The sequence below is a fragment of the Lissotriton vulgaris genome, chromosome 8 (genome assembly GCF_964263255.1).
Source record: "Lissotriton vulgaris chromosome 8, aLisVul1.2, whole genome shotgun sequence".
Lineage (NCBI taxonomy): Eukaryota > Metazoa > Chordata > Amphibia > Caudata > Salamandridae > Lissotriton > Lissotriton vulgaris.
The window spans coordinates 1,220,331,907-1,220,476,085 of record NC_141696.1 but is presented as its reverse complement, the minus strand read 5'-3'; positions in this window follow the sequence as shown (position 1 = coordinate 1,220,476,085).

Below are 144,179 nucleotides of genomic sequence, written 5' to 3'. Positions count from 1 at the left end.
GGGATATGGACCATTAGAGGTAAGTACAGAAAAAAAAAAGAATTTCGTTGCCCACGCTGCATCGCCAAATGTGATGCAGCGTGGGCAACGAAATTAGTTTTATTTATTTATTTCGGTACTTACCTCTAATGGTCCATATCCCACATTTTACAACCCCCCCCCGACCCTCCCCTGCCTGATGTCACCGCCCCAGTATAACGCCCGGCTCGGGCCGTGCCTGCCCGAGGGGCGTGACGGAGCGGTTCCGTACCCAGCGTCGGAGCGCTGCGCGCCCCCCCCCCACCCCTTAGTACTGCGGCGGAATAGCCGCTGCAGCGAAATGGTTAAAGTACATAAAAAATACTTACCTTGGCTTCGGCATCCCCGGGCTACCCTCCTCCTCTTCATCACCGTCTCTGGGAAAACTGCGCATGCGTGGGCACCCGTGCATTCGTATTTCTCTTTAAGCAGGTCATATGTACCGCACCAGTACTCAAGGCCCATGACTTCTTTATGGAGTTTATAGTGCATACAGATGTTCCATAGCACGGCATAAGGGTTGTACTATCACAGTTAAATGAGGAGGGACTAGTCCAATCTGTAACCTTCATAACTAGGTGATTCATCCGTAAGGAACAGGGGTGGCATGCCATTGAGAAGGAAGTCTTTGCTGTGGTCTGGGAATTGAATAAGCTGAGACCATACCTTTTGGGACTCAATTCTGAGTTCAAACAGACCACAGAACCCTCAGATGACTGTTGAGGTGGCTCATCTCCCTACAGCCACTGGACTTTATGATGAAACACTATCCTGGTTCTGACCAGTCCAAAGCTGATGGTCTATTGAGGTTCTTCCGCTTTAGTGATGAGAACTCCCATGAGGGTGGGTAGTTCTTCCCACTTTTAGCTGGGCGAGCACATGTTAACCCTAATTTAAGTCTAAGCTAAGTCTGACTGCTTTTGTGCCAAGCTACCAGAGGGTTAAGCAGAGGTTAACTTAGTGACTTTTGTGGTTCACCCTTACAGGGTTGTGGTTGTTGCTTCAGAAGGGTTTTTACCCCGCTCGATCAAAATCCCAATTTCCAAAACATATCTTATATATAGAGTGTTGAATTCATGTTAGATATTGCATACAAATGCACTTTTTGGCTCTTGGATGTCATGGTCAAGTATGTTTACAAATGAGGAGGAGCAATGATCAGCACACTAAGGTATGACTGAGAGAGAAAATACTTTTAGAGGTTTAGACTGAGACAAAGGGGGAATTTGAAACTGGCAATGAGGAGCGACTGAATACAGAAGTGATCTTGAAGAAGAGAAGTCTATCAATGTGATTGAGTCTGCACTATTCACCCTTTCTCGAGCAATCTCTCGACCTCCGGCAAAGTCCCACACTACTCCAGTTCAGGAAGAACCTCAAGACCTGGCTCGTCAAATGACCCAGCACCCTAAGGAGTACCCCCAGCGCCTTGAAACCCTCACGGGTGAGTAGCTGCACTTTACAAACCCCTGATTGATTGATAGAGCACTGTTTTGAGTAATACATTTGCTGAAGGTCAGAGGTATTCCTTGTCCTTTGAGCCATGGGATTGCAAATGAGTTTCTTTTATGGTGTAATAACTTTCTTCACCCCCTCTTCTTTTAGTAACATGCTGCAGTCCACATTTCCTTGGTACCTGACTACTGGTCCTCTAATGCAGCATAGTAAAGGGACAGTATTGAAAAATACTAAATTACATAAATGGAAACAGTAATAACCAGAAATGAGTGAGCCATTTAAACCATTGAGAAAGAAAGGTAGTCTCAAATGTTGCCAATGCTGCAGAAAACATTTCTCTACACATAGCAAAATATATGTTGTTGGACTTTTCCCTTGTAGCAGGGCCATCCCCAGACTCTTTGCATTCACCCTCCTGTTTGTTGGCCTTGGGGCTCTGCGCACTTTACCAATTCTAATTTGTGTTAACGTACTTGTGCTCCCTCATTTAACCATAGAGAAAATAGCTTACACCCCATTGATACATTTCATTTCCTTGTAAGTTCCTTGTAAAGTGGTACTACTTGTGCCCAAGCCATGTAAATTAAATGCTGCTAGTGGGCCCGCAGCATTTATTGCGTCACCTCCTCAAGTAGCCTTTTAAACATGCCCCAAGCCTGTAATTGCAGCCTATGTGAGCAGCTGAACTGCCATTTTGAAATAGCAAAGTAAATCTTTGGCCAGACCTAAACCTTCCTTATTAATACATATAAATCACTCTTGCAGTAGGCCCTATATAGTCCATTGGGCACAGTGCAGGGTATTTAAAACGTTGGACATGTACTTTGAACTTTTACATGTCCTCGCAGCGAAAACCTCCTACATTTGTTTTTAGTGCTTTTTTTCTTAACACTCGTTGTTATTGAATTTTTTCAAGGCAGTACACATTTACAGTAGTATTACTTCCTCAGTTAATCGATGTACATATGTATTAATCATCTCAATTAACATATCTTGATGTTGTTTCATATACAGAATACAATAAGCATTGCTGATGTAATAGTCCGAATAAAAAACAATTGTAACTGTAGTACTAAGACTACAACACATGATAACATCTTGGATCAAAGTGCTCAACCCTTCCCCCCTCTTGCCTGACACTCGCTTGGGTGGTCGTTCGGAGTGACATACACATTAGACTTGAAGGGGCCAAAAGTCTGTGGGCGTGAGTTAGGGAGAAAAGGCGATGGGGAGGGAGAGGAGAGAGAGAGGGTTGAATGCCTCAAAACAGGCCCATTTGAGCTAATATTGCAACGTGCAGTAGTCTAGCATATATGGGTGGCTCATTTCATGTTTGCGCTAATCGGTAATAGTGTTAGCTTTGAATTGGTCCTGCCGGTAGGCCCACACCATTGAGATAGGCTTTTTCCAAAGACCTCTATATTCCTCCTGCTGTAGGGCCTCTCTTTCTGCTGTGGCTCACTGTATTACTTCTTTCCCCCAAGCTCCCATTCTTGGTGCAGAGTGGGATTTCCAACACTGCATGAGCATTCTTTTGACCAGTATTAGTGAGAGTTCAGTGAAGCGCCGCAACAACTTTCCTTAGTAGTGGGCATAATCCCAGTAGGCACACTTCAATAGTGGACCAAGAACTTCTTTCGGATTGATGCTTCAAACCTTCAGTAACTTCCTTCCAATACCCTTGCCGGGAGGGGCAGGACCACAACATTTGGATCAAGCCGGCTTCAGGCAGGTGGCAGCAGGGGCATTCCGAGGGAGCCAACAGGTACATTGTATGGACCAGAGGTGCAACTAGAGTCAGTGTGATGGAGTCCCGGCGTCTCCCCCCCAGGATTCTTTCCCCCTGTGTCTTTACCTCATCCCGGGGACGTCCACACGAACTCTGGCCGGCCAATCCCTCGGGTCCGCCCCCGAGCCGGAAAAATAACATTGACCCACAGTTCCCCGCCTCTCTCTTCAATACAGGAGCCAATCGCGGACCTGCAAGCCCCGGAAGCACTACGCCGTGAACCCGGAAGTCCCGCCCTGGAAATAGCGTCAGAACCGGTGAAAAGCACCCTGGACAGTGGAAGCAGGGTCGGAGAATCGTGGCAGGATACTCAGGCTGGAGCTGGAGACAGAGGAGAGGATCCAACCGAAGCAGACGAGTGGTCGGAGGAGTGGTGGAACCCTTAAGGAGGAAGCTGAAGAGCGGCCGTAGCTCACCTGGAGAGCTACGGCAGACCGCGTGAGTACCTTTAACCGCCCCTGGAGTGCGCTAGGTGCTCTCTGTATATATTGTAAATAATCTCTATCCTTGTAGACACGAAGCACTTAGAGTAATCACTGTAACGTATTGTATAGCACTTATCACCGTGCACGGCCCGATCCCCCATCACGTCCTGAACACCCTTGCTGATTCGCTATCTTGGTCCTGGCCTATCGCCCCTCTTCCCCGTTCCCTCCTTCCCTCACCAGCTTCCGCTCCGCCCCTTTCACGTCCCGGTGTTGGTAGTGGCATAATTGCCGAATCGCGGTTCGGACTAACGGTCCCTTTCTCTCTTCTTGCCCTCCGAGGTTTCTCCACGTCCCACGATGACCTACTATCCGGCAAAGGACCATCTGAAGAGAGCTACACCCAGAGACGCCGGATCCGAACATCAGGAGCCCCCTGTCTGCACATCTTGTATGACTGTTGTACTGCGAATAAACTACCTTAACTATAGCACACTATCTCCGGCCTCCTTGCCTGATTTACCGGTCCGCGGGCACCCCGCGACCACAGTCAGATTTCGGGGGGAGCGGCTAATACACATTTCGGGGGGCTAATTCGTCCAGCAATAGGCAGAGTGAAGATGCAGGGGCTCTAAGAAAATGTGAAAGAACAACAAAGCCTTGTTAACAAGTAAATGGTCTTTTAAAGACCTGTGAAGTACTCTGGTGCAGCTGCAAGACCTCAACATGTGTGTGTGTGCCTGGGAAGCTGTCTCAGCCTGGGCTGACACACACAACGGGGGGGCTGAAGCCCTTTGAGCCCAATGGGCGATGCGCGCCGTGTATGGACCCTGTGTGGTGCTAAGTATGCCCTATGTCGCAATGAAAGCTGTATAAATTTGAATCAGACATTGCGAAATACTCGTTTGGGGTATTCAAGGATAACTGCCCATTCTTTGTCCGTAAGGGCCCGTGCAATATCCGTCTCCCTTTTTTGCGTAAGAGGCAGCAATAGGATTTCTAAATGCTCCCTTAAGCCCCCATATAACCATCTAACTAATTGGCTCCCATGGTCCATTATGTGTAATGCTTGTAACAATTGGAATGTAGGGGGCTCCCGTTGCTCAACAAGCCAGTGTTGGCAGATAAAGTGTATTATGCTAGCATGGGTCAAAAACAATGTATTCGATACATCATGGGTGTGCACAAAATCAGCGTGAGGCATTAAAGTTTTATCATTGAACAGAGATCCTACCATCATGATTCCAACATCCTCCAAAGGCACCAATCTTCGGCTGACAAATTCCATTACAGGGTGGGAGACCGCAGAAAGGAATGTTCAGGCATATGGGGTGGGTGTATTAGTGTATTTCAGTGCTACCTTCCAGTACTGGAGCGCTACCTGAAGAAGTAGGGGGATTTCACTTGGCCTCCCGGTTCTGGGCAAAGTAGAGATTGTAGTGTTCCGAGCTGTAATTGTGCAGGTGTGTACCTAATTTCAAATAAAGTATGGCCAGCAAGCCAATATAACAGCCATTGTAACTGACCAACTATAAACAAAGTGTTAAAGTCTGGGGCTCCCATACCACCCTTGGTCGTAGGTAATTGTAGTTTTGTGAGGCTAATCCTGTGGCGTCCTGAACCCCATATCAGGCCTACCAATAAGGAATTTAAGATCCTGAATACCCATGCTGGAATTACCACCAGGAGGTTGCCAAAGTAATATAGGAGTCTGTGTAGCATCACCATCTTAGGTATATCAAGGCATCCTGCCGTGGACAATGGTAATTTAATCCAGAAGGACACCTGTGATTTTAGGGAGTTAATTGTTTCCTTCCAATGTGTTGTGGGTATTTCTGTAGATCTGGATGCCCAAGTATTTAAAGGTGACCAATTCAACCCTAAATTGCACCACCCCAAATTGCAGGGTGGGTAGGGTGTATGTATTGTAAAATGAATATGCTATTGATTTCGAGGTGTTTAGATGTAAAAATTGTGTAATGAATTTTTGAATTTTTCAAAAAATAAAGCTGCGACTAAGTAGCAATACCCTTTCTTGAATTAAGTTTTTTGATTTGGATGATGAGTTGTATTTATGAATAAATGTTATCAGTATTGGCACTTCTTTTTGTTTTTAGATGTAATCCTGACATAGAGCCGAAGTGGGTCATAAGAGTCGCTAGTGGATGTAAGTCCATCTGTATGTCTTTGTACTACAACAACATATTGTCGGCATATAGAGATACAGAGTGTGTAGTCGGGTCGATCAGTATACCATAAGTTCTCATTGCTTGCCGTAAATGATGGGCAAGGAGCTCTAATACCAATACAAATAGGAGCGGTGATAGGGGGCATCCCTGACGTGTCCCCTGGAATATTTGGTATGTGGGGGAGATGTTGTGACCTGTTTTTGCACATACTGTTAGCATGGAATAGAGTAATTGAACCAAATGGCAGTAGGTAGAGGGATCCCAAATTTTCTCAAGGCTGCAAGCATATAGTTCCAGCTCAGAAAATCAAAGGCTTGCTTATCTAACAACAGACATCCTGCATGTGGATGATGGTCTTGGGCTTTGTGGAGTAAGCTGAAGAGACAACATGTATTCAGGAATGTACTTCAGCAGGGTATAAAGCCATTTTGGTCGGTCTGTATCAGACCAGGAAGAAGAGGTAGGAGAAGCAATGCCAATATCTTGCTAAGTATCTTATATTCCGTATTGAGGTTCATAGGTTTTTTATCAGGCTTTAATAAGGATGATTCTATTGCCTACTTAGTTGTGAGGGGCAAAGTTCCCTCTTTCAGAGATGTTTCATATAGTTGTAGCAGCCCGGGGACCAACTGTGATGCAATAGTGGAGTAAAATTGAATTGGAAGTCCATTGGAACCCGGTGTTTTATTGTGGGCAAATTCCTTGATAGCCCCACAAATCTCTATTTGGGTAATTGAAGCTGCTAAGTCTTTGGCATTTGCATGTGTAATGACAGGGAGAGGTATAGTCGCCAGGAAATTGTCTGTATCTTCTAGAGGGGCTGGGGGGGACGCGTAGTGGTGTGTATAATAGTGATGGAATGCCTTATTAACCCGGATCTGTATATTCACTAGTTCATGATCAATGGTGTGTACAGTCAGTATGGGCGCAGGGGAAGGTTGGGGCTGTATTATGCAAGCCAGCAATGTGCCAGATCTATCCGCTTCTGCATGCGAGTTCATAGTGTATGTGTTCAAATCAATTAAATGCAGATGTTCTGGTAGTTCTGCATATTTCACACAGGCATCTTGGAGCCTCTCCTCTCCAAGTGCACCTTTGTGAGCCTTGCAATGTCAAATCCAGTTCTGTGATGTCCCGGGAGACCTCACGCCTGGCTCCCACTATCGCCCTCATTGAAACCCAATGAATCATTACCTTAAAGGTCTCCCACTCCACTGAACTCGTTGAGGCCGTGCCTTCGTCGTCGACCAAGTAAGAGGTGATTGATGTGGCTAATGGCTATAGTGTTCCTAAATACAGGATCTTCTAAGAGTAAAGGCTGTAGGTGCCACGTTGGAATTGGGGATGAGAGCCGGCCCCAGTTAATGGTCAATTCAAGTGGGTTGTGGTCTGAAATAGTCTTGCCTAAATAGGTAGTATGTGGTATAGTTGAGAGTAGGGGCGGTACACATAAATCTGTCTAGGTGGAAGTGCAAGCAATGGGGATGCAAGAAAAAGGAATATTCACACATGTTTATGTTACGAGAATGCCAGACGTCCCTCCAAACTCAACCCCATCATCCATTGATGTAGGGTCCAAGCCTGTTGGATCGTCATTTTTCTTGGTAGTGGGGGGTGCGATCGGTCTAGACCCACATCAAGTACCGCATTAAAATCTCCAGCGAACAGCCAGGGATACTGTGACCATTCTGCTAAGGCAACGTATAAACGGGACAGAAAAGCCTCTTAGTCAGTATTAGGTGCACATATTGACCTTAGTACTACCTGCTTCCAATCTAAGGTGTCATATATTAGTACATATCTGCCTTGGTCATCTATTTTGCTAGCTGTTTGGGAGAATGGGACCCCTACACATATCCACACTGCTGCCCCATGCAAGAATGCTGAATAAGCAGTTGTATACAATTGCTAATCCACCTTTTATTATAATTCGAGGATTTCACTAGGCACTAAGTAAGTTTACTGAAGGTATACTATTTGAGAGCAGAGTCTGTGCAATTGGGCTAGTATTCTGTGATGCTTTTGGATCAAGCCCATACCCCATATATTCAAAATTATGAAATTCTATGATTTAACCACTGACAACATTGGGAGCCAACATGGAGTACAGAAACTCCCAATGGCCAGTCCCCAAGTGGCCCCTCCCATATGCAGAGCTACAGACCAGTGTCAAGCTTAACAAATGAACAACTTCCCAATACTCGATCAATCGAGTCAACAACGTTCAAGCAAACTTTAACCTTAAACCAAACAACCTGGTTAACTATGATGTAACAAGTGCCTTCGCTAGTGGGGTGGGTGACAGAGATAGTATGTGTGTGGATTACTAGTGATAAGTGGTTCAGCTCAGCACAAGCCAAGCCGCGGGTTAGTACTTTAGTACATGCTATAATATCCCTATTGGTATTTGCCAGTAAGCTCATGCATTAAAGTAAACTGGTCGTGATTTGTACTTATAAATCGTGATAACAGTGACCTGCACTGGTAGAACCCAGTACTTACTGTGGAGGCCCTGGGAGGCGCATAAAGAGAGAAAAAACAAGGGAAAAAAGAATAAATTCACTCCCCTCTTCCCAATGGGGCAACATTTCAGCAATTCTTAGCCCAGTGTGTCGTTACTTAGCTGCGTGGACAAGGATGGAAACAATGCAACACTGCGCCCCCCCACAGAGTCAGAGTCTGTTGGGATTAGAACTGATAGGAAGGTGGATGGTTCGTAAAGCATTTGCAGTGCGGAGAGTGTATTTTCTGCCCTCCAAGACCAGCTGCAGGGATGGGGCCTCTGATAGGCTTTCTTGTGTAGTTAGTCCTCTTCTGCGCCTCTGTGGGGGTCTTTGCGATTCCAGGTCTGACCTCTCTTGGCGACTACTTCCATCTATTTCAAGGAAGATCCTGTCTAACCAGTCCCAGTCACTTTCCGGCGTTTAAAAAAAATAGGAGCGCTGATTGTGGAGGATCTTTAGTTTGGCTGGAAATAAGAGAGCAAACGTTAGGCCGGTAGCCCAAACTTGCAATTTGACCTCCAGGAATGAAAAGCGTTTATGCTGGGCTGCGATTGCATAATCTGGGAAAATTGAGATTTTAGCATTGTCAAGTAGTAGAGGGCCATAGCTCCGGACTGCTTGCAGGAGTACATCACGGTCTCTAAAGTTCAGGATTTTGGCTATGATTGGCCATGGGTTTATGCCGGGGATAGGTGTGTTTGCTCTGGACTTAGATTTCTTGCGTCCCATTGTCAGCGATGGGCCAGCCTGTGAACAAAAATGGGTGAGGAAAACCACTGTCCAATTGGTGGGCCCGTACACAGACAAATCAATAGGTTAAAGCTTTATCTTGACTGAACCGCCCTTTTATGGGTATTCCTGGCCTTACTGAGGGCAGCAAGTTGCCGAGCAATTGTAGGCGCATACAAAGTTAGCTGGCTATAGCCCCCCATCGGAAGAGAGTATTCAGCAGCTTGTTGCCATCCCAGTTGTCGTCAGTAGTCCCTTGCAGATCCAGCTGCAGCACACAGCCTCCGGAGGCCCCTCCCCCTCACTGCTACAATCTTGTCAGGTTCCTCTACTCCGCCCACAAGTTACGATGCTGCAATTCGTAGGAGAAGACCAAGTAATGGCGCGCTCAGTGTAGGGGAGGCCTTTGTCTGGCAACTGACGTGCAGGGCTATCGGGTAGCTAGGGGGAAGGAGAGGGGACGAAGCAAGGTCTTGTCTCTTTCGGCGGTGATTGCTTTTTAAGCAGGTGCTGCTGAAGAACCGGGTTTTTAAACCCAGCGGCGCCAGGGGCACGCCCAAAGTCTTCGAATTCACCTGTCTTGGTATACAGAGACACGGAATACTTCTGGGTGGCCTCAGAGACCAAATTTATTAGCTGCAGCTAGTAACAGAAGTCCTAGAAATACAACAAGGTGTACAACTCAGGAGACTGTTCAATTTTGTAAGGCAAGACATCCCTTTTTATGCCAAAATTCACATTACGAATGCACACCCACTGCGCTAGATTCTAGCCAATAAGGTTCATTCTCAAACAAAGTATCACATAGCAAAAACCTCATTTACAGATAGCGAGCAAGATAAAGCATGTGTAAAGAACCTAAAAGTTAACGATGTCCTGAACATTGATTGGCAATCTCGGACAACAATCAACCAAGGAAATTGGCTTCGCGAGGTCAGTTTCTTACAGTTCACTCAAGAGTCAAGAAGATGCCTAGTTAATAAGTGCATGAACAGCGAAACCCATGCAACTTCGTTCGTTAGGTTACCTCCACGGGCCCACGGGCCTACACGATGGCAACACAAAATGGAGGCACGGACAAAATGGAACCCATATTCGAGACAAAGTCTCTGAGTACGTAATGAACTCACTAGTTAACGTGACAAATTCACTCCATATTAGCCGCACTTACTAAATACGGTACAACATCACCAAAATCGTGACGGAACCATGACCTCACGAGACAAGTCAAAATTTCACAGAACCTCAGAGTCTCCTTTTGCCATTACGTAGGCAATAACCCAAACTCATGTTAATCTGAATCTAGGTCTATATCAATATTCATCAGATCATCAAGGTGTTGCTGGAGCATCATCCTACTATTCTCTACTTCTCTCGAGACAGGTCTCCGCACACACAAGGTAGCACAAAGACTACAAACGGTGGGACCACACTGGATGCAAAGACAACAAGAGAAGAGAATAGCTAAAACCATACCAAAAACATCAGAATCTTCCATCCCCATTTGGACAGTAGTCCCCAAAACCATCCAGTCAATGATCAGTCTCCTTCATCCACATAAATAGACTCGGAAACCTTATGCAGTCTAGAAATGGCCTGGTATACTGTAGGGGCATTGTCTGGTATGAAAACACAGCAACTAGATTGGATTAATTTGCATACCCCTCCTCTATCTGCAAGTATAATGTCTAAAACCATACGGCTTTGTAACGTCATAAGACGATCCGCTTGAAGCTCAGCGTTGACATTACTAAGGACACCTGCAGTCTCATTGATAGTGGCCTCAACCACTCTCGTAAGTTGTCGTATATTCCTGCTGTTGGCCATAGGACCCCAAAACGGTAGGAAACCCTTGAAAAAGTCTCCTACTTCCTGTGCTGCGGTATCTTCCTGATCGAAGACACCTCTACCATATCTTGTCCTATGATAGTCCGGAGTAGCAGTGTACATAGGGGGAAGCAAAAACGCCACATAACAAGTTCCCGAAAAATCAGGTGGCAACCATGTATAGGCTCTATCGTGACAAACAAAATACGTGCCTTTAGCTGGCATGAACGGAGGAGAAGTCTGGGATGAATAAACATAGGTGTGAGCACACACACTCTACCCTAACTGAGCTCTCGGATTTCAACCACTACCTTGCAAACAAAAGTGGCCTCGATGTGGTACAATCCAAATCAGGGGAGACCTTTTTCGCCTCTCCTTCTCTGTCAAACTAGTACTGTATCCAGTCACGTTCCAACCAACGTAAGCCTGCACCTCATCCTTAGGGATAGCATTATATGCATCAATATCTCGGATCATATCTACTATTCCCTTTATCAAGGCACTATTTCCGGGATTGTCTTTCACGGAACGTAGGGATATACCTCATTCGCATAGATGAACATAATCTGAAAAGCTCATACAGACCCATTGAAAGAAAAAGGCAAAACCAAATAAGGCATACCTCTGTCTGTCGTATGAGGCATAAGACCACAAACCCAGCAATTAGTAGTATTTACTACCAACTGATGCTGATGCAACAGCTGTATAAACGAATTGTTAACAAATTCCGACCTCCTTGTCTATTCATGTTCAGGCAACGTATAAAATTGGTGCAAAAAGGAAAGCATAGGGTGGGAAGTGGGTGCAGATTTTAGTGGTGTAGCATAAACAATCCAACCCACACAATCTAATGTGATACTTAAAAACATAAAATAACACAATATTATAAAACATTTGCTACGTAACAGTGTACAAAATCTCATTTTAAAATCTATTTCATCAACAACTCTCTCAGTTACAAAAAACTCCATCCTCTAACGTGCTGCTCACGGCAATTTTCCCTCTTCACTTAAGTGTGCGTCCAGGCGTCTTAGACGACCTTAGAACCGCAGACCTTGTGTCAATACGCAGGTCACCCCTTAAGAACTTATACCGTGACCCTGCAGCTGAGCCCGGATGGTAACTCAAAAAAGAAAAATAGAACAAAAAAGTTTCTTGTCTGAAAGAGTATAATTCTCAAAAAAACTCAAATGTTATTTGTCCATGTTAGATCTCAGATTATAACGTTCTTTACCTGACACCGTCTGATCCTTAAAAAGAAACTCTGGTTGAGTAGTATCAAGTCTCAAATGCAGAGGCACAGCTTCTTGCAGAACTTTGTCATCCCCACGTTCCGACTGAGTCCATTTCAACCATGCATCACTAAAAGGCACAAATCTTGGGACCCTTTCAATCTCGGAATCAGCAAGACCATCTCTGACCCATTTGTCATATGGTAAGGGCAAAGGAATCCTTTTACAATGGGTGGCATGCACCCAATTCTTCTTGCCGCACACTTTAACAGCCGTCCTAGTTGTCAGTAGCACCTGGAATGGACCCGTCCATCTCGGTTCCAGATTCTTCGTCCTCTGGAAATTCCGTACTAAAGTCCAGTCACCAGGTTGAATCGAGTGACCTGCATCCACAGAAGCTGAAGGTAGAGTATCGTGCACCTGTTGGTGAAGAACACACAATTTAGCAGTCAAATCATGTAAGTAATCAACCAACAAAGGATACTCGATGTTGCAACATTCATTTGGACTCGGCACACTCCAAACATTCGCCGGGCGACCAAAAACAATTTCGTATGGGCTAAGTGCCACACGAGAATGTACTGTCGTCCTTGTTGACAAAAGTGCCAATGGCAAAGCATCGGGCCATGTAAGGCCAGTGCTCGCTTGTATCTTGGACAATTTAAGCTTAAGAGTGCCATTGTAGCATTCGACCAAACCAGCTGACTGGGGATGATTCGCAGCATGAAATGTCTGTTTAATTCCCAAACCCGCACACACTTTCTTCATAATCTGACCCACAAATTCACTTCCGTTGTCACTCCATACCATTCTCGGCAAACCAAATCTAGGGAAATATTCCTTTAGCAAAACCTTGGCTGTAGATAAAACAGTATTATCCTTTAGGGGGTAGGCCTCTATCCATTGGGAAAAGGCACAAACAACCACAAGGACATACCTTAGTTTGTTGCATCTTTCCATGTGAATAAAATCCAGCTGTAGCACCTCAAACGGATACGTTGGAGGAGCAAAATGACCTGCTGGAGTTTGGGTTCCCTTGCCAGGATGATGCATCAAACAAATCATGCAGTTTTTAACCAGATTCTCAGCACATTTAGGAATTCCAGTATTCTGCCATACCGGAGCCAACAACTTACATATCCCTTTTGAACTGATGTGAGCCAATCCATGAGCCATTGTAACCACTGGGAACACATTCGCATCAGGCAACAACCATCGCTGGTGCTCCGACAACTCAACCCAACAGCCAGTCGAATCCAACATTCCCATAGTCTCTCTCCACACATTCAATTCTTTCTCAGTAGCTTCCGCCTGAATCGATTTCACACTTTCTATTGTGTCTTCACACATTCCTCGTGCCATAACCCATCTAGCAGGGCATGCAACATACATACGACTCGTCACATCTTTCGTCGTTTCTCTCACTACTTCATCCGCAAATGCATTACCACGACCAACATCATCCGTAACCTTCCTATGTGCACTGCATTTCACAATCGCAACTTGTGTCGGCAAAGTAAGTGACTCAAGAAGTTCATTCACCAATTGTCCATGCTGAATTTTCGTACCATGAGAAGTAAGAAATCCTCTCTCTCTCTCCACAAACGTCCAAAGCTATGGGCAACACCAAATGCATATTGGCTATCAGTATACACATTCACTCTCTTTCCTTTTGACAACACACACGCTCTTGTTAAAGCAATCAACTCTGCTGCTTGAGCTGAATTCTGTGGAATACGTGCAGTTTCAACAATCGTGTGCAAAGTCGTAACGGCCTACGCTGCAGTCTTATCGCCATTTGATAGCTTAAAGCATGAACCATCAACCCATAGGGTACCATCTGGATTCTCAAGAGGAGTATCTTTCAAATCAAATCTACCCTTTGTTTCCTCCTCTGTCCGGAGAAAACAATCATGCTGGTCCTGAGCATCTGTCTCTACAGAAATCGGTAACAATGTAGCTGGATTCAACGTGTTGCACCGCTTAATGTACACATGACTAGCCAAAAGCGTCAACTCGTAACCTGACAAACACGCACTAGTAAGGTGCTGAGTCCTCGTTTTATTCAATAAGATATCCACTGCATGTGGGACTATCACAATCAATGTATTATCCAATACCAAACCATCAGACTGTCGGATAGAAACAGCCGCTGCTGGTGTAGCTCACAAACAACTCGGCAACGCCCTAGCTACCGGATCTGAAGTAGATGAAAAACACGCACATGGGCGCTGCTTGTCTCCAAATTGTTGTGTCAACACTGACAACACACAACCCTATCTCTCGTGTACGTAGAGTGTAAAAGGCTTACTGTAGTCAGGAGTACCCACCACCGGAGCAGAACACAATGCATCAGCAACTCAGAAAAACTCTTCTGACATTCGTCAGACCAAGGAAGAGGATTCGGTGTATCCTTAAGGGTAAGTACCAACAAAGGTTTCGCCAATAGAGAAAAATTCGGAATCCACTGCCTACAATACGAGGTGATACCAAAAAACGCACGCTCCTCTCTCTGTGTGGATGGCACAGTCATTTGAGCTATCGCTTGAATACACTCTGGGGTCAATCGTCTTCCCTCCTTCGACAAGAGATGACCTAAGTAGGTCACTTCTTGGCGGCAATACTGCAACTTCGAAGGTGACACTTTCTGGTGAAGGCCAGACAAATGTCGCAACAAAGAAAGCGTAACTGCTTTACAAATCTCTTCATCATCAGCAGCGACCAACAGATCATCCACGTACTGGATAAGAGTCGCACCAGGAGGCAAGACAAAAGCATCAAGCTGAGTTTTCAAAGCCTGACTATAGATGGAGGGACATTCACAATAACCTTGAGAGGCGCTTAAACCGGAAGCTTCGGCCTCCTAAAGAGAAGCCAAAAATATCCCTACTTTCTTCAGCAATTGGAATACTAAAGAAAGCATTCTTCAGATCAATAACAGAGAACCAAGCAGCTAAAGCTGGGATCATAGTCAGCAAGGCAGTAATGTCCGGAACAACAGGAAACTGTGGCACAACAATTTTATTGACCTCTCGAAGGTCGATCACAAACCGATACACAGGTGGCTGAGAAGAGTCAGTACGCTTAAGGACAGGCAGAACAGGACTATTACACACATTACCTCTTGTTTCTTCAATCACATCTTTCTCAACCAAATCATAGATAATCGCTAAAAGAGCTCTCTCACCATCACTAGAGATCTTGTATTGGGGAATGCGAGGTAGCTTAGCATTCGACTTGTGGGTAACAAAATAGGGTGGAATCTGCAAAAGGCCAACATCATTCGGACCTGTAGCCCACAGAGTATCAGGGAACTAACGCAATTCCAGTGGAAGCCGATCTTTAGACAAATACATCGGAGAGACCACTCTCTTACCCAACGTAAGGTGTACTCCCGAAGGAGAACAATGTAATGTTGCATACAATCTTTTCAACAAATCCAAACCCAACAGATTCTCACCACAACCTGTCGTTAGAATAAGGGGTGCTTCCAATTCACAAGGACCAATAGAAAGAGACAAAGGACTAGAAACCAGATTATGAACTGGGGCACCAGAAAATCCTACCGAGACATTCATCAAGCCAGACAAAGGTGCGCCAGGGAGTTTAGAGTGCATGATAGAACTCTTAGCCTCACCAGTATCCAAAAGAAAAGGTTCTGACACACCTGATGTAATTACTTCAACATAAGGTCCACTCTGGTCTACTGGAACTGACACTACTCCCTCTCTTTGTCCATGGTTGTCCTAGCTATCATTAAAACCAGCACTGTCGCCTTCAACATAATAGTCATCCGTGTAGTACTGAGCAGACTGAACAGACGGAACATTCTGTTGATCAAAATAGTTCATAGAATTCTGATCGAGAAAGGAACGTTCAAAAACAAACTTGTCCACAAACAATCTTTGACCACCTTTTGTACTCAAGTCCTGACCACTGTGATCATTGAATGTTTCTTCAAACCTAGTGAAGAAATCAGACACACTCTCGTCTTTCTTTTGTTTGCATGCTGCTAACTTGTCCCAATTCACTTGCACCGGAAAAAGTGAACTCCCTCGAGAAATGGCCCCTTGTAACCTTGGACTCCCTAAAAACGTCCCTGAAGTCCATTTCATCAGGCTCCCCCTGCGATCCTCTCCCCGTCCGTATTCTAAAACAACTTGACACTACCCCACTGATAAAGATAGCAGACACACTAAATGCGTCTCTCCAATCTTCCACAGTCCCGTCGAGTTGGAAGCACGCTATGGTAACCCCACTATTGAAAAAACCATCCGCCGACCCCACGGTCCTCTCTAACTATCGACCTATATCTTTACTCCCGGCTTTCTCCAAACTCCTGGAAAGGCACATCCATTCCGCCCTCTCTACCTTCTAAGAGGAAAACAACCTCCTCCACCCATCGCAATCAGGCTTCCGTGCAGGATACTCCACGGAGACCGCTCTGCTGGGTGTGACGGAAAAAATTCTAAAACTCCTGGATGAGGGTCAAACAGTCGCACTCATTCTTTTAGATTTGAGTGCGGCGTTTGATACCATATCACACAAAACTCTTCTGGCTACTCTAGAGAGAAACGGCATTCGCAGTGATGCCCTACAGTGGATCAAATCCTTTCTCACCGGAAGAACCTTCCAGATTAAATCCAGTATTGCATGCTCAGACACGTTTCCCGCCCCACATGGAGTCCCACAGGGCTCCATCCTGAGCCCGTTGTTTTTTAATCTGTACCTTAGACCACTGGCCGACCTGGCGGACTGCGCAGGCCTGACTTTAATGTCTTACGCTGACGACTCTCAAATCATTTTTTCCCTATCAGAGTCAAACCCCTCAGCCCCTGCTCTACTCAAAACTGGTCTCCAGAAAATTTTCAACTGGATGACCACCAACCAGTTGAAATTAAATGGGGATAAAACCGAGGTCCTCCTATTGGGAAGGAATAAAGAGCTCTGGAACCCCTCCCATTGGCCACCTGAGCTGGGTAATCTTCCCCCCCCAGCTGCACAGGTAAAAAACCTAGGAGTCATTATTGACATTACTCTGTCTATGAAACAGCAGGCAAATAAAGTCGCTGGCCTCTGCTTCACCATAATAAAATGGTTGAAGAAAATCATTTGGATGCTGCCCCCTGACACACAGAAAACCGTAGTCAACGCACTAATAACTTCGCGTATTGACTACGGAAACATCCTCTACCTAAGCTCGAACCTAGCAGTGATCAAACGACTCCAAATGATCCAAAACTCTGCTGCACGACTCCTGTGTAGGATACCAAAGTCTGAAAGAATATCAAAACATCTGAACGATTTACATTGGCTCAGGATAGAACATCGGATCAGCTTCAAAACCTTGAGTTACATGTTTAAAATCAAAACCAAAACGGCACACAACTATCTACAAGCCTTGGCCTCCCCCTACCTGCCAACAAGAAACCTTCGCTCCCAAACTGCAGAGAACTTCGCTGTTCCCAGATTCAAATTGCAAAGAACTGGAGGGAGATCCTTTTCTTTCAGAGGGCCTATTTTATGGAACTGACTCCCCCCACATATCCGGAAAGAGGAAAGCTATGTTAACTTCCGAAAACATGTAAAAACCTGGTTTTCCAGAAACAACTGTGCTAAATCATAACTCAGCATATTCCTTCAATCCAACTGAATGTCAAAGGCGCCCGGAAAACCTTTTTGGGTAGCTGAGCGCCATACAAATGGAATAAATAAATAAATAAATAAATAAATAAATAAATAAATAGGAGGCATCAAGGTTTTCATTAAATTAATAATCCTACCGGGTAATTCTGCAACTAAAGGCTCAGGTTTGGCACCTCCTACCTGTCGACCATCTGCAGCAGCAATATTAACCCACGTATCTCCTAACTCTACCGCATGATCCTCGTGACGGATCTTCGCCCACAAAGGTTGAGGGACTACATTACCCAACAACATATCCACATCAGCTAAATTCATAACACACGCATCAACTGTCTGAGACAACTCCTTGTAGTAACCAGTAGGATTCTTACGGGGGTCAGGCAAAGTCTGCTTAAGAGCCAAGACCTCTTCTCTCTTCCAAGGAACATGTACCCATACACGCTGAAAATGAGCCGGCACACCCTGAATACCATTAACGGCAACTACCTCTCTCCATACAGGAGTAACCTCTCTCATCGGGTACTGCTTCACTTTCCTCCTAACAGAAGGATCAGGTTCAAACAACGACTGAGAAGGAAGTCTACACCTAAACGCAAGAAGCGTCTCTACTGCTTTCTCAACATCGGGACCCACTATCGTCCCTTTAGCAAATTCGGGCTGAACATCAAGCACTTCCTGCGGAATCAGACCCAACTGATTATTTTCCCATTCTTCACGAAGGAACGTACACATTACATCAAAAACATACCTTTGCTTAGGCGGATCCCACTGCAAGAAAACACCCATAACCGCTTGTAAATTATACCTAGAAGCATTTAAAACCCATCGTCGAGCCAAAATATCCAATACTGCCCGCTCTTCGGGACCAGGAAGCTGACTACGACTCTGCTTACGTTCCGAAACCGGGGTCATACTCAGTGACTCAAAGAGTAGAGACAAAAGACTAGCAACAGTCTCAGTCATCCGTTTTCAAGTAGAAGGAGAAGAAGTTGACATAAGGACAGGAGACAAAGTGTTTTGAGGTGATAAAGACATAGGGTCAGTGGAAAAGGAAGTCAAAGGCAAAGGAGAAGAAGTCAAAGGAGTCTGAGGCAGAACTGGTAACAAAGCTGGCGGTCCTAGGGAAGGCTGCGCCAATGGAGGAAGAACCAACTGTGGAAGAACAGCTGGCGGCTGAACAATACCAGGGGGTTGAACAACTGGGGTTCCCGGAGGTGCCGTAGCACTCTGCACATAAGGGGGTGGTAATCTCAACAAATGCGACATCAAAGGATCCTTTTCAGGGGCATTTGTCGCATTCGAAAGAAAAGGTGGCAAAGCCGGATAACATTTGTCAATGGCCATGCAATGTTGTCTATCTGACACCTCAATCGCACGATCTTCTTCATCTTCTTTAAACTGCCTAGCAGCTTGCATTATCGATATATTCTTTTCTTTCCTATCTTTCTTAGCTTGCTTAATTTCTTGCTGTTTGGCTTCCTTACGCCAGAGGCAAAAAGAGTCAAACATCGCTGGCCGGGCTTTCTTCCTAAATAGCACAACTTCTAGGTTATCTAAAACCTCTGATTCGAAACTACCATGTTGGGGCCATCGTAAGACAACATCTTTCCTAGTATAGCGGATCCATACTTCATTAAACGTAATTGGACCCACGCCATGCTTTGAATAGAGCTCATAAGTTGGAGTTCCAACCGGAGGTATCGGACACGAGTACTCCAATCGGGAATCCCTGTTCCAACTACAACAAAACCCTTTCCTAAATTTGCTAAGATCAGGCATCTTATAGCTCACTAATTTAGCTTCAAATTTCAAGGGGTTATCAACATGATATACTTGCAAATATACGAGCCCCTCTATCGTCTTGCCTTACAAATCATCACAAACGGGTCCAAGACTGGGCGACAGTCAGGGCAGCATTCCTTCGTAGCCGTCGGAAAGGGGAAGCCTCACAGTAAAGACCTTCGGTCCACAGTCAACATGTAGGGGTCGATGAAGTGGGGGCCCTCCTCCAGAATTTCCTCACGAAGCTCCTCACGATCTTCGGGCTTAGACCGGTACCGCTGAAATGCCCCACATTGGGCGCCAACTGAAGAACCAGGTTTTTAAACCCAGCAGCGCCAGGGGCATGCCCAAAGTCTTCGGATTCACCTGTCTTGGTATACAGAGACACGGAATACTTCTGGGTGGCGTCAGAGACCAAATTTATTAGCTGCAGCTAGTAACAGAAGTCCTAGAAATACAACACGGTGTACAACTCAGGAGACTGTTCAATTTTGTAAGGCAAGACATCCCTTTTTATGCCAAAATTCACATTACGAATGCACACCCACTGCACAAGATTCTAGCCAATAAGGTACACTCTCAAACAAAGTATCACATAGCAAAAACCTCAGTTTACATTGCCCCAACCCACAAGTTAATTATTAGGAATGTCCCAAATCCAATCTCCACAAGCCGGACAAACCCATAATTGAAAGCATAATGCATGTAATGAAAGAGCATAGGAAATAAAACAATGACAGATAGCAAGCAAGATAAAGCATGTGTAAAGAACCTAAAAGTTAACGATGTCCTGAACATTGATTAGCAATCTCGGACAACAATCAACCAAGGAAATTGACTTCGTGAGGTCAGTTTCTTACAGTTCACTCAAGAGTCAAGAAGAGGCCTAGTTAATAAACGCATGAACAGCGAAACCCATGCAACTTCGTTCCTTCGGTTACCTCCACGGGCCCACGGGCCTACGTGATGGCAACACAAAATGGAGGCACGGACAAAATGGAGCCCATATTCGAGACAAAGTCTCTGAATACGTAATGAACTCGCTAGTTAATGTGACAAATTCACTCCATAGTAGCCGCACTTACTAAATACAGTACAACATCACCAAAATCGTGACGGAACCATGACCTCACGAGACAAGTCAACATTTCACAGAACCTCACTGCCTTACCCATGCTGGTACCCCCTGGGGACACAGAGGGGAGGCGATGATCTGCAGAGCACTTCTCCCCGAGACTGCGAGTGACTGCACAGCCATCCCACCTCCTCGTTCATCGACAGGATTCACAGGTACCAGTGTGCAGGGAGAGAGAAGCGAGGAGGGAGGGATTTCTCACTGTTAGCACTTTCTGTGGCCTCGGAGGGTCCTGGATGGGGTGCCGCCATAGGACTCTGCTCCCCCAGCCAGACAAGGCCCAGACTGGCTGCAGGAACTTACCACAGGGCCTCGCACCCCTTTTACTGGCTTCGCTGCTCGGAATGGCAGAGCCGTCCTCTTCCAAGTGGTTTCTGCCCACGATGGATGGGGCTGGCCGCGGCAGAGGCCAACAATTAAGTTCAAGGCGCCACCAGCCTCAACTTCGCAGGCTGGCCCGCAGTTCATCAGTAGAGCACGGTGCTTTCAGCCGCTCTCATACCCGGTTGTGCTCTGTTCCGCAGCGCCCTTATAGCTTGGCAGTAGCTCAGGGTCATTGGTAGGGGTGCGCTGCAAATTTTGTTCCTCTCGCGGAACTTGCGAAATTTCTGCATTTTTGTGTTCCGCGCTGAACGCGAGAATGTCTAACCTTTTGCGATCCGCGGCGGAACGGAATTGTATTGCAAAACGGTGGCGTCTTCTTGGATAAAAATGCAGGGCAGGATTCTTTCTGGTACAGTGCTCCTGTCACAAAAATTAAACCTCAACAGGAAGCACTTACAGATATAAATAAAGCAGGTGCCCGAGTTGAAGCTCAAATTCAGTAACTCATAAATCAGCCAAAAAAAATTATGGGCTTTGTCGAGGCTGGACAGGTGTGCTTTGCCTTTCTCCCCATATCTACCGTCAAAAATTAGCTGTGATGCTTGATGGAGGCATTTGCATCCTTGATTTTCACAAGCGCAATCCCCGTGCAGTTCCTGTGACCAGGAGCTTCATTCTCCTCATCTACTGCTCTGATCAGTCTCTGACCTTTTATAAACACAAGAGGCATGTGAACTCGCATAGAAGTCCGCCCGTTTGGCCCGCCCCACACACTAGCAGTGTGCACCGTCTTCCCGCCCTTTATCCACTAGGATGGACAGCTCACTCAAGGGACCCTGGCGCCCTTCGGCGCGCGATGGCAAAGTTACACACACATGGTCACTGGAGACAACTCTTCTGGCCCTTTACACAGCTGTAGTGTCGGAAAAGCTCTAAACATTTACCCAACAAGGTAGCACTTACTGATTTGCCAGTGGGAAGTACTGCAGTTGAGTAGAGGTATTGCACAAAACGGTGGCGTCTTCTTGGATAAATATGCAGGGCATGATTCATTCTGGCACGATACTCCTTTCACAAAAATTAAATCTCAACAGGAAGCACTTACAGATTATTAACGCAGGTGCCCGAGCATGAGCTCAAATTCACTAACTCATTAATCAGCCCCAAAAAATGGTGAGCTTTGTTGAGGCTGGGCAGGTATGCTTTCTCCCCATATCTAACGCCGAAAATTAGCTGTGATGCTTGATGGAGGCCTTTGCATTCTTGACTTTCACAAGCACAATCCCCGTGCAGTTCCTGTGACCAGGATCTTCTTTCTCCTCATCTGCTGCTCTGACCGGTCTCTGACCTTTTATAAACACAAGAGGCATGTGAACTTGCATAGAAGCCCGCACGTTTGGCCCCGCCCCACACACTAGCAGTGTGCTCCGTCTTCCCGCCCTTTATCCACTGGGATGGACAGCTCACTCAAGGGACCCTGGAGCCCTTCGGTGCGCAATGGCAAAGTTACACACACATTGTCATTGGAGACAACTCTTCTGGCCCTTTACGCAGCTGTAGTGTAGGAAAAGCACTATACATTTACCCAACGAGGTAGCACTCACTGATTAGCCAGTAGGAAGTACACCAATTGAGTAGAGGTATCACACAAAACGGTGGCGTCCTCTTGGATAAATATGCAGGGCAGGATTCATTCTGGCACGATACTCCTGTCACAGAAATTAAACCTCAATAGGAAGCACTTACAGATTATTAACGCAGGTGCCAGAGCTGAAGCTCAAATTCAGTAACACATTAATCAGCCCAAAGAAATCATGAGCTTTGTCGAGGCTGGGCAGGTGTGCTTTCTCCCCATATCTACCGCCTAAAATTAGCTGTGATGCTTGATGGAGGCCTTTGCATCCTTGACTTTCACAAGCGCAATCCCCGTGCAGTTCCGGTGACCCGGATCTTCTTTCTCCTCATCAGCTGCTCTGATGGGTCTCTGACCTTCTATAAACACAAGAGGCATGTGAACTCGCATAGAAGCCCACCTGTTTGGCCCTGCCCCACACACTAGCAGTGCGCACCGTCTTCCGGCACTTTACCCACTAGGATGGAAAGTTCACTCAAGGGATCCCGGAAACCTTTCGGCGTGATGGCAAAGTTACACACACGTGGTCACTGGAGACAACTCTTCTGGCCTTTATGCAGCTGTAGTGTAGGAAAAGCACTATGAACTCGCAACAAGGCCCCGACCCCCAAAAATGTCCGCGAGCACGCGAAATTCCTTGTGTTCGCTGAGTTTTTTTGCCGTTTTGCGGAACTTTGCGAAAGGTAATTTCACAAATTCCGCCCACCCCAAGTTATTGGATGCCACCAGGATTGTTTACTTACAAGGATATGTGGCGGATTTCCTTCCCATGCCGAGAGCTTGCCGCTTATGCGACCGCCATCTTAGGCTGCTAGCCACGCCCCCAACATTGGGTTTACTTATTACATTTAACAAATGCTAACTTTCAATTGGGAGCAGGTAGGAATTTCGAGTTTGGTGTCAAATTAACCTAATTTAAAATCCTCTTTAATGGTAAAGTCAGGTTTTAAGTCACAATTTTGAAAATGCCACTTTTAGAAAGTTAAATCCACAACAACAAACCTCCCACTACTGATATTTATTTTGATAAACAATCATATGGGCACAAGTAGTCCACTCAATGTGACCCAACTGTATCTATTTCAAAAATACTTTTTATTCAATTTGTTGAAACAATGTTTTCATCTCTTATTAGTTTAAATACAATACTGCTGCTTCTACACATTACAAACACTGCAACCATAAATTAGATACCAACAACATTAAATGGATTGGAACCAACACAGAAAATTATTTTTGACAACATAGACAAAGACAAATCATACATATAACTGAGACGAATCATATAACACATAACCATCCCAAAATTGCTCAAATAGGTTGAACTTCATTTGAACCTTCCTTAAACCTTACAATAGAGCAAGATCAAACAGTGTGATTAAAGAAAAAATAGATCAGGACAGATCTACATGGTCATTTCTTTCTGGAACACTTAAAAGCAGGGACCATTCCAGGCGGCCTGCAAATAAGGAATAGCCCAGTAATTTTCAGAGTAGATTACCTTTATAAGAAAGGGTATAGCTGCATAGAAACCAAATGCAGCAGAGATCTGATGGCTCTAACGGTGGAGACCGCCTAAAGGATTTCTCAACAACAACTGGAGGAAACTGCAACCATTGAGCATGAAATTAACAGATGCAAAAGCTTTGCTCTCGAAAGTGGAAAAAGATATATTAAAATGTAAGGATTTCGCTATAAACCAAAAAGGAATTAAATTTGAAAAAGACAAAAGGAATTTTTCCTTGGAAAACACTTACCTTATTTGCAAACAGACTTTTGCTCTCGTACGGAATAAGCATGGGCGGAAAATCCGTTACGCTCGCGGATTTTGCGGATTTTCGGGAAATCCGCAATCCGCGAGATTTGCGAATTTCCCGCAAAATCCGCAAATCCGCGAGCAGCGGATTTTGCTCGCGCTGCTCGCACTGTTCGCGTGAGTTCGCGCCCCGCGAATAAGTGCAAAATTGCAGAAATACGATCTTAGCAAAACTGAAAGTAACTACTTACCAGGTTCAAAAGTTCAGGCACATCATTAGTAGCCATTTCCTGTAGTGCTTCCTGAGGGGCCCCTCCAGAGTTCAGTTGCCAGTTGAAACTATTTGTGACCCTGCTCTGAACCTCAGAATAGTTACACATATGCCACAAAGGTCCTGAATTGCAGCTAAGGGAGACAAGCAGGAGCCCGGCTGGAAGTTAAAATCCATTAATCAGCCCCTAATTCATTATTGTCAGTTGGGGCAGGGCAGGTGTTGTAACTAATTTTGCAACAATGAAAGCACTTAGCAAGTGCAAAAGATCACTAATCAGGGCGCACTAAGGAAGCAGGTGCCAGCTAAAAAAATATTCTGTGACACATTAATCAGCCCCAAATTAATTCAGGTCACTTGAGGCAGGGAAGGTGTGCTTTGCTTTGCCGAAAATAATGTACACTGGACAACCAGAGGGTGTGGTGATGAAACAGAGGGTGGCATGGGTGGGCCAGAGGGTGGCATGAGTAGTCAGAGAGTGGCAGTGGTGACAGAGAGTGGCAGTGATGAAGAAGAGTGTCCCAAACAGGCTGGACACGTAGAAACAACAAGTTCGCAAAACTTGCGACCCGACAGGTAAGTTCGCAAATTGCGAAATTGTACAAACCCTCGCGAACTGGCAGAAACACGGGCGAACACAAAAAAAAAAAATCCGCAAATTCGCGGGAATTCGCGGATTTTGCGGATTGCGAATCCGCAAATCCGCAAAATTCGCGGATTGCCAATCCGCAAAATCCGCTCATGCTTAGTACGGAATCACAGAGATTTCACCCAGATTATCAAGGTAGATCAAGGAACAAATTAATTTCCTTTTCTGACACATCTTCCTCATCGGGCGGCGAAACGGATAATAGTGAAGGGCGATTTAACACTATACGTTGGGGCAACAAACAACAACAACATTTGTTGCCTTTTTTTAGGTAGAGGCCAACAGAGGCCATGGGGGAGAAACAGGTATACCAACCAGTCTTGGGAAATGACAACCAGGCAACAGTACTACAAAAACTAGCGCCTTCCTGCATTTACAATCTATCAAATTGCCTCCTGACTGAGGCAGAGGAAAGTGTGTTGCAAAAACGTTTACCAATAGTTCCCACCAAGAATACGGATTTTGTTAAAATGAAGTCCGAAGTTATTGAGTATTGATTATTAGGCTCAGCCTTACTGATAAGAGACAAAACCCTTAGTTGTTAGCTTCTTTTAGAAAGGTGGCATTTTCTTGTCCAAACCATTTGGTGCCTGCAGCCTGTATCCTGGGTCACATGACTAGGTATAGCTGGCAGTTGGTCTTTGTGTATTGCTCTCAAACAGTGAAACAAAGGAGGAACTGCCAAGCCAGGTCCTCACTGGAGCCGAAATACCTTCATCAGCCAGGCTAGCTTGAATTCACAGTGAGCAAGGGACCCACGTCTGGGCATACCCATCCCACTTAGGGTGAAAAGTGCTACTCAAACAAATGATGGATGGAATGCTGAATAAATCATACATTCACCCCCAGTCAAGAGATCTGGGTTAAATCCATTGTTCTTTTGCTCACCATGCCACCCCAGTTTAGACCCAGGCATTTCAGACTGGACTGTTCCCATTGGGCACAGGGTCAAGACTGGTTTGCATATGGCTGGGTCCAAACTGGAATGGCATGGTGAGCAAAAAAACAATGGATGTAAGCCCAGATATCTGTCCTGGGGTGAATGTATGACATTGTTCTGCATAAAGTTCATCAATTGTTCTTTTTGCATTTGTCACCCCGAGTGGGACGGGTATGTCCAGACGTGGGTCCCGTGCTCTCCATGCCACTGGTGTCAAGCTATCCTTGCTTTTGAGGGCTGAAAGCCCAAAACCGGTCCTAGGATGCTTGCTTCTAGTCCAGGGAGGACCTGGGCTGGCATTTTGGACTGGACTGTTCCCATTGGGTGCAGGGTCAAGACTGATTTTCATATGGCTGGGTCCAAACTGGGATGGCATGGGGAGCAGGAAAACTGTGGATTTAGGCCCAGATCTCTGCACTGGGGTGAATGTATGACATTTTCTGCATTCTGTCCATCAATTGTTCTTTTTGCATTTGTCACCACAAAGGGCATTGACACAAGTCATTGTGACACTAGACAAGCTGGTTCCAGGCAGGGAGGTGGAAAACTTTAAATTCCTCTGTAGGTGAAATCTTCCAAAACCTTCACCTACTTCAAAGTGGACACCAGGTATAAATAATGGAGTCCAGGATTCAGTCCTACAGTACACCTTTGGACCCATGGATACTACAGAAGAAGGACAGCTGTGCTGCTTGACTGCTATCCTGCTGCACTGTTGCTCTGTTATCCTGCTGCCCTGCTTGCTGAAAAGAAATACTGGACCTGCATCCTTCATCCTAGGCTGCAGTTATTCCAGGGGTTAGCTGACTGATCTCTTAGGGACATAATAAGCTCCGGACCCACCCTGCATCTGCCTAGCTGACCTGCTGCCTGCGCCAGCAGCAGGACCTGCAACTGGACATGCCTAAGCCCTGCTGACACCTGTTGGAGTGAGCTCCTGATCCATAACAGGTGCCCGTCAGGTCCTGGACCCTTGATGTGGCATCAGTGGGCTCCCTCTCAAAGGAAAGGAAAAATAGTGACATTTTGGGCTCTTCACAACTGCTTACAAGCCCATTAGTGCCAAGATCTTTCCAGCCGCGCCATCTGTCAATGCACAGTTCCTGTGAACCGGACTTTTTGCACCACAGTGACAGCCAACAATGCACGGCATTGTGAAATATGAGCTACAGCATCGACAGCTGGCAGTGATCACCAACGTGAAGCTCCAGCAATGACCATCCTTGACGCCCAACAGGATCTTCGTGCAACAGCAATGACCATCATCAACCCCTGGCCTGCTCTTTGTGCTACAATGACAACCCTCTCTGACACTGCCTTCTCTTCACAGCCCCCTCCTCCAGCAACAGATCTCTTCCTGTGGACCTTTTGAAGATAACTTTTTCGTCAGGATTAATCTGGTCCCTGCATCCGGCCCACGATCCATCACAGTCACCCCAAAATTGGGACTTTCACCCGATCTTGCAAGACCAGATAACCACAAGTGGCACTTTCCACTTTCCACTCTATATTTACCTGAAATCTTTGAATTTGCATATCTCTAATTCTCAGTGCTTACTTTGTAAAAAACTGAAGTGCCAGGGCTGAAAATGCTGCCAAGGAGGCTAAAGCCCACTTCTACCTCCAGTGTGCCCAACTTTCAACACCCGCACTGCCTCAGTCTCTATCCTGTAACCATGCTCTGCTGTCTGTCCCCCAAGACATGCATTTTACTTCATTACCTACACCGACAGATGAGTGCAAATTCAAAATGTACACCAAATGTAAATGCTTTTTTTGAACATATTAGTCAGTGCAGTCTGACTGGGTAAGCTGCATGTCAGGAGACTGCTTGAGCACAGCAGGTAATGACTCTGCTAGTGCTGCCTGTAATTAGTTTCTTCCAGTTGTGACGATGGCATAGGCATCCACTGCTCAGCTCGCTGTGGCCCTGCCTGCTACAGTACCAGCACTGTCCCCAGCCGCAATGCTGCAATGCCTTTGAGACGTGAGTATGGCTGCTGCACCTACTGGGCTCAAGCACACTCAGCAATTAGCATGCTTTGAGGCAGCGCACAGAAAATGCAGGTGACTCCATAGCGCACAAAAGTTGCGGTGGGCCACAGCAAAATAGAGCACATGGAGTATAGTAGCCTTGCAGGGCTGCAGGACCTCACTACAATTATCCAATGGTAGGCTTCGGCTCAGGCAGGGTGCAACAGACTCGGGGAATAGAATGCAAGCCATTTGTTAAAGATGACTTCTTGGATTCATGACAGGCGTGACGACATCATCACTAAATTGATAGTACACAATCATGCCTGCCTGAACAGATGTTTGCCTGCCTATGAAAACATACCAGCCTGTCACCATGCAAAGTATGTGGTTCTTTTTATTTTATATATAATTAATATTGAGACCACAACCTGCAGGACCAGAAATCGTAGCCCCGGCCCAGTGAAGGAAGTGCTGGTGCTGAGCACCTGAAAGCACCTGCTGCAATTAAGGACTGCTGGTTCTACTGATTGGATTTTTGTCAGTTACGTCCTAAATATTGTATTAAATTTCACTCTATTTTTCTAAATTGGTGTGGGGCTTTTCTTATGCTGTGTTTTTTCTGTATTACTGTTTGGAGTGCTGAATAGATTAAATACTTTACACATTGCCTGTAAATTAAGGCTGACTACTTTGTTCCATGCTACCAGAGAGGTAAACATGGGTCAATTTGGAATTGACTTGTGACTTCAGCCCAACAGAAATATTGGTTGCTGCTTAAGTAGGCATTCACCTCCATCAACCAGTAACCCACTTTCAAACATATGTTACCCTTCTAGTGTGATATGAATGATACATTCTCACCTAGGTGGCAATGAATATATTTTATGTTTGAAAGCATAATTGATATTTAAATAAAGTATAGCAGGGACGTGAGTTAAGACTGAGTAGTGATGGCGGATTAAGGCTAAGGTTTTCCTCTAACTCGTAATCTGCCTACCCACATGGGAGGTGCAAGTGAAATGTGAATAAGAAACTGAATAAATGTGTCAATGAGTTTTTAGTCATTGAAGATGTAATTTATGATATTGTACATTAAATAATTTAATATTATATGTGGAGAAATGTGTTAGAGGATAGAAACAATGTATTGATGTGTGTGTTAATGTTGAGTGTGACTAGTCATGAAAGAACAAGGTTGCTAGGAACCAGCCCTACCTTAGTAAGATGGGGTACTGGACCAATTTCTTACACATCTTTCTATGAGAATATGGATTATTAGTTAGGGTTGATTGTAGCCCACCACACTATTCTTGTTAGGTCCAGTCAAGATTTAAGTAATTCTAACTTGAGCTCAATTCCTGGTAGTTATGGTACAGAGTAGACAGGCTTAACCTAAGAAATGTGTAAAGTTTTAAGAAGTACCAAAGCAGTTAAAAATTTGAAAACACAGCATAATAAAAATGCTCACAATGTATTAAAACATTAACATTTTAGTGAAAAAATTGACATAAAAATAACAAAAATCCAAATAGGGAAACTGCAGATATGAATTTTTGAAATGTTAAATAAAAATAGCTTCAAAACTAGCAATGCAGCAACCGCAGGCGAAAGGTGGCACATCACTGAGACAAGGGTAAGTTTTAAGACTAACTGAATTAGTGCAGGTCTGATACAGGGACCAGGAGTTACCGTCTGACCTAGAAAGTTTCTAAGAAGGTAGAGTATTAAGTAGTTAGTTCCAAAGACAGGATAGTTGATGATGGAGTGCAGAGATATGAGGACTTGTGGGGCCATCAATGTTGGTGGGAAAAACTTAGAGCAAGAGAAGTCCAGAGTTCACCCCACAGAAGCAGCCAATATTGATCGGACGATGCTCGGTGTTGACTCCGGAGAAGATTTCTAGCTTCGGACTTAGACTCTTTTCTTGAAGTCATATTCATTCAGTGGGGTAAGATATCGGGCTGCAGCAAGAGCGAGTTCAATGTCATTGGGTGCTAAGTGACATGTGGCCCGGTGAATTTGATTTTATGCTATATAAAAGAACATGGCAGTAGCGATGGCAAAGTAATGCCCTCCACTGATGCACCATTTGTGGATCAACTTGGTGGGTTTGTCCCGGTGCTCTGTCAGTTTTTCAGGCAAAAAATCTTGAAATAGTTTTTAAGTCCAACTTTTAAATTTGGGCAGGAGAAGTACAACCAGACAAGGGTTCCAGCAATGCTGGAAGAGCATGAGGGAGTGGGGACTCTCTCCAACAGAGGCTACAAGCAAGGTCCTGGGCAGGCCCAGTTTGAACCGGCCAGCTGGACATTCAGCTTTTGTATCACTTTAGCTTGACATGAGGTCAGCCAACTGACTCTCAGAGTCTATTTCCTTGCCCTGTGTACAAGTGTGAGTAGATCCAGCACTTAGGTTCTCCTCACATGTCATAAAAGCAGGTGAAGTCCTTCTTCTGTCTTCCACAGGTCAAGTAGTTTTCTGAAGAGAGTGCCCCGGGGTGCCACATTTATGCCTGGCAGTAGCACATGGGCGGGATAACTCCTGGCCCCTCAATGACCAACAGGGAAAGGTTCTAAGGATTAACCCTGGCCAGTTTTGCAGCAGTCCCTCAGTATCCTACTGCAAACAAACCCACATTCCCCTCTCAACCTAAACCAAGATGAAGAAGCACTTCTTCCCCTGCGCAGAGCTCATGGGCCCACCCGAAAAGTGTGGCAAGGGAAATAAGCAACCCTCCCCTGTGGTCACTCAAAACATGTTCTGTGGGCAGATCCTGTCTCAGTGGGCAGGCCCAGGTGTGAGCTACATTGGTCTAGGACAGGGCAGGCCCCTTTGAAGATAATTAAGTTCCTGGGTAATGCCCAGATGGCCATCCTGTCAGAGGAACAGGACACCTTCCCACACTGAAGCCCTTTGTCTCAGCTCTGGGAGCCAATTCATACCTAAGCAAGGAGCTAATTAACTCCTGGGTGACAGCTGGAAGTTTAGACAAACGACCTTTTTGAGGCTTTAGGCAGACTAATAGTAACTTTTTATAAGTTTATTTTGTGAAATATTTGTTACAAATCCTTCTTTATGAAAAAAATTAATTACATTTGTAATAAATATTTTGAAAAGCTCAAGAATAACCTTTTTATCTGGTTCCTAGTCAAGGATTACTTTATTAACTTTAGCAAAGTACCCCAATGCTTTCCTATTTAGGAGCTAACCTTGCTACAGTGAAAATTGCTTTTAAGGCATTACCACTGTAAAGACATGTTTAACATTAAGCATTTACATATCCTACTATTAAATATCATGAATACTGCTTTAGTGGCATTAAGGCCTAATGAGGGGTGATTTACTAATTTAATAACCCTGGGCGGAGCAGGCGGAGTACCTCTACACGGAGTTGGAAAGAAACTCTGTGGAACTTAGCTATGCTCCGCGCCCTCCACCCTCCCAAAATTACAAAAAAAAATTAAAAGGCACTAACTGCCTCCTGGACATCGCCATTCTCCTGCCTCCTACTTGCTGTCCAGCTTCACTAATAACCCCTACGTTGTACATCTTGCACCAGGCAAAAATACGTAAACTCTGTTGGCGGAGTGTAGTTACCTGCCCAGAGTTAATATTTAAAAGCCAAACCCCTGTCAAAAGTGGTTATTGAGATAGGTCGAGTTTGCAGTTTAAAGCTAAGTTATTCATGTAAAGCCTGCAGTCATGTTCTGCCTTGTCACTTAAGTGGTGACACAATATGTAGTGCAGTCAGCTAGTGACATTTTATTTGCAGGCCCTGGGCACACTTTATATCATATTCTATGGACTTATAGGTAAGTTAAATATGGCAATTAGAAGTATATCCATTTTTGGCATGATTTAGGGGACAGAACACATAAACTGAGGCCTAATTAGCAGAGCCCTTGTGTACAGAGTCAAGAAAACAGCAGCATGAGTCCAAAAAACTGTGGATGATCATGCAAAAAGAGGCATTTTCCTACACCTCACATAGATTACCCCAGCCCTTGGGGCGTTAGGAATGGGCATGATATTTTGCTTTCGGTGTAAAACAAACTTTGTAGGCGGAAAACTTTGCCCCTACCCTTGGGTAAGGAAAAGGTGCTATTCTTTATTCTATTTCCCCAACATGTTCACGGTGAGTGAGTTCATTTAACAAGGACATGCCACATGTTCCCCCTCAGCCATCGCACAGACCAGAGAAAGTTTTCTTTTTTTACACCGAGGCCTGTTAAGGACAGCAGATGTGAGGGTGAGAGACTTCAGGTCTTGCCTAGACAGCGCATGCGCTGTCTCCCAAGACATGTTGTAGCTCCTGTATGGGCTTTCAGTATGCCCATCCATTTTCACATGTTCCTTCATGTGTCTTTTAAAATTCCTCTGTTTTTGTTGGTGAATAGTTTACATTTGTCCCCCCTTTTGCTGTTTTGATCATGCTCTGGACACTGGCACTACTACATGGATCACTTCACTATCGGCCGTAAGCCAGTTTCTGCGCACTACTTTTTCTTTTACCTCAGCTTGTTTGGCTTTCCAAAAACAGTCAGCCAAGGGCTGCAAATGATGTCCTTATCTTGCTTTCCATTGTCTTTGGTTTCCCAAGCGTTTTTTCAGCCAGAGGCTATGTTGTTTTTCATCCCATAACATTTTTGGTTTCATTAGCTCAAATGTCCAAACCTTAATTAATATACATACTTAATGGAAGTGTAGTTTAAGAAGACAGCCAACAGCAGTATCAAGCTATTTAAATTGTGCTTTTGACAATGTGATTATTTGGATACGATTAAAGAGGTAAACATGCTGTTATTGATCCGTTTTATGAAAATGGAAGCTGCGTTAAGTTGCACACTTTCATCTTTTGATGCTTTCTTTTAGGTTTTTTAAATCAGTGTAATAAAAGCAATATCAAGGGATGCCTCCTCGTGTTCTCCAAACGTGAAATGTAATGTGAGGTTACTTCACTATATATACTGCAAGTAGACAGTGCAACATCACCTCAGCAGAACCGCAGCACCAACTCAGCATCAGCACAGCACCACTTCAGCACCAGTCACAATCACTCAGCAATACTTCAGCAGGACCACCACAGCAACACCTGAGCATCAGTCAGCAGCACCTGAGCACCACCACAACACCAGCACATAACCACATCAGTACGAGTGTAACACAACCTCAGCACCAGCACACAACCTCAGCAATGGCACACAACCACCTCTGCACCATTGCAGCACCACCTCACTACCAACGCGGCTCTGTGAGTGCAGCACCAGCACAACTTCACTTAGTGTCACCACAGCATCATTCAGCACCAGTGCAGCATCTCCTCAGCATCACTCAACACCACCGCAGTACCACCTCAGCATCAGCATAGCACCACCTCTACATCAGTGCACCAGCGCAGCACAACTTCATCACCAGTGCAGCACCACCTCAGCAGAAACTCAGCATTAAGGCAGCACCACTACAGCAGTAGTGCAGCACCACCTCTGCACCAGTGAAGCATTAACTCTGCGCCAGTGCAGCACCAACTCAGGATCACTCAGCAACATGTGAGCACCAGCACAGCATCACCTGAGCACCACCAAACCATCCTTCAGCACCACCTCAGAATCACTCAGCACCACCTCAGTATCACGGAGCACCACCTGACCACCAACTCCAAACAAGCACAGCAATACCTCTGCACCACCATAGTATCACTCAGCATCACGTCAATAACAGTGCAGCAACACCTCAGCACTCATAAAGAATCAGCACAGCACTACCTCAGCATCAGCACAGCACCACCCGAGCATTACACAGCAAACACATAAGCACCACAACACCAGCACAGTACCACCTCAGCTCCACTTCAGCCCCTGTGAAGCACTACCTCAGCAGCAGCGCAACACCACCTCATTACCAGTCTACCACCTCAGCACCAGCACAATACCATCTCTGCACCAGTGCAGCACCACCTCACTTTCAGCGCAGAACTACCTCAGCATCAGTGCAGCACTCAGCGCCACCATAGCATCACTCAGCACCACCTCAGCACCAGCACAGCGTCTCCTCAGCATCCCTCAACACCACCAGAGCACCACCTCAGCATCAGCACAGTACCACCACAGCACAGCACCACCTCAGCATCAGCACAGCACCATGTAAGCATCAGCACAGCACCATCGCCTCATCAGTGCACCACTACCAGTGCAGCACCAGCTCAGCATCAGCGCAGCACCAACTCAGCACCAGCACAGCACAACTGCAGCACCAGCTGAGCACCAACTCAACATCAGAACAGTATATCTCAGAATCAGCACAGGACCAGGTCTGCATCAGTGCACCACCACCAGCGCATCCCTATCTGAGCAGCAACTAAGCACCAACGCAGTGCCACATCATCATCATCGTACCACCACTTCAACATCAGCACAGAAGCAGCTGAGCACAGCACTAACTCAGCATCCCTCAGCACCACCTGAGAACCAGCATGGCACCACCACCTCAGCATGACTAAGCAACACCGCAGCATCACTCAGCATCAGCACAGCATCAATCAGCTCCACCACAATATCCCTCGGCACCAGTGCAGCATCTCCTCAGCATTATTCAACATCATCACAGCACCACTTCAGCATCAGCACACCACCACCACCACTAGCACAGCACCAACCCAGCACCTGCACAGCCCCACAACAGCATGGGTGCAGCACTACCTAAGCACCAATGTAGTACCACCAAAGCATAACTCAGCACCACTTCAGCATCATTCGGCACCACTTCTGTGTCACTCAGCACCACCTGAAGACCAACTAAAAAGTATTTGGATTGGGTGCCCTCATGTTTGCCTTAGTACATTAACGATAAGAAAACTACACAAATGGGACCAGCCTGCTGAGCAGGTTTATCAGGCCAGGGGGTCTTGTGATCCTGGGCGGTTTTCGGTCGGTTCTGTGGAGCCCATCTGGTGTGAGCCACCGGAGATGCAACTGTGCTTTCTGGAAGATGATACTGACAAGATCTGCATAACCTAAAGACTACTTTGCTGTGGGAGAGTTGAGACTATTAGCAACTTGGATATATCAGGAGGCATACCTGTGCTGTCAAGGGACAAATCCTGTTTGTGTGTGTAGTTTGCTGTCTATGGTCTCACGCTATTAGAGCTGAGTTCCCATAGTTATAGCAACCACACGTATTTGCATGCGTGTCTGTATATATTGTCTGTGTGTTGTTGTGCCTGTAACTGTCTATGTGCCTCTATGTGTCTATGTTTCCAATTATGGTTTAATGTATCTTCTACAGTGATTTTAAGGGTATTTAAGGGGAGATATTTCCTCTAGGGCTAGGTCTTTCTTCATGCAGTTCAATTTTTGCTATGACTTGGTGAGCTGATTTTTTTGGCTTCAAGTTTCTTGATTATTGTAGTCATTTTTCCCCTTTTTCAGACTTTGAAGAGAGTATATTGCTTTTGTCTAACAGAGTCCGAAGTGTGCCCAGTTGCCATATAACTCCCGTAGGCCAAGTTAGGAGGACGAAGATGTAAGTGTGCCACGCATTATTGATAAATGTATGGAAAATAGTAACGTTTCCATTACTGTTCTGACAGGGAATCTGTTGGCAGTAACGTGAGTAGTTGTCTTCTCGCCAGATGTGGGTAGCAATCAATATTCGACCGAGAGCGCAGCGTGCATTAATTCTCATTGCAGTGTGTCGAATTACAGACACTCCCATTTGAACATACCAGGGACACGCGCAGTCACTTAAGACTGTGATATCATTGCACAAAAAGAGTAAACATTATTCCACTTTTGCTAGGTGTCATTTTATAGGTACAGCTGCGCCTTCAATCTGAGACTTGTTTTTCGTTCTTCAATTCCTTTCACGGTTTCCTGGTATTATTTACTCTGCCCAGTTGAATGTTTTGCACGGTAGCTGGAGAGAGAGGTTAGTACCAGGGCAACTTCTCTGTTTCCAAATTTTTGATTTTCATAATATTTCATGTCAGTGCTCCCTGGTGATTAATATTGGCTTCATATTGGCTTCAAGGGAGTATACAGCTTTGAGATATTCTGATTAACACAGCATATCGATTAAAGGAACCTGACATTGTTCCCAATGTCATTTGCATGTGTGTACCTCAACAACGTATGCTGATCAATTTCCCATTTCATGCTTCAAAGAAATACGTGTTGATTTGTCCAATTAAAATCATAATAATTAAAGCTTGCGTGCTTTCTTACAATGTGTGTAATCGATTTTTAATGCGTTTTCAGTTACAGAGTCTTTTCTCGTGGAACATATGTTTGACTACATTTTGTCGACCAGGCAAGCACTTTTCTCAGACTAAAGCAATCAATCAAGGCATTTCTTTTTTAACAAATGAAACGCGGAATGAATATAGAAAAAATCCTTATCATCTGTCACGGAACACCTGTACAACACTTGCTGGAACTCGAATAATGTTGCATTCCCTCTGTTGCGTTTTGTAATAAGAAACTGCTCCTGAAGAAGTTTTTGAAAAGCACCCCAGGCTCAGTGAATGATGGCTCCTGAAACAGCAGAATGATCTCTCCATGTGTGCAGTGACGGGTCTCCCATTTCTTACTCATTCCGCATTGCTTTTTGACACCTACGAATATTTATACAGCGTTTTATTGCTTCCTTTGGGGACATGTCCCATATTTTTTAACTCAGGTTTATGCTGAAAGTATTCACGCGCTGCCTGATATATGTGTGATGTTGACATCCCTGGATTCCATCATCGCATGAACGTGCTTCGGTGCTGTCAGTCAATGATTGATTTTTTTTAAACTAATTTCATCAGAACCTTTTGAATTTCATGACCAATGTAGGGAAGTCTTTCTCTTGAAACAGCGAGTTTGAAACTATTCCATGAAGTGATTGCGAGCAGCAGATCATTCACTTAAGATCAGTGAAAATAATATCAAATCACATAAATATTGGGGAATAATGTAACTTACAAAAATATGCATTCCTACTACTTAATTAACAACAACACAAATATTGACAACTAAAATAACGCTGCACAAAAAATATCTACTTCGACTGATAGCAAAACCACAAATATCATAAACAAAAATATTACCAATAAATGAATATACACAATGTCAAAAATATCGAAACACACAATATCAAGTACACTAATATCACAAAAAATACAAAAGAATATTTAAAAATAAGCCCTCTATTTAAATTAAACACAAATAAATATAAACTGTACTTAAATCAATAAATCATCTAACTACATTATTGCAATAATCAAATACCTGGAAAAAGACAAATTGAAATTAAGTAAAATCAACTTCAGTAAAAACACTAAAAAGTAAAAATAAAACTAAACATCCATAACCCATACAAAGTAACCACACAAAAAATGGTTGAAATATGATAAGTCATACAACTCAAGAGGCGGTGAGGGCTTAGAAACTTGCACACTGGTGTGTTATACTGGTGATTATTCAATGTACTTCAATCACACTCTACTTTCAGTGGTCCCACCACTACTGTGCCACTTGTCATCCAAATTTCAACCTAAGCAAAAAGGAACGTCTTTATCAACAACTTTCACAAGCTAAATGCTTGGTAATAGTCCCATTCAAAGAAAGTTCATAGGCAGTCTTTATCAATATCCAATTTGTTGTTTCCTTCAAAACCTTCAATTATTTAATCTAGAAAACATCACAACAGACAATCCAGCCAATGAATTCCTTCCAAACTGGACATCATCAGGGCTGTATATTAAAAAAGCAAGTACATCACTGAAAATGCATCCAATGTTCCCCTTTCAAGTACAAAATAAATATAATTCCATCATTCTCTTGAACTATCCATAGGAATCCCTGCCTATATGGAATCTTTTTCAACCCAACCATAGTGATATTACAACAACATTGTCGTCAATGTTATCTATGGCCTCATAATGCACCCATGCCCGTGGTCTAAGTTTGATCACGCACCGTCCATCTTAACCAAACCATGATGTCCCGGTGTGTCTCCTTCCCAAATCTCCCCACAGTGACCATCCATTCTTTAAAGGGTCACATTTGTCAGAACATCCAGTGACTATGGACTTTTTTTGAATGGGACTATTACCAAGGATTTTTTATCTTGTGAAAGTTGTTGATAAAGTCGCTCCTTTTTGCTTAGGTTGAAATTTGAAATACAATTAGCACAACTTACACCCAATCCACATTAGAAGACCTTAAAGGAAAAACGGGAAAAAAGAACTGTAATTACAATTAACAACAGTGTGTAGGTATAAAATGCAAGTCAACTGTTGTAATATTTTAGGCGCACTTGCAATGCAAAAGTAAAATAATTGCAATTTATTTAAGTATATTATTAAAATATTTCCAGTGGCAATGACCGAAAGAGCAGGATCTATCACCTAACAGAAAGAAAAACAATTACTCTTGCACAAGGGCCAAGAAAGCAAAAGCACAGAAAATGTTAATTGGAAATGTACAAAATACTACTCTAACACATGTTATGGGATGGCCTAAAACAAATGAAGTTTCTAATAACATGATAGAATACAACTACCCCGAAAATGTCAAAAATATGTTTCTATGAACGTGAGAGAACAAAACCACCCCACAAATGTCAATGCCACCAAAATTGAAGTGAGGAATGTATTTCAAGATTTAAATGAGACAAGCAATAGTTCCCAAGAGACCACTACTAAAATTCTATAAGATATACTTCCAAAAATACCTGAACACATCACAAGAGAACTACCAGCTATACCCATTGTAAAGTGCTTAAGAGCATGAACTCAAAAAGCCATAAGTGACAATCCTTCTGTCCCTAGATGATACAAAGACATCCAAATACCTGAGAGCTTAACTCCCACACATATACATAAATCCTCCCTCCTTCATGACAATTTACATAATGAAAAAAGCATTATTATATTTGCTACATCAGATAAAATCTTAAGAATAAGGGCCAGATTATGAGTTTGGTGGTTCTGGAGTGGGCCACCATGCCAACGCCCCGCTCCTGGACAGCTAAACAGGGCTGTTGTCCTCCTTCCAGATGTGTGGTGGTCCACGGACTGCAAGACTCGTAATCAGGCTCTAAGCCAATGTCAAACATGGTTGATGGATGGAATATTAAAAATGTGGCCTAAACCATTCACTCAGATGTATGTACACCATACATGGTGATAGTAAACCACACATATAACCTAATGTATGCCTTGCTACCTTATAAACAAGGTAGCACTAACTACAAACTACCAAACCACATTGAAAATAAAATAAGCAAAATCTCCATACATAAAATAATAATCGACTTTGAACAAGCAACAAACTCTACCCACACACAGACATTCAAAATTGTTACTACCACTTAAATCAAAGCATTTGGAGATGTCTCCAACAATATGTACTTAGGGGCTCATTAGGATGGCGGACGGACTGGAGTCTGTCCGCCATCCTGGTGTTAACCGGGACCATCTGCCATAGATGTGGCGGTCCCGCACAATGAATTAGGATGCAACCGCCACCATGGTGGACACATTTTGCATTTTAACATTGCAGCGGTTGCTGCTGGCATGTTGTGCATTTCACTGCACTAGATGGCAGGCACAACAAGGTACCTGCCACTTGGTGCAGTGAAATGTTGGGGGGTACCATGTATACCCACCCATGCACCTTCACCTCCCCCCAACACCAGGGGGGCCCGCAACTGTCCCCCAAAACCAATCCCCGCCAGCTTTTCCTTGGCGGTTTCACTGCCATGGAAAGGCTGGCTGTAATCAGTATAATAATTTGGAGGACGGTACCTGCTAGGCACCGCCACCATTTTATGCTATCTTTACCGTCCGCCAGGCAATCGATATGATTGCCTGGGGCGGTTCTGTCGCAGACAGTCATTGCATCTGCTGCGGTCAGACAGCTATTTCCACCGCCATCCTAATTTGGCGTTGGGAAAATCGCTGTTGGATGGCGGAAGGACCGCCACCACATGGCTGGTGGTGGTGGTCCTTTCGCCAACATAATGAGCCCCTAAGTGTACAATAAGCCACAAACAGCCAGTTTCCCTTTGAAAAAAACACTAATGGCACCAGCCCATGCCCTCTACAACCTGCAACAAACCCAATAGGCATGCAACTCCCCAGCATCCTCAACTCCTCCATCTCCACAGCAACCTTCCAGGACAGATAGAAACATACAGACAACACACCCCTCCTACAGAAAGCCTCCACTGACCCCAACATTCTAAAAAATGATAGTCCGATCTCCCTGCTCCCCTACCCGGACAAAATTCTCGAGAAAGCCATCAACCAGCAGCTCACCGAATTCCTGGAGCAAAACCACCTACTGGACACCTCTCAAACAGGATTTTGTGCCAGTACTGAGACTGTGCTGATTGCCACCGCAGACGACATCAGAAAATTCCTCAACCGTGGAGAAATAGTCACCCTGATCCTCCTTGACTTCTCTGCGATGTTCAACACAGGCTCCCACAGCACCCTCATGATACTCTACAACATAGGCATATGCCAAGACACCCTCAAGCAGATCACCTCCTGCCTCACAGGGTGCACACAGAGCATCCAACTGCCTCTCTTGATCTCCACAACCAAAGACATAATGTGTGGCGCATTACAAGGATCATCCCTCAGCCCCACCTTGTTCAATATCTAAATGACCTCCCTCGTAGACGTCATCAGATCCCATCACAGACTCAACATAATTTCCTAGGCAGACGACACTCAACTGATCCTCTCCCTCATGTGGCCCCCTGAGCAGCAGCAGCACTGGGCTTCTGTTGACTCGACTCTGCACTAACATAAAAACATGTTAAATATACTGCAAACACTTATTTAAAGGTTAATTTCAGTTAAATAAAAGGAAGTATCTAGGCCTTTAACATTAGGAACAAATTAATGTTTAAAGTTAGCAAACATGTAACAATAGTTTAGTCTTTTCAAAATTCAAAAAAGTGTATTTTATTGACCTGTAGAACCATTTCACCGTAGTAAGTCAAATTATAGCAGTGCATTCAGATGTTTTTTTTTAAAGTGATGTTTTTCAAGCATGAATTTAGAAACGTTCATGCCCCCCCCCAACAACAATGCCATCAGTGAATGCATTCAAGCAAAGGAGACGGTTTTGTACAGTATGCATCCTGAAGTCATGTACTCTGAAGTCCTCTTATATATGATAATGAGGAAAAAGGAGGAAAATTAAAATAAAACAATTGCCCAGGGTCACATAAATTGATCAAGTGGAGAAGCTGGGATTCATCCCAGGTTTTCTGGTTTCACGTTGCGCAATTGAGTTCAGCCAGTAGATATACATGCTTTGTTTCCCCTACACACACTTTACACCCCCTCCCCCACTTGCATAAGGGCAGCCTTCGGTCCTGACAAAGACTAAACTTTGCGTCCCCCAGGAATATGTTTGTAAGTACCCATACTCCAGACCTTACAGACTACTGTGGCCAGACTCATCGTGGTCTTCCTCAAACAAACCCACATTGCCCCCCATGAGAAAGTCACCACTGGCCCTTATACAGAAAAGTTGCCAGTTCAAAATCCTCACACACACCTACAAAGCTCTTCATGACTTAGGACCTGCCTACCCCAAAAACCGACTGAATGTCCACCAACCCGCTTATCACATACGCTGCTCTTCACTTGCCCTCGCATCCACAGCTACATCAGCTGCACCGGCAACAGCAGCTGCTCCTTCTCCTACATCATAGCCATAACCAGAGACAACCTCCCCCTGTACGGCCCCCTAGCTGGCAGACTTCAGAAAGAGACTCAAGACCTGGTTCTTCAATGGAGGCACAGAGCCCAGATACCCCTAGGGGTGCTAGAGCTGTGCTTCATAAATTCTGACTGATTGATTGATGTCCTGTAACAGAGGTAGCTAATCACTACAACTTACTTATAGAAAGTCCATTTTACCAACAAAACAAACACAAACTAAGTCCTCTAAAGGACTACTTTGAAGACACTTGGGTTGACAGACTGCACAGCTCTGGATAAAGACAACAACAGAAATTAAAAACACCATGTTGGAAGGTCTATAATTGGACCATAGTTCAAGAAGCCAAAACCAACAACTCAGTAGAAGAATGACACAATGCCTTTCAAGCCACATTATTCAGAACCGACCCTTCACTGTACGAATTCATAGAAGTACTGAAAAAAGAACAAAGCTACCAACAACTAAGAATAGAGCTATCAGTTACCCAAGTTAAACCAAAAGTAATTAAACAAAGCAGTAGAATGTATGACATGCTACAATGTAAAGTTAGAATCGTTTTAAACAAAAAAGGACTACATTACTTAGGGCCTCATTGTGGTGTTGGGCTGAAAGCCATCCAATAGCTCATCTGAGGCTTTCTGCCTGACATCAGAAGTTTCTGTCCGACAGCCCTATTAGGATACTGGTGGTTGGAAGGAAATCCACGGGGAATTCCGCTCCACTTCTGACAAGCTCTGGGAGCCCGTTTAGATGACATCAGAAAAGTAATCCCTGAATCGCAGCAGAGCCAGCCTGGGTTCCCTGTCTGGATTGCGCTTTCACTTTCTGCTTGTCCTTTCATAGAGGTCCAACCACCATAAAAAGGCAGGCAGAAAGTAACTTTGGTGGTCCCTAGCAGGGCCCCTTACCCCCTGGCCCTGTGTTATGGGGTCTGTGGGGCATCTGTGGTGTCCCCCAAAACAACCCTGCATAGTGTGGCAGGCACTGCATGGTGCCTGCCACAGGGAGCAGGGATGTTTAAAAAGTGCATATTTTCTATTGTGGCTTGTGCTGCAGCCCGCACGAAAGGCAGCAATAAGAAATATATATTTTCCGACCTTTGTGAAGGCGGTCACATCCTAATTAGGGTACTTGGAACGCCGATTATTTGTCGGTTGGTTCAATTTCCGACATAGCATCCGACCAGCATCATAATGGGGCCCTTAAAAACAATAGCAAAATCACTGTTGTAAAACACCTAGTTACCTACAAACTAACCAACAAACCTTAACAAAGTTACACACCACCACACCTTAAGGATTTTAAAATAACAATGAAACAATTTAAAATGGAAATAATGTAAAAAATAAACTAATATATAAAAATAATAAGTTTAGTTCTTCATTAAAATTCAACACTTCTGCAGTCACAAGGTTTAACATTAGAAATGAACACAAAATAAAACCAAGTAAATTCAACACATAAAAATGTCACATAAAACATTACAATTGCAGCAAATACACAGAGATATTAAAATCTAACACTTCACACCCACAAATGCATAAATAAAATCAACATACAATTCTGTAGCTGTAGATGTCTGTCCACACCCATGTTATCAAAATATAATCAACCAAAAAAAATACATTTAATTTAAAAAAATACAAAAAAACTGAAAAAGTTCAAGGTAAATCCATCAAAGTAATCTTAAGTCATAAAGAACCATAACAACCCGAAATATCCGAACAAAATAAATAAATAAATGCTCCAGGAAACCTAGTGAGGCTTAGGAAATGATAAATAAAAATGTTGCCAAATTACTTTACTTTAAAAAAACACAGTGAAAACCTCTGATCCATATACATATAAAAAAAACTTAGAATACCCACACATAGAACACACTATGTTCAAATGTAACCTAAACATAACAATACAAATATAATAAACAAAAAGTATTGCACTACAATATCTAAAATAACACAACTCTGTTACAAAACTCCAAGTAGGCCTAACGCACAACACTATTAATCAAAGGTAGACGAACTGCAACTAAGTAACCCTGAAAATTAAAAGTAATGGTATAATTTACGTTAACTAACTCTACCCACAGCCCTTCACCCCCAAATCCCTTAAAAAAATGGCAGTACCTTATCCAATGATCAGCAGCAGGCAACAAAGACTCACTCCTACCAAATCTGATGAAAAATGACACAAATAGACTACAAAAGTAGACTTAGCATAAAGAAATGGTGGCTAAATGAAAACAAAAAAAGACTATCTCCCTATGGATAAAATTGCGAATTTTAACAAAAACATTGTTTTAACATTTGAACAAGATGTAATATTGTTATAAAATATATTTAAAACATTCAAGAAATGTATTATGAAAATATAAACAAATATCTAAAGCATAATATAAATAGTACTAACAATAATAACTAATATAATATAGTACTATTTATAATATACTTTGAAAAGATTGTTTTTACATAAAATTATAAAGAATATATTACAAATATATACAGTTTTAAAAATATGTACCATATTGGGATAATGTTAAAAAATGAAAATGTGTGAAACAATTTAAAAATTATATATACATTATGATTTCTGTTTAAAAAAATATGTTAACGAATGATAAAAAGTATATAAGATATTTTGTGCTCTACAAAAATGTGGGAAATATCAATACGTGAAACAATATTGAAACAATATATGAAATGTTAGGTGTGTGAAAAAAATATAAAAATAATGTTAAACAATTATTATTTACTCATGTTAAAAAATATATATGTACACATGTGTAAAAATATACATTAAGTGAAGTATAAACATCTAGATAAAGTATAAAATAAAAACTGTCATTTACTATGCTATTAAAAACAGTCAGTGCTAAGATGTATGTAAAAAATACAATAATGAAAATTGTACATCGAATTTTTTACAGTATAATACATCATATTATATTCAATATGTTAAACATTAAAATAGTGAAGACCCAAGAGGTGATGGGAGGCTGCTTAGAATAAGTCTATGTGAGAACAAAATGGGGGTTGGCAATTTTTTATTTTATAAAAAGAGAAATATTTCTCTTTTTATAAAATAAAAAATTGTGTAAAAATAATTGTTGATTTTCAAATAAAAATTGCGAGTAATAAGCAAATACCCCATTTTGAATTAGCTTTCTTAGTGTGGATGCTAAGAGTGATAATTGAATAAATGTCATCAGCACTGGCACTTCTTTTGTTATTTGTTGTATAGGCTCAGCCTTGCTGATCAGAGCCAACCCCCATTTTGTTCTCACATAGACTTATTCTAAGCAGCCTCCCATCACCTCTTGGGTCTTCACTATTTTAATGTTTAACATATTGAATATAATATGATGTATTATACTGTAAAAAATTCGATGTACAATTTTCATTATTGTATTTTTTACATACATCTTAGCACTGACTGTTTTTAATAGCATAGTAAATGACAGTTTTTATTTTATACTTTATCTAGATGTTTATACTTCACTTAATGTATATTTTTACACATGTGTACATATATATTTTTTAACATGAGTAAATAATAATTGTTTAACATTATTTTTATATTTTTTTCACACACCTAACATTTCATATATTGTTTCAATATTGTTTCACGTATTGATATTTCCCACATTTTTGTAGAGCACAAAATATCTTATATACTTTTTATCATTCGTTAAGGTATTCGTGCTAATATCATTATCAGTGCCTACCAGTGTGGTACCCGGCAAAGAGTCTTGTTAGCGCCCTATTGATGCTAGATGACACCCCCAAGAACTAGCATTCTATGAATATATCTCTTATGCATAGCTAATCCCTGAACTTCTTGTAAGTTTCCACAGTTCTTTGCTTCTTGTTCAAATGTATGTATGCTGGGTTCTTACTTAGCCGTTGTTTGATTTTTCAGATCCTTTCTTTCCAGAGAAGCCTCCAGTCTATGCCTTCATTAGACCAATTCAGCCATTGGGTTAGTAAGTCTTTCCCCACCTGGTTTGAACCTCCACCTGTAAACTATAGTTGGCCCCCTTATTCCACGTTCCCTTCATCCACGCGTTTGAATAGCTCATTGACATTGTTTGTTCCTTAGAGGTGTATGCCTACATTGTTAGACTGCTGATGTGCAATTCTATATAAGTTTTTCTTCGCCATTTTTCTAAAAATACTCTCTGTTATGTTTCTTTCTCCTTTCTGATTCTAGTGTCTGAGGCCCTGATGAGAATCCCTGACGACCAATAAGGGATTTGAAATGCGTAGGCCCCTGTTCTACTGGTCTGCTAGAGTATCTAGGGGGCATTTCTCTCCCTGATCTCTCACCATCCTATGCACATTACCTTGGACTGTAATAAGTTCTAATGTATGATTCTAAATTCACTAACAGATAGGAATGTGACCTCTTAAAATAGCACTAAATGTTTGAAAAATTTGTGCTGATCCAGTAGATCTTCTGTTTTACTATAGTGGTAGTATGTGGTATGATTGATTGAGGTATGATTGTGACGAATGTTGCGGCGATTGTGATATGATTGAAGTCTTAGAAGGCATGACGTTTCTATCGAATGCGGTTTGTTGATGTGTCCTCATTTCTTATATGCTTCTCTTTTTATAAAATAAAAAATTGTATAAAAAAAATTGTTAATTTTCAAATAAAAATTGCGAGTAATAAGCAAATACCCCATTTTGAATTAGCTTTCTTAGTGTGGATGCTAAGAGTGATAATTGAATAAATGTCATCAGCACTGGCACTTCTTTTGTTATTTGTAGAATAAGTCTAACCACTGGCAATAGCTCGGGGGTAGCACTCCACCCTATCATTCTTTTGCTCAACGTGTCACCTTAGTTTGGACCCAGTAATATGCAAATCAGTCTTGACGCTGCTCCTCATGCAAACAAACCAGCCCAAAATGCCAAGTAAGATTCTCCCTAAAACCATAACACAAGCAACCCAGGGCCGGTTTTGCCCTAATAATGGGCTCATCAGCCAGGTACAGCTTGGTTCTAGTGACAGTGAGCACGGGGCTCATATTTTTAGTGACCGGCATAGGGAGCAAATAAAACGATGGATTTTGACCCAGATCTCTGTACTGGGGTGAATGTATGACAGTGTTCTGCATTCTGTCCATCAATTGTTCTTTTTGCATTTGTCAAACGAGTGGGACAAGTATGCACAGATGTGGGTCCCATGCTCTCCATGCCAATGGAAGCAAGCTATCCTGGCTGATGAGGGGTGAAACCCTGAAACTGGTCCTAGGATGCTTGTTTCCAGTTCAGGGTGGACGTGGCCTGGCAGTTCAGGCTGGACTTTTCCCATTGGGTGCAGGGACAAGACTGAGTTGCATATGGCTGGGTTCAAACAGGAATGGATGTGGAAGCAAAAAAACTATGGATTTAGACCCTGTTCTCTGTACTGTGGTGACTGTATGACATTGTTCTGCATTTGGTCCATCAATTGTTCTTTTTGCATTTGTCATCCCAAGTGGGACAGTTATGCCCAGACGTGAGTTCCATGCTCTCCATGTCACTTAAGTAAAGCTATCCTGGATGATGAGGGGTGAAACCCCAAAAGCGGTCCTAGGATACTTGTTTCCAGTCCAGGGAGGACCAGGCCCGGCAGTTCAGGCTGGACTGTTTCCATTGGGTGGAGGGTCAAGACTGATTTGCATATGGATGGGTTCAAACTAGAATGGCCTGGGGAGCAAAATAGCAATGGATTTAGACCCAGATCTCTGTACTGAGATGCATGTATGACATTGTTCTGAATTCTGTCCATCAATTTTTCTTTTTGCATTTGTCACCCGAGTGGGATGGGTATGCCCAGGCGTGGGTCCCCTGCTCTCCATGCCACTGGAGTCAAGCTATCCTGGCTGATGAGGGGTGAAACACCAAAAACTGTCCTAGGATGCTTGTTTCCAGTCCAGGGAGGACCTGGCCTGGCAGTTCAGGATGGACTGTTCCCATTGGGCGCAGGGTGAAGACTGATTTTCATATGGCTGGGTTGAAACTGAAATGGGATGGGGAGCATAAAAAACAATGGGTTTAGGCCCAGATCTTTGTACTAGGGTGACTGTATGGCATTGTACTGCATTTTGTCCATCAATAGTTCTTTTTGCATTTGTCACCCCAAATGGGATGGGTATGCCAAGATGTGGGTGCCATGCTCTTTATGCCACTGGAGTCAAGCTGTCCTGGCTGTTAAGGGGTGAAACCCCGGAACTGGTCCTAGGATGCTTGTTTCCGGTCCAGGGAGGACCTGGCCTGACAGTTCAGACTGTGCTATTCCCATTGGGTTCTGGTTCAAGACTGATTTGGGTTCAAACTGGAATGGCATGGGGGAAATAAAACTATGGATTTAGGCCAAGATCTCTGTACTGTGGTGAATGTATGACATTTTTCTGCATTCTGTCCATCTATTGTTCTTTTTGCATTTGTCACCTCGAGTGGGACGGGTATGCCCAGACGTGGGTCCTGTACTCTCCATGCCACTGAAGTCAAGCTATCCTGGCTGATGAGGGGTAAAACCACAAACCGGTCCTAGGATACTTGTTTCCAGTCCAGGGGGGACCTGGGCTGGCAGTGCAGGCTGGCCTTTTCCCTTTGGGTTCAGGGTCAAAACTGATTTGCATATGGCTGGGTTCAAACTGGAATGGCATGGGGAAAAGAAACTATGGATTTAGTCCCAGATCTCTGTACTGTGGTGACTATGACATTGTTCTGCATTCTGTCCATCAATTGATCTTTTTGCATTTGTCAAACGAATGGGACACGTATGCACAGATGTGGGTCCCATGCTCTCCATGCCACTTGAATCAAGCTATCCTGGCTGATGAGGGGTGAAACCCTGACACTGGTCCTAGGATACTTGTTTCCAGTCCAGGGTGGACGTGGCCTGGCAGTTCAGACTGGACTGTTCCCATTGAGCGCAGGGTCAACACTAATTTGCATATGTCTGGGTTCAAACTGGAATGGATGGGGAGCAAAATAACGATGGATTTAAGCCCTGTTCTCTGTACTGTGGTGAATGTATGACATTGTTCTGTATTCTGTCCATCAATAGTTATTTTTGCATTTGTCACCCCGAGTGGGACTGGTATGCCCAGTCGTGGGCCCTGTGCTCTCCATGCCACTGAAGTCAAGGTACCCCGGCTGATATGGGGTGAATCCCCGAAACTGGTTCTAGGATGCTTGTTTCCAGTCCAGGGAGGACCTGGGCTGGCAGTAAAGGCTGCCCTGTTCTCTTTTGGTGCAGGGTCAAGACTGATTTGCATATGGCTGGGTTCAAACTGGAATGGCATGGGACAAAAAAACTATGGATTTAGGCCCAGATCTCTTTACTGGGGTAAATGTATGACATTGTTCTGCATTCTGTCCTTCAATTGTTCTTTCAGTATTTTTAATCATCAGTCTTTAACGCTGAACAAAAGAGAGAGAAAGGCAGAAAAAGGGAAAAGAAGAAGAGAATGACAGGAAAACATTATCCTGCAATACTGAAATAAAGGGACAGGAAGTGTAGAGTAGTGGACAAAAGAGGCATGAGGTGGAATTAAGACTAGACCAGACCTGGTGTTCAGCACTACTGACATTCTGCAGCATTGGACATGGTTTTCTGAGAAAAACATTGGAGGACCAGCACTTCCTATTTTAGAAATTATGAACTGAGCGTGGCTTGAACGCCGCTCAAGATGGCGGCTTAACTGCGGAGCTCCGCCAGTCGTCCACGGGAACCGGCGACTTTCTTCGTCTCTACCAGACCTGCGGATGCGCAAATGATTGATATCGCCGTCGGAACGTGAGGTGAGCGGAATATTCTGACCTGTTCTCCTCTGTTCTGGCGGTATGCGCAGTTCTCGCCAGTGACGCGTTTCACCACTCGGCGGCCGCCATTTTCCTCCGTACCTCAGCGGACTTCCCAGTCACCGAGCGCCGCTTCTATGACTCAACGTGCGTAGCACGGTAATTTCACGCATTGGCTCCATGCTTTAGCGAACCCAGCTTCTGCAACAACCCTCTTAACATGTGACTTTTGTTTTAGCGGTTTTTATACAGAATTACCGCTTTTGTATCTCCACCTTCCTCAGCATTATTCCTCATGCCTCAAGCATTTCTCCCCACACGTGGGCAGCACGCTATTCTGTATGCAGCCTCTTAATCCTTTCAAGCTGCTTTCAATGTTTCCTTCTGCAATTTGAGGTCATGTGGTGATAATTATATTTACACAGCACTATGGCTAGTTCTATCTGAGGAAATGATATTTGTTTTGTAATTGCCATTGGGTCGCTTCTCATCACTCCTCGTTGCAGTTACATACGCTTTTTATAATTTTTCTTCATAAAGCGTACCTCCTACTGCACATTTATCACAGCTTCCTCTTCCTCATTTTGTGGAGTCTTTGCTCTCCCGTCTCTTGCCATTTATGGGGAAGCTCCGCACCCTTAAACTTACAGCTTCCAAAACCAAACCACAAGTTTCTTCAGACTCGGACTCTACGGCACCTACCATGGAGGAACCTGCTCTCCTCAAACCAAACGCCGCTCACGGCGCAATTCCCAAAGCTACTCCACCCAGTAAACTTCTACAACCTGGTTCAACGAAGCGTTTGAAAAAAGACCCTCCTTCTCCAGGCTCCTCATCACACTCTGCCTCAATGGATCTTATTCTAGAGGAACTCCGTGCACTCAAACCCTTCATGGCCGAAACCACTAAAACCTCACAATTTCTCCATGACAAGTGGTCTACGCTGGAATCAAGGGTTCTTTTGGTAGAACAATCTACAGAGACTCTTCATGCCTCATGTGCAAAAATCTCGCTCTTAGAAAAAGATGTCTCTCTCCTGAAACGACAGGCGGAGGAGTTGGAAAATCGCAACCGGAGGAACAACCTTCGTCTTTATAATCTTCCGGAACTTACAGAAGGATCCAACCCAACAGCATTCTTCCAAACCTTTTTACCAAAAATCTTGGACCTTCCTTCTTCCACCTCTCTAAATATCCAGCGTGCACACAGACTTGGCCCGAAAGTTTCCAATAAGCCTCGCGGAGTCATCATGCTATTCCTTCAATACACGGATCTCCTCCAAGTACTTTCGGCAGTGAAGGCTAAAAAACAAGTTATGTGGGAGGGCCGCAGGCTATACCTCTCTCAAGATGTTGCTAAGGTCACAGCCGACCGTCGGAAGCGGTTCCTGGATTTGAGACCACGTTTGAAAGCCCTTGACGCCAGATATGGACTACTACATCCTTGCCTCTTCAAGGTGACCTATAAAGACAGAACAACTACATTTGAAGATCCACTCGTCCTTGAAGAGTTCCTGCGTCGCCATGAAACCGAAAACATGGACACTGCAAGACCCGTCTAACCGTTTTGTTTTGTCTTGTCTATTATTGACGAGTTTCCTCATTTGTCTGCTTATACGTTTCCCTACCATTCTTTGTTTCTGATCCCTGTATATGACTAAATGTCCTCCACCCCTGTATATCTTACCTCATTTATATAATGTTCTAGTGCTATTTTTTGTTTCATCTACCATGTGTATTTCTAATGTTCTTTTCTACTCTTTTTTTTACCTTTTCACAGATCCTTTTCCCCGTGTTTCTTCATCCCGGTGTATCCGTACTCCCATCCATTTCGTTTCTTCGCTGGTTCCTCAGGTGTTGGACGATGTGAGTCTCCGTTGTTGATGTCATCTTCTTCTGGCGTCGTCATCCCTCAGTTCTTTTTGATCTCTTTTATCTGTTATGATATTACTACTCTCTACATGCTTTGTTCTCTATTTTCTACTGTTCTCTTTCTCTATCCCTTTCTTCAACTCTTTCTCTTCTATCTCTTTACTATACTCTCTTTATTCACTTTTGATCTCTTCCTTTTGCACTTCTGGTTTCTTGCATTCTTATTACTATTATCTTCCTTTTCCTATTCACTTTTCAATATATCTTCTTTCATACCATTCTACTGAACTTCCAAATTCCGAGTAGTTACTTGGAATGTTAAGGGGTTAAATAACCCCATTAAACGTCAACGTGTCTTAACCCACTTGACGCGGCTCAAAGCTGATGTAGCTCTCCTCCAAGAGTCCCACCTTTCAGACAAGGAGGCTAGCAAACTTAAACGTTGCTGGGTGGGGCATGTTTTTCATTCTCCTGCTTTGGGTAAGAAAAATGGCACTGTTATTTTATGTCATAAAAAGTTAAATGTTTCAGTTGTATCCCATGAAAATGATGACAATGGTCGTTGGGTTATTACTAATCTTCTTATTGATAAAATTCCTATCGTTATTTTTAATGTTTATGCTCCTACAGGTATTGATAAATTATTTTGGCCAGCTATTTCTGATAAATTAGTTACAATTAATGAGAAATATGTTATTTTTGGTGGGGATTGCAATCAAGTTCTAGACCCCTTTCTTGACAGGAATTCCAAGGTTAAGTTTATTCCCTCCAAAATGCATTCCCAGTTTATTACTTCTATTCGAAATTATGCTTTAGTAGACATTTGGAGACTATGTAACCCTGACCTTAAAGAATACACGTTCTATTCCCCCACCCATCACTCCCAATCTCGAATTGATTACCTTTTCCTTAGCAAACCCTTAGCACAATTAGCCACTCATTCAGACATCGGTTCCATTTTAATCTCAGATCATGCTCCCGTTTTTGTTGACATTGACCTTATTCCCTTCTCTCCTCATTCAGGGCGTTGGAGATTTAATAACTCTTTACTCCTAGACCCCATATTCTCCACTAAATTTACAGCTTTCACCTCTGAATTCTTTACACTAAATCATCTTCCTGGATCTTCCTTTGTCACGGTGTGGGATTCCTTCAAAGCAGCTGCTAGAGGTTTTATCATTGACTTTGTTTCTCAAAAGAAAAAACAATCAATCACCAAATCAACTCAACTATTAGATAAAATAAAGAAACTTGAATACACATACTATAACTCTTCCTCTGAATCCTCTCTTCGCGACCTTATTTCAGCCAAAATTGAGTTCAATAAATTTACCACTAACGCAGCATCAAACTCTCTCCTTAAGTGTAATTCCCGTTATTACGGAGGACAAAACAAAATGGGCAAGCTTCTAGCTAATTATCTTAAAATACGCAAAGAGAAAACAAAGATCGAATCGTTACAAGGTCCAACTGGTATTTCCCTCTTCAAAGATAAAGATATATTAGCTCAATTTGTCTCTTTCTACCAAACTCTATACACTCCTGAATCTATCCCTGATCCTGATGATCTTCTTGCTTATTTTCGAGATATTCCTTCCCCGCAATCTTCACATGTAGATTTTCAAACGCTGAACTTAGATATTTCCCCCTCTGAAATCTCTCATGCCGTCTCAATCCTACGTAAAAGAAAAGCCCCAGGACCAGACGGTTTCACCATTGAATTCTATAATCATTTTTCTTCCCTTCTCCTCCCTAAACTTTTCCTGTTATTTCAGTCATTTGTTGATTCTGGTTCCTCTCGGGGGACCTTCCAAGAAGCATTAATCTGTTTAATACCCAAACCAGACAAAGATCATACTTTATGTAAAAACTATCGCCCGATCTCCCTGGTCAATACAGATTATAAAATTTTTGCCAAAATTATAGCTCTTAGATTAGACCCTCTACTACCAGACCTTATCGGTCCGGAACAATCTGGATTCGTTAAAGGTCGTTTGTCATCAGATAATTCTCGTGTTTTCTTTAACATTTTGAGTAGAGCCTCTTCTCTTACTTCCCCATTAGCCGCCATTTCTCTCGATGCCGAGAAGGCTTTTGATAGAATTGGCTGGGATTTTATGTTCCAAGCTCTTCGTTGGTTCGGTTTCCCACCTAAATTCATTTCCCTTATCTCTCTACTTTACTCTAGTCCCCATGCCTCCATTTTTGCTAACGGCATCACTTCTGATTATTTCCCCCTCCAAAGAGGAGTTCGTCAAGGTTGCCCTCTATCTCCCCTTTTGTTTATTTTGGCTTTAGAACCCTTTTTAACCAAAATTAGACGCGACGAAAATATTTCCGGTTTTCAATATGGTTCCCAACAACAACAAGTAAAATTATCGGTATACGCTGACAATATTTTATTTTACTGCTCAGACCCTCAAATAACCCTTCCTTCCTTCCTAAACCAAGTCTCCGCTTTTTCTAATGTCTCTGGGTACAGACTTAACACGGACAAATGTGAAATACTACCCCTGAATCCCCTATGTCTAAAACATCTATTTGACTCCTCTGGATTCTCCTGGCAACCCTCTAAGATTAAATATCTAGGGGTTTGGTTTGCCCCTCATCTCTATGACACCCTCAAATTTAACTTTGAATCCCTTTCTACTAAGCTCACTTCTTCCATCAACCGCTGGAACCCTCTCTTTCTTTCCTGGTGGGGTCGCCTGGATTCCATAAAAATGATGCTAGCTCCTTTGGTTCTATACACTATTTCTATGATTCCCATATGCATCCCCAATCATCATTTCAAATCAATAGATTCTATTTTATTGAAGTTTTTATGGAAAAACAAAAAATCCAGAATAGCCCTCTCTGCTTTAAAGAAGGAAAAATCTTTGGGTGGAGTTAAATTTCCTAATTTTCAATCTTATCATAATGCCTTCTCCTTAAAACAAGCCTTACGTTGGATTTCTTCGGATCTTCCGTATTATCCTCCACTTTGGCTAACACTCGAATCATCTTTCCTTCACCCTTATGAATTCAATGAAGTTCTCTCCTTCTCCTCTAACGTCACCTCTCTCCGTTCTCCCATCATCTCCCACACACGTTCTCTTCTTCAACCATACTTAATATCCACTTACCCTTCTGCATCTTCTACTTATACCCAACCCATTTGGCATAATAAACTCATTAAAATTCGAAATCGTTCAATCTATTGGAAATCCTGGCATTCCCGTGGTTTAAAATGGGTTTCTCAACTTGTTACTGACTCTTGCCCTCTCCCATTCCACTTACTCCAATCCCAATTCTCGTTACCCTCCTCTTCTCGCAAACAATACTTATCTCTACTTCCCTCCCTTACTCAATATCTTTCCTCTCTCCCTGCCACCAACACTATTCCTACACTTCACCTTTCCATCTCAAATGCTCTTGACCAATCCCCATCTGCATCTTTTCTTTATAAATCCCTTCAAACATCTATTGAGCGTACTAAATCTAAAATTGAGTTGGCGTGGGAGGATGATTTGTCTCAAAATTGGCCTCCTATGTTTTGGGATAGAATTTGGTCTAAAATTCAAAGTACATCTAGAGCTGCCAATACTACCCAAACCTTATTTTTTCTATATAACCGTACGCTATACACTCCCGCAACCTTATCCTCTTTCTCTCCAGACACTTCTCCCACTTGTTGGTCCTGTCCCTGCCCCTTGGCTGATTTGAAACACATGCTCTTTGAATGCCCTCCCATTCTCCATTTCTGGCAATTAGTTTGGTCTCAAATACAAAAACTCTTTAATCTCACTCTCCCCTTGTCAATCCTTCATATTTTCCTAAGCTCCCTTTCCCCTGATCTTTCTGGACCCCACCATAAACACAAACTACTTGATCTCCTGATAGCCATTGCTTTCCATCACATTACATCACATTGGAAACAGGCCAAGGATGTCTCTTTCTCTGCATGGTGGAATGCGGTTTGTTTCAATCACCGTCTAGACACCAATTTTGTCTCCCCTATTTCCCTAGCAATTAAACGCGACCTTCTATGGCTTCCCCTCACCGAATATTTATCTAGAATTGCCAGACCATCGCCCAACTCTCCACCACGTACTGTTGAAGTTCAAAAACCACCGTGAAATGTTTTATCTTAGTATATGTAACTTTATTAATGCATCCTAATTTCCTTTTCTGTTTTTTAATACTTCTATGATGTATGATTCTCATGTTTTTTCCCCAACCCTCAATATTTCTACAATTTTAACTTCCAATGTTTTTACCTCACATTATTTCTTGGATCAATATTATTCTGATGTAAGAGAGATTTTTTTTTGTTTCTATAACTTCTGATTGATTCTTCATGAAATGTCTTTTCTTCTTTATGCCTTAATAAACTTCAAACTTGAAAAAAAAAAAAATGAAATTATGAACTGCCATTGTTGCATATTAAACAGTAATCACTATAAATTGTGTAATGATTGAAATCTGAATTTCTCTTCAAATAAAGCTTTGCTGGAAAAATGTAAAGAACAATTGATGTCCAGATACAACATTATTCTTCCCAGAGACTCATTTATAGACTCTCAGTAAATTTGTAGAAATTCTACAAATCGATTATTGTGCTACTACACCTGGGGCCGATTACGAGTTTGGCAGACAAACTGCCAGCCTGCTGCGGCGGCAGTCGAGAAAATGCTGACAAGCCTGTGGCATCCTGAGCTCTGCATTACGATGTTCAGTGGGGCTTATAGTGTGTGAGCAGCACAGTCTGAGAAAGAATCAGAAGCCTATACCAGCCATATTGGTGCATCCAGCCAGTCGGGGCTTACTGTGTCTGTGCACCATGTTGTGCATGGAAAGAAGGGCGCCCATGGACATTGTTGGCATTGAAGGGCAGAACACTGGCACCAGCTAACTTACACACTGGATTTTTCACCCTAGAACCATTTGTTTGAACTTATTACCTGCCTTTTACACTGAGATTTTCATGGCAGGCATAAATGCATGCGTAATAATTCGACATAAAGAATTTGTTTACTAGCTTCAGAATGGCAGGACACTGGAAACGTAACCTCATCGCTGCAGGGCTAATTCCCCCATGGCGCGCCGTGTGCGGCGCCGCGGTGCTGATGATGAGCTTGCTTCGTCATGCAGCATGGTGGCGCTGTGCTGATGATGATCTGAGTTCGTCATGGCCCCGCCCGCTCAATGGAACTCCCGGCACAGCGGGGTAATTATCCCAGCGTGGGCGTTCCACGGAGGCCATGACGAGCTCAGCTCGTCATCAGCACAGAGCCACCGTGCTGCATGACGAGCTGAGCTCGTCATCAGCATGCGAAGGGTTAAGACAAAACACGTGGGAAAGCTGGTACTATAGTTGATACAAATCTAGGTTGCTAGGACTCCTGGAAGCAAGGTGTTAAATGGGACAAACACAAAGCAAAGCAACAAAACCAAAACAGAGTCTGTAAGCAATGTGCAGGCAAGAAGTCAGACAATTGAGAGAACAGTTAAACGGAAGAAGCCAGAAAAGGTGAGGGATAAAATAATGTTGAATTAAATACTGCTGCATGCCACACCCTGGAAGCCTCACTCCTTCATCTGCATTCAGTCTAATGGTCCTGACGCCCTAGTCACAAAGACTGGTCTACCTCAATTTTGTGGAAAACACCTCACAATTCTCCTCTGCTGCATCACAGGAGCAAATTAACATCTTGAAAGCCCTTGTTTATTCCTGACAGGAATGTCGCCTGGTCAACATTGGGAGCAGATATGTTCAACATGGCAATGTTCCTCCCATGTAACCTTCTACTGAGTATTACATATCTCCCAGACTTCTTGATTGTGAATTTGGCACCTTGAAATGGCACTCCTGGTCTAATCCTAATTCGGACCTCCTCCCCCAGCATGGGCCTAATAGTTTGGAGGAATTTGTATATAAAATCTGAACATTGCCATTAGAGTGTTGGAGGAATTTGTCTTTGAATAAAGTATTGTCCTGACACTAAAAAATATCCAGTTTATAAAATAGGGTTGGTCTATAAAATCAGTTGTAGTTTCATACATATGATACAAATAGTGAATGTTTGTGTATTGAATTCATGAATAATGAAATGTAATGATTTTTTCGTCTAATATAATTTGTTTAAAGAAAATTGTGATGGTGTATATGTCTATTGTTGTTTTTGAGCACAGTCCTTTGTGAAATGTATATATATATATATGGGGTCTTGTAGGTCAATTTGATAAATAAGTGTTGTTTTCATTCTCTGTCATTCAAAACTTTTTGTAATGATTATAAGATTGCTAAAAAAAAGGAAAGGTTTAATACAAATTCAATTCAAACAGACAAGAGAGTAGTCTGTTTGTAACTCCATCAGTAATAGGAGCAAAAGTTAGAACAGAGCCAGGTAACTTCTTCGTGTTTTGAATTTTGAATAGCCCTACCTGGCCCCGGTCATCTGGGATTATCACCAACAGTTTTTTGCAACTTTCTAAAAGTGCCATTTCCAAAACAGTAATTTAAATTTGTTTTGAGATTGGAATTTAAATTACTATTCATTTTTGTTCTTGAACCATGGTTCTAGGTATTACAAGATGAAGGTATGCATTATAACATGTTATAATGTTACCATGTGCTTTTTGGGAGAGTTAGCCTTGCTACAATGAAAGTGACTTTGGTGATTTTTTGCTGGCGGACATATAGAACTTAAGAAACACGTCTTACATTTTAAATACCATGCACCCTGTTCTATGGGAATTTAGGGCCTACCTTAGAATTTCCATGTAGGCATTAAAAAGGAAGGTTTAGGCCTAGCAAAGAGTTCTTTTTGCCAGGGAAATTTTTCAGGTTTAAAACTGCACACACCTGCTGCTGGAGCAGACCGGGTGACATGCTTTACATTGCCACTGTGCACAGTCCACTAATGACATTTAACTTACAACCCCGGAGTACACTGTGTACCACATACTAAGGTCTTAAAGGTAGGTTGAATGTGCCTATCAGGATTTTCGATTAATTTATCAAGTTTTCCGGGGAAGGAGAACATGCATTTGGGCCTGTTGAGCAGGGTCCCAATGTACAGAGTCCGCAAACTAACAGCATCATTTAAAACAAATGGGGGTGATCATGCAAAAAGCAACATTTTCTTACAGCGACCTTGTACATATATGCCATAATTGATTCTTTTTAATTAAATGTATACATGCATGCGCTGAATTCCATTCCCCACCTCACAAAATCCAAGTACCATATTATGTCATAAAGTGGGCTTCACACGAACCCCTACATGCCTCATTCATCGTTTCTTTCATACCCATTACTGGTTAAGATCATCCACTAACTGTCTCTGATTTTATTACTGAGGAGGGGGTCATGTATCCAACCATCAGTTTATCAATGCAGTCTTTCCCCAGACCACACTTCAACTAGACTCCACTCTTAAAGGAACTGCTCAAACTGTTGAATGTATTCTTTGCATTCAGTGAAACCATCACTGCCTTCCGCTTCCTAATACCATTGAATTCTAGTGACCTTTCACAATCCTGCCTAAGCTTCATGTATAATAAAAGGCAGCAGTAAATCCAGGATGTTGGTCATTCAGAATAGATTTTAATATCCATGTTGATCTGGTTCTTGTAAATGAATCAAAACCTCTTTAATATGCCCTTGTACTATTGGGGACCAACTTAAAACGTAGTTGGCCCCATGGGGCTAAGCGTTATCATTGAGCCACTGTCCATTTGAACTTGTATAGATGGCCCACATGGGGCTTTACAAGTAGTTTAGTTAGGCAGATGGCTACTGAATATGATTCCTTTAGTCCACATCACCGACTTCACATAGAATCTAGGCAGTGGGTAATGTAGAGATAGGGTCTCGTCTAAAGAAAGCCAAAGATCTGGTAAGAGCTGTTCCAGGTGACTGAAACATGTTGCCCTTAAATGAACAGAGGGGACAATCCACACCCCTAATGTCTAATGCAGCTTTTCATTTTAGAATAGGGAGATCCAAATATATAGTGAATTGGTCCACCAGTAGATGTACAGCCGCATGAGGAGTTTAGAAGAACCTGATTGTGCTGTTTGAGGGCGGGTACAAATCTATGGATATTTATGCCCTTTGAAGGTTATAACAGATGAATAAATATCTACTCCTAACAAGGATATAAAACTTTTCATTCAGCGTTAAGAGTGGATCCAGTGAAGAGGCACCCCATATTGGTGGGTGAGGACCATTGTTCTTAAGAAATAAATCCCACCAGAAAGTATGACTAGGTGCTACGTCCACACTAGCACAGTAAACATTTATTAGGGATCTACTGTCTATCATATTCTAGTTGCATTGATTACTTGGCAGAACATATGCTAGCTCCAGCATTGTTCATCTCTCCCACTCCTCATTTGGTATTCTATGTAAGTCAGGCAGGGTCGGGTTGGTGTAGAGGACAATAAGGCAATGGCCAATGGGCTAGTCTGACAGATCAGTATGTGGTCAGCATTTTGGCTGTTTGTTGGCCTTTTCATGGTCTCCTGGGCTGTTTTTTACAGTTATTTTCCTTGATAATAAAACAAAACACAGGCAAGCTCAAATCAACGCAGTCTTTTATATATCGCTCCAAAAACTTAAAGAGCGAGTCTTTATAGGTTCAAAACTGACCTAATTTTCAAACATGGGCTACTTATTTAGCTTTCTAATTAGCTCATGGGGCTGTTTTTATTTTTGTGCCTGGGCCTATTTTCCATCCCATTTCAACCGTGAACACAGTAGTAAGCCAAGAGTACTCCTAGCTTACTCCAGAAATTCTTTGGTAAGCTATAAGTAATACAAGAGTAAGTCACTGTTAGAAATGAGGTTTCTGGTTGGCTAGGGTATGCACTTAAGCTAGGCAGAACCCAGCACTCCAGTCAGGTCAAGTAAGTTACACACTAAAGATCACCTGTGCTCACCCTCTAGTAGCTTGGCACAGAGCAGTCAGGCTTATTATCAGAGGCAATGTTTAAAGTGTTTGCGCAACACACGTACACAGAAACACAATGAACAAACCGCAAAAGAGACTCCACACAGGATTATATGAAAATATATAGTACATATATACATAAGACCAAAATGACCATAACATCTCAATGAGGTCAATAAGAGAAAGGCTTATATGTTGCACACGTCATGAAAACACCATTACTGTGCATACTATACAGTCACATTATATAGTACTCGTTATCCTGAACAGTGCAAAGTCTAAAACAACATACAACAACATTTAGGGCATGTAATGAATAAAACAAATAAATCAGATATTATCATAAACTCAGAGGATGCAGGGCACCTGCACTCCCCTAATGGTTAAAGTGTAATTTAGGCACCAAACGTAGGGCATAGCAGCACCTGCATGCCTATTACCTTTAACACAATAATTGATAGAATCCAGAAGCTTGAGTCTTCCATCAAGTGCTTTTCCTCAGCTTGCTACCACCACAGCAAAAAGGTGGCCCCCAAGGTATGTGCCAACATGGGGGTGCACACATTGCCTACTTCTGGGTTGCGACCTCGCTGGGTGTGTGTATCAGCACAAGGCCTCTGCCCGTGAACACACAGAACAGCTGCTTAAAAAGACAGCCTTTCAGAAATGATTATGCCAATGTTGCAGCATGTTCAGAGCCCTCTTGGCCTCACAGAATTTGGTAAAGTACTGCCCCAAAAAGAATGGAGCTGCCCAACCCACGGAACACAGCTGCACCTGACGGTGGCACTCAAATGCTACAAATGCGCACTAAGACTCACGCGGGTGGTCACACCCTACGCCCCCGCGCTCCCACTGCAGGGCATGCCCAGAGTTGGAGGAGTGATCACTGCGACCTTGTTAGAGAGCTGGGAGCGAGCGGGGATAGAAACGATGGCGGATTTGTACAAAGATGGCGCCCTGATCCCGTTTGGGAGCCTGGTGAAGGACGCCGATTTGCCGGCGGGGCAGTTCCTACTGCATGCCTCCATGATTCGAGAATACACGAGACGCTGGGGAGACATGACGGAGGAGCCGCAGACACACCTGCTGATGCAGTACCTTCACATCATGGGGAATGGGTCCCATGTGATACATTGGCTGGCACAGGCATTACAGTCACACACGGCATGCATGCTCCAGCCGCTGAGAGACAGATGGACAGCTGACAGAGGGAGGGACTGGACAGACAAGGAATGGGAGAGAATCCTGGAGGGACCGCGCCATATACCACGTAATTCGATATTTAAAATCATACAATTCTACATCATACACAGAGCATATCTGTCCCCTGACAAAATTAACCAATATTTTGCGCTGGACACCTCCGGCTGCCCGCGCTGTTCGTTACTAAACGCTGACCTTCTGCACATGCTGTGGCCATGTCCCAGGCTGCAGACGTATTGGCAGGATGTAACTGCACTGTTAACGAAAGGTGCAGGGACAGAACTACGACATACATGGGAACTTGCGTGCTGGGGCTGTTCAAAAGGACAAAGCAAAGCAAGGCCCATGCCAGGTTCTGGGATCTGGGACTGGTAACCGCCAAACGACTCATAACACGACACTGGAAAGACGCAAATCCACCGCAAACGAAACATTGGTGTGCCTCTTTCACTTACTGGGCAACAGCAGAAGGCACGATTCTCCGTAGAGAAGAGACTGCGGGCCGGAGAGCCATACCGATTGCGCAGACCTGGGACGACCTCCTACAGGCCTTCGGCAAAACATGCCAGGAGCAGGGTATAACATAGACAGGGTGACCCCCTTGTAACATGAAGGCATGCAGACGGGGAAGGACGCACGGTAACACCATAGCGAATAGCGCATACACACACACAGGACACAGAGTCATAACCTAGCCCTTCCTTCCCCCCCCCTCCCCCCCCCCCCACGGGGATGACCGACCTCGCACCCAGCCAATGCAGGGCTACAACTCCCCAACATCGGACGCACCCCGCCACTCACCCACACACACCGATCCGCAATTGCAGAGCATCCACAACTCGCATGGACACGGTACCTGGCCACGGGACTTTGATGATCAGTGCCGTAACGCAGCACCCCCTTTCCTTTGAATTAATGTTTGCCCCCTCCCTGATATTTCTTTTACTTTCTCCCTCTGTTCGGAGGTTGGTTTTACAGACTGTTGCCCCCCAGTTGACAGCGCTGTACTCTTAGGATTTACGGACACATTCACAAGCACATAACATACGGCAGCCCATACCACATCACTCCGCTGACGTACGACAGTGGCCATGAAGCGCTTACAGACAGCAGCATCACCACACAGGACTAAGAAACCGATCCGCCCGGAGAGGTCCCTTATTTGGGAAACATCACACCGTAACACAGAGTATGAAATTGAGGGTTACATAGAGGGCAGCGAGCCAAGGGCGCCCCCTGGACGACATGATAAACCGGGTACTCTGGTGAGATAGATGACGCTACATGTAATGATATGTAACGAGGAAATGTTATCTGGTCACATTGCCGGTTTTTCCCATTGATGCTAACGGCCCAGTTATGTGGCGATTGTATGTCTCAGAATAATAACTGCTGGTATTGTTTTCATATGTCATGCACATGCTAACCTGATTTATGCTTCCTCATTGAGATGTGCTCACAGTGATGTAAATGTATGTTAAGTGATCAATAAAACATATTTAAAAAAAAAAAAGAATGGAGCTGCCTGTGAAAGTGCAGGATGGCATCAGGATGCAGGCTTTGAGGCAACATGTTAACAACGTGCCACGCCACATCGCTTTCTCTTTGATGGCCACAAGGACACAGCACCCTGCACTGTGGAGCTTTCCTCTTTGCTCCAACTAGGCTGCAATGCTAGTAGGGTGGGCATGCCAGTGCAAGAAATTATTTTGGCACTCCTAAGAGTGGCACAATAACTCCATAAAGCGCTCAGAACGTGTTGACTTTTCCTGGGCACAGAGCTTCACGCTCACTTCTGTGCAACACACACAGATGAATCCAATTGCTGTTATCCAGAATCACGAGTCCCATTCCTGATTGTAAGTGGTAGGAGGGAATCCTTCTGAATCCTCCAAAACCCCCACAAGAATAGGGATTAGGGCAGGCACCAGTCCCTGGAGAACAATGGTGTACAAAGCACGGTTCAGGTAGGCAGGCAAGCATAAGAGTCCAAATGCAGGTAGGCAGTCTCTCCAACAGCTCAACAGGCAGTTGACCACCACAAGTAAGCAAATAGTCCAAATGGTGGCTCCTACTGGCAGCAGAGCAGTCTCCTGCAAATGTGCAGTGTGTGGCACCAGCTGCAGCTGGTTATAACTCCACCCGGTGTCTAAAATTATGATAATCATAGCCCCTGTACGTATATTCAAAATTGTCTTAGTTCAAGGGGAACTTCAAAAGAACCTTAGAAGTGTGCAATAATTAACCCTGGGCGTAGTTCGCGTAGTAGCGCTACGCATAGCTACGTGAAGTGCACTTCGTACTACGTGAGCTACGCGTAGCTACGTGAACTGCGTAGTGCACTGTGCAAAATGCTGATGGCACTGATTGCACAGTGCTGGATGCTTGTTCGCACTGTGCAATCAGTGCAAACCACATCTTGCACAGTGCAAGCGGTCGTTTTCTGGCGCTCAAGTAGATTTCTACTCGAGCTGCAGCTTTCTCAACGCAGACTGGTAGTTTTTCATCGCGAGCAGTCGCGAGCTTATGCCACCACTCACAATGAGAAACCTGACCTTCTCACGTTAAGAATCTCGCCAGAAGGTTTATTTTTCACGCTCGCGATCGGCAACTTCATGTTGCTGATCGCGAACGAGGAAAAATTCTCACCGGGATGTCATTTTGCTCGCTCGAGGTCGCCAATTTGACGTTGAGTACCACGAGCAAGCAAAAAATGACCGCTACGCTACGCGTGTTTGTTCTGTGCCACGTGCAATTCGCATAGTGCGAAGTAACACAAACCTCACAAACTATGCGAGCGTAGCATAGTACTTCGCCCAGGGTTACCAATAATCCCTTTCAACCCAGCCCTGGCTCAAGAAATCAGTGGGGGTATAGTAGCCCCTGTACGTATATTCAAAATTGCTTTAATTCAAACGGGAACTTCAAAAGAACCTTCAGAAGTGTGCAACAATCCCTTTCAACCCAACCCTGCCTCAAGAAATCAGTGGGGTGGTAAATCTGCCATTTGTGCGAGGGCAAGACACAGCCTGAACAATTATAAAATGTGAAAGCCCTCTCCTTTTCCCAGCCCAGGAAGAACATCAGTATGCAGATGAATGCAGATGTAAACCTGTCACATTTAACCCTCCCTGTGTAATGGCTGTCTGGAAAGTATGCACAAAGTATAGCTGACACCCAGGCCCAGATGTTGATTGGAGTCAGGCTGCAAAGCACACAGAGTCATAAGCACTGAGAAATGCCCACTTTCTAAAAGTGCTGTGCAAACAGATGGTGGGTGGGATGCTAAAGAATTCAAACATTTACCCCCAGTCAAGAGATCTACGTTAAATCCAATACCCTTTTGCTTGCCATGCCACCCCAGTTTGGATCTAGCCATATGCAAATCAGTCTTGATCCTGCTCCTCGTGTGAACAGCTCAGCCTGAACTGCCAAACCATGTTCTCCCTGGACTAGAAATAAGCCTCCTGGGACCGGTTTAGGGGTATCACCCCTCATCAGCCAGGCTAGCTTGAACCCAGTGGCACATTGAGCAAGGGATAATAGTTTAATAACAAACTTGGGCAAGAGACAATAAACATAAATATATGCAGGCATACAATATCTAAATTTGCAGACAGTAGACAATTAGATTACAGTTCATTAAATGACTTGAAATACTAATAATGTTAATATCTCAAAATATTTTTTATCATTTTGAATATAAAAATTTATAGAAATCTTCACTTCATTTAAAACTTAGTTCATAGTTGTAATGTCCTGTACAGCAGTCAATTCATTGGCTATTTAGTTCCCAGTGTGATAGGCTTGAATATCTGAAAAAGTTGACTATATGTAGGCACAAAAACTAACAGTATGTAGCCAATACGAGCACTTCGGTGGAAGGGACCCACGTCTGGCATATCCATCCTATTTAGGGCAAAAAATGCTGTGCAAACAAATGATGGACGGAATGCTGAACAAATCAAACATTCATTCCAAGTCAAGTCTGGGTTAAAAAATCCATTGTTTTTTGCTTGGCATGCCACCCCAGTTTGAACCCAGCCATTTGTAAATCAGGCTTGACCAAGACTGAATTGGATATGGCTGGGCCCATACTGGGGTGGGGTGGTGAGAAAAAACATTATGGCTTAAACCCAGATCTTTGTGCCTGGGGTGAATGTTTGCACTGTTCAGCATTCCCTCCATCATTTGTTTTTTTCAACAGAGTGCAATATTTAAAATACTTATGTTAAATCCAACTACACCAGTCAGCGAGATTTATCACTACCATTCTGAACATATCAAACCTGGCAACACCACTAGTTTCTGTTCAGAAATTACCTTCTAATAATATATAAGGGAATTCCCAATGCTAGCCTATACGAGGAGTAGGCCCCCAAACTAGTGAGAAACAAAATAGGCTGTTTGTCACTACCAGGAAATGCCGCACTGAGAGGCACATGTCCTACATTTTACTTACACAGCACCCAGTCCATAGAGCTATGTAGCGTCTACTTCAGTAATGAATGGTAAGTTTACTTTGAGGTAGACTCTAAGGCTGAAGTATAGAGGCTAAAACTAGCAGGTACCAGGTATATATATGAGGTAATGGAATCTCGCACAGTATATGAGGGAATGTTTTCTAGGGTGCTGGCTGCTGCATTCTAGTAACGATGTTTCTTTAAATAAACTACATTTGCACAGTTTGCATTGTGTGGAGGTTATACTACAGAATTTTATCTAACAAGCAGGGCTACAACTGTATTCAAGATTTCAAACAACTAAGACAGAAGCCATTACAACAGGAGCCATCGCTAACGAGAGTTACAGCCATAAGAAAAAAAGATATATAAAGAAACTACGAGCTTTGAACAAGAGCAAGGGGTTGTTATCACAGTGGATTCAACATTGGGAGTAATATTTTGTGGATGCATGCAATTTATCAACACCTTTACTTACCAGGCACAAGACCCTGCAATGGCAACTCGCTCCCCTCAAGAAATTGACAGGATGACACAACAAGAAAGCAAGCTGGTTCTCCCCTGCACTCCAAGAATCCAAGCAAACCTGCCGACGAAAAGACATAGAGGAACAGCAAAACCCTAGAAACATGCACCGCCTAAAGGACAGCCACCACAGCACACCCCCAACTCATCAAATCCACAAAGAACTTCAGAACATCCTCTGACCCCTGCTCACCCCACATTGTCCACAGAGTCACTACGGCCATAGTCCCCCGAACTACGGTGGACGATCAACTGCTCACAGAACGTGCACGAAGCCTCAGAATCCTACTGGACTCATCGCTCACTGTAAACCGCAAGATCAATGCAGTATCCTCACCCTGCTTCAACGCCCTCTGCATACTCTGCGAAACGTTCAGATGGATTCCCTATGAATGCAGAAAAACTGTCACACACACCCTCATCACAAGCAATCTGGACTTCGGCAATGCCCTCTACACAGAAATCAGCAAAAAACTCATTTGCAAATACCAGACCGTACAGAACGCTGTAGCCAGATTGATCCTAGACATCCCCTGCCACAACAACATCACCCAACACCTCTGCAAACTCCACTGGCTCCCCATCAAAAGAAGAATAACCTTCAAGCTCCTTACGCACGCATAAAACGCCCTCCATAACATTGGACCACCATACCTAAACAACTGCCTCTCCTACCGGGCACCCAAGAGAAACCTTTGCTCAGCCAACCCCTCTCTGGCCACCATGCCACGCATCTACAGGACCAAAACAGGTGGAAAATCCTTCCTTCTCCTACCTCGCAGCCAAGACCTGGAATGACCTCCCACTCCACCTCCGGGAAAGTCCCACACTACTTCTATTCAGGAGGGACCTCAAGACTTGGCTCTTCAGATGACGTATGTCATATGATGCATTGTATCTGTGGTCATTTTGTAAACACAACATTGGAGGAAGTGCAAATTAAAGGCCGTTATGGAAAGCACACCATGAGGTTGGTGTGCATTCAATTAAAAATTACTTGAGGAATTTTGTGAGTATGCACAAGAATGTACGCAGCCTAATTACTTATCTATATTCAAATAAATTCTGTTTGCACACTTTGTTGTTGTATTTACTGCCTGTAGTCCGGTGAACATGTCTTCCAGTGAAGCAGCTATAGCTTCTGTAAATGGAAATGTACATACGTCACACCTGACAACATCTAAGGAGTTTTTAAGTTGTTCAGGGGAACCAGCAGTCCAGTGGATTGAGTGGAAATAGTTATTTTTAAATTAAATTGCTAATTTGGAGGATGTTAGTGGGTCATGTACGGCTAAAAGGAAGAAAATATTTCTGATGTACTGTTTAGGGGCTGAAGGATTATGCATTTGCAATCAGTTGCCGAAGCCTGTAAGAGCTGGGGGTAATAATGAGGTTTCCAGGAGTATGCTCTTGGATTTTGGATGAGCATTTCACCCCTGCTGTGTGCACAGCTGTTACAAGACATGCGCTCTTTCAGAGAAAGCGAGAAAAACATGAAAGTATTGAGGATTATGTGGCAGCTATCAAACATCTGACGATTAGGTGAACGTTTGGTAATTTGCATGATGAGCTGGTGCGCGATCAAAAAGTAATGTATACAAAGAATAAAGCTACTCAAGACAAATTATGGATTGAAGGAGAAGCTAATCTCAAAGATATTATAGCAATGGTGAAAAAAGCAGAGTTGTCTGATCCCTGCGCCAAAGCCATGTTATCGCAAAACAAGGGTCAGTGGGAAAGATCTCAAATAGCAAGCAAAAATATAGACGGTACAATGACATGCACAAGAATCAGAGGAAGGATCGTAAAACAGAAGAAAGTTTGGAACATGAGAAAATTACTGATATTGTTTGTTTTAGGTGTGGCAGCATGTCACATTCTGCAAAATTTTTGAGAGATGTCCGTTCAAGGCAGTGAGATGTTTAGGATGTGGCATTATGGGGCAATTCGGCAGGGTATGCAAAAGGAAGCAAGGAAAGAAAAGCATGATAGCCAACAGAGTTGCATGCATGAGAGAGAGTGATGAGGGTCATTCATCAGAAGTAATTGATGAATATGTGGAATGGAAGGATGATAACTGTAGTAAAGTTGTTTTGAACATTCCTGGACAGGGTCCCAGTAAACTTCTATGTTGGGTTACATTTGGTAGCTTTACATTACAAGTTGCCACTGATTCAGGCTCGCCGTACACTATCATTGCTGAGGTGGTATGGAAAAAACATTTTATTGAGAAAATTGTTGGGCAATTTGAACCACTGGATATTTCGCCAGAGAGTTACATGGGGGAAAGAATAACCACATAGGGATTCAGACACTTTGTATTTAGATTTAAGGTCAGGCACGCTTCATGCAAACTGTATGTTGCTGAAGAGGGCCCTGCTGTACTAGCTTAGAAAGATTAAAAGAGCTTAAACATGAATTTGGATCGTAACAGCAAAGAAGTATTAGCGTGGCGTGTGAGAGTGAAGACACTAAAGTATATGTATCAAGGGAATTCCCCACCGTGTTTGATGGTGGACTGGCAAAACTCAAAAGTTTCACATACCTAATCTGACTGGAGGAGGGAGCCACACGGCACACAACATTCTGTTCATTGTTAGCGATGAAGTCAAAAGAAATAGAAAAACTGCAGAAGTTAAACATCATTGAGACTGTAGAGGCATCCAAGTGGGTTTCTCCATTGGTGGTCACATGGAAACCTAACGGTAAGGTCCGTTTATGTGTGGACTTTATGTGGTTGAATAACAATATTGTAAATTATCAGTACCTGTTTCCTAGAATTGATGAAATGCTAATGTTGACCTGTCCGCCCACGGTGGTTTTCATCACTAGATTTGTCAGCAGCGTTTCATCAGGTGGTACTAGAACCTGAATGCAGACACAATACCACATTCTGTACACCCTTCAGTTGTTTCCAGTTCAAGTTGATGCCATTTGGACTGGTATCAGCTGCTGTGGTATTTCAAAGATTGATTGCCCGATTGTTTGGACATTTAACTGATATGGTTTTCTTTCAAGACAACATCTTGGTGATGGTAAAAAACAAAAGCCATTATGATGAGGTCTTAAGAAAGGTACTTGGCATTCTTAGGGATAAAGGCTTGCCTGCTGAAAGTTCCAAATTCAAGTTTGCAGAAAAGAAAGTCACATATTTGGGCCATGAGATCAATGAAATGGGAATTAGGCCAAAAGCTAAATTGATAGAAGCCCTTGCTAATGCCCACCACCCCAAAAGTAAAGGCGAATTGATGTTTTTTCTCGGTCTGGTCGAATTCTATGCAAAGATTGTGGAGAGGTTTTCCCACAAAATGCATTAGATGAGATTGCTAATGAAGGACAAAGCCCAATGTGAGTAGAATGAGGCTTACCAGAAGTCATGTAAAGAAATTAAATGAGCTAGTGTTGATGCTCCTATGCTATCCTGAGCACGCAGTGTCTTATGTGAAGCATACACACACACAGCACATCCCGTAAAAGACCATTTGTGCCACTGCCTTTAAAAATCGAGCAACATCAAAAACAGTAATTTCTAGGTGGAGGAAGAGACCACTGTGGAAGAGGGGAAAGCGAGTGGCAGGTATGTAACCCTCTTACACGGTAGCCTGAGGGGTTATGGAGGGTCACAAGTTCAGCAGCAAGTTTCTCCTGCACTTGCTGCATTCCTTTTTTATAGAGCAGGGCTATGGGACCGAATGCGTGCCTTTTTGAAAGTATTCATGTTAATTGTAGAGCTGTGTAGAAGCATGACGGGTGCTGCAATTAACATGAATACTTTCAAAATGACACACAATCTGTCCCTCAGCCATGCTCGTATTAACAAAAGGAATGCAGCCAGTATAGAAGCAGGACATGTGCTTTCAGAATCACTAATATATATTAGTGATTCTGAAAGCACATGCTGTGCTTCTAGACATGCATCACAATTGAAACCACAATTAGAAAAGGAGCGTCCACTATATTGTTTTGTTTTTGGCCCAAATCAAGTCAATCCAAATTTAAAAAATATAACAATTATGAAAAAGAAGTGAGATTCACTTGTCAGAAGTCTTAAGAATGCATCCAGTATCTAACTTTTATTGATTTTTTAATGCATTACATTAAAATGTCGCGATAACAAAGGGGATGATGGACGAAGCGTTTGAACAAATCAAACACTCACCCCCAGTCAACTGATCTGGGTTTAATCCATCACCATTCTTTAGCTCACTCCACCACCCCAGTTCAGACATGGCCATATGCAAATCAGTCTGACCCTGTGCCTCATGGGAACAGTCCAGCCCGAACTGCCGAGCCATGTCTTCCCTGGACCGGAAACAAGCATCCTGGAACAGGTTTCGGATTCATAATCCTCATCACCCAGGCTATCTTGAATCCAGTGGTGGAGTATCCCCTTTGGTATTGCTTAAATTAAAATGTCGGCAGCAGATTCTGATAAATGGAGTCAGTGATTCTGTTACTCTGGCCGGAGAGGATGAAGGTCAATTCTGGGTTTAATTAGACCTTTCAGCATGAGCAGTAGCTGACATGTATTTGTAATGTACATCTTGCCACAAACCCACATTGAGCTGTTTATTACTGAGTGTGAGAATATGAGAGGAACTGACCAAGAAGTTATTTGACAGGAGGGGCATCTCTCAGTGCACTGGTCCTTTTTCGTCTTTTTGGGGCGCCTTTCATAGAAAAAGAAAATCAGAAGGGCATCATGCATTGGTGGGTTGGGGGAACAAGTGATATGGGTATGGGAAGGTGAATGTGAAGAAGATAAGCACAGTTGATGTGGGCATATAGCCTCACTATATCACATGTCCAACAGACTTTGCTTGAAGGTTGTTTACAATTTCTTGAAGACGAACAACTATTTGCAATTACAATTTGTGGCCTTTGAATGTCTTACAAATATTTTTGGCCATGTTGGGTCTCTGAATGTAAGTGTTTTTTTTAAATAAATGATTGATAGATTTTTTAGATGGAGTGCTTCACTTGATGAACTTTTACTTGACCAGGGCTAATTTAGTGATATCATGTGGGATTGGTACACCTAAATATCGAATTTGTTCTTTAGCTAATAGGCAATTAGATTCCAGGACATAGGGCCAGATGTAGGTAAATCTTATTTACCGATTCATAAATACCGAATTTTACCGATTCGGTATTTATGAATCGGTAAATAAGATGTAGGTAAAAATTCGGAAATTTTTACCGATTCGGTAGGATTCGTTATTTACCGATTTGGTAATTACCGAATCGGTATTGCCCATTGATTCCTATGGGCCTTGAAGCCCATAGGAATCAATGGGCAATACCGATTCAGTAATTACTGAATCGGTAAATACCGAATCCTGCAAGGATGCAGGGGGTGTCACTTTGACACCCTCTAGAACCCCAAGTACTGGCTTGTGTGCCATGTGGCACACATACATGCCCTAAGGGCATGTCTGTGTGTCACATGGCACAGGTGTACATGCACAGATGTGCATGTACACCTGTATTCGGTATTTTACCACCCAATTGTATTGGGTGGTAAAATACCGAATTCTGAAGGCCTGTAGCACTGTAAACAGTGCTACCTACATAGCAAATTACAGATTCGGTATTTTTACCGATCGGTAATTTTACCGAATCGGTAAAATTGACAGAATCTGTAAATTTACCGATTCTGTAATTTTACTGATTCGGTAAACTTACCGAATCTGTACGTTTTTCTATCCCAATGTCCAAATACCGGTCGAAAAAAATGGACAAAAATCGGTATTTTCGGCCGTTTCCGACCGGTATTTGGACACCTACTTCTAGCCCATAGTTTCTGTTTTTTAAAGGGTTGAGGAAACCCTCTCAAAACCCGTCAGAAATTGCTCCAGTATGGACAGAATAGAGGGGCAATCCCTTGTGAAAATCATCAAGTCGTTTGTGTAGAGGGCTACTCTTTTCACCGACCCATCCCATTCAAATGGAGCAAATATTTTGCTAGCCATGATGGTGCATGCCAAGGGTTGTACATATAACCCTAAAAGTAAAGGGGAGAGAGGGCACCCCTGTCTAGTTCCTCGCTCCAACTTGATTGATCTAGTTAGATTTCTATTAACTATTATCCTCGCAGTAGGAGTCTTATAGATGTTACTTATAGCCCTGACAAAGTTATCTCCTAACCCAAAGATGTGAGTCATGCAGCTTAAAAAGGGTCAGTTGACCCTGTCGAAGGCCTTAGCCGCGTCAAATGCAAAAATAGTTAGAGGTAGTTTTCTAGCTGAGGTGATGTCAATTGCACCAATCAGCTCATGGGGTAAATCATGAAGTTGACGGCCCCTAATAAATTCCTTCTGATCAGGGTGAACCAAGGCATCCATCACAGGGTTCAACCTCCCTGCTAAAATTTGCAATAGATATCATAATTGCAATTCAGCAGGGAGATGGGCCTATAAAACTGACATCTTTTTGGATCTTTGTTAGGCTTCAAAATCAAGGAAACATCTGCCTCATCCCAGGATTTAGGAATTGGAATTTTGTATAAAAAATTGCTGTCATAACATTTCACTAAGACTGGGGAAATGTACTCAATAAGAACAGTATAAAACTCATTAGGTATACAGTCTAACCTGGCGGCACTGCCTCTTTTTAGATTTCTGAATGTAGCCTTAAGTTCTTCTAAGGAGATATTTTGCTACAACTGTACAGCTTAAACCTCAGGAAGTGAAGGTAAAATTATTCTATTAGCATAAATGGTATCGGAGAATACTTGGTCCTCTGTGTATAAGTCTTTTAAGAAAGACTCAAATGCCAGTTCTTGTTTAGTATTCTCTGAGGAGAACTTCACTGATTCTACATTGGCAATCTCCTTAATAATATTCCTTGTTTGGTTGATACGAGATTTCTAGGCAAGGAGCTTACCGCATCCTTCTCCATATTCATAATTAGCGCTAATTTGCTAGCCTCCCATCTCCTTCTAGTAATACCATCTAAGTAGTCCACTAACGCCTGCCTTTTATCTATGACCTCAATAGTTTCCTCCCTCCACTCCCGATTATCTTGTTGGATAGCTTCTTCACTCAGAGCTCTAGAGATGTCGTTTTCCAGTGATTTTATCATTGCTCTAGTTCCTTATGCATTTTAGCCACAAGATATATAACTCTGCCTCTAATAAATGCTTTATAGCATCCCATGCTACCTGTAAAGAGGCAGAGGCATTATTAATTTCAAAGAAAGACAAGGCATCACTCTTTAGTCGCACTATTACTGATGCATCAGAAAGTAGGGTTCTATCAAAAGTCCACCTTGTAGTCGACGCATTACTCACTATTTGTTAATCCATTAACACTGCAGAGTGGTCTGAAAGATGTTCCGGGATATCTATCACCGATTTAATGCTGTTGGTCAGCCTGGCATCTACTAAAAAAAATCGATTCTCGAAAAATGCCCATGTTTCTTCTTATGACATGTAAAACTTGGGGGGGGGGGGCACATATTCACCAGTTTTTGGCTCTCCAGATGTCTACAAGACCTAGCTCTTCCATCAAGAATCTGATGAAATAGCCCATGTTTGTGGGCACTAGTCATCCCCCTTTAGAGCTATCAATAGAGGGATTCAAGAGGATATTAAAGTCACATCCCATGATAATAGGGACGTTCGATTGTAACAAATGATTGTAGATAACATTCAAAGGGGCTTCGTCATCTATATTTGGTCCATAGTACCTCACTAAAACAAACCACTTTTTCTGGATTTTAACATCAGCAATAATCCACCGCCCCCTAGTACCTACCTTAAGGTCACCGTAGCCGATTAAAAAAAAATAAAAGCCACTCCTTTTGTGCAATATGTTTGAGATGTATGAAGGGAGCTCTCAATCCATTTCTGCCTAAATCGGACGACCTCCCATTCATGAAATGTTAGGTTTGTTTCCTGTAAAATGATGATACCATAATTCGATTGGTTAAAATACTGAAAAATTCTCCTTTGTCTACCCACTACTCTGAGACCATTAACATTCCATGGTAGGATTTTAATTGTGGTCAAAACAGGCCCTTAAGTTTCATCAGAACCAATGTTTTAAACATCAAGTGAGTATCTGGGTTGAGGCCTACCCTACTCTTATTTACAATATCCTTTAACATAGCCAATTGAGGACTTTTTTTCTTTTTTCCCTAATATGCTACCCACCCAGTGAAAAACAGAACTACATTTCTTCTCATGTGAACCCCCACGCAAGGGGAACCCTCCCTAAAGATAACCTGGGTATGATGACAAAAAATACCCAATGGAGCTCACTTCCTCCTCCGGTAAAAAGAAAAAAAGAACAAACAAACAATCATCCCTGAACCTTTATTTGATCAATGAAAATCCCTACCTTCTTGGGATCTCTCAAATTAAGAATTTTGTTCTTCCACATGACCTTAAGTAAGGCCGGAAATCTCAGTTGAACTGTTGCTCCTAAGGATCTTAAAATTGGCATACATTTCCCCAGTTCCCATTGTCTGTCCTGCATGATTCTCGAAAGATCTGACCTGATCCGAAAGGACCACTCCCCTTTAGTGAAGCTACCTGCTTTTAAAGCCTCAGACAATACTTGCTTTTTTAGTGTATATGTTTTAAAATTGACCAAAATTCTCCTGGTAGTGTTCCTATTCAGATTTTTCGAGAAGGGATCTCTATAAACCCTCAATCTGTGGAGCTGGAACAGTAATGTCAGTAGTCTTAGAGAAAACAAGTATGCCCGGTACCTCCCCAGTCTTTCTTGTTCATCCTGCGCAGCTGGATTATTAGGCTTTGCTCTCCATCTTCTCCGGCGTGTCTACTTAGGCGGGAGAACAGTGCTTGAGTCTCTGCTATCCAAACACCTGACCCATCTAGGGCTCATGGGCAAGGGAAAACAGGGGACCAAGGAAACAGAAGGACGCTGTGGGTAATCGTGACACTGGTATGGCTGCAGCAGCGATAATCTTCCCAGCAGCTTAGCCCTCTCAAAACTGCTAGTAGCACGATTTACAAAGCAAGGCACCTGGCAGGAACTAAACCTGCCCAGAGTGCCCTGGAAAGAGATCCTTGAGGCGGGACGCCTATCAAGGCGAACGCTGTCTGGTGCCCCCCGAAAGAGCGTGGGACCAAGCTGTGTCCGCTAGCCAGCTTTCAAGGTGGTTCCAGTCAGTGGCGGCTCCTCTATGGGGCGTTTGGGCGCCGCCCCCCTGCTTTCTCGCTGTACGAGAAGGCAAAAACAAATGGTAGTTATTACCGCACAGCGAGAAAGCAGAAGTTCCTGGTTGGGGGTGGGCGGTGTTACTCGAGGGCAGGGGGAGTAGCTTGCCCACTGTTGTTAATACTGTCTGTTTGGGCAGCCTGAGGCCGCCCAAACAGACAGTATTAGCAACAGTGGGCAAGTCACTCCCCCATGCCCTCGAGTAACACAGCCCAATCTCCCTCTTCTCTCTGTATGCTGCAGCATACAGAGAGAAAATGACGCGGGCGGGGCAGCGGCCGCACCAATCAACAAAGCGGCGGTGGAGGGGTGGGAGGCTGCCTGCCGCCTTCCTGATGAGGACGAGCCCAGAGGAATTCAAATGCAGCGATGGCGGGAGTCAGGAGTCTGGAGTCTCGGAACTTAAGAAAAGCGAGAAGCCAAGGTAAGTTATTTATCCCACCTCCCCCCCCATCCCCTCCGCCGCGACAATCCCATTTCCACCCCCCCGCCCGTAATACCGGCCACGACTGCCTTTGAGCAACAACATGGGGTCCCGGGCCACTTCCTTTACACGTCAGTCAAGGTGGAGTTAGCCTCTGAATGTCTTCAAGTCGAAATGTAATGTCGTATATTAAATGCATGTCCGATACTGCAGTGAATGGGTGCCGTGCCAATAGTAGCAATTGGCGTACTTTGTGTGGGTTTTGTTATTATCCACGAAACACAGTTTGAGTACATACATATACTAATTAAGGATGAACATGGACATCTAATGAAGCATAAATGTGGACAAGTGACAAGTGATAAGCAAATTGGATCTCATGCATTGTTGGATAATTTACATTTTCTTTGATGATGATGGCATTTCTATGGTCACGGAAACGCTCGTCATGCATGGTTGTGAAGTTTAAAGATTAAAAGTTATTTTGAAGACGGTACCTCTAAATGGTTTAATTTTCAGCACGTTTGTTTTTTCACGCAAGGGCGCGGCTTGCTGACGACAAGATATGTTTAGGGCACTTGACTTGTATACAGAGGCATCTGGTCATGAATGATGCGCGTGCACGTCGATGTGCTGACCAACCCTCTAAAGTGCAAGCCCTGAGTGAGCCCTGGGCATGTCCGTTCATGCTCCTGAGTCTGCGTACACGCAAGTGACCTTTATGAATATGGCTCGTGCACTTCGCACTTCTTTGCATTCTTTATTTCACTTGCTTGCAGGGTCCCACTGTTTTGTCATTTGATTCATTATCTTGTTGGAGCCCCAGCGCAGAAGATGAGAAGGATGTTTCTTTAAGGAAATTTAGGAAGGTAGACAAGCTGATTGGTTACTATTATCAGGTACTAATGGGGGTCACATCAATAAGCCGGTAATCGAATAGCGCGCCTTGCGTGTTTTACTGCTAACCACTAAACTCTGTGCATGTCAACCATCATTATAGCACTTGCAAGTGGAATGGATTCCTTTGGTACGGCTGCAAAGAGGAGCAGAAAGTCCGGGGCTAGGGCTGTTTTTCCCATGTCAGCGCTGACTGTTGCAAACCGACGCACTACCAGTGCCCGGCACAAATGTGTGGTGCAGCATAGGACAGTGCAGCTATTCGATAATCTAGGCTACCCCAGCAGCCAAATTACCCAACCCCACCCGCCTGGATGTAGCCCGTCTAGTGCCAGGCACCTACAATCCCAATGCCCCCCTCCTCCCATCACCAGAGGTGAAGGCCAGGGATCAGTGGGACAAATTACTGCTATAACACACCGACAAAAGAGCAAGGGGGGGTGATAATTTTGTATGGCAATAATTTTGCGCCTCACCACTTTCACATGCTACCAGCCGCCACTGGTTCCCGTGTTCCAGGATTACAATGAGAATCAGTGAAGGAATCCCAGAAAGCAGTCCTCCCGTCGGCAGAGGCCACCGCACCCAGCCCCTTCCTGACCACGAGAATCCGAAACGAAAGGCACATAAACTGCCAGTGAGGTACTGAGTGCCGCAGGGACAACCAAACCAAACAGCGGTAAGAAAGGAGTTCAAAATTGCAGGGCTAATGACTTCACATCAGGAAAGGCTCAGGGGGTTTAGCATGGCATCCGGAAAGGAGAGCGAGCGAGATCGCGGTAGGACTAACCCACGCCATGTTCCCTAATCAATGTATATTATTGTTTTGGTGGATTTGTTCACAATGTTGGATAGAGTTGACAGTTGGGGACCAGGTAGACACGAGCACAGTCATTAAGTTCTTGGAGGATGTGTTTCTTGGAGAGAGCTTTTCGGCATCTTTATTGACAGAAAATGGTGTGAAGTTTAGGTCAGAATAGCTGAAGTCTTTTGTGAAATTTGCAGGGATTAAACGAACATTTACTGCACTGTATCATCCCAAGGGAAATGCTGTCATAGAGAGCATAAATGGGGTGGTGAAACTCATCATACAATTGGTGAGCAAAGCAAAAAAGTATTGGGAGTCTGAGCTCAAAAGGATGGTTTGGGCATACAGGATCAAACAAATTGAGACTGTTGGACAAAGTCCGTTTTGTTTGATGAGAGGCAGAGTGCCATTTTCCAAGATGAATCCTGGTGGAAGAATAAGAAAGTGGATTTGGATGTTGATAGTGTTAGATGGTGTATTATGACATCTCAGGAAAAGAATAGGACATATTTAGAGTCAAAGAATAAATTAAAGAAGGTATGTTTGGAAGAAGGGCAATGGGCAAGAGTGAAATCAGGTCGGAAGGTGGTCAAAGGTGAAAGCAAGTTTAGTGATCCAAAATAAATAGTCATGGTCATGAAGAACACTGTAAAGCTTGATGGGAGTATTTATCACATGAGCCGTTTGTCTATTGTGAAGCCCAATATGGTGGAAGGTTGTCAGGAAAGTGAAGGAGAGGTTGAATAGAGTGTAAGGCAGCATTGGTGTTTGGAAATGGCACCAGGTGATGAGCAGAGGATTGGCAGTAATGTAGCTAATGAAAGAGTTGATTTGGAAAGAGAATTATGTGGTGGAAGCATGCAAAGAGTGGATGGAGATGTTGAGGTAACTCAACCTGATGGTACCACTTGACAAGGTAACAAGACAAGTAGGTTTGACAGAGTTATTAGGAATCCAATGAATTGGGAAGATTTTGTATGTTAATGGGGTTTTCGTACACATTTTATGTGTTAAGTTTGTGTTTTGTTTTCAGGTTTTTTGTGTTTCAAGGGAGGAGGATGTGTAGTAATGAATGGTAAGTTTACTTTAAGGTACAATATAAGGCTCGAGTATAGAGTCTAGAACTAGTGTGGTTCCAGGTATATGTATCAGCTAATGGAACCTTGCAGACAGTATATGAGGAGATGATTTCCTGGGTGCTGGCTGTTGCATCCTTGTAACAATGTATCTTCAAATAAACTATATTTGCACAGTTTGTATTGTGTGGCCATTGCACTACATCTATCATAGGAGTTACCTATGTGTAATAAAAGAGGATTTTAAGGCTTGGTAAGTAGTTTTACATGCCAAGTCAAAGTGGCAGTAAACTGTGCATGCAGGCCTTGCAGTGGCAGGCCTGATACAGGTTTGAAAGGCTACTTCTGTGGGTGGCGCAAGCAGCGCTACATGCCCACTAGTAGCATTTAATTTACACGCCCTTTGTATATGGGACACCACTTTGCAAGTGACTTACAAGTAAATTAAATATGCCAAACAGGTGTAAACCAATCATACCGTTTGGAGGACAAGAGCATGCACTTTAGCACTGATTAGCAACAAAAAGAAGGACAGAATATAGGCAGAGGATGGCAAAACATTTGGGAATAACCCTGCAAAAAAGGGCCAGGTCGAACAGTCAAACTTACACATACATCAGTCTTTGTGATTCAGAGCCTCTGTGTTTACACAAATGGTTAGAAACAGCACAATACACATAGTATGTGTAACAAAAAACAATTTAGTACATACCCACACTTTTGCGCACAACTTGCGTTTCTAGAAGTGAAAATAGAAAGTGTTTGCAAACAATCTCTAGCTCTACGACCACCACCTATTTGGTAAGTAACAAATGTACTTTAATGTGCATTTCAGAATACTATTTCTACGCGTTGATACATATTAGGCTGGCACCTACAGAAAGGCATTGAAGATTCAGAAAGAAGAAAATCTAAAAGAAAAAGAAATATTTGACCGAAAGTTTCAATAGTTTAAGAAACGAAGGGGCATATTATCAAGACAGGCGATAAAATTATTGTTGTTTTAGCGGCAGAAAACTGCTGCTAAAACGGCAAAAAAGGGCTTGATAATATGCTCCATGGAATTCCAATTGAAGCCCATGTTAAATGTGAAGGATTTCTAACATGGGCTTCAATTGAAATTCCATAGAGCATATTATCAAGCCCATTATCGCTGTTTTTGCCGCTAAAACTGCGATAATTTTATCGCCTGTCTTGATAATATGCCCCCAAGGTGCATTTTATCAAGGTCCGGCGTTAAAAATTATCGCCGCTTTATCGGCAGAAAACTGCTGCTAAAGCGGCGATAATGAGCTTGATAATATGCCCTTGAGAATTCCAATAGAAGCCCTGTTCTGGTGTGAACATGGGCTTCTATTGGAATTCTCAAGGGCATATTATGAAGCCCATTATCGCCGCTTTAGCTGCAGTTTTCTGCCGTTAAAGCGGCGATAAGTTTAACGCCGGACCTTGATAATATGCCCCTATTATGTTTAGGCACTGTTTATAACTAGCACCATTTCAGCTCTTTCGACTTCTTTTTCTCTTGAAACTCCTGAAATCTTGCCTGGCTTCACTTCAGGTTTAAGTGAGTGATCCGCAGTGAAAAATGATTCAACACCAGTGTGCAGCTGCAGTGATCCGACGGCATGCTTGAACGCACGCTGCGGTGCATAACCAGCACTCATTGGACACTAAAATTTACTTTCACTTTTTTTCCTCCAATATTAGTCTCTCTCTAATATGCATTTCACCAACATACATTTTTGTATGGCTTGCTATTATTATAAAATTGTTTTTTTAACCAAACATAGACACTTTGGTGCTGATTCTCACAGATCGTTTGACTGCCTTATGTGTTTCGTTTAAAATCACAAATTAGCATGATTTTAAATTAAAGTCGTTAATCCGTATAGTTGCATTAAAATAAATTGTTCCACATCGAGATTGAACCCGAATGCCTGCAGCTGCATGACATAAACAGTGCAATGCGTCTATTGCTTATAATAGGTAAGGCATGCAGGTGTATCTGGCTGTAATTGCCTGCCTCCATCTTTATTGAGGCTGCTGGTCCTGTAACACTGCAGTAGCATTTGGGTGAATGCAAAGTATACAGTCATTGTTGCTAAATAAAAACCTGTTTCGCTATCAGTTTAGGCAGACACTGTCAACAATGGGGCCCCTTCCAGGAGCAGATGTGACTTTGCTTGATGCAGCCTATTTGCATTAAATATGCATCAGGGCCGCGGTAGCAGATGCCACCTAGTGCGGCGCTCCTGCCTGGTAATCCGAGCATTGGCATTCTGCTCTGTCACAGAAAGCGGCATCATAGTTTAGACCATGTGGGCAGCTGCTGCGGTCAGAGGCAGGGAAGCAGAGAATGGTGTTATGAAACCGGACTGGAACGTGTACAGGCCGTCATTAGCAGGTAGAACAATTTGTGTCGAGCCAATGCAGCGTCAGTGTTTGAAGCTTGGCAGAGAAACATTAATTTACATTTGTTTTAATAATTTAAATGAAGAGCTGTTTTCCAGAATATTTAAAAGCTACTAGAATATTGATGGCTTGGTTTTCAGGCCTTGCGATGCTAATTAAGCATCATGATTGGATCTAAAGAATTAATTAAAAGCAAGGACCTGCTAATCTAAGGAGACGTCAAGTGCTTTTTCCTCTTCTGTTCCTGACTAGGTCAATCAATAGCTGTGAGAGCGGGGACTCGATTGCAGGTTGGGTAGAGACAGCTGCTCCACCTGATCACCAGTGCCCTGGCATGTCCTGACCCAGGATGCATCTTATGCTATGTTATGCAGATTTGTATGGCACGTTAATCACCCATGAGGGTATCCAGGTGCTTCGCAGGTGGGTAGCCGGAGGTCTCGCTGGAAAACCACATGTTCAGCTTCTTGTGGAACTGAGCAAGTGAAGATGGAGGCTGTGATGTGCTGAGGGGGGTCGTTCAATGCTTTGGGGCAGAAGTATGACAAGGAGCGACCTCCTGCTCTGCTTTTGTGTATGAGGGTATGTGTGCCAGTGAGAGTTCAGCTGAGCAAGGTGGCTGGAGAGTTGCTGGAAGTGTACACAGTTCTTGAGGTAGGAGGGGCCTATGTTATGTAGTGTAAGTGTGTGTGAGGAAGGTGAACTGAGGGCATTTGTGTATGGGGAGCCAATGGAGTTTCCCGAGGAGCGGTGTAATGTGGGTGTGGCCTGATGGTTGGCTTGGCGGCTGTTCAGTAGCGGTCTGGGATTTCCAACATGTAGTGCATGGTTGTAGTCAAGTCTGCTGGTTATGTGGACCTGTCTGACTGTTTTGCTGGTGTTATCTGGCAGCCACTTGAAGATTACTGTGGCATCCTAGATTTACTGCAGCATCCTTAGGATATGGAAGCAGGTAGTGGTGATGGAGTTGACTTGGGTCTTCATGTCGAGCTTGTTGGCTAAGATGATTCCTTGTTGTTTTGCTTGGGCAGTGGGTGTAGCCCCTAGGTCTGTAGTCCACCAGGTGGAGGCTTCTTTCCGAAAATCAGTACTTCGGTCTTGACCAGGTTGAGCTTGAGGCAGTTGGACTTCATCCAGGTGGCCACTGTGTTAATGCAGGCAGAGAAGTTGATACTTGTCCTGGGCATCTTGTCCGAGAGAGACAGTATTAGTTGTGTTTCAACAGCATGGGTGAGTATGTCTTGCGTTCAGATGATGTTGGCCAATGGCATCCTGTCGATTTTGAAAAGGATTGGGGTTAGTGACGATCCTTGGAGGACTCCACAGATAAGGGTCCTGGCTTCCAAAGTGTAAGGTAGTATGTGAACTTTCTGGGTACTTCCAGTTAGGAAGGAGCAGATCCAGGTGATGACAGGTCCTTGGATGCTGGTTTTATGCAGTCTTCTGACCAGGGTGGAGTGATAGACAGTGTTGAAAGCTGTAGAGAAGTCGAGCAGAGGAAGGTCTGCTGTTTCCCCTCGGTCATGTAGAATATTGATGTCATCTGTTACTGCTTTGAGGGCTGACTTGTGCTATAGTTGGGTCTGAAGAATGATTGTGTAGTGTCTATAAGCTGGTGTTCATCAAGGCAGTCCATAGGTCGCTTATTGATTGCTTTTTTCATGACCTTGGCTGGGTTTGGTAAGAATGAGATTGGGCAGTAATTTGAAGTTAGGAGGAATTAGAGGAGGTTTTCTTCAGAGTGTGTTGACTGCCGTGTGTTTCCAGGCTTGCGTGAAGGTGGCAGTGGTAATGGAGGTATTTAGGATGCCGACAAGTGCTTCACTGATCACGGAGGGACCTATGTAGTAGATGTGGTTGGGTCATGGGTCCTTTGGGGCCCGGAGTGCATGGTTCCCATTATGGTAGCTGTCTCTTTTGTGTTGATAGGTTTCAATGTGGTCATGACATTTTCTGTGTCAACCGACTGTAGGCTGGTGGCAAAGTTGCCAGGGTTTGGTTGAGGGTTAACATTGTTGTAGAAGTTGCAATTTTGTTGCCAAAGAAGTTTGCCACATGGGACTTGAGTGTGGGTGATTTTATTGGTGGTGGCTGTTGTGGAGATATAATCCTTAAAGATTGCAAAGACCTCCTTGCTACTGTTAGAGCTGAGTTCTATGCACTCAGCTGGGACATTCTTCTTGGTTTCTCTGATTTGTTGGCAGTAGCATCTTAGCGCAGATTTGTAGGTGAGCTTTATTAGATTCATTGTGCTTGACTCTCGATTTTTGCTCAAGTTGTTTGTTGTATCTCTTTGTTGATCGGAGTTCCTGTGTACCAGTTTGCCTTGCTTTTGAATTCTCGCCTGGTTTTGTTTTGCTGGGTTCCAGGGCATCGGCGCAGTCTGAGGTCCATATGTCAAATTTGTCTGGCTATACTCCAGTGTATTTGGGCTGTTTCTCAGGTAGGGTGTGTGACCAGTCTGTTTTGGTAATGTTGTTCAAGCTTTGGCATGTTTGACCTGTGATGGCAGTTATTTTGTTGTGTGGGGTGTTGATCTGGAAGTGGACAATGGCGTGGTTGGTCAAGGTGAGTTGCATGGCTGCACGGACCATGTTGCCGTTGAATGAGGTGACAATTGGGTGAAGGGTGTGTCTAGCGGTGTGCATGGACCCAGTGTCAGTTGGGGTTGATCCAATCTTTCTGGTGATAGTTGAGGTCTCCTTGAAAGATTTACATTTTGGAAATGATTATGAGAGTGGTGACAAAATCTGCAATGTTGTTGGTGAAGCTTGCTCATTGTCTGGGTGGGCACTAGAGTAGGGTTTTGTTCAAGGTGAAATTGGCCGGGATTCGTAGTTTAAAGTACAGGTGCCACATGTAGGTGGTCTTGTTCTCTGCAGAGGTGGTAGAGTTGATGGACATGGTATCAGTAGCCAAAAAACAGTTGGTAAAATCACATGCTGATGGAGCTAATTGCCCAAATGCAGCCTAGTATGTCCCTCTGATGTTCCACAGGCTGCTCTGCCACCCGATACCCTCCCCATCATCCCTCCCAGGTCCACCTCCCACTACGCGTAGGCCACACAGCTCCAATTACCACCTGCCCAGAACAGATGGTAAAAGGGAGTGAAATAATCCCCAAAACTATAATGTGGAAAAGAACACAGTAAGTCTGGGAATGCATAGTTCTTGCCCATTATGTATGCAAACTCTTGTGAATGCACAGTGCAGAGCAGCAATTGCAGGCAAGGAATAGTCTAGGTCAGACCCCAACGTTTCGGCATCCCAGAACCTTGCAACTCATATTTGGGCCTTTAGGTGGGGTTACCTAATGACTTCCTGTCAGGAGTATACCTCGTCTTTCATCCTTGAGTTTCATTTACCTCATCACTGTATTCTGCATCCTGAAGTCTTGGTTTGGCTGAGTTGAACCAATTGGACAATAGTATCTATAAACAATGAATGACAAAAGTAAAGCACATGGCTGGAAAGGTTTTGTTCTCATGACATGTGGTTCATCACTAGAAGTGTAACTCACTTGGAATACTACTGTTGTAATTCAGACAGCAGGTATGAACCAGTCAGGGAATTCAGAGTTGTAAATGAGATGTCTCAGATCATTGTTTCTCCTATGAATATTCAGTTATCTCCCTCGAAGATCAATAGTGCAAACCCAAAATGGGTGAGATTTCACATTGATTCATAGAGTGCAGAGAGTATATAGATTATGCTGTCTGTTCCACATATCTCACTCTAATTTTTGGGCGCATTTGCCATGCTTTACTTCCCCACATGTTATGATAGTACTTGTTTTTATTAATATCCATTCCTTACGTGCAAACCAAATGTTTACGTTTGCCTTTTAAATACCTGTGTAACATTGCGGGCTCCCTTCATGCCTCAAGTGCAGAATGTGTTGTACCTGATTAAGGCCCTAATTGCAAGTAGACATAACAATTCTAACCCTTGTGCACAGCCCTGTAACTAACAAAACCTGTAGAATTTGTGTAGTTAGCACCAACATCCACAGGTTAACCTCCAGTTCAGGGGAAAAAACATGAAATAGGTGCTATTTGTAATAAACGATTCCGGCAGCTGCCGTCTCAGATTGTAATGGGTGCAACCTCCACGAGGGCACTCTTAAAAGATAGTCTAGTGTGGGTCATTTGTGTCAATAACAGGTAACTACTAGTGCAAGGCTCACACTAACAGAAGATGATCTGAGGAGCTGTCTGAAGAAAGTCTACTAGGAGGAGAGGTTTCTCTGTACTGCACCTTGTCCCTTACGACTAAGCCCTTGAGGTTCTGTAAAATTCTGCCTTGTCCTGTGATGTTATGGTTCCGTCACGATCTTGGTGATGTTGTACCGTATTTAGCAAGTATGGCTAATATGGAGTGAATTTGTCATGTTAACTAGCGAGTTCATTACGTATTCAGAGACTTTGTCTCGAATATGGGTTCCATTTTGTTTGTGCCTCCATTTTGGTATTGTCATCACATAGGCCTATGGAGGTAACTAGACGAACGAAGTTGCATGAGCTTAGTTGTTCATGCACTTATTAACTAAGCCTTTTCTTGACTCTAAGGTGCATTGTAAGGAACTGACCTCTTTATCTGAAACTGACCCTTTGTAAGGCCAATTTCCTTAGTTGATTGCTATCTTAGATTGCAAGTCAAAGTTCAGGACATTGTTAACTTTGAGCTTTTCTACACATGCCTTATCTTGCTCCTTATCTATCATTGTTTCCTTTTTATGTTCCTTCGTTACATGCATTGTGCTTTCAATTATGGGTTTGTCCGGCTTGTGGAAATTGAATTTGGGACATCCTAATAATTAACTTGTGGGTTTGGTACAATGTAAAGTGAGCCTTTTGGAATGTGATAATGTATAGAAATGTGCTTCTATTGGTCAGAATTTGCTGCAGTGGGTGTCCATTTGTAATGTGAATATTGTGTATGAATACTGATGTCCTGCTCTACAAAATTGAACAGTTTCTTGAGTTGTACACCGTGTTGTATTGCTGGGATTACTGTTACTAGCTGCAGCTAATAAATTTGATCTCTGACGTCACCTAGAAGTATTCTGTGTCTCTGTTTGCCAAGACAGGAGAACCCGAAGACTTTGGGCATGTCCCTGGCGCCGCTGGGTTCTAAAAACCCGGTTCTACAGTTGCCGCTCAACGTGGGGCGACTTCAGCGGTACCGGTCCAAGCCCGAGAATCGTGAAGAGCCGCGTGAGAAAATTCAGGAGGAAGGCCAACCACTTCATCGACCCCTGTATGTCGTCGTGGTCCGAAGGTTTTTGCTGCGAGGCTTCCCGCTTTCCGACGGCTACGAAGGACTGCTGCCCTGACTGTCACCCTGTCTAGGACCCTTGATTGATTCTTTGTAGAGTGGGACGATAGACGGTCTTCTGGTGGCGTGACAGATACCTTGGTTTAGTGGGTCGCTCCCACGATCTTTGTTTTGGTCCTTAGTTTTGATTCAGATATTGCAATAGCTGAAGCAGAGGGGCTCGTATATTTGCGAGTGTATCGATAGTTAATAAACCCTTGTAGTTTGAAGCTAGATTAGTGAGCTATAAGATGCCTGGTCTTAGCAAATTTGGGAAATGGTTTGGTTGTGGTTGCAACAGGGATTCCCGATTGGAGGATTCGTGTCCGATACCTCCGGTTGGAACTCCAACTTATGAGCTCTATTCAAAACACGGAGTGGGCCCCATTACTTATAATGAAATGTGGATCCACTATACTAGGAAAGATAGTGTTTTACGATGGCTCCAACATGGTAGCTTCAAATTAAATATTTTAAATAATCTGGAAGTTGCCCTATTTAAGAAGAAAGCCCGGCCGGCGATATTTAACTCTTTCCGCCTTTGGCGAAAGGAAGCCAAACAGCGAGAAATTAAGCAAGCAAAGAGAGATAGGAAAGATAAGAATATGTCAGTATTACAAGCTGCTAGGCAGTTTAAGGAAGATGGAGAAGAACGTACGAGTGAAGTCTTAGATAGAAAGCGTTGCATGGCTATCGATAAATGTTATCCGGCCTTGCCGCCTTCCCTTCCAAAAGTGAATGAAGACCCTGAAAAAGATCCTTTGATCTCTCATTTACTGAGATTGCCACCTCCCTATGTGCAGGGTGCTACTGCGCCTCCATTACCCCCGGTTGTTCCACCCTTTGTTGTTCAACCTCCTGCTGTTGTTCAGCCAACCGGTGCTCCACAGATGGTTTTGCTTCCTCCTGCGCAACCCATTCTAGGGTCGCCAGCTTTATTTATTTTATTTATTTGTTTACATTTGTAATGCGCACAGCTACCCAAAAAAAGGTTTTCCCGGCGCAGCAGATCCCAATAGCAATGTGGTTACAGAAAACTAGATGTTAAAGAGCCATGTTTTTTTTTTTTTTTTAATTTTTGAAACCTTTATTGTGCAACATAAGCATACAGTTACGGGCCCACAACCACACGGGCCGGCCTCGAAAACAATTGGCAGCACAAAAAGCAAGGATAGAACAGCCCGGCAGTCCCAAACATCAAAATACAGCAAGTGTCTGGAACGTGGCATATAGAAGGAGGGGCCACCGGGTACAGGAGTAGTGAAGTTAATTTTAAAGTTTACAAATAAGAAGGATCAGATGCGGCAATCCACCGAAAGCACATGGCAGGTAACGAACCAGCGAATTAGCAACAAGACGAGGGAGAATAATTGAAAAGGCAGCAGAAAGCAATACCCATCAGGAGAATAGCACATTCAAACAGTACATGCTGGTCATCGCCCGCCCCACGAACATAGTACACCCAAATCCACTAAAATAACAGTATCGACAACGGAGAGAGTATACAGCGCTACACCCTAACACCTGACTGACCCAAAGTAAAAAGAAAAAGTAAGAGAAATCAAGAAAAGAAAGAAGAAAGGAAGGCCCATAGAAACTGAAACTAAAACAAAATCCCCAACCCCAACCCCCCACCCTGCACGCATGCGGAGGCTACGGCCTACCCCCCCCCCCCCCCCCTAGCAGTGTGCCTGTCGCCCATAATCAAACCCGAAATTTAGAACAGAAAAGAGAAAAAGAAAAGAAAAGGAAAGAGCCTAATACACATAAGACCGGATGAGGGCCATACGGATACACCAATAGCTACCAACATATAGCACTCCGCCCGCCCGTTCCCAGACCCCGTCACCAATACAATACCCATGTTCAATATCCCCGGCAGCCCATCAGCATCCCAGCAGTACAAGCGAAAACAGTCCCGACATGAGAGGAGGCACCCTCAACCTTGCCCCCTGTGATGCGAAGCAGCGACGTAGTCCAGCCTCGCAGTAGACATCATGGAAGAGGCAAGCGAGCAAAGTGACCACATCCAGGTGGGGTGATGTCCAATAAAGTCCATCCAACATGTAATCCAGTAGATACCAGTGGTACAGAAAGAGGCAGCGCACAGCAGTGATCCTCCATAATTGGCGAGCCCAGTCGATAAGAACCGCTCCAGGGCAAGGGAGTAAGTCATGCCAGTAGCCCCCGGAGGAGACGCTAAACACTGCGCCCGGCTACATTTTCCCAGCCACAGCGCAGTTCCAGAATCTTCAATCCTCCCCAAGGATAGTACAACCGGCACCTCCGCAGTATTAGGGTCACGCACCCCCGATGTATCAATAGCAACCGAGGAGGAGGAATCACAGAAGGCAGAAACAGGGTTCGACACAGTATCCTGCTCTCGGAGGCATCCACAGGCAGGCAAGGGTGCTACAGATAAAAGCACACCCAACCGGTCCCCCAATTCACAGGCAGCAGTACACAGGGCCGCTCTCAGAGTACCCAGGGCGCCCAGTATGTCACCTATCAGCACTGGTGCATCAGGGAGGGAGGGCATCACAGTCCCCTGCACGCAAGGCGAATCAATGCAGCACTGACCCGGAAGCCGGCCGTCATCACCCTCCGCAATCTGCTGATCTCCACGCCAATGCATACCATGGCACAGCAGTTCTGAGGGCACAAGAGAAGCACACTTCATGATCACACAATGTCGAAGTGGCGTGGGCAGGCGCCCGCTTCTTCAATAACAGCCCATGGTCCGCCGGCTCCGTAGATACATGCAGGCTGTAAGATGGCGCCCGGCACAGCACACTTGGAAACAAAGTATCAGGCAAGCCGACCCGGGCTGAAGATACGACACAATGTTTCCCCCTCAGCGGCGGCACCCAGAGCCTGTGAAGCAGAGATGCAGGATACAGAAATCAGAGCGTGCCTGCCACGCTACCCGGCCGACTCCGATCTACCTGTAATGGCCGCCGTTGTGTGGAGCAGGACAGGCCAGTCGGGGAACAAAGGCCCAGGCCACAGCCGCGCAGCGCCAGGAGGAGGCGGGGGCGTCGAAGCACGCTCGCTGCCGGGATCAAGCAAAGAAGCACAGCAATAGATCCGGGTTCGCCTCCCGGTTCCGCGAACGCCACTCGGCAGAAGGATTAGCTGCAGGATAGAGCGGAAACCGGGAGAAAGACGAGAGGGTCGGCGGAGCCGAGGAATCAGGCGGCCATCGTGGTTGCGAGCTAGGCTCCTCCTCAAGAGCCATGTTTTTAAGGCTTGTCTGAATTTGATGTAATTCGACTCAGACCGCAGTGTATGTGGCATTGAATTCCAGAGAGGAGGTCCTAGGAATGAAAAGGACTTGCCACCCATGCGTGACAGCTTGATCCTTGGAATTTCAAAATGATTTGCCGTGGAAGACCGAAGAGATCTAGAAGGACGGTAGGGGCGCACCAGGTTTTGCAGATATTTAGGAGCGGTGTTGGTGGAGATCCTGTGCATAAAACATAGAGATTTGAATTTAACTTGATTTTCAATTTTTAGCCAGTGTAACTTCCTGATGTATTTAGTGGTTGGAGTAGAGATGGGAATTTTACAGAGTAGTCTGGCTGCTGCATTTTGTACTGATTGTAACCTGCGGACAGTAGCTTTGTTCGCCCCCAGGTACAAAACGTTGCCATAATCTAGCCGAGATGTTATTAGGGCATTGACAACTGTTTTCTTGGTGTTTTCAGGCAGCATCCAACAGATCTTTTTTAGCCATTTTAGTATGGCAAAGCAGGTGGCTGAAGTCTTTACCGCTTGCTGGTGTAAACTGAGTGAGTCGTCAATAATGACGCCCAGGTTGCGAGCATGAATGACCGGGGTAGGGGGGGTGCCCATTTCAGTTGGCCAATGTTGGGGTCCCCAAAGTTCTTTATTTTTGCCCAACACGATTAACTCGGTTTTTTCGCCGTTGAGTTTTAGGAAGTTTTTTTGCATCCAATCAGCGATTTTACTGAGTCCGAGTTGTAGGGAGGAGGAATTATCAGAATCTGCAGCTGATAAAGAAAAAAGCAGCTGGGAATCATCAGCGTAGGAAAACATTAAAAGCCCTGTTTCCTCCACTATTTTGGCCAGGGGGCTCATATACACGTTGAAAAGCAACGGGCTAAGAATAGAGCCCTGTGGAACTCCGTGTTTGAATGTCATAGTATCGGAGCAGGCAGTTTGGGAGAAGACCTGGAATGTGCGGTTTTCCAATAATGATCTAATCCAGTTGAGAGCTGCCCCACGGATGCCCAAGGAGTGGAGTGTTTGGGCGAGGACCGCATGCGACACGGTGTCAAATGCCGCGCTGAGGTCGAGCAGCACAAGTGCCACTGTTTCGCCCTTGTCCACCATGCGGCGGATATTTTCGGTTACCCCCAGCAAGGTAGTTTCTGTGGAAAAGCCTGCACGAAATCCCGACTGGTGGGATGGTAATAGGTCATGAGTGGTAATGAAATCAGTGAGGCAACGATGTACATGTTTCTCCAATATTTTTGCAAAGGTGGGCAGCAAGGATATTGGGCGGAAGTTAGCTGGCAAATTGGGGTCTGCGCCAGCTTTCTTCAGGAGTGGATGAATCATTGCATGCTTCCATTCACTGGGTACAAATTGTTCCAGTAACGAAGCATTGAGAAGATCAGTGATGGTAGCCAAGACGTTGCTGTTAAGTTGCTTTAAGACTGAGCATGGCAATGGGTCTTTAGGTGAGCCAGATTTAATAGTTCTTAGCAGCCTTTGAACCATATCAGGATTCAGCAAGGGCCAACTATCAAGTGTGACAGGAGATGCATTAACCGGAGTAGAGCAATCTGGAATACCTAGGGCATTACCCGAGATAGGTGATGCACAGTTTGGGGTAGCTTCAGTGGTTAAATTATATTTATTAGAAGCTTGATTAATGTCTTGGTGAATTTTGTCGACTTTATTGATGAAGAAGGCAGCTAATAGGTCACATTGAGTTTTGTTAAGTTCAGGTGGGAGTTGAGACGTATTAGAGCCAGCCAGCTCTTTTACTAGCTTAAAAAATGTTTTGGAGTGGTCTAAGGCATTTGTGATTTTAGTGCAGATGAATTCTGCTTTAGCCTTGCTACACTGCTTTTGATACGCTATTAACTGAATTTTGTATTTTTCCTTGATTACAGGTGAGTAACACCTCCTCCATTGACGTTCAAGATTTTTACATCTAGTTTTTTCATTTTGTAAAATATCGTTGAACCAGCTTTGCCTCAAACTCCTTTGCCTTCTGCTTCTGCATCTTTGACTTCTACTGTTCTTGTCCCTACACCTTCTTTGCTTCAGAATACTTATTCTCCTGTTCTTATGTCTACTTCTTCTCCTTCTGCTCGAAAACAAATGAGCGTGATTCTGTTGTTAATCTGTTGTACCATTGTTTGGGTCACTGAATATGACCCCTGTTTCGGAACGTAAGCAGAGTCGTAGTCAACTTCCTAGTTCCGAGGAACGGACAGTGTTGGATTTGTTGGCTCGTAGGTGGATTTTAAATGCTCCGAGGTATGATTTGCCAGCGGTTATGGATGTTTTCTTTCAGTGGGAACCGCCTAAGCAAAGGTATGTTTTTGATGTAATGTGTACTTTTCTGCGTCAGGAATGGGAAGATAATGAGTTGGGTCCGATTCCGCAGGATGTGCTTGATGTTCAGTCAGAGTTTGCTAAAGGGATGATAGTGGAATCTGATGTTATAGATGCCATAGAGACGATACTTGCTTTCAGATCTAGGATTTCGCCTCAGACATTGTATGAACCTAATTCCTCTGTTAGGAGGAAAGTGAAACAGTACGCTATGAGAGAAGTTCCTCCTGTATGGAAAGAAGCAGTTCAGGCTAATGTAAATCAGGGTATTGTTGCCGCCTCGGCTCATTTTCAGCGAGTATGGGTACATGTCCCTTGGAAGAGAGCAGAAGTCTTGGCTCTTAAGCAGACCTTACCTGACCCTCGTAAGAATCCTGCTGGTTATTACAAGGAGTTGTCCCAGACAGTTGAAGCGTGTATTATGAATTTAGCTGACATCGATATGTTGATGGGTAATGTAGTCCTTCAACCTTTGTGGGCGAAGATTCGTCATGAGAATCATGCTGCTGAATTAGGTGATACCTAGGCGAATATTGTTGCTGCAGATGGTAGACCGGAGGGAGGTGCTAAACCTGAACCTTTAGTTTCAGAATTACCAGGTAGAATTATTAATTTGATGAAAACAATGATGCCCGCTTTACGAGTGAATTGGGATAAGTTAGCAGCATGTAAGCAGAAGAAAGACTAGAGTGCATCTGATTTCTTCACCAGGTTTGAAGAAACGTTTATCGATCATAGTGGTCAGGATATGAGCACTGAAGGTGGTCAAAGGTTGTTCGTGGACAAATTTGTCTTAAATTTGCATCCCGAACTTTCTAGTAAGTTGAAGGACTCTAAGAGTTCATGGGCTGTTCTTCGTTGGCCCAGATATTGGCTACTGCGCAATATTACGAGAATAGGGATAAAGATGAGAAGGATAAAGTAGAGAAGAAGACTAAAGAATTAAAGACGAAAGTTCTTTTGCAGCAAGCTTATCCGCCTCGTACGAATCAGCCTCAGTATCAGCAACCCCCACAGTTTCAGAGATTGTTACAGAAGGCTGAGTATTTTGCGCCACGATTTTTGCCAGGCCTTAATCAGTGTGCATATTGCAGAGAAGAAGGTCACTTTAAGCATAGTTGTCCGGTTCTGCTACAGCGTGCGAATGGTGTATCTGATCAGAGAGGTCGTGGTGGTTTTCAGCAAGCTCCTAGGGGTAGGGGACGTGGTGTGTTTTCTCGGAATGAGCGTTCCTTTCCCCCTCAGAATTCAGCGAATTATTTTGACAGACAGAATGTTCTGACTGTTCAGTCTGCTCAGTACTATGCCGATGTTTACTGCGTTGAGAGCGAGAGTGCTGGTTATAATGATTGCTAGGACGGCCATGGGCAAAGAGAGGGAGTAGTTTCAGTTCCACTAGACCAGAGTGGACCCTATGTTAAAGTGGTTACATTAGGTGTGGCAGAACCTTTTCCTTTGGATACTGGTGCGACAAAGAGTTCTATTATGCACTCTAAACTTCCTGGCGCACCTTTGTCTGGCTTGACCAATGTTTCAGTAGGATTTTCTGGCGCCCCAGTTCGTAATCCGGTTTCTACTCCTTTTCCCTTTCCATTGGCCCTTGTGAATTGGAAGCTCCTCTTATTTCAACGACTGGTTGTGGTGAGAATCTGTTGGGTTTGGACTTGCTGAAAAGATTGTATGCGACATTGCATTGCTCTCCTGAGGGAGTACATCTTACGGTGGGTAAGAAAGTGATTTCTCCAATGTATTTGTCTAAAGATTGTCTTCCACTGGAATTGCGTTCTCTTCCTGATACACTCTGGGCTACAGGTCCCAATGATGTTGGTCTCTTGCAGATTCCACCCTATGTTGTTACTCTCAAGTCGAAAGCTAGGCTACCTCGTATTCTGCAATATAAGATCTCGAGTGATGGCGAGAGAGCCCTTTTAGCGATCATCTGTGATCTGGTAGAGAAGGGTGTGGTTGAAGAAACGAGAGGTAACGTGTGTAACAGTCCTGTTTTGCCTGTCCTTAAGCGTACTGATGCTTCTCAGCCACCTGTGTACCGGTTTGTAATCGATCTTCGAGAAGTGAACAAGATTGTCGTACCACAGTTTCCTGTTGTCCCGGATATCACTGCTTTGTTGACTCTGATTCCTGCTTCAGCTGCCTGGTTTTCGGTTATTGATTTGAAGAATGCTTTCTTCAGTATTCCGATTGCTGAGGAAAGCAGAGATATTTTTGGCTTCTCTTTAGGAGGCCGAAGCTTCCGGTTTCAGAGAGCTCCTCAGGGTTATTGTGAAAGTCCCTCAATCTATAGTCAGGCGTTGAAAACAGCTTGATAATTTTGTGTTGCCTTCTGGTGCAACTCTTATCCAGTATGTTGACGATTTACTGATTGCTGATGATGATGAAAAGATTTGTAAAGAAGCTACTCTTTCTTTGTTACGACATTTGTCTGACCTTCATCATAAAGTGTCTCCTTCTAAGATACAGTATTGCCGTCAAGAAGTGACCTACTTAGGTCATCTCTTGTCAAAGGAGGGATGGCGATTGAGATAGAGAAGGTTGTGCGTTGTCAGTTCTGACACAGCAATTCGGGGACAAACAGCGTCCATGTGCGTATTTTTCATCGACGTTAGATCCGGTAGCTAGAGCGTTGCCGAGTTGTCTGAGAGCTACAGCGGCAGCTGCTGTTTCTATCCAACAGTCTGCTGGTTTGGTATTGGATAATATATTGATTGTGATGGTCCCACATGCAGTGAATACCTTATTAAACAGGACTAAGACACAGCACCTTACTAGTGCACGTCTGTCAGGTTAGGAGTTGACATTGTTGGCTAGTCATGTGCACATTAAAAGATGCAATGTGTTGAAGCCAGCTACGTTGTTGCCGATTTTTGTAGAGACAGATGTTCAGGAACAGCATGATTGTTTTCTTCGAACAGAGGAAGAAACAAAGGCTAGAGTCAATTTAAAGGATATTCCTCTTTCGGATGTTGATGGTACCCTATGGGTAGATGGTTTATGCTTTAAGCTTCCGAATGGAGAAACGACTGCAGCATATGCTGTCACAACTTTACATACAGTTGTTGAAACAGCACGTATTGCACATAATTCAGCTCAAGCAGCAGAACTAATAGCATTGACGAGAGCGTGTGTGTTGTCAGAAGGAAAGCGAGTGAATGTTTACACTGATAGCCAGTATGCGTTTGGTGTTGCCCATAGTTTTGGACGCTTGTGGAGAGAGAGAGGATTTTTGACATCGCATGGTACGAAAATTCAGCATGGGCAATTAGTGAATGAACTTCCTGGTGCCGATTCACAGAACTAACTTAAGAAAAAATCCTAAAGTTACTACTTTTGGTATTCACAGAAGTTAGGATTTTGTCTTAAGTTTGTCTTAAGACAAACTTAAGACAGACTTAAGACAAAATCCTAACTTAAATCTGTCTTAAGTCTGTCTTAAGTTTGTCTTAAGACAAACTTAAGACAAAATCCTAACTTCTGTGAATACCAAAAGTAGTAAGTTTAGGATTTTGTCTTAAGTTAGTTCTGTGAATCAGGCCCCCTGAGTCACTTACGTTGCCAAAGCAGATTGCAATTGTGAAGTATAGTGCGCATTAGAAAGTTGTGGATGATGTTGGTCGAGGGAATGCGTTTGCGGATGAAGTTGCGAAGGAAACGGCGAAAGACATGATGAGCCGTATGTATGTTGCAGGCCCAGCTAATTGGGTTATGGCTGGTGGAATGTGTGAAGACACAATAGAAAGTGTGAAAATGATTCAGGCTGAAGTGACTGAGAAGGAAGTAAGTACGTGGAGACAGACTACGGGTATGTTGGATCCTACAGGTTGTTGGGCTGAGTTGTCAGAACACCAGCGATGGTTGTTGCCAGATGCGTATGTGCTCCCAGTGGTTACAATGGCTCATGGAATGGCTCACATAAGTTCAAAAGGAATATGCAAGTGTTGGCTCCAGTATGGCAGAATGCTGGAATTCCTAAATGTGCTGAGAATGTGGTGAAGCATTGTATGATTTGTTTGATGTTCAATCCTGGAAAGGGAACTCCAACTCCAGCTGGTCATTTTGCTCCTCCAACGTATCCGTTTGAGGTGATACAGTTAGATTACATTCACATGGAGAGATGCAACAATTTGAAGTATGTCCTTGTGGTTGTTTGCGCCTTTTCCAGATGGATAGAGGCCTACCCCCTAAAGGATAATACTGCCTTGTCTACAGCCAAGGTTTTGCTCAAAGAATACTTCCCTAGGTATGGTTTGCCGAGAATTGTATGGAGTGACAATGGGAGTGAATTTGTGGGCCAGATCATGAAGAAAGTGTGTGCGGGATTGGGTATCCATCAGAAGTTCCACGCTGCAAATCACCCCCAGTCAGCTGGTCTTGTCGAGTGTTATAATGGCACGTTAAAGCTTAAACTGGCTAAGATACAAGCGAGCACTGGTCTTACATGGCCCGATGCCTTCCCTATGGCTCTTTTGTCAACAAAGGACGACAGTACATTCTCGTGTGGGACTTAGTCCCTATGAAATTGTGTTTGGTCGTCCGGCCAATGTTTGGGGTGTCCCCCGGCTCAAAAAGTACAGTGACATTGAGTACCCTATGTTGGTGGATTATTTTCATGACTTGACTGCTAAATTACGTGTTCTCCACCAACAGGTCTATGACAGTTTGCCGGCAGCGTCTGCGGATCCAGGTCACAAGATTCAAATCGGCCACTACGTTCTGCTGAAGAATTTCCAGCGATCGTAAAATTTGGAGCCGAGGTGGACTGGACCGCAATTAGTTTTGTTAGCAACTCGGACTTCTGTTAGAGTAGCTGGTAAAAAGAATTGGGTGCATGCCACCCATTGTAAAAAAGTTCCTTTGCCCTTACTGTATGATCAGTGGGTGAGGGATGGTATAGCTGATACAGATTGCGAGAGAGTTCCCAGATTCATGCCTTTTAGTGATGCACATTTAGAATGGACTCAATCAGAAAATGCAGATGACGACATCTTACAAGCTGCTGTGCCTCCTGAAATAAGACTAGATGCAACGGATCCAGAAACCCTGTTTCAAGACCAGACTGTGCCTGGCAAAGAACGTTATAATTTGAGACCGAGAAAAGATAAAAAGGACTAATAAAGCACATTTTTTTGACATGAGTTACACCGTTTCAGATCAAAAGACTTTTTTACTTTTTATCTTTTTCGAGTCACCATCCGGACTCAGCTGCAGGGTCACGGTAGGAAGTTCTTAAGGGGTGAGCCGCAAATTGACGAAAGGTCTGTGGTTCATGGTCGTTAGTACGATCTTGACGCACACTTAAGTGAAGAAGGTTATAGCCGTGAGCAGCACGTTAGAGGATGGAGTCTTTTGGGTCTGATAAGAGTGTTGAGGAAAAAGGTTTCAAAATGAAAATGTATATATTGATCCGTAGCAAATGTTTTTTAATATTGTGTTTCTTAATGCTTCTGAATATTATGCTGGGTTGTGTGGGATGGATTTTCTATGCCATACAACATACGCCTACGTTTACGTCCCAACCTACTCTTTCTTCCTTTACTGATTCTCCACTTGAGTTTCATACTTTGCCTGAACATGAACAGACATGAAGATCAGAATTTGTTAACAACTCTTTTATACAGTTATTGCATCAGCATCAACTAGTTGTAAATACTACGAACTGCTGGGTGATGGTCTTATGCCGCATACGACAGATAACGGAATGCCTTACTTGGTTTTGCCTTTTTCGCCTAATGGGTCAGTTTGGGCACTCCAATCAATGTTTATCTATGCGAATGAAGCCTCTTCTGTACGTTTTGTCAAAGACAATGCGAGTAATAATGCCTTGATACGGGGAATAGTAGATATGATCAGAGATATCGATGCAGACTATGCTATCCCCAAGGATGAAGTACGAGCATATGTTGGTTGGAACAAGACAGAGTATAGCATTAGTTTGACAGAGAAGGAGAGACGAAAAAGGTCTCCTCCTATTTGGATCGTACCCCACCGAGGTCAACTACGTCTGCAAGGTAGTGGTCAGGATCCGAGAGCTCAGCTTGGTAAGAGTGTGTGTGTCCACACCTATGTTTATACGTCCCAGAATTCTCCACCGTTCGTGCCAGCAAAGGGCACGTATTTTGTTTGTCACGACAGAGTATACTCGTGGTTGCCATCTGATTTTTGAGGCACATGTTATGTGGCATTTCTGCTTCCCCCTACATACACTGCTGTCTTCAATTACCACAAGACAAGATATGGTAGAGGTGTTATCGATGCGGAAGATACTGTCGCACGAGAAGCTGGAGACTTCTTTAAGGGTTTTGTGCCCTTTTGGGGTCCTATGGCCAATAGCAGGAATATTTGTCAGCTTACGAGAGTGGTCGAGGCCACTATTAATGAGACTGCTGGTGCCCTAAGCAATATTACAGCGGAGCTTCAGGCGGATCGTCTTATGATCAAATGGCTTTAGACATCATACTTGCAGATAGAGGTGGGGTATGTAAATTGATCGGATCTAGTTGCTGCATTTTCATACCAGATAATGCCCCGACAGTGTACCAAGCCATCTTTAGGTTACGTAAATCCGCTGAGTCTATACATGTAGACGAAGGGGACTGGTCATTGACAGGATGGATTTGGGAATTGTTGTCCAAATGGGGATGGAAGGTTCTGATGTTCCTTGCTATGGAGTTAGCTATCCTTTTTTCTTGTTGCTTATGCATCCAATACGGTCCCGCCATTTGTAGTCTCTGTGCTAAGATCTGTGTGAGACCCGTTTCGAGAGAAGTTAAGAAGAATAGGATGATGTTACAGCAACACCTTGATGACCTGATGAGAATAGATATAGACCTGGATTCAGATTGACGTGAGTTTAGGTTATTGCCTACGTAATGGCAAAAGGAGGTCTGAGGTTCTGTAAAATTCTGCCTTGTACTGTGATGTTATGGTTCCGTCACGATCTTGGTGATGTTGTATCGTATTTTGCAAGTATGGCTAATATGGAGTGAATTTGTCATGGTAACTAGCGAGTTCATTACGTATTCAGAGACTTTGTCTCGAATATGGGTTCCATTTTGTTTGTGCCTCCATTTTGGTATTGCCATCACGTAGGCCTATGGAGGTAACTAGACAAACGAAGTTGCATGGGCTTAGTTGTTCATGCACTTATTAACTAAGCCTTTTCTTGACTCTAAGGTGCATTATAAGGAACTGACCTCTTTATCTGAAACTGACCCTTTGTAAGGCCAATTTCCTTAGTTGATTGCTATCTGAGATTGCAAGTCAAAGTTCAGGACATCGTTAACTTTTAGCTTTTCTACACATGCCTTATCTTGCTCGTTATCTATCATTCTTTCCTTTTTATGTTCCTTCGTTACATGCATTGTGCTTTCAATTATGGGTTTGTCCGGCTTGTGGAAATTTAAAATGGGACATCCTAATAATTAACTTGTGGGGTTGGTACAATGTAAAGTGAGCCTTTTGGAATGTGATATTGTATAGAAATGTGCTTCTATTGGTCAGAATTTGCTGCAGTGGGTGTCCATTTGTAATGTGAATATTGAGCTAATAAATTTGATCTCTGACGCCACCTAGAAGTATTCTGTGTCTCTGTTTGCCAAGACAGGAGAATCTGAAGACTTTGGGCGAGTCCCTGGCACCGCTGGGTTCTAAAAACCCGGTTCTTCACCCTGTGTGCAGTTAGGTCCAGGCTGAAGATTCAGGCTCTGATCTGTTTGTGTTAAATGCCTACACGTGCATTTGTTTTCTCCCACTTCTGGGGGACTTACTCCGTTGTTGGTTCCGCGCATGGTTACATAGTTGATAGGTGTCTTTGCAGTGCTGTTCAATGTGCTTCGCTCATCTGGCAAGGGTAATGATGGAGAAAAAGATGACTGCCATTTAGGACAACAAAGTATTACTATGCCAATATCTTTCTGAATTCTCCCAACACCCTACTACTGGAGTGAAGAATGTCTAGGATCTTTTCAGCGTCCACCATGGTGGGAGCTTTCCTTCTGTCTGTTGAAGTCCACCATCCCAAGCAATATTTGTGTATATTTCTACACTGGGTTCGCCCCAGAAGAGCTCAGGGTGTTTCTATAATGGACACACTCTTTTTTTACCTAAAATATTTTTATTAATACTTTTTGGAAAATGCATAACTTTACAGTGCAAACGAGTGACATTGTAAGGTAACCAGTACACAGATTCAATTCATGAGCAACACAGTTACAGATTACTAATCGCATGTTGCACATCTGATGGTTCTACTTTATTGTAAGTGTCATCACAATAAATCTGATTGTGTCGGAGATCCCCTTCCCCTTTGATTATTCTACTAATCACAGTTGAGATTCACCTGACTCACCACCCATTTCTAATCCATAATATCGTAACCAGGGGCCCCAGATCTTGGAGAATGTCTTTGAGTGCCCTCTTGCTTTATAGATCACCTTTTCTGCCCCCATATAGAGGTCCATCCCTGTTTTCCATTCGGCCCCTGTTGGAATGTTTGGGGCACTCCAGTGTTTTGCTACATCCGTTTTGGCCACCACTGATCCTAGGTTACATAGCGTAGGGGTTTGTTTGGGTACATCCACATCTGATGGCATACCCAATAAAACATATTTGGCATTTATCAGTAGCTTTGTCTTGATAATCCTTCTAAGTTTCTCAAGAATCTTGCCCAATATGATTGTATGTGGCAGTATTCCCACAGGGTGTGAATGTGTGTCCCTATTTCCCTACCGCATCTCAAACACCCTGGGAAATCTGCCCATCCGATTTTGTGGAGGCGGCGTCTATCAAAGTAGGTCCTATGCAGCATTTTGAATTGTATCAGCCGTAGTCTTAATTTAATAGCCACCTCTCTTGGATGCATTAAGGCGTTTCCCATTGTGCCCTAAAGCTTTTTAGATTATCTGGAATATTTTTTTATTAAGGTTTTATACGTCCATGAGATGGCTTTCTCCGGTATTTATCCAATGAGGTCTTCCCTCAAGTGGTGCATATTCAGGTATGTTGGTTGTGCCAACCCTCTGGGCCCTCCAAGAGTGTTGTAGTTGTAGATATTGGTATATTTGGTTCTCACTTAGCTGGTACTCCTGTTGTAACAAGCTGAAGGCAATCAGAGACCCTTCCTCTCGGAGGTCCCCCAGCCTGGATATTCTGATTGCATTCTATGAACGTAATCCCTTGAGTTTCCCCAGTACAGGTAGGTGTGTGCCTTCCCTTATTTGGGTCTTCTTTGTGAGTTTCTTATTCCATTTCATTTATTTCTCTGCCCCTTTCCACACCTCTATTGTTCTCTGAGTCGCAGATAAGAGTTGTCTGAGTCCCTTGCCCCCATATAAATAGTGAAGGTAGGTGTGTGATTCAAATCGACTCCTCTCTAGTGCATACGTTCAATGGTCCCCTGGGAGGTGTCCCCATTCATTGATAGCTATCAAATGGGCCGCGCCGTAGTAAGATCGTATGTCAAGTAGAGCGATTCCACCATTGTATTGGTTGTGTTAGAGTGTCTGGAGTGTGACTCTTGGTTGACCCCTTCCTATAGTAGTGTACACACCTCAGTGTTTACTGTCCTAAAAACATACTCTGGTGTATGTATTATTGTGTTTTGGAGAACTTATAGCAATTTCTGGAGTGTACTCATTTTGAACATAGGTGCTCTACCTTGTAGTGTCGGGGCAATCATCTCCATCGTTCAACATCACAGTGAAATTCTGTTATTATCCCCCGGTTATTGTGAGAAAGGCTCTGCGAGGCATTGGTAATAATGTAGATGCCTAAATATTTAAATCCCTTGAGGCCAACCTGCAGGTGGCTGGGGAGTTCTTGTGTATCTATGGGTCCCCCAGTTAGGTATTGACTGGATTTATCCCAGTTGATACTGTATCCTGCGTGCCATCCGTATTCCTCAAATATGTGTTGTATGATTGGGAGTGTCACAATGGGATTAGTGACATATAGGAGGATGTCTTTAGCATATAGTGACATCCGTTCCTCTCGACTCATTGTTTGTAATTAATCCATGTATGTCAGGGTGGGCCCTGACTAAGCACGCTAGTGGTTCTAGTATTTACGCAAATAGCAGTGGCAACAGCGGACAGTCCTGTCTAGTACCCTGTTCCACTGGGAAGGCTGCCGACATAGCTCCGTTGACCCGCACCCTCACTAGCGGTGACTTGTATCAATCCATGCCAAAAAAAGGACCAAATCCAAAACTCATTAGCACCAATCTCATGAACGGCCAGGGTACGGTGGCAAACGCCTTTTCGGCTTCTAAGGCTAGGAACATATTGTGGATCTGTTTGACTTTTAACCCTATCAAACCAGATCAGATCACTGACAGAATATCGACGACCACAATATTGAGTTACCAAAATATCAGGACATAAATATCGTTGTCAATATTATCAACTTCCTATCTTGATAATGGTAAGTACAAAAATATCAAGAAAAAAATATATTTTTTATATATATATAACAAAAATTATGTAAAATAAAGTCACTAATTAACTTGACTTAAAAATATTATTTAGATTTATTTGTAAATCTTAACAATTATAGTAACTAAATTTAATTAAAAAAAATAAACATACATATATAAAATGTAATACATAATTTAATTCATTTTTAAATGTTATAAATATATTAAACATTGTAAATATGTATGTATATATATATATATATATATATATATATATATATATATATATCCGAAAGTACATTTCTCCATTGGAAAAAACGTCGCCAACACACAGAAAGTTGTTGTGCACGGTAAATTTAATAGGCAGGAAAACAACGCGTTTCGCTTTGCAGCTTGATCACGTTTACAGTGAAACACCAAACAATTGTCCTTTTACAGTTTCCTCTCCTCTAGAGAAAGGACAAACCACCAAGTGTCTAAAACATAGGTATTCTCATGGCAGCCATGTTTGAAGGGGAAAAAACTTGCTATATGCAAATCACAATCATGTCTTAACTGAATTAATGTCAGCATGAAACAGAAAAATGACAAAAATTAACATATCAGCCAAGCAATGCGTAACTGTTAAATGCATTTTGTGATAATTGCGTGTTAACATCCGATTTTGTATTTATCCCATGTATAATGCTTAAAGAGCAAAGTGACAATCGCGAACCCCCATGGGTGAGTGGACCGTTAAGGTTATGGATACTGTCGTTGTTGTATTCAGACAATTGTTATGCACATCGATCATGGTGTACAAAAATCTAGCCCAAGTGGGCAAATGACCATAAATCAAACGTCATACAGAAATCTAGCCCAAGTGGGCAAATAACCATGATTCTGAGTAAAGTCCACGCCCCAGTGGGCAAAATTGCATGTGTTACATCATCATTCATGTATCTTGGGAAAGGATGTTAGGCACTGCATTGATTTCCATTTTTCCCATGCTTGGATTTTTATGCCTTGTCCCAAAGATTATCATGGCGGGTCATGAGGTACCTGAACAATAAATAAAAGGGGTAAATTAAAAACTTGGAATGCTATACCGACTGATTACCAACCGGAACTTGGTGTTCTTTTGAGATATATATATATATATATACATATATATAAATATATGTATATATATATATAAATATATATACACACACCTGTAATATACAAAGCAATAAACACAAAAATGTGTTATATATTAAAATATTGAAATTTGTAATATTTTTCAAACCTACATTCAGTGCAACAGTAGAGAAAGTGTTGGATTGCGGATGGGATAAAATTCCTATTCGCCCTCCAGCGAGTGCAACCGTAGGAAAGTGTTGGATAGCCGAAGGGAATAATTTACTATTGCCACTCCAGCAAGTGCAACAGTAGGGAAAGTGTTGGGTAGCGGAAGGGAATACTTTACTATTCCCAATCCAATGAGTGCAACAGTAGATAAAGTGTTGTATAGCGTAGGGTAAAAAATTACTATTCCCACTCCAACAAGTGCAACAGTAGGGAAATTGTTAGATAGGGGAGGTGAATAATTTACTATTCCCACTCCAATGAGTTTAACAGTAGGATAAGTGTTGAAAAGCAAAGGGGATACAATTACTATTCTCACTCCAGCAAGTGCAAAGTGGGAAAGTGTTGGATAGTGGAGGGGTCTTATTTATAATTTCCACTCCAGCCGGTGCAACAGTAGGAAAAGTGTTGGATAGCGGAGGGGAATAATTTACTATTCCCACTCCAATGAGTGTAACAGTAGAGAACGCGTTGGATAGTGGAGGGGTAAAATTTACTATTCCCACTCCAGCGATTGCAAAAGTAGGAAAAGTGTTGGATAGTGGAGGGAAATAATGTACTTTTCCCACTCCAATGAGTACAACAGTAGGAAAAATGTGTTGGATAGCAAAGGGGATAACATTACCATTCACACTTCAGTGAGTGCAACAGTAGGGAAAGTGTTGGATAGCGGGGGGTAAAAATTACTAGTCCTACTCCAGCAGGTGCAACACGAGGGCAAGTGTTGGATAGCGGATGGGAATCATATACTGGGGATATAAATTAGTATTCCAACAGAACAAAATTTACATTTAAAAAGAAACAACATATCAACTACAAAACAAAAAATACAAAAAACACAAAAACAAAACATATATAAAGAAATATAAAAATGAACAAAATATAAAAATATTTCAATATAGCAAAATCTAAAATTAACATAAAGAGATTGATTTAATATATTTAACAAACAATTTACAAAACAAATCAATATTTTGTAATAAAAATGAATCTTCATCCAGAAAATAAAATTTACATAAATGTACTATTTATTTTCCTACCCTATAACACCAAACAATTTCCAACCCAATCTAAATTAAACAAAATACGATACCTCTATAAATTACACATTTAATTATCAATTCAACAAATATTGATAATTTTAAAACACATTTAAAAATGTAAAAATTATTGTGCAAACCAAAAGTTACAGCTATTGAACCTAAATCCCCCCAAAAAATAAAAAATAAACAATTACCCCACAAAATTCTCAATTAATAAATGATTAATGAAAAAATAATGATGAATTATTTTAAACAAAATTACCTTCCACCCTCTACATCAATAAACACAAAAACACACAGCTAAAAATATTTACAAAATTTCCATAACTATTTTTCATTAATAAATTAATATCAATTAACAACAAATAATTTTTTTTTTTAATTATTTCCTAATATTTACCACTACAAACCCCACCACTCACACATCAAAAATTGTTACACATTTGCCAAATTTAAATATCAAATAATTAGCATTAATTATCAAATAATTAATTAATGATGACTACATTACCTACCACTATATTTCCCTATAAATGCCATCACCAATTTCATAGAGATTGGCACAATTAACATAAATATTTAACAATGAATTATTTAATAACAATTAACAAGCAAACTATAAATATATATTATAAAAGTAATTCACACATTTAACACAATAAAATCAAATTAATTAAATATTATATTAAAACTAATAATAAATGTATTCAAATTAAATTACTTTCCACCCTTCTCCCCTATCAACCAATAACCCGCTCCTAATAAAATAACTAAATTAACATAATTAGTAATTAATTAATAGCAATTAACAACCAATTAATAAATAATTAATACATATAATTCCTACAATTCGACAGCAATAGATGCCACCCTGTTAGCCATTCCTTGACTGACTTTACAGCCCCCCCACTACTCAGCAATGGGGAGTTGCACACCTCAGAGTTTATAAAGTGGATTTATGTTGCTTCCCCAATTCTGTTATGGATGGCTCCTCACCCCCCCCGCCTCATTCCCCGGGTACACAGATCCCTCTCGTTAATGGCTGCTCTGCCCTGTTCTGTGTATAGTGTCAGCTATTCATTGGGTGTGCGGATATGTGGAAGTGTTTTGATAATACACATTAATGTGCAGTCCTGTGTGCTTAACACTAATTTGCGTTTAGTGGGTGGCAGTTGTTTCTTTTGATGTTTTAACTTTTAGTTATGTTTAGAATATTTTGGGAAAAATATGCTTTATTGGAATTCACTAGTGACCAATATGTGCGCCTTCGCAATTCTTTAAGATCTTTCCCCTATTACGAAGTGATTTTCTGATAAGTTCCAACCGGTTAGGCACTGGGTGTATCTGGTACATGCACGGAGGCTCCTGTTAAGGCTATATAGCTATGATGGGTTTTTGGAGAATGCAGTAGACAGCAATGACATTAATTGGTACTCTATGATGTCGCTTGATTGTGGAGAATAGCATACAGAGTAGTCCATGCGTATGTTCAAACATGATATAAATGTCAGCATTAAGGAACAGTGTAAATGTGTTGTTTCGAAACTGCTGTGATGGTTAAAGCTATTCTACACATGGGAGTTTCATTCTTACTATTCACATTTGAAAATAACAAACATTTTCTTTGTATAGATTCATGTTGTCAGCACTGTCAAGTAAAATGCCAATAAAGATATTTAAACAAAATAATGGGGGAGAGATCAGGCAGAACCCTTGCCAAATAGTCCACCCTGACCACCGTCCCTATATCCCCGGCCGGGGCCAGAAGGTAGTCCAATCTGGAGAGAGCTTTGTGAGCTCCAGAGAAATATGAGTAGATGTAGTCTGTGGGGTGATGTTGGCACCAGAGGCCGATCAGGCCTAATGTCTGCATAAACCTGGCCAATGGTATGTTCTCCCATTGTTCGGTTCTCATACTCGTACGGCCCATACATGGGTCTCTGCATCATTGATGTCTCCTCCCAGTATGTGTGTTGAAGAGTTAGATTTCAGTTGGATCTCTGCTACCTTTTCTAGGGTATATTGATGTATTCTTTTCTGGTCCTCCCCAAATCCCTTGCACTGCGGTAAATGTGCCGTTTGGATCCACCCAGGTTTTGTGTAAACAAAAGGGTGATGTTCTTTTAGTTAGGATGGCAACAGCCCTGAACCCCACGGAGAATCTTGCATGTGCAAGAGTTGTATATGTCCCTCGCCCAAGAAATGTGCAATGAGTGCCCCAAGGTGTGTTTCCTCGAGAAGGACTATATCTAGTTTCAGTCTCTTGAGATAATTGACCACCAGCCCCCTCCTAATATTATGGCCCAAGCCGTTGACGTTCCACATCATTATAGAGTACCCATCTTCATTCAGTGTATGTGGTGTTGGTTCTGACATAATTCTTGTATGTGTGATGTCACGAGTGTGGATTTGTCTCTGTGTATGCAATCTCGATGTCTATTTGCTCCATAACAAGCCATAAACTGGCCTCTCCCTTTCTTTGAACTGATATTCCCCCTGTCCCCTCCCTCCCCACTCTCTCCCACTGGCCATCATCCGTATCTGAGGTGTAGGTCTTCTCTGTGCCCCTGACAATCTTTAGGGAGTGCTTGTTCGCCTCGGCCCATGCTTCAGTTTCAGTCTTTGTGTTTGGGGTACGGTATCAGGCATTTGACCTACGTGAAGGGATCCTGTTGATTCACTTCTTTTCAGTGTGGGGGGACGTACTTCTATCCAGTTTCATGCCTCTTCTGGTGTTTGGAAGAAGAATGTCTTTCTCTGGAATATTACTTTTAGTTTTGCTGGCAAGAGAAGCACGTATTGGATGTGGAGATTTTGTGATTTTTGTTTGACAGAGTCAAAAGTTCTCTTTTGCTTCTGGACCTCTCGAGAATAGTCTGGAAACACCATTATTTTGGTGTGAGCATTTCCAATTTCCCCTGCTCGCCTCACCTTGCAGAGTATCAAGTCCCAGTCCTGATGCGCAATTAGCCACCATGACGTGCCCCTGATGGTGGTTTCAGGCTGGGCATCCTGTGAGCATGTTCAATCATGAAGCATAAAGAGAACTGAGCTTTGGGGAGTCTTTAAGCCATTTATGTAGAAAGTAAGCATGGGCTGAAAATTCCTTCCGCTCGCGGAATTTGCGGATTTTCCGCGATTTCGCGATCCGCGAATCTCGCCAAATCGCTGTAAAATCAGCGAATCAGCGGGACGAATTTTCAGCCAAGCACTTACAGGGTTACAGCAGCAGGTGCAAAAGTTGAAGCTAATTTTTTGTAACCTTTTACAAAAGGGTTACAAAGAAATTAACTTCAACTTGGGCACCTGCTGCTGTAAGCCTGTAAGTGCTTCCTGGTGCCTCGTTGCCTACTTGCAACTATTCTCTGACTCTGCTCTGACCCTTGAAGCAGGGTCAGAGAATAGTTACAAGTAGGCAATGAGGCGCATGTCACGAAAATTAAACCTCAACAGGAAGCACTGACAGATATAAAAACAAGCATTTGCAATGCAATAGGTCTCGCATTAGGAAAGTTTGAGCTATTGGTCTTGTAAATGACAATTTTTTTTATTTATGTGTTGGTTTTGAAAATAGCTAAATTAATAGCTTTGTCATTTACAATGCCAATAGTTATAACTTTCGCAAATGTGACACCTATAGCATTTGTAATGCAACATGTTTTGTATTTACGTGACTTAGGTGCATTGATATTACAAATTACAATGGCTTTTCATTTTTTTAAATAATGAATACTTAAAATAAAAGTGATTTTTATTTATAATGGCAATAGCTTAAACTTTTGTAAATAACTTTTGTGAAGATTATGTTCAGTGTATTTTATTGTGACGAAAATCCAAGAACAGAAGTGAAATATTAACATCCTTTTGTGGCATTTGTAATGAAGCTTGAAACATTGGGAGAACATATTTGAACCAGTTGTTGTTGATTGGTTGCGCAGATTGGTGCTGGGGTGGCGCTGAGTGTTGCTGTTGTGGTGCTGAGTGGTGCTGTGGTGATGCTGAGTGGTGCTGTGGTGGTGCTGAGTGATACTGGGATGGTGCTGAGTGATGCTGGGGTGGTGCTGAGTGGTGCTGTGGTGGTGCTGAGTGATGCTGTGGTGGTTCTGAGTGGAGCTGTGGTGGTGCTGAGTGATAATGTGGTGGTGCTGAGTGATGCTGTGGTGGTGCTGAGTGATGCTGTGGTGGTGCTGAGTGATGCTGTGGTGGTGCTGAGTGGTGCTGTGGTGGTGCTGAGTGATGCTGTAGGGGTGCTGAGTGATGCTGTGGTGGTGCTGAGTGGTGCTGTGGTGGTCCTGAGTGATAATGTGGTGGTGCTGAGTGATGCTGTGGTGGCGCTGAGTGATGCTGTGGTAGCGCTGAGTGGTGCTGTGGTGGTGCTGAGTGGTGCTGTGGTAGTGCTGAGTGATGCTGTGGTGGGGGAAACATCCTTTACGACGCAACTTTTACCATGCAGTGCCTTTACAGCGCAGGTTTTTTAACGCAAGTCATTACAAAGAATTGTGCTGGGGGGCACTGTAGGATAGGTAATAGTTTAATTTACTATCCAACACCTTCCCTACTATCCACGGGGACAGGAGTTGGAATAGTAAATTAAATTATTCACTATCCAGCACCCCCCAACGCAAGTCATTGTAATGACTTGCGTTGAAAAACCTGCGTTGTAAAGGCATGAATGGTAAAAGCATGCGTTGTAACAACGTACATTCCTGTGGTGCTGAGTGGTGCTGTGGTGGTGCTGAGTGATAATGTGGTGGTGCTGAGTGATGCTGTGGTGGTGCTGAGTTGTGCTGTGGTGGTGCTGAGTGATAATGTGGTGGTGCTGAGTGATGCTGGGGTAGCGCTGAGTGATGATGTGGTGATGCAGATGGCAGAAAGGCACAAAAAGCAGTCTAACAAAGGGCAGAAGGGCAGAAAAACAAGGGAAAAACGAGTCTAACAGAGGGCAGAAGGGCACAAAAAACTGTCTAACAGAGGACAGAAGGGCAGAAAAACAAGGGAAAAATGAGTTTCTTCAGAGGGCAGAAGGGCACAAAACACGAGTCTAACAGGGGCCAGAAAGGCACAAAAACGAGTCTAACATAGGGCAGAAGGGCACAAAAAACGAGTCTAACAGAGGGCAGAAGGGCACAAAAAATGAGTTTAACAGAGGGCAGAAGGGCAGAAAAACAAGGGAAAAATGAGTCTAACAGAGGGCAGAAGGGCACAAAAAACGAGTCTAACAGGGGGCAGAAGGGCAGAAAAACAAGGAAAAAACAAGTCTAACAGAGGGCAGAAGGGCACAAAAACAAGGGAAAAACGAGTCTAACAGAGGGCAGAAGGGCACAAAAAACGAGTCTAACAGGGGGCAGAATGAATCCCGCGCTGCGTGTTTGTCCACGAAGATGCCACCGTTTTGTGCAATACGTCTACTCAACTGGAGTACTTTCTACTGTCTAATCAGTAAGTGCTCCCTTGTTGGCTAAATGTATAGGGGCAGATTTACAATAACTGGCGCATCCCCAGGGATGCTAATGCAGCGCACCATGTGGCAAAAACGGCACAGATGCGTCACACGTCTGTGCCGTAAAAGCAGCGCATTGCTGGAGATGCGCCGCAAGCGCGACGCAGCTCCAGCAATGCCCATAGTTTTGACCCTATCTCCCAATGCTGCGTCAAGCCTTGCGCCTGCTTCAAGCAGGCGCAGGGTTTTGACGCAGCATTGGCCTAAAAGTGACTGAGTGAAATCTTGTAGATTTCACTCAGCCACTTTTAGGAGGCGTTCCTGCGCAGGAACGCACTCTCCTGCGTCGGAACGCCTCCTGATGGCGCAGGGCTTTACAACGTGACGCATCTCTCAGATGCGTCACGTTGTTAATACCCAGCACCATGGCGCATCTTTTGTGCTGCCGCTGCGTCACAAAAGTGACGCAACTGCGGCGCAAAAGAGGCGCAAGCGGCTTGTAAATCTGCCCCATAGTGCTTTTACTACACTGTAGCTGCGTAAAGGACCAGAAGATGTGTCTCCAGTGAGCATGTGTGCCTGTGCCTGTAACACTTGGTCACTGGAGACACATCTTCTGGCCCTTTACGCAGCTGCAGTGTAGTAAAAGCACTATACATTTACCCAATGAGGGAGCACTTACTGGATTAGCCAGTAGAAAGTACTCCAGGGCAAATCGCAAAAAAATCCACGATTTTGTGGGAAAATTTGCGAATTCATGGATTTTTCTTGCGATTTCGCGGGGAAATCCGTGAATTCGCGGAACGCGAATTCGCACATTTTGCCCATGCTTAGTAGAAAGGCTTTCTTGTCCGATCCCTCAGTTCATTCCGGAAAGCCTATGAAATGTAGATTGTTCCTACATGCGTGGTTTTCCACGTCATCTACCTTCCAGGTGATGGTCCTCTTGGAAGCTGTGAGATGAGTTATGTCCTTGGGCAGGGTCTATGTCACATCTTCTACCTTCGATATACGTTGCTCCGCTAGTGTTACTTTTAAATATATTTTGCATAGGTCCGGTTGTAGCAGGGTAACATTTGAGCGAACGTGGCTCTCCTGCAGTGATGCCTCTTCTGAGCCGGTGGTGTGATTATTTCTGGCTTGTGCCTCTCCCTTATCTTCAGTGGGGGCTGTCTTCTGCCAGTGGGGGTTCAGCAGAGGTGAAATTTGGGGCTTCTGCTGGTGCAATGATTCTGCTGGGTTTCGTAGTCCCCAGCTCTCATGCCCCCCCGCTGCTGTGGTTCCCCATCACGGTGTTTCAGTCATGAGTGGGTCTCAGAGTTGGACCTGTCTGCCCGGTAGGTGGGGTTAACTTTCCCTCCTTTGGCTTCTCTTGGCACTCCTGGCAGGGCCGCTCATGTGTCGGATCCCCCGGCTTACCTCACTAGCATGGGTGGAGTCCTCTGCAGGCCGCCGCGATTATGAGTTGCAGCCTCTAGTTCATCCATGGTCTCTGTGGAGTTTGCAATTTGCCCCTAATGTGTCTCAGAAATGATATGTTGCTATTGTGATGCTTTCATTTACCCTCTTGACTTTGATTTGTAAACTGATGGTGCTGGAAAGGCAGAATGTAGAATAGGATAGTTTCCAGGCCGGTGGAACTCCCGTCGGACATGTCTAGTAGACCATGTTGCTGCACCCCCCCCCCCCTCAATGGACTCACTTTTGATTGTGTGATAACTATTCCTTTATTCGAGCAGATGTGAACAGATAAATCAATTCACTACTGTCAAATCTGCACAAGAACCATCATCTCTTTAGAGTCCTCAGCCATTCTCAGTTAAAGTGCCAATAGAACATGGGATTTTGTTTACTTTATTTAAGCAATCTTTTATGGGAGATGTCAACATTGATGCCCTTAAGTGGCAAGTTGCTACAGTGATCTTAATTTTGAGGGTCATAAGCAGGAGTTCAAATTTTGCAGTCACCTCCATTTATAATCACTTCTGTGTTATCGATATTATCAATGGCGTCCCACCAGTGTGTGAACCGTCTACTGTCCCGAGGGGAGGAGAAGTATCTTGAAGAGTTGTAGATGATAAAAAGTGGTTGAGTGTCATTCACTTCACTGTTAAACATTTATCCCACATGAATGGATGACAGGTACCAGTGGCTTTATGTAGAGGTTGAATAGGCAAGGAGACAAGGAAAAGACCTATGGGACTCTTCAAAAAGAGACGTACATGGGGTAGGACAGTATTTCCCCAGGATCAGTTGTTGTGATCTGCCACTCAGAAAGGAAATAAACCAGTCTGGAGCCATACCTTTTATGCCAGCAGCATGAAATGAGTCCTTGCTGCACATTGCCACATTTGAAGTTTTCAGCAAATGATGAGGACAACACACACAACACAAACATTCCATGCAACCATGCGTTTGAGTATTCAATCTAATTTGTAGCTCCCGGCAGATTTTCGAGCTTTCCCTCTCAAAAATGTGAGGCAAGTGTGTTTGTAGCCAACATTTGAGGTTTACAAGGGCTTCCGTGTAAGAAACCCTTCTGTGAGCCACACAAGTTACCCATCGTGGACTCTCATGGGTGTCTAGATCGCAGAAATGTATGTGATTTCTAGGTTTCCCTTGGTGCTGCCTGAACTAGGACCCAAATTCCACTGCTACCCAACCTGCAGAAAAAGGGCTGGAATTGAATGGAAAAATGTGATTTGTCCATGTTGCGTTTTGGTCCCTTTCCTGTTGCGGGCACTGGGTCCACTCACAAATGTGAGGTATAATTTTTATCAGGCAATATTAGGGAAAGCTGAGTGGTAGGACATTTGTGGGTCCCTTCATCTTTTAGAAGTTTCCTTCACAGAAATGTAAGGAAAATGTATTTTTTGCCAATGTTTGAGGTTTGCAATGGCTTCTGGGTACGAAAATCTGGTGAGCGCCATACAAGCCACTGTAGTGTTTATAAATATCTTGGTTTGGTAGGATTCCATGAGGGGCAGCTGCAATAGGGTGCAAAAACCTCAGCTACACACACTATACAAACATCATGGACTGCTCAGTGATATACGGTTTCTCTAGATCGAGTTTTGGGGCATTTTGTGTCACATACTGTTGGACCTAGCCCTTTATTCAGGGTTTACCCTAAACGTTTTGTCTTCGTCCTGTATTTTTCTGACCTCGTTTCGTTGGCTTTAGGACTCTGGGCACTTTACCACTGATATTCACTGCTCAAGTGTATGTGCTCTCTCCTTTAAACATGGTATGATTGGCCTACACCTGTTTGGCATTTTTAACTTACCTGTAAGCCCCTAGTATAGCGGTATCTCATTTACCCAGGGCCTGTAAATGAAATGCTACTAGTGGGCCTGCAGCACTGATTGCACCACCCATAGAAATAGCCTTTCAAATCTGTCTCAGGCCTGCCACTGCAGTGCCTGCATGCACAGTTTACTGCCACATTGGCTTAGCATTTAAAGTTACTTGCCAAGACTAAAACGCCCCTTTTACTACATTTAGGCCACCCCTAAGGTAGGGTCTAGGTAACCCTATGAGCAGGGTGCTGTGTATTAAAGGTAGGACATGTCACATTATTGTGTGGCATGAATTGGTACTGAAAGCCTATTTCATTTTTCACTACAGTGAGTTCTGCTCCTCTCATAGGTTAGCATCGGAAATTCCCTTATATGTCTGTTAGTGGTAATTTCTGATCTGAAAGGAGTAGCATTGCTATGTGTGTTATGTTTGGAATACTGGTGATAAACCTTGCTTATTGGTGTAGGTGGATTCTTCATTGCTATTGTAGAAATGCCACTTTTAGAAAGTGAGCGACAAAAGTATCTGGGTAAGGGTGCACTCCTTCCCTTTTTAGTAAACCACATTTTATATAGACGTGTTTCAATTTGCTTGCGCAACAATCTTAGTGACCCATCCCTGGTCACTCTTTCAAAATGAGAATAATAAGGCACGTAACGTCCGCACCAGGCTGGCGCACTGCAATGCATGGGACCTTTTCCCTTCCAATCAGTCATTTTCACAATTTTTTGCCCAAAACTTGACCATTGATTCAATATTTAATTCCATCTTTTCCTTATCCATGCAACGGAGACAACAAAGCTCCATTATGATGTTTATTATATATTTTCAGATGCAGCTGTATTCCATTCCAGGTTTTTAAACAGCAACACGTGATTTCATAAACACCAGCGTAAGCAATGTTAGTATTACCCAATGCATTTCGAGCCAACGGCTCTTCGTCAGGGGTTTCTGGAAAATACAACAAAAGCAGCTGTTCTGATTGTGCAGGATTTAAAAGAACTCTTAAAACAAAACCATGATGCCACCAAAATTAATTAAATCTATCTTGCCAACCACGCTCTTAAAAACGTGCTATCCAAATGATGTTCTCACCCCAATTGTGACCAACGTTACGTGCCTTATTGTTCTCACTTTTAGAAAGTGGGCATTTCTATGTGCTTATGACTCTTAGTCCTTTGCTGCCTGACTCCAATCGACATCTATGGCAGAGTGACAGCTACTCGTTGTGCATAATTTCCAGACAGCCATCACACAGGGAGGAATGGTCTTCCTGGACTGAGAGAGAGGAAGGAGGGGTGCATTTACATGTGTATGGGCTGTGTCCTGACCTCACACAAAGGGCTGGTTTACCCCCTACTGTACATCTGGAACCAGAGCTGAGTTGAAAGGGGGTGCTGTGCACTACTAAGGATTCTTTTGAAGGTACCTTCACTTCAAGACATTTTGAGTATAAGAACAGGGGCTTTGACCCCATGATTTTAGACACTGCGTGGACTTGAAACCAGATTCTGCTGACTCTACAGTCTGAACACTGCCAAAAGGAACTGTTATGCTGCCAGGAAGAACCACAATTGGACTGACTTGCTTGTTGTGCTGACCTGTGGCCTACTGGGCTATAAGAAGGATTGCCACTTTGCTGCAAGGACCTGGGTGTGCTAGCCTGCTGCTTGTTCTCTGCTCTTGTTCACCGAGTTGTTTGCCAGTCTTCTGTAGTTAGAACAGGGAGAGGGCTTCATCTGGGATGTGAGGTTGCCTTAAAGAGAAGCGGTGGTGAGCACTTTTGCTTTCTTATCCCATTACGCTTGTGGTGAGTGCTTTTTCTTTCATACCCCATACAGCGTATGGTGAGCACCTGTACAGGAGGAGCATGCTCAGCGCCAGTTGGTGCGAGCGGAACAAGAGCATTTCAAGCAACTCATCATTCTGTGATTCATCGAGGCCCCTTGCAGCTCGGGTGATGCCATGTTCGGAGCCCTTCCGACCGCATCGGTATGTGCCGGCTGGATTATGAGGTTAAGTGTAGCTAAACTTAAAAGTGTCACATTTATTAAAATAGCTGAAACCTTAAGGTAACAATTTAAAAAATACAAATACAAGGAGACGTCAATGAAGTAAAATAAAAGTGCACCAATTTTTTGGGTGACAATAAACATCTTATTTTTAAATATGAAATATATCTTAACTAACCTGACTAGCTGTATTCTCAGTTAAAATGTTAACATGGCCATTTTTTTAAAGTCAGAAACTAGAACAAAAGAATTTAACATCAGTATCAGATGCACTATTGTAGCCAATGTGAAGACATTCAGGTGAACACATGTTATTTAAGGACCTTTGAAATTGTACGAATTCACTAGGTTTCTGCCCAGCTGGCAGCTTTGAGGATTTAAGCTGTCCTATTTTTTAGACTAAGACCCTGTGTGAAGAATTTTCTTAAAAACTGGAACCAGAGTGCTACACATATTCACCGAACTGGTACTAAGTGGCACTGCTGAAGCTCTACTTGCATGTCCTGCTTCTGCTGCCCTTGCTCTATGTGGAAGCCCCCAGCTAGCTAAATGAGTCTTACATCACTGATGAGAGCCTAATGCCGCCCCCACACTACAAGACAGAGACAACCTGTTAAACAGTGGTGGCTCCTCCGCAAATGCAGAGGAGCGTTGCCCCACTGCCTGCCTCTGAGCCAGCAAATGATAAATTGGATGTACCATGTTACAACGCATACCATTACAACTACCTACTATTACAACGCGACCATTACAACGCATACCATTACAACGCATAGCGCTTTAAGGTGCTGGATAGTGGTAAGTATAATTTACTATTCTAACTCCAGTCCCCGTGGACACTAGGGAAGGTGTTGGATAGTAAATTATACTTATTCCCTATCCTAGAGCGCCCCCCAGCGCAACGCGTTGTGATGGTATGCGTTGTAAAAGTTGCGTTGTAATAGTAGGTAGTTGTAAAAGTTGCGTTGTAACAGGTGTATACCGATAAATTAAACAATGTTCTTACAATGTTTTAATTTACATTTGCTGGCTCTTAGCCAGCGGTGTAGGGCGGGGCGGGCCGAGGCATGTGAGGTGGAAGGAGGTGTGCTAATACACTCCACTCCCTAAGTGCTCATGTGTGTTTGACCGGCCGTCTCAGTCTGACCAAAACACTCACACGCACTTAAGTTTTCTCCAGCTCAGCTGCATTGAGCAGCTAGGCTGGAGAAACGTCACAGACTCCCTGATCTGAGCAGGGTGTCTTTCCTGCCTCTCAGACCAATCCCAGCACTGCAGAGCAGCACATGGATTGCACAGGGAGGCTTTCCCAGGGGTTGCTTGGAACAGCAAGCAGGAAAAGGAGAGGCAGCGTGACGAGATACGGTGCTGAAGCGTCTGGCGACAAAAGATACATTTTTTTAATATTGTATTTCCCCCCTCGCAACACCTCCCACATGACCCACCCGCCCCACTCCCCCTGTCATTTTGTCGGCCACCGCTGCTGTTGAAGAATCAATCTGCTGCAAGCGTGGATGAGACATTGGTGTCATACAGTAGCAAGGACACCATTTCCTGCACCACCATTTCTTATTATTTTTTTTTGGTGTCCTCGTCATCTCTATCACTCAGTGTCCACTTTAGACGAAGGCCGTGAGCTGAGCAGTCCTGTCACCACATCAAAGATGCTAAGATTCTACAGCACTTATTCTCCATTGCAAATGCAAGTTCACGACATTGGTGTGTTCAATGGACCAATTACCCTAGTTTTTTATAGTGAGCCAGGCACTCATCTGTGTTCAGAACTGAACCTTTTTCTCCTTTCCATTTGCGAGATCAAAGGTTCACATCCTTCTCACTTCCCTTATCCACTCTTGCTTCAGAGGAGGGTTCACGTCCACCCTTTTTTACATGTACTATGTCTAGCTATCAAAAGTAAGTAGAAAAATAAATGATTCACCCTTTGGAGGCAGCTTCTATAGTCATTCATCTGTATCCCAAGTTGTATTGTAAGTAGGCTTACCTTAAAGTCTTGACCAAATACCTCCGATATAATCTCACTTACATTCCCTCAAAATCGTTCCAAAGCCAGGAACTGCACAAACATGAGGAAAATCATTTGCCTCTTAGGAAAAACACTTTTTGCACATTACATTTTGAGCTACACCCATTTCTGAGACTAAAGCGGAAGCTTTATACTAACCCTGGGCGTAGTATGCGCAGTGGGGCTGCGCGAAGCTATGCAAAGTGGGCGAGAAACTACGCCCACCTGCGCACTTCACGTAGCCCCAGTACGCGCCACCTGCCCCCCTCCCCTCCATACCTAATTTTTGAAAATATTGAAAGAAAAGTAAATAAAAAGGCACTTACCTTGTGCGCTGCGTAACGGGGCTCCCTCTGCTTGTTCGCACCGCCGTCGCTGCCATCTTGAATACCAATGCGCATGCGCGGGCTGCCGCGCATGCGCATTGGTATCGGCGACGGCGGCGCGAACGAGCAGAGGCAGCCCCGGGACACAGCGCACAGGGTAAGTGCCTTTTTATTGACTTTTCTTTCACTATTTTCAAAAATTAGGTATGGAGGGGAGGGCGGGAGGGAGGCGGGTGGCAGGCAACTTTGCTACGCCCACGGGGTGGGCGTAGTGTTGCCTGCTACGCCTACTTTGCAAAGGGCGAAGTAGGCAACACTACGCCCACTCCGTGGGAGTAGCGAAGTAATTCGCCCAGGGTTACTTTATACTCAAATTCAACCTAGCTAGCATACTGCGCCCATACTTGCAGGATTTTTACTCAGATTCTATACTTCACTTCAGAGGCGACTGTCCTCTGATGGATCTTTCTTCGTCGTAGTGAAGGGCGAGAAATCAAGATGTACCACTGTCAGCCACCCAATAAGGATCATTAATTGGTGTCCAACTGACAAATATAAACCAATTGCTCTCCTGTGGCTCCACAGAACAACAGAAAAGGAACCTGATGTTCTGAAAATAATTTATGACCTTCCCTATAGTGCATTTAGAACTCAGATAATTGTAGTCACAGTTTCTGTTGAAAGAACACTAAGACACAATATAAATATTCAGACAAATTTAGATAATGTGGTTATTATATTAAAAATCCAAAATTAATGCATATAAGTAACATTTTAGGAAGCTCCGCCACAAGTCTTACAGCTCAAAATATAAAACCACACATCTAGCCAAAGTATATCTATCTTTAATCCACGCATTCATAAGAGGATGATTCCAATCGTTAGAGATTCGTGAAACCAATAAAGGCAGGAAGATGGTTCCCAAGGGTTCCCTTAGCATGGGCAAAGAGATCAAGTTGAAGTCCACTAGGGAAAAGTCCCTAGGCATGGGCAAGGGGACTGGAGCATAAAGCAGGAAAGTTCAATGCTGGTCTCTCACCAAACTGCTCCAAATCATCAGGATCACTGACATAATATCGAGGGACATAATATCGACTACCAAAAATATCGTCAAAAAAATATCGACAGACATAATATCGACTTTGTATCTACAAACAGGTAAGTACAAAAATATCGAGTAAAAAATTTCGTTTACAAAAATATAGTGTGTAAAAATATTGACTTTATTAAAAAAAATGTTAAATTAAATTAATATTAAAAATTATTTACTAAAATATACTTAAAAATACTTAAATTACCTTATAATAATTAAATAATTATTTAAAGTTATAAAAAAAATTACAATAATATTTGTTAAAACATATATATATAGTAACATAATATAATTAAAAAATATCCAATATTATTACCTAGGATAGCGGAAGTGTAAAATTACTATTCCCACTCCAGAGAGTGCAACAGTAGATAAGGTGTTGGATAGCGTAGAGGTAAAAATTACTATTCCCACTCCAGAGAGTGCAACAGTAGGGAAAGCGTTGGATAGCGTAGGGGTAAAAATTACTATTCCCACTCCAGAGAGTGCAACAGTACGGAAAGCGTTGGATAGCGTAGGGGTAAAAATTACTATTCCCACTCCAGAGAGTGCAACAGTAGGGAAAGAGTTGGATAGCGTAGGGGTAAAACTTACTATTCCCACTCCAGAGAGTGCAACAGTAGGGAAAGCGTTGGATAGCATAGGGGTAAAAATTACTATTCCAATCCAGAGAGTGCAACAGTAGGGAAAGTGTTGGATAGCGTAGGAATATAAATTACTATTCCCACTCCACAGAGTGCAACAGTAGGGAAAGCGTTGGATAGAGTAGGGGTAAAAATTACTATTCCCACTCCAGAAAGTGCAACAATAGGGAAATAGTTGGATAGCGTAGGGTTTAAAATTACTATTCCCACTCCAGAAAGTGCAACAGTAGGTAAGGCGTTGGATAGCATAGAGGTAAAAATTACTATTCCCACTCCAGAGAGTGCAACAGTAGGGAAAGGGTTGGATAGCTTAGGGATAAAAATTACTATTCCCACTCCAGAGAGTGCAACAGTAGGGAAAGTGTTGGATAACATAGGGGTAAAAATTACTATTCTCACTCCAGAGAGTGCAACAGTAGGGAAAGCGTTGGATAGCGTAGGGGTAAAAATTACTATTCCCACTCCAGTGAGTGCAACAGTAGGAAAAGTAGATACCTTATATATTATTTAAAAATATATATATATTAATATCTATAAAAAAATTAATTAAAAGTAATTACCAATTTAATATAATATAATAATTAATTAATTACAAATACTAATTTAATGTAATCATTACAATTAGTTATCTATTAATACTAATTAATTACAAATTAACAATTAATTAATTTGTAATTAAAAGTTACTTAACAATTAAAATCGAATAAATACCCCCGAAAAATTAACATATGTAATTAGTTATAATGATATAATTAAATTACTTCCCACCCTATTCCCCTATAAACCCACAACCCACTACAGAAAATAAATTAGTAAAATTAACATAATTATCAATTAATCAATTTAATAAAATTAATTCGCAATTTAAATGTAATTAATTACCAAATAAAACATATTTAACAATTAATTATAAATAAATAACACTACATAAATTAACATATTTATTTAATTATGATTAAATTACTTCCCATCATATTCCCCTATAAACTCACAACCCGCTACAGAAATTAAATTAGTTAAATTAACATTATTATCAATTAATCAATTAAATAAAATTAATTGGCAATTAAAGTTTAATTAGTTACCAAATAAAAATTATTTAACAATTAATTATAAATAAATAACACTACATAAATTAACATATTTAATTATAATTAAATTACTTCCCACCCTACTCCCCTATAAACCCACAACCCGCTACAGAAATTAAATTACCTAAATTAACATAATTATCAATTAATCATTTAAATAAAATTAATTGGCAAATAAAATGTAATTAATTACAAAATAAAAATTAATTAACAATTAATTATAAACAAATACCAATAAATACATTTACATATTTAATTAATTATAATTAAATTACTTCCCACCCTATTCCCCTATAAACCCACAACCCGCTACAGAATTAAATTACGCAAAATTTAAATAACATTAAATTCATTAATTAAATTACATTATAACATAAATAAACACTTTTAACACATAAAATGCACTATAAAAAAATCAATATTATTAAATGCTCGATATTTTTATTAACCTATATTATGTACTTCGATATTTTGACTATCTATATTTTAAAATTCGATATTACATTACTTACCTTCAAAACGATATTGTTGATGTCTATATTATGTCCATTCGATATTTTGTAGTCGATATTTGTTTACCAAATCATCAAACAGGAAAGTTTATCTGCATGTGCAAAAAGGCAAGGGGCATGATAAAGAAAGTCCAGCAGGCACGCTGGAGGCAAGGAAGGTGAAAAGTAAAGGTGGGCAGTAAACTTCAGTCTGCCAATGGAGTTCACAGAGTTTTGCAACTCCGATGGGAGCGTGGAGTTCAGCAAAAACTCTGCCTATTGTCCACCCTACTTTAGTTTGTACATAAGTGCAGGTCTGGCTGGGAATAGCAAATTTATATTGCCCTTTTTCACTTTTTATTAGGCTTTGTGTGGAATGCACACGTCCCAAGCCTCGCTCTGGCCCAGTCAGATGAGGAAGCATGCTTCCCCATATATCTACATGAGGGGAAGGAAGGAACTGGAAGCCGTCGCTCCGTTGATTGACTGAACGCACTTGCAGCATTATCACTGCTGCATTACTCAGTCTGTGATTTTTTACTCTTGGATGGAGAGATGCGATGCCTGCCACACGCGTTTGCTGGGCCTGGAGAACAGCATGGCCGTGGAAGACATGAGGCATTCCCACTGCTCCTGGGGCAGCAGAACAAAGAGGACTTCACGTACGGCCTCAATCAGGTATCGGAATTCAAAATTTGCAAACATTCGTGACAAGAATTTTCAATTCTATTAAGGACTAGGAGGCGAGGATTATTCTAGTCTCATTTCTTTATTGAAATGCCCAGCAGCCAAGTAAAAAACCACATTACCCAGAAACACTTGGGTGATAACCATAGAGTCTTGTAGTATAAATAAGCGTACAGACAATCCCACTTCCTCTTTCTTTGGTGAGGAGAATCCAGGAAACAGTAAACAATCCAAAACAGTCAATGCAACAGCAGAGTTCAGTCCATGGAAGGTAACGAAGGGAGACATCCCAAACAGCCGAAGGCAGAAAACAGGAAACATCTTCAGAGAAGAGAACAGGCACTCCTACGTGGAACCGGAGATGCATCACTTGGGATCAGAGCCTGAAAAGAGACACAAAGCCGTAATACACGTCCAATAAAAAACAGGAACATGTCGAAATAAGGGTGGGAAAAGAAGACAAAGCAATAGAGACTGTTGTACCAGAATAATGCATAAACAATTGTCAGTATCACAATGTATAACCTATGGGTGGGATAATCCTCGCCTCCGAGTCCTTAATAGAATTGAAAATTCTTGTCACAAATGTTTGCAAATTTTGAATTCTATTGCAGGACAGGAGGCTCAGATTATGCTTGTTTAAAGCTCATCCAACACCACAGAAGCAACCGTAGGTACAGGTTTAAAGTAAAAAGTCTTAAACACAGAATCTGTCGACCAATCAGCAGCTTTCATAAGGTCCCCCAAGGTGACTCCCAATGAAAAAGCCTTAGAGGCCATGGCCCCACGACCCGAATGAGCACCAAAAACAGAAACATCAATACCAGCCTCTCCCATAAGCCACCGTACCCAGCGAGCCAATGTAGCAGGAGTAACGGGGCGGAAAGGCTTCAGCAATGCAATCAACAACTGACCTTGCATATCAGAACGAAGAAGCGAAGTACTCACCTCATAAGCCTTAAGGCATTGGACCACACAAAGGTTGGGACGAGCCGGAAAAGAAGGGTAAGAGATAATCTCAGTATCGGTTTTGGTGCGCCGGGAAAGGCGAAACGTAACCCCTTCAGGAGTAAAACTCCGACCAGCAAGATCCAATGCGTGAACGTCTGAAATCCATTTGCAAGAAAGCAAACACAGCAACATGGTAAGCTTGGCCGAAAGTTGTTTGCGGGATAGCAAGGAATTGACCGGCCAGGCTTCCAAAAAGCGCACAACTACCGAAACGTCCCAAAAGGCCACATATTTGGGACGCGGAGGAACCGCCATACGAATGCCTTTAAGGACTTTAGACACCAAAGGATGCTCACCCACAGGTTTACCATCAATAGGAATATGACCCGCTGAAATAGCAGAGCGGAAGTTGTTGATAGTACGGTACGCCAAACCAGAAGCTGAATATAGGGAAGCCAACAAATTGACAATTAAAGAGACATCCGCTGATGTCGGATCAGCTTGCCGTTGAGCACACCAATCACTCCAACATTTCCAGGAACCTCTGTAACGTTTGTGGGTAGCTGGAGCCCAGGCGTTGCTGAGGAGTCTGGTAGCGTCCGTCGAAAGGCCTGACACAGCCCACCGTTCCCCGAAATCCGCCACGCCAGGAGAAGGAGAGAGCCTGACTGAACCAGGGGATGCGGATTCTGAAGCGGATCTAACAGGAGATTCCGCTTCTGAGGCAGAAGAAATGGCAATGCGCAAGTCATTTCCAGGAGAACAGGGAACCACGGTTGAGCCCGCCACAGAGGAGTGATCAGAATCAGCTCCGCCTGAAAACGTGTCACATAGGCCAGAACCCTGGGGATCATCATAAACGGAGGAAACGCATAACACAGGGATGTCGGCCACGGTTGAAGGAAAGCATCCGTTGCCAGAGCCTCCGGGTCCGGTCTCCAGCTGAAGAACCGGGGAAGTTGGGCATTGAGCCGGGACGCAAAGAGATCGATCTGACAAGGGCCCCAAATCCGTAGAAGTTGTCGAAACACACGCGGATGGAGTCTCCAGTCGCTGAAATCCCTCAGGTACCTGGAGTTCCAATCCGCCACCACATTGCGACAACCCGGAAGGTACTCCGCAATAACTGTGATCCTGTTGTGTAGACAGTAATGCCAAAACTCCTTGGCGATCTCCGCCAACAACCTCGAACGAGTCCCCCCGAGCTTGTTGATATAACGGACTGCTGATACATTGTCCATCCAGAGAAGTATACAGCAGCGGGACTGAAGTGGAGACAGACATTTGATCGCGAACGATCCCGCCAGCAACTCCAAACAATTGATGTGGAGAGAGCGTTCCTGGGGTGACCATCGTCCCCCGGTCGTGACCGAACCGCAGCGGGCTCCCCAGCCCCACTGACTGGCATCCGACTCGATCACAATCTCCGGAGAAGACCCGAAGAGGGCCCTGCCGTTCCAGGCCTCCATGTGGTTCAACCACCATGTCATCTCCAACTTCGCTTCCTCCGACAGAGGGATTTGGTCGGAATAGCGAAGGCCCCTCTGAAGATGCTGAATCTTCAAACGCTGCAACGCTCGGTAATGTAGCGGAGCCGGAAATATCGCCTGCAGAGAAGACGCTAAAAGACCGACAACTCGAGCTAATGATCTCAACGACACCGTCGGACTCGAGACAACAGACCTCAATTACAGCTTGATGTATCGAACTTTCTGACGAGGTAGCAGAAGTTGACAAGAGAGGGAATTGATTTGGAACCCCAAGAAATCTATCACCTGAGTAGGTTGAAGTACAGATTTGGGAACGTTCACTAAACATCCTAGAGACTGGAGAAGGTCTACGGTCCACGTCAGATGAGTCATAAGCTTTACTGGACAATCCGCTAACAGGAGGATGTCGTCCAAATAGATGATCAAGCGAACTCCGCGACTGCGGAGAGACTCCACGACCGGACGCAACAGTTTCGTGAAGCACCACGGTGCTGACGAAAGGCCAAAAGGAAGAACCTGATATTGATACCATATCCCCAGCCACTGGAACTGAAGAAAGCGGCAATGGGGCGGAAAAATCGGAACCGAGAGGTATGCATCCTTGAGGTCTAGACGGACCATCCAATCCCGTTCCCTCAGGAGATCCCTCAAGAGATGGATTCCCTCCATCTTGAAGTGGCGGTAAACCACTCCCGCATTGAAGTCCTTCAGATTGAGGACTAACCTCGATCCCCCTCCCTTCTTCTCCACAAGGAAGATTGAGCTGGCAAAGCCCTGAGGATGGCGCACCGTCGGCACAATCGCCCCCTTCGCCTCCAGAGACCTGAGTTCCTCTGTGATGAACTCTTGACTTCGGCTTGAGAAATGGAGAGGAAAGGGAGGACGGGACTGACAAACAGGTTGATAAAACTCTAGTTTGAAGCCCTGAACCGTCTCCAGCACCCATGCATCGCTGGAGATTGATCGCCAGTTCTTTAGGAAAAGGCGAATCCTGCCCCCCAGAACAACACTGCATGCAGGAAGAATTCTCACCTGAAGTGGCGGAATCGTGGTAGCCGCCGGAGGATCTACCAGCACGTCCTTTTTTAAACTGGCCACGGCCTTTTCTGGAGGGATAGAAGTTCGAACGTGGGGTATATCCCGAATCCTGCTGACCTCCCCGTTGGGACTGGTACCCTTTCTGGGAGGGCTGTTGCTGACCACGGCCGGAGGAACGCCCCCTACTTCTTCCGGCCCAGTTGAAAACCGGACGAAAGGTCAGGCGCAGAGACGCCTGTGCCTTATCCAGGCCACTGAAGGTATTCACAAAGTTGGTCAGCTCTTTTAAAAATGGATGTCCAAAAAGCAGACCCTGAGCCGCAGGGCCCGACTCTGAAGTAGCCAATTCTTGTAGCTTAGGGTCCAATTTCAGTAAAATTGAACGGCGCCGCTCGGCAGAGAGCGCACAGTTGGCATTACCCAACTGGCAAATGGCGCGTTGAGCCCAATTAATTAGCTCCTCCGGATCAACCATCCGATTGGTACTCTTTGCAAGAAAACCAAGGTCCAACATTTTAGTGAGGGGCCCCAGGAGCTCTAACACCTTGTCCTGGCAAGCCCGCCAGGACCTATCAAGTCCCTTTTTAGGATCTTTCGCAAATTTGCGCAGGTACGTCGTCATGGTGGGATCCACCTCAGGGGTCTCAGCCAGATGATCAGCCAAGTCTGGTCGTGGGCATACAGACCGGAGACGGGCACGCACCTCCTTTTCAAAGGGCTGACGTATGTGCTGCTGGACGTACTCCGTCACAGCAGGGGAAGGAAGCCAAGCCGTGGACTGGGGATGGACAATGTCCCCCGGCTCAAAAGTAAGGACAGGTGGATGCGTCGACGCATCGACAAAATGTTCTTTACACTTCCTCTTCTTGGGAGGGGGAGGGGCGGGGTCCGAGGACGAAGAGGACTGCAGGTCATCACTCTCGTCCTCCTCCACTATAGTGGTAGGCTTGGTAGATGATAAGGACTGTGCCAACTTCTTAAAGTCCGAAGCATGCGGATTAGCAGGCGAAGAAGAAGAAGCTTTTTTAGCTGCAGGGACCCAACCCTGTTATCTGGCATATTGAGTCAAGTGCCGCTTTAGAGGTGTTATAGCCCGTACCATAGCTTTATTCATGGAGTGTTGAACTCCCCGGTCTAAAGCCTCCACAAGGTTCTGCTCCATGGTGTCCGGAGCCTCATCATCAAACTCCTCCTCCTCCTCATAATAGTACTCACTCATGGTTCACAGGTGTTGTGAAAATTATGCCCACAAAGGAGGAAGGAAATATAAATACAAGCCAAAGGCTAATGCAAAGGGGAGTGAAAAAACCCTCACAGTAAGCCCAACTGTAGAAAAAAACTACAGGCAAAATACAATTAAAGAGTGGAGCTGAACGCTGAGGGGCAGACTGCGAGGCACTTGATTGTAATGATTAAGATTACTGTGTACTCTTCTGCTTTACTGATCGCCTAATTTTTCGTTTTTACTATTTTCACACGCATTTTTAAATCACTTTTTTAACAGTTCCAATTGCTGCTGCAACACCATTTTAGATTTCCTTTTCCTACCTGGTGCGAGGTGTGCTCCCACTGCCCCGGTCTATAGCGGCTGCATTGCCGTTTGTGTGGAGGGCAGGGCGCCATCTTGGGTCAGTCCCGGAGCCCGGCAGGACCAGAGGTTGCGGTCTAGCTGGAGGAGGGGCTAGACTATATCTTGGCTGACAGAACGAAGCGCGAGGCGGTAGTAGTAGGTGGTGGCAGCTCCTACGATTCCGCTGAACGCTGAGGGGCAGACTGCGAGGCACTTGATTGTAATGATTAAGATTACTGTGTACTCTTCTGCTTTACTGATCGCCTAATTGCTCGTTTTTACTATTTTCACTTGCATTTTTAAATCAACTTTTTAACAGTTCCAATTGCTGCTGCAACACCATTTTAGATTTCCCTTTCCTACCTGGTGCGAGGTGTGCTCCCCCTGCCCCGGTCCATCGCGGCTGCATTGCCGTTTGTGTGGAGGGCAGGGCGCCATCTTGGGTCAATCCCGGAGCTCGGCAGGACCAGAGGTTGCGGTCTAGCTGGATGAGGGGCTAGACTATATATTGCACATGATCTATCGGACGCGCAGCGGACGCGCGCAGCAGGCGCGCTGCAGGCGTGCCAAAGGAAAGCCCGTCTGCGCCCGTCCGCGCCTTGATCGCGCCAAGGGCCATATCCCTTGGCCCTCCGAGACCCCTAATTGGAGATAAGGTAATAACCTACACTAGCTCCCAACTTATGGATATTAGGAACACCACCTGCATTTCTCGCTGCCCCTATTTTAAATCCGATTCCCTCATTAACTTATTATCCACACAGTTTCCCAACTGCTCCTATAAAATGATCCTACCTTTCTGCCAACAAACGGATAACTTATCTCCGGGAGCAAATGATTTCATATACATTCAATGCTCGCTCATCAACGCTTGTTCACTTGTAAAACATAAATATGAAATCTTTGAAATGATAACTAGTCATAACATTGATCTCCTTTTTATAACAGAAACCTGGGCAGACCAAGCATCCGGCCCAGACTTCTGCATCGCCACCAATGGCTACCAAGTAGTCAGACAGGACAGATCCTCAAATAAAAAAGGTGGTGGTATAGCAATTATATATAGGAAACATTTCGTAACTAAAATAGAATCTATTGACTTCCCATTTGCAGAAGCACTAACTTTCTTAATCATGCTTTCTCACTCTCAATCATTTAAAGGAACCCTTCTCTATCGCCCACCTAATCCCCGGACTGAATTCCTTGCAGCCCTTAACAGCTTATTAGAACCTATTGCCGCTACTCCTGATTACACTATATTAGGAGACTTTAATTTCCATTTAGAAACCACCACTGACAAAGACTCCTTAGTTTTAACCTCGGACCTTCTATCAGCAGGTCTTCGACAGTTGATTACAGTACCCACTCATCAAGCGGGACACACCCTTGATAGTTTATTCACCAATAACTCCCATATTGTTTCTTCAACAGTTGTACCACTAACCTGGACAGATCACTCAGCAGTTATGTTTACCATCATGACAACTAATCACAAAAACTCACATGTCACTTCTCGTTCCCCTGTTCAATTTCGAGACTGGAAGAACATTGATGTCTCGACCCTACAGACACCCTTTCATCTACTCAACCGGATGACATAACAGACCCACATATAGCCTCCAACAACTATTGTCATTGGCTACATGACGCCTTTACTACTTTAGTACCTCCTAAGAACATGTTGCCCAACCGGACTTCACCATCTGCCCCCTGGTTCTCAGAAACCCTTAGACTGGAAAGGCTATGTTGTAGAAATCTAGAAAGGCGATGGCGCAAACATTATGATAACAATGATAGAGCTGTGTATAAAAAAGCACTTGCCACATATAGAAAGCTTCTAACCACAGAAAAAAGCAACTTCTATCTTACACAAATAAAATCAGCTCACAATTCCGCCAAACAACTTTATCAAGTAGTAACGAAACTATCTATTCCACCGGCAAGTGCAACCACAGAACCTTCTCGAAATCTTTGTAATTCCCTGGCTGACTTTTTCAAGGAAAAGGTCAATGACATCTATTCCAACTTCGCATCCAAGGCTGTCAATGATCATCCTAGTCACAAAACTAGCCCCAGCTCCCCCTGCGTCTCTTTTCGCGAATTTAGTCAAATCTCCCCGACACAGACAGCAGCACTAATAGCAACCACTAAATCAGGGTCCCCCTCGACCCTTGCCCACCTTCCATCCTCAAGCCTGTTTCTAATCTTATAGGACCCGCTCTTACTAAAATATGTAACTCCATGTTCCTCTCAGGTTCCTATCCATCCATTTGGAAAAAAGCCATCATTAAGCCCTTAATAAAAAAAAAACAATCTTGATCCCGCAGAACCTAAAAGCTACAGACCAATCACTTCTCTTCCCTTCCCATCCAAAATATTTGAAAAAATCATGAATATCCAGTTGTCCCATTATATTGACCAGAACAATCTCCTGGATGACACCCAATTTGGATTTAGGAAGGGTCATGGGACAGAAACAGCACTTATAAAGGCATCGGACATAATCAGAATGATCATCGATCAAGGCGGCGCAGCTGTCCTGATATTATTGGACTTGTCCGCAGCCTTTGACACGGTCGATCATACCATCTTGATCGACTGTGTATCCTCTATTGGTATCCATCATAAGGAGAAATCTCTTCTGACCTCCTTTTTATCTGACCGTAAATAGTCAGTCAAACTTGGTGGCTACTACTCCCCTGTTTTTACCCTCCCTTGTGGAGTTCCCCAAGGATCCTCGCTAAGTCCAACATTATTCAACATCTATGTGTCGGACTTGGCGAGGGTCATCAAATCACATGGAATAAGGCTAACATCATACGCCAATGATACCCAGTTGGTATTAGCTATACATAATGATGGAGGAGCAGTTGCTGTCAGCTTTCAAGAAGGTATGATGGCCATTAGTTCTTGGATGGAATGTAACTGCTTGAAACTTAACTCCGACAAAACTGAGGTCGTGATTTTTGGCAGCCTCACCCCTTCTTGGTCCCCAGTATGGTGGCCTTCTGATCTGGGTCCCCCTCCACTACCTGTTACGAAGGTCAGGAACTTAGGGGTAATATTTGATGATAAGCTATCTTTTGTCAGCCATGCAAATGCTGTTTTCTCCTCCTCTTTTTACACCTTTAGAATGGTTAGAAAACACCTGCCTTTTATTCCTCCCAGTGCTGGCAAGACCCTCATGTGTACCTTGGTACTATCTAAGGTTGATTAATGCAATGGACTTCTATTAAATGCACACGAGAAAGTCCTTAATAAAATGCAGTTAATCCAGAACGCGGCATCAAGAATTTTGACTCGCACCCCAAAGTTTACCTCAATATCTCCCATCATTCGTCAACTTCACTGGCTCCCGGTCAGAAGCCGCACTAAATTCAAGGCTCTGTGCATCGCTTATAAAGCCATGAACAATATAGGGCCGGAGTTCTTAAAAAAAGCTTTGCGCGTATACACTCCCAAAAGATCCATACGCTCATCCACGGCCCACCTGCTGCAAATCCCGCGTACAAAAAAAGTGGCCTGGGGAGACACACGATTCATAGTGGCCGTATCCAGATTGTGGAATACCCTCGCCCTCCACATTAAAAACAGTCCATCCTTGAAGTTTTTCTGAAAACATATAAAAACATGGCTCTTTAATCAGTAACATCATCCAGCGTCTGTTCAGCCACGTTCAGCGCCGAGACACCCCAGGGTTTTTGCGCGCTATATAAATCGTATCAATAAATAAATAAAAATACTGCTACCCAGCAAAGGCAACAGTGAAAAACAAAATGATAACATTATCATTTTCTTTTTCACTGTTGCCTCGGCTGGGTAGCTGAGTTGTGGGGCGGGCGGGATCATCCTCCTGAGCTTCTGGAGGAGGAGTTGTATGTACTACTAAGTTTGGCTGGCCATTTTAGGACGGCAAACCAACATGCACACTTAGCATTTCTCCCCCTGACTGTGTTGTATAGCCAGATAGAGAAAAGCCACATGCTCCCAAGCATTGTCTGAGCGGCAAAGCAGCGCTGGGATTAGCATCTGGGAGCCTGCTCGGTTTGCGCCGGTCTAGGATTGGGAGCCAAGGAAGATGGAGCGGACGTGGCGTCAGGTAAGTTGTAATAAAAAAAAAAAATAAATAAAAAAAAAATATATATATATATATATATATATATATATATATATATATATATATATATATATATATATATATATATATATATATATATATATATATATATATATATATATATATATATATATATATATATATATAAATATATCCCATCACAGAGTTGCCTGGTAACAAGGAAGCCGACACAAGTGATTAAATTGAGCACAAACTTTTATTCAGAGAAAGCAGCAACCAAACGCCAGAGGTGCCCAGCTTCAAATCAATAGTCCGGCCCGACACGTTTCTTGCTGAAAAGCACTTCTTCATGGGGCACGGGCATCCGAATGTGTGATCATCACAGCTGCGGCTTCAGTTAAAAAGATTCTACCCGCCCCAGTGGGCGTGGCCCACCCAATGGCCTCCTGGTAGTTGCAGTGCCTCTTGTGTTAGCCCAGTGCATTGCTGTGCACACACTCGATCTTTGGCAAAATGTTAAAATCCCAAGTGGGTTGTGGTTTACACTTTCCGCCGTCAGTCCTGCTTAGTAACATCTTCGAAATAGGCATCACTTGCCCCTGTTGCTGCAGCGTCAGGTGGCGTTGCAACGGGGCTGAACCAAGGAACAGCAGGGCTTCTCCCACGGCTCAGACGGCGCCGTAAATGTCCCATCAAAGAGTTGCCTGGAAACGAGGAAGCCCATACAAGTGATTAAATTGAGCCCAAACTTTTAGTCGGAGAAAGCAGCAACCAAACGCCAGAGGTGCCCAGCTTCATATCAATAGTCCCGCCCGACGCGTTTTGTGCTGAAAATCACTTCTTCATGGGCCACGGGCATCCGAATGTGTGAAAGCACACGTGGGCAACTCTGTGATGGGATATATATATACTCTGGTGCATGATGGGAGGTGTGCTCTACAGCACTCTGACTACAGCTGCCGGTGATTTGTCGTGGTCAGCTGACTTTCCTTTGTTTGGGGGAGGACCACAGGAGGACAAAGGGAGGGGTTTGGTAGCGTTTCCAGTTTGCTACAGCGTCTGAAGAAGGCAGTGAATGCCGAAATGCATTACGCTTTGCAACGTGTTATTAAAGTTTCCTCCAGCAGTTCCCCTTTGTGGCCTCTGATCTCTTGAAATTTAATCGGTCTATTGGAAACAATTATTTGCGCTTGTCGGCAGCGCAAGAGGCCCTGCTCTCCAAGTGTGCTGCAGCTTTTGCTGACACGAGTGGCAACGCTCTCTACAAAATCCCCGAGGTATCGGATGACCGCAGGACAGCCTTTTTACAACAGCATGGGTGAGTGGCTTCTGCCAGGAGCAGCTCGTCATTGAGGGAAGGTGGGATCACTGAAATCCATGCTTTCAGCCCTACCCGACATTGGTGTAATCAGGCAGAGTGTTGGGGACCTGAGGAGGTACTGGACAATCAATATAGCGCAACCAAGATCCACATCATCCCCCCGCTTTTGCCTGGTATTTCAGTGTGCACCAAGCAATAACCACGCCACTGCACTTACCACTCTGGTGCATGATGGGAGATGTGGTCTACAACCCTCTGACTACAGCTGCCGGTGATTTGCCGTGGTCAGCTGGCTTTCCTTTGTTTGGAGGAGGACAAAAGGAGGGATTTGGTAGCGTTTCCAGTTTGCTACAGCGTCTGAAGAAGGCAGTGAATGCCGAAATGCATTACGCTTTGCAACGTGTTATTAAAGTTTCCACCAGCAGTTCCCCTTTGTGGCCTCTGATCTCTTGAAATTTAAGCGGTCTATTGGAAACAATATATATACATTGCACTTTTTTAACACAATATTGCACTTATTCGTTTTTTTACATATTGAAACCGTGTACTGATGGGTCTGCCCAATCAAATGGCAATTGGAGTTATGTAAATATATGTATATAAATTTGGATGTAGCGTTTAATGAAACATATATATATATATATGTTCTTATTAGGATCCAATGGGTATTTTACCAATATTGTTGCAATGAAATGCAAAATGTATTTGACGTGGATTTATAATTACATTTAGTCTGTTTACTATCTCTATGCAAGTGAGCCCAATCAGAACACAGTAATGCACTTTAAAAATGACACCCTCACAACTATTTGCTGTCATGTGAGCAAGGCACCTGTGTGCCGAAACGTTATGAAGCCAGGCAAGCGAATAAATATTTGAAGCACCGCAAACCTTTGGTCCTTGCATCTGTGTTCCTGGGGGAAGCTGTGGCAAGCTGCAGCGCTCCGGAAAAACTTTGGTTTTAAGTATTTGTAGTTGTCGGGATCTACGCGACTAAACACGGGACCCTCTCCTTAATAAAGCAAATGGTCAGCGTCATTTAAAGTGGATCCGTGCCGGAGTGTTTCTCTGGTGTTTGTATCTCTGGGAGGAGTAAGACGTTTGACCCCTGGACATCGAGTGAACGAACCGGAAGCAGTTGGATTCCTCGTACGCTTCGCGCCTGCAGCGAGACTGAGAGGCAGCGGGGGGAGACGAGCATCACAGCGCCGGGAGAAAAAATCACCGATATCCAAGGCGGAGAGCATAGCGGTAAAGTGGCTGTACGTCGTATGTGTTTTGTTGCTCATTTCCAACAAACGTACTTGTCCACTGTAAGCAATTCGCACAATCAATATGTCGGCTGACAGCGTGAGGGCTAGAGAGGCACGAGCAACAACAATGTTCTCAGAGGAGCCTCGTATGGACACAACAAACACACGCAATGCCTCAGACCCACAAGCAGGGCCAAGTATGGACACACTAAACAGCAAAATAAAAACATTGGAAAAAAAGTCCCGACAGGAACAGAGCAAATGGTGGGAGGCTAAGTTCCTTCAAAAATACATAGAAGTAAATCGGATACCGAGGGGGTTAAGGATCCTAACGTCGCCCACTTACGAAAATCCTAACTCTGACCTAATGAAGGAGTGGGCAGAAATTAACTTAGAGGCATCAAGATTACAGGTATTGGTGCTGATTAAATACGCGGAGATTGATCGGGCTAAACTCCTAGATGAAATAGCAGCACTGTATGAGGAATTGGAGTCCCTTGGCACAGAGGAGGAAAGAACTAAGCTCCTGGCTGAAATGACTGCTCGTTTGAAGAAGGAGGAAGAAAAAATAATAACAAGGAAAACATATAAATTTGCTAGAGACAGACAGGATTATGATCTGGGACAGATCTTCACCTTCTCGAGGAAATATGATGGTATACGCAAGGGAACCAGCGGGGCCGCAGGATGCACTGCGACTAGACCACGAGGCAGAGGTAACAGCAAACAAGCACAGCATAATGCTGAGGAGTCTGGGGTATCTGACTTCAGCTCTGGGCCAGGAAGCGACACAGACTCTGAGATGAGACAAAATAGGGCAGATAAAACTGATAAAAGGCCATCCCCAGGCGAAGAGATCAGTTGTTTGTTTTGTTTTTTTTTGTCCTCATTTGCCTGACCCACTCTTATTTAGCCTCCAACTGCCATCCACACAATCAAGGTGCAGGGTTTCCTCTGCACCCAATACTACAATTGATGGAAACCGGCAAGAGATGGCCTGAAGAGTATCGTGGGAAAAGACTCCAACCTTGATGTTTTAATCAATTGAACTAGCCGTTCGGAGCCAACTGGAGGGGCCTAGTTCTGGAGTTTCATGGCATAATCATAGGACCGGGGAAAAAAAAAAAAAAAAAAACCCCGGTTACTGTCTCCAGCGGACCAAAACGTTCCAAAACATACGACTACTTTCGCCACCTGATCTCCTCAAATCTGTTTTAGAGGTTGCGTAGAGAGACGACAGCCAGTTTGCATGTGTTGGTGCTAGATTTTCAGTCCAGACCTTGCATATCTCTCTTCTTGCAAGCAGTATGGCATAGAACAGAAATGACCTTGCGTGGCCCTTTATATTGTTGTCCCATCCAAATATAATCAAGGAAAGTGAGATAGAGATCGAAGTGTTAAGGATGGAGTCCAGAGTTACTTTAACTTCATTCCAAAACTGTGATATGTTGGGGCATTCCTTGAACATGTGAATATCTGAGGCTGCGGAAAGGCCACATTTGTTACATTTTTTGCCTGGGATAAATTTGGATAGTTTTAACGGTGTAAGATATGCTCGATGGATTGTGAAGAAGTGATTACGCCTTAGCCATGCAGGTTTGATGCATTTATATAATAAGGTGCAGGAATTCTGCCAGGTTTCGATGCTCTGTGCCCCCAGATCTAAGCCCCATAGTTGTTCCGGGAGGGTGAAATCTCCGTCTATCTCTTCTAGCAGGCACCAGTACCACTGCGAGACCTCTTTGCCCCCTGCTGGTTTCGTTACCAATTTCTCTTCAGTGATACTATGCTTCCCTAGTGTTACCCCAGACCTGTTTGCTGCCTTAGCCCAACTATCTAGTTGTAAAAACTTAAACCTCGAGAGCTCTATCCCCCGCTGCTCCCGCAACTCCTCCCAGGGCCTCAGTGATTCTCCTGTCAACACTTCTCCCCATGTTAGTATCCCTCCTGCTCTCAACGGAATAGAAAGCCTGTCGTCCCAGCAAGAAGGCAGCCCTGGAGATTCCCAGATGGGTGCGAGGTTGGAGTAGTATGACAAACCCAGGTTCCTCCTTATATGTGACCATATCTTCGCTTGGGACATAAGGATTTTTAATTTAACTTTCTTAAAGTATTTCTGTTCTCCAAACTTGAACATATAGCCGTTAGTTGGTAATCCGGCACCGATCAGCATTGCCTTAAACATAAGGCCTATTGGTGTATTGGATGGCACTTTTAAGAGCATTCTCGAATGGGATAGTTGGAATGCCCACGCATAGTATTGCAGATCAGGCAGAGATAGACCCCCCTTTTCCATCCTCCTCCTCCTCAGCTTTTTCCATGATATTCTTGCTGACTTGTATCCCCACACGAAAGAATTAAGCTCTCTCTGGCATTTCTGTAATGCTGTTTTATCAAATGCGAGAGGGATCGTGTTAAATAGGAAGGTAAACTTGGGAAGGATTGACATCTTTATCAGGCTTACTCTGCCTAGGATGGTCAGTGGAAGATTAGACCAAGATTTTAGTGCTTTTTTGATTTCATTGAGAATTCTCACAAGATTAACTTGGGCAATTTGGGCGATATCTTGCACTATCCGGATTCCCAAATATCTCATTGAGTTAGATATATTTAACCGTAGGTCAGGGATGTTCCATGCCATAATGTCGGTTTTGGTTGGGTTTATCTCATAGCCCGAGATACGGCCAAACTCTTCAGCTCTCCTAATCACTACGGGAAGTGCGATCTCCGGGTCTGAGGTAAAGATCAAAATGTCATCTGCATACAGAGCTACCCGCTTTTCCCACTCCCCGAACCTGAAAGATGGAATAGAATCTTCTCGTCTAAGAACTTCCGCAAACGGTTCTATATATAGGTTAAAGAGGAGGGGGGAAAGCGGGCAGCCCTGTCTGGTACCTCTAAAGATCCCAAGTGATTCAGACAGTGTGCCGTTTATTAAGAGCCGTGCAGTTGGTGATTTATATAGGAGCTTTATTGTTCGACAGAATTTCTCCCCCAAGTTGACCTTCCTTAAAACGTCATTTAAGTAAGACCAGTTTACCCTGTCGAAGGCTTTAGCCGTGTCCAAAGTGAGGGTTGCCAGCGAGGTAGAAAAAGCTGAGGCGATGTCAATTGCACCCACTAGGTCGTATGTTAAATCAGAAAGCTGACGCCCTTTAATAAAAAAAAGTCCCGACAGGAACAGAGCAAATGGTGGGAGGCTAAGTCCCTTCAAAAATATATAAAAGTAAATCGGATACCGAGGGGGTTAAGGATCCTAACGTCGCCCACTTACGAAAATCCTAACCCTGACCTAATTAAGGAGTGGGCAGAAATTAACTTAGAGGCATCAAGATTACAGGTATTGGTGCTGATTAAATACGCAGAGATTGATCGGGCTAAACTCTTAGATGAAATAGCAGCACTGTATGAGGAATTGGAGTCCCTTGGCACAGAGGAGGAAAGAACTAAGCTCCTGGCTGAAATGACTGCTCGTTTGAAGAAGGAGGAAGAAAAAAATAATAACAAGGAAAACATATACATTTGCTAGAGACAGACAGGATTATGATCTGGGACAGATCTTCACCTTCTCGAGGAAATATGATGGTATACGCAAGGGAACCAGCGGGGCCGCAGGATGCACTGCAACTAGACCACAAGGCAGAGGTAACAGCAAACAAGCACAGCATAATGCTGAGGAGTCTGGGGTATCTGACTTCAGCTCTGGGCCAGGAAGCGACACAGACTCTGAGATGAGACAAAATAGGGCAGTTAAAACTGCTAAAAGGCCATCCACAGGCGAAGAGATCAGTTTTTTATGCGAGGAGCGCCTCCAGTCCTTGAGAACGGGGACGCGAAAATATTACGGAGAAAACGGAAAAACTATGTCCGCCGGAGGAGGCGTAGGGCGAGGGCAAGGACAGCAACAGGCAAGCAATGGTCAACCGAAAAGGAGGGGCAGGGGTCAATGGCAGAAAAAGAAATAAACAGCCATGCACAGCAGACAATTATCAACCTTACATCTATGACCCTGACCACCAAAGAGGAAAACATTTTGAGGTTGGGACTTTCATTTGCCCCAAAAACTAACCTGAACTATGCCGCCACTCGCACCGACTTTTACAAAGCTACTCGCAAACTTAAACTGAGAAAATGTCATGTGATGAATAACAAAGATAGGGAGGATCAAGTCAACACTTCGCATATGACTCCTTCTTTAACACACGAATTAAATACAATGTGGATTAATGAAGGTGATGACTCTGCCAATCAAAGTGGGGAAAGTAACGATATTCAGCAGTCAATAGGACCATCATGTTCCCCGAGGATGTTGACAAAAACAGCGAGTGTACAACCGCTCACCCCATTTAAACCACCTTCAACATTCTGCCCAATAATGCCAAGAGACTCCATCGATGTATTTCATGAAAGTATTGTGAGTGACTTAAAGGAATTACAAGGTAACATCAACAAGACAAAATATAAATATGACCGACAAACGAATGAATGTGAACTATTGGTCAAAAAACTTAAGGAGAACAATAATGTCATCATTCGCCCCAGTGACAAAGGTGGCAACATTGTGCTTCAAACCAAGGCGGCATATGACAAGGAGGCATTCCATCAGCTTAACAATAGAGAACACTACTTGAGACTGAAAGGGGATGAAATCAAAAACATGCAAGTGCAATACCACACATTATTGTGGAAATGGAAATCTGAAAAAACTACTAACTGAACAGGAATTCAAATATTTGAAAACAGACTTCTCAATAATTCCATCCATGTACTTTATCCCTAAAGTTCATATGGACAGGAACAACCCCCCTGACAGACCTATCATCTCAGCCAGGGGAAGCCTTTTGGAAAGAACGTCCGTATATATTGACTATTTTCTGCAGATCTACGTGAAGGGATTGGACTCGTATATCAAGGACACTGGAGATTTTTTATCCAAATTATCCAATATACAGGTACGAGATGGGGATTGGTTAATTGCCCTTGATGTTACATCTCTCTATACGAGTATACGCCATGAAGATGGTATTGCAGCCATACAGTACTACTTAGAGAGGAGAGATCCCAAATTATTTGAACACAATAGAATGTTGATATGTATGCTCCAATTTTGTCTCGATCACAATATTTTTATGTTCAACAATTTGCTTTTCAGACAATTGCAGGGAGTGGCTATGGGGGCCAGTTTCTCCCCGAGCTTCGCATGTTTTCACATGGGAGCTTGGGAGGAACTGGTCCTCAGAACCAAATTCCATCAGGTCATGAAAGATCATGTCATCAGCTCGCTCAGGTTTATTGATGATTTATTCATGGTGTGGAGGGGGAGCAGGGAGGAAGCTTTGAGTTTCATCGACCAATTTAATGATAACAGGCTCAATATACACTTTACAGGGGAATTGAGCCAGCAACAGGTACGATTTTTAGATACCTTGGTATATATTCAAAATAACAAATTGGAAACCAAGTTGTTTCGCAAACAAACAGCAGGCAATACAACACTGCATGCGAGCAGCTCACACCCCCAGCACCTCATCATGAGTATACCATACGGAGAAATGCTGCGACTTCGCAGATTGTGCAGTAATGAAAAAGATCTAGTTGAAGCACAAAGTGCCAGTGCGAAAAGATTTCGAGAATGCGGGTATTCTCAGAAAATCATTAATGAAGCAATTCACAAAACTAGGGATTTGGATCGTCAAGACTTGTTAGTCAAGCACAGCCCCGCCATCATCAGTACAGGCAATACAGAAAATACTATCTCCTTACCCAAACCTCAGTCTAACTCTTTCAGAATAATAACAGGCTTCTCATCCCAGCATAGGGATGTTAGAAAAATTATCAATAAGAGCTGACCCATATTACTGAAGGATAACGTTATAGGACATACATTGCCCAAAAGGCCATCTATAACGTACAGCAGAGCACCAAACATGAGGGACAGAGTGGTGGTGACATGCCCTGAAGTGCTAACTAACACAGCATGGTACCACACCAGAGGTGGTTTTCACAAATGTAAAACATGCAAGGCATGCACACATGGGGTGAACCGTACAAGTTATCAGGATGGATTTGGAGGCAGAGAGCACAAAATTACCAAACCTTTAACATGTAAAACCGAATTTGCGGTATATGTACTTGAATGCTCCTGCCCACTCCAGTATGTAGGGAGTACTAAGCTACCTGTCCATAAAAAAATCCTCCAGCACTTAAGAGCAGTAACATCACAGGACAATACCTATCCTGTAGCACGTCATTTCAGGACCCACCACAATAGTAACAATAATGACCTAAAATACTTTCTGGTGGATTCAATAATGCCTAGTAGGAGAGGCGGTGACAGAGAGGCCAATCTCAGGAAACTGGAGACAAAATACATTCTCCAACTGAATAGTACACAGCCCAATGGTCTTAATGTTACAGAGGATCTATATACTTGTCTACATTAATAATCAGAGGATATTGGATAACACCTAGTGAGTAGATCAATAACAACGCCCAGGCAATGTGCCAAATACTACTCTAGAGCCAATCTGTTATATTTATTATTTTAAACATTAACTTGAATGGAATTTGTATAGGAATATTTGATATTTTAATGTAAATGCAGTTTGACATGGTTCTTACTTATGATTTACAGTACAAGTTATTGGATGGGTACAATGGTGCCAGATGCACAGGCATATATTTAATTGGTATTGTGTCTCTGTTTTTCCAACAGAACGTACAAAATACAGTTACTCAAATTGAAAATTCTGATCGAAAAAGAAAGGGAGGTTTGGGTGATCATGATATGATTTCTCCGTGACATTATAACAACAGGACTCCCCATGGTGCTATGCAAGGGAAGAACAATGTATGCTGAATAAATTGAATTCCTGTGTATTCTATGCATAAGTATAATCAAGAAAATGATGAAACCTCCAAAATAAGCTCTTTTCCTGTAGTTTTGTATATATATATATATATAATTTTGTTTTTGTTTAACTGTAAGATATACACGTCCATATATTTCAATTTCATTAATGTTTAGTTGATGATGATCTTTTTTAAAAGGTAAACTGAACCAAGTCTAATTTAACTTGAGTTTAGTGTCTATTCTGGTATATTGACTGGGCTCAGTCAGAAATATTAGAACTGTGGGTCTGAAGTATTTTGTTGTGGTGATTTTAAGCACATTGCACTTTTTTAACACAATATTGCACTTATTCGTTTTTTTACATATTGAAACCGTGTAGTGATGGGTCTGCCCAATCAAATGGCAATTGAGTTATGTAAATATATGTATATAAATTTAGATGTAGCGTTTAATGAAACATATATATATATATATATATATATATATATATATATATATATATATATATATATATATATATATATATATATATATATATATATATATATATATATATATATATATATATATATATATATGTTCTTATTAGGATCCAATGGGTATTTTACCAATATTGTTGCAATGAAATGCAAAATTTATTTGACGTGGATTTATAATTACATTTAGTCTGTTTACTATCTCTATGCAAGTGAGCCCAATCAGAACACAGTAATGCACTTTAAAAATGACACCCTCACAACTATTTGCTGTCATGTGAGCAAGGCACCTGTGTGCCGAAACGTTATGAAGCCAGGCAAGCGAATAAATATTTGAAGCACTGCAAACCTTTGGTCCGTGCATCTGTGTTCCTGGGGGAATCTGTGGCAAGCTGCAGCGCTCCGGAAAAACTTTGGTTTTAATATATATATATATATATATATATATATATATATATATATATATATATATATATATATATATATATATATATATATATATATATATATATATATATATATATATATATATATATATATATATATATATTTCTCCACACCAGGTTACGAAATGGTTAAACAGGCACAGACTCTGTGTGATTTTGTGATCAAAGAATTCTTTATTCCAAGCGATTTACCACAGACGCGTTTCGACGGACAAGTCCGCCTTGGTCACTACATCTGGATTTACTGAGGTGAGTTTCCATTTTAACATATTCCACTCGTGACACACAAACCAGGTAGGTTGCCTTGACAACCGTGTGGGGAGTGAGGGACATAGAAGAGTTGGTGAAAAAAGTGCAGGTCATGCAGCATATTTTGCAAACATTTTTAAACTGTAAAAGGTATTTACAAAAGAAACTTAATAATAATAATGACATCCTTAAATTATAAATGAGCGTAATGGGAACCATATTGGTTGAAATGTCACAAATTAAGGAATTGTTCTTACTTGCATCATCGACAAGGAAAAATACCCACATGAACACATTGGTTTTGAAGCTTTTTGCGTGCGCATCATGGTGCGGATCTGTATTCATTTTGGCCTCTAACGGAAACTTGCCTCAGGTTTGCCTCTTAGCCAATGTGCAGTCTCCATCTGTACACTACGTCTTGTATCAGTGTCTAGTGCACTTAAAGTTAAGAAGCTGGTGCGTATACCCTTGTGTACTTGATTTGATGTTGGGTAGCGAGGTTTGTTTATGCTGTCTTATGTGTTTAGCCCAAGTGGGCCTTTTTTTTTGCTGTGGGTGTTTTAAAAAACCTTGTCTTATTACCTGAAGATAGTCAGCTCCATACTCCCAGTGATTTGTGTATTTCTTTACAGATGTTGATATTGTGTTCAGAACGTCTAAAGGTCATGTGCAGAATAATTTACCAAAATTAGAAAGAAGTGTGTGTGTGTGTGCCAAATTGAGAGTAAAAAACGTATATGTACAATGCGGGAAGTGAATCAGATGTTACTAGGATCAGGATTGGGAACGGAGGAGGCAATATTAGCAATCTCAGCATTATTGCATCCTATCATTAAAGATGTACGCTCATGGCCTCATAAGCATTCATGCCATTTGGGATCTTGCAGTCAAGCAAAATTATATATCATGATTCAAGTCGTCTTAATGCCAACTGTCTGTTCCCCCCTCTGATGCTCTTCTTCACGCAATCCATTAAAAAAATAGGTTAGGTCTTCTGCTGTACCATTGTTTTGGGTGTTGATGTGGCGAACCACAGGATATGTGGGGGTCATCGTTTGCCATGGCTCTGAGATGTGGTAGTATCCTAACATGTACGGGATGGATAGTGCTTCCCACGTACATTTTGTTGCAACTACACTGCAGCACGTACACTGCGAAATCAGTTTTGCAAGTGTAGTTTTCTCAGATTTCCAGTGGGGTTTTTCTGAGTGGGGTGGTGACTGATTTAGTGTTCTTTCCATGTTTGCAGGCTTTGCACTTCTTGCACTTAAAGAAACCTTTCTGGGTTTTGAGCCAGCTGCTGCCTCTATCCTGTGATGGTGCATTGACTACTGGCTCTTGTTTCATGGATTTTGCCTGCCTAAAGGTTAACTGTGGCAGCTTGGTGCATGTAGGGCCTATGGTGGGGTTGATGGAGCGAGGTGGCAAAAGCAAAATTTTGCATACCCCTCGCGAAATCAATGTTCCATAACGCTAACTTTTACTAATGGTGTGATGTGGTGAATTATTCAACCATAGTAAAAGGTGCACACACAAATACAAGTGGGGATACTAATTTTACCTGCATGAAGCAATATAATTAACTAATATGAGTTGTAATTGTGATGTGAACTAATGCATAGCTTAAAAAATAATAAATGCGGTTTAAATGTGCTTATTGTACACGTTTTTGTGCCAGAAAGTCGCCGGATATGTGAGTATAAAACGCATTTATTTGGCTTACCTGCTAGGTAATAACTAATGGGGAAGCATTAGTATGGCAGGAGGTAAACAGAAGGGCTTTAGTTCCATATTTAACATGAATTTGTGTTTGTTTCTATATTTCCAAAAGTGGCTTTTGAGGCCTATGAGAAAATGGATGCTCGGGTAAACTGTGAGCAAGTGTTGGACTGCGCCTTTGCGCCAAAAGACTGCAAATGAGAGTGAACTGCCCGTGCTCGGTTGGGAGGTTCAAGGCTACCTTGGCCTGGAAGACAGGATGATTGCCAAAAACCTGGACATTCGAATGTTCGAAACTTGAGA